At 35.8% G+C, this 109,734-nt stretch overlaps 6 protein-coding genes and 2 long non-coding RNA genes across 17 annotated transcripts; 6 read left to right on the forward strand and 2 right to left on the reverse strand.

The window, feature by feature from the left end:
* Positions 1 to 3,096: 3,096 nt before the first annotated feature.
* On the forward strand, positions 3,097 to 4,135 carry LOC132610730 (gibberellin-regulated protein 5-like). Its single transcript, XM_060325088.1, has 3 exons — positions 3,097 to 3,235; positions 3,463 to 3,538; positions 3,842 to 4,135. The coding sequence occupies exons 1-3, from the start codon at positions 3,170 to 3,172 to the stop codon at positions 4,021 to 4,023; spliced, it is 324 nt and encodes a 107-aa protein (XP_060181071.1). The 5' UTR covers positions 3,097 to 3,169; the 3' UTR covers positions 4,024 to 4,135.
* Positions 4,136 to 9,640: 5,505 nt separating this feature from the next.
* On the forward strand, positions 9,641 to 13,222 carry LOC132608930 (uncharacterized). Its single transcript, XR_009570616.1, has 4 exons — positions 9,641 to 9,785; positions 10,559 to 10,610; positions 11,729 to 11,815; positions 12,917 to 13,222. It is a non-coding gene; the product is annotated as an uncharacterized LOC132608930 (long non-coding RNA).
* Positions 13,223 to 15,538: 2,316 nt separating this feature from the next.
* On the forward strand, positions 15,539 to 23,529 carry LOC132610082 (chromatin modification-related protein EAF1 A-like). The gene is made up of 7 exons (XM_060324337.1): positions 15,539 to 15,795; positions 16,915 to 17,111; positions 17,228 to 17,281; positions 18,918 to 18,998; positions 19,181 to 19,312; positions 19,405 to 19,521; positions 23,167 to 23,529. Exons 2-7 carry the CDS (start codon positions 16,950 to 16,952, stop codon positions 23,224 to 23,226), a joined length of 606 nt encoding a protein of 201 aa, XP_060180320.1. The 5' UTR covers positions 15,539 to 15,795; positions 16,915 to 16,949; the 3' UTR covers positions 23,227 to 23,529.
* Positions 23,530 to 27,778: 4,249 nt separating this feature from the next.
* Positions 27,779 to 50,362, forward strand: LOC132610081 (chromatin modification-related protein EAF1 B-like). Of its 3 annotated transcripts, XM_060324335.1 has the most exons (24): positions 27,780 to 28,149; positions 29,903 to 29,965; positions 30,142 to 30,342; positions 30,444 to 30,498; positions 30,583 to 30,680; positions 30,749 to 32,216; positions 32,326 to 32,445; positions 32,627 to 32,782; positions 33,800 to 33,991; positions 34,173 to 34,253; positions 35,887 to 35,944; positions 36,052 to 36,575; positions 36,651 to 36,704; positions 37,384 to 37,441; positions 37,524 to 37,720; positions 37,838 to 37,891; positions 37,975 to 38,055; positions 38,230 to 38,367; positions 38,460 to 38,576; positions 44,022 to 44,125; positions 44,245 to 44,460; positions 44,538 to 44,910; positions 47,900 to 49,586; positions 49,893 to 50,362. In XM_060324335.1, exons 3-23 carry the CDS (start codon positions 30,200 to 30,202, stop codon positions 49,439 to 49,441), a joined length of 5,829 nt encoding a protein of 1,942 aa, XP_060180318.1. In that variant the 5' UTR covers positions 27,780 to 28,149; positions 29,903 to 29,965; positions 30,142 to 30,199; the 3' UTR covers positions 49,442 to 49,586; positions 49,893 to 50,362. The 3 variants fall into 3 exon arrangements, with proteins under 3 accessions (XP_060180319.1, XP_060180318.1, XP_060180317.1); XM_060324336.1 differs by lacking the exon at positions 29,903 to 29,965 and having other exon boundaries at positions 27,779 to 28,149; positions 37,384 to 37,432; XM_060324334.1 differs by lacking the exon at positions 29,903 to 29,965.
* Positions 50,363 to 55,575: 5,213 nt separating this feature from the next.
* Positions 55,576 to 64,055, reverse strand: LOC132610083 (phosphatidylinositol/phosphatidylcholine transfer protein SFH9). Of its 5 annotated transcripts, none has more exons than XR_009571004.1 (16): positions 63,667 to 64,055; positions 63,356 to 63,444; positions 62,974 to 63,274; positions 60,606 to 60,705; positions 59,512 to 59,778; positions 59,350 to 59,427; positions 59,158 to 59,259; positions 59,031 to 59,080; positions 58,829 to 58,928; positions 58,642 to 58,734; positions 58,462 to 58,554; positions 57,298 to 57,385; positions 56,286 to 56,665; positions 56,113 to 56,187; positions 55,895 to 56,031; positions 55,576 to 55,766 (listed from the first exon to the last, which is right to left on the reverse strand). XR_009571004.1 is itself a non-coding variant. In XM_060324338.1 (15 exons), exons 2-15 carry the CDS (start codon positions 63,360 to 63,362, stop codon positions 55,981 to 55,983), a joined length of 1,785 nt encoding a protein of 594 aa, XP_060180321.1. In that variant the 5' UTR covers positions 63,363 to 63,444; positions 63,667 to 64,055; the 3' UTR covers positions 55,576 to 55,980. The 5 variants fall into 5 exon arrangements, 3 of the variants coding, with proteins under 3 accessions (XP_060180321.1, XP_060180323.1, XP_060180322.1); XR_009571005.1 differs by having other exon boundaries at positions 55,862 to 56,031; XM_060324338.1 differs by having other exon boundaries at positions 55,576 to 56,031.
* Positions 64,056 to 75,277: 11,222 nt separating this feature from the next.
* On the forward strand, positions 75,278 to 81,816 carry LOC132610089 (uncharacterized). Of its 2 annotated transcripts, none has more exons than XM_060324347.1 (10): positions 75,278 to 75,555; positions 77,234 to 77,575; positions 77,782 to 77,854; positions 78,320 to 78,432; positions 78,628 to 78,712; positions 78,824 to 78,896; positions 79,523 to 79,578; positions 80,793 to 80,858; positions 80,956 to 81,021; positions 81,110 to 81,816. In XM_060324347.1, exons 1-10 carry the CDS (start codon positions 75,380 to 75,382, stop codon positions 81,188 to 81,190), a joined length of 1,131 nt encoding a protein of 376 aa, XP_060180330.1. In that variant the 5' UTR covers positions 75,278 to 75,379; the 3' UTR covers positions 81,191 to 81,816. The 2 variants fall into 2 exon arrangements, with proteins under 2 accessions (XP_060180330.1, XP_060180331.1); XM_060324348.1 differs by having other exon boundaries at positions 75,416 to 75,555; positions 77,229 to 77,575.
* Positions 81,817 to 82,030: 214 nt separating this feature from the next.
* On the reverse strand, positions 82,031 to 87,048 carry LOC132610088 (probable LRR receptor-like serine/threonine-protein kinase At5g48740). 2 transcript variants are annotated; one of them, XM_060324346.1, is made up of 16 exons: positions 86,576 to 87,048; positions 85,866 to 86,403; positions 85,106 to 85,557; positions 84,890 to 85,007; positions 84,718 to 84,786; positions 84,561 to 84,629; positions 84,402 to 84,470; positions 84,246 to 84,317; positions 84,084 to 84,152; positions 83,770 to 84,005; positions 83,486 to 83,682; positions 83,274 to 83,400; positions 83,112 to 83,180; positions 82,693 to 82,882; positions 82,474 to 82,606; positions 82,031 to 82,377 (listed from the first exon to the last, which is right to left on the reverse strand). In XM_060324346.1, the coding sequence occupies exons 1-16, from the start codon at positions 86,652 to 86,654 to the stop codon at positions 82,159 to 82,161; spliced, it is 2,706 nt and encodes a 901-aa protein (XP_060180329.1). In that variant the 5' UTR covers positions 86,655 to 87,048; the 3' UTR covers positions 82,031 to 82,158. The 2 variants fall into 2 exon arrangements, with proteins under 2 accessions (XP_060180329.1, XP_060180328.1); XM_060324345.1 differs by having other exon boundaries at positions 83,486 to 83,691; positions 86,576 to 87,036.
* Positions 87,049 to 98,670: 11,622 nt separating this feature from the next.
* On the forward strand, positions 98,671 to 101,300 carry LOC132610085 (uncharacterized). Of its 2 annotated transcripts, XR_009571007.1 has the most exons (3): positions 98,671 to 99,065; positions 99,639 to 99,900; positions 100,895 to 101,300. It is a non-coding gene; the product is annotated as an uncharacterized LOC132610085 (long non-coding RNA). The 2 variants fall into 2 exon arrangements; XR_009571006.1 differs by lacking the exon at positions 98,671 to 99,065 and having other exon boundaries at positions 99,073 to 99,900.
* Positions 101,301 to 109,734: the final 8,434 nt, after the last annotated feature.

Below are 109,734 nucleotides of genomic sequence, written 5' to 3' on the forward strand. Positions count from 1 at the left end.
ATGAATTGAAATTGACAAATCTTATCTTTTCCGAAGCAAAGTACAGAGTGTTTGTTAATATAACTCAAACCCAAATAATCCGCAAAAGGATACAATATTGAATTATTTATGGGAGGAGTGGAGTCTTGCAAAAACACACGAGTTTGTTTATATAACTATCACGGAAAAGATTATTGTCCTTGATGTTAATATTCTTCATCACGTTCATCATTTTAATTGTCAGGGTAATTAATTACTCAATTGTCAATTACTATATTTCTATGTATTCCATAACTGACTCCTCAAAACTGAATAGTAATAATTGCTCTTTGTTTATAATCCATAACTGAAATCACCTCAATGGACCTCATCAACGAACCTTCATCTCCTTTTCCTAATTCACTTTTCAGGATTTAGTAAATGAGTTTTGCATTTAAATGAAGCGAAAATCAGAAAAAATGAAGAGTAAAGCCAAAAAAATGAGAAAAAAGACAAATGTTCTTGGCCAAAGAGAGGGACCACCTATCTTTACTATATAAATGGACAGATTTAGGGCTTGTTTGGAAAGCCACCCAGGTAAATGGAATTACGTCATTTGCACGATTGCCCTTCAAAGGCACTGGTCTTTAATTCCCCCCCCCCCCCCCCCCCCCCGCCCCTCTCAAATTGTTGGTCATTAATTTTTGCCCTTCGTCTAATACCCAGAGGTTCTGGGTTCGAACTTCGGCTCAGTTAAAAAAAAAATCGTGAGGCAAAGGTTTGTAGCAAAATTAGGCCTATGCAGGCAGAAGTTTGTATTAAGGCAAACTTTTACCCAAAATTAGGCCTTAAGGCCTAACTTTTCGGGCAAGTTAGGCCTATTCGGGCAAAGTTAGGCCTATTCAGGCAGAGATTTGCTCTGCATGAATAGGCCTAACTTTGCCCGAGCATGCCTAATTTTGCTATAAACTTCTGCCTTATGAATTGTTTTAATATTTAACTGAGCGGGGGTTCACACCCGGAACCCGTGGGATTTTAGGCAAAGGGCAAAAATTAAAGATTTCAAATTTGAGAGGTAAAAATTAAAGACCAGTGCCTTTGAAGGGCATTCCACACACAAATAAAAGGATTGGAATTGGGGGTAATTAAACGGTTTGGCCTATTTGTTTGATCAAGCAATTACTTGGTTAGGTGGGACTTGAATGTAATTGAGAGAGTCTAGCTACACTCTCCAATTCTCAAGGGAGGGTTGAGAATTGAGTGTAATTACAGGATTACTTTTTAGTTTCATTCTTTTTTTGTTTTATTTTAAATTCTTTTCTTTTTCAATTTATTTTTATTTCTATTATTTTAGCTTCTTTTTTAGTTTTAGTTTTAATTATTTTTCTTTTTATATTATTAATCTATCATTTACTTTCTTCTCATTCCCAAACTTTACTTCTTGTGATTCCATGTAATTGTTCGTATTTTTTTATTTTATTCATTTAGCATGAATGTGTTACTATTCTAATTTTTAAAACTACACTTCTTAGTATTAGAAAAAATGAGTTATTAACAAACTTCGCATATATGAGTGATGTTATTACAGTAGAATTTTGTTATGAATTAGGTTATAAACTTATATTTTTCTTTTCTTTTGAAATATATTCACTTAAATAACGTTGGAACTTACTTATGTAATGTTAAATTCGACATAAGAGTATTATGTTAAACTTTTATTTTTAAATTTTGAATTTAGGATATATTATTTATTTTAATTTATTTGCTTTCGTACTATTGACTTGTTATTTCACATTACATGCTGTTTATTTTTCACTTAGAGTTGATACTTTTTTTTTGGTCAAACATTTGAATAATGTTACTTTATTATATTTATGAATATTAATTTTTTGTTAAACATCAAATCTATGATGTTCTGACAAAAAAGTTTGAAAAATATTGTTATTAATTTAAAAAGTATATATCAATTATTTTTTACAATATTAATTACAAATATATGATTATTAATTAATATATTATCAAGAAAAAATAAGCTGTCAATTACATAATTTAGTATCTTTTATGAAGGCACATATTTTTCAAATATATTGATAATTAAATTTTATTTTTAAATTAAATTAATTGTGTAATCACACTGTAACCAAACAGTGCGCTTGTAATTACACTGTAATTACGCTATGACAAACAAAGAAATCGTTGTAATTACTAGTATGTATAATTACTACCCTAGTAATTACACCAATTCCAATTACAAGGTGGCTTTCCAAACAGGCCCTTAATACAATGAAATTACAATAATTATAAGGGAATTAATGGAAAATAATGCTATTAAATGGTGCGTGTGTCTTTATTATATGTGGGGATGAACCTTTAATATTTTATTTTATGAAGTAAAATAAAGAATGAAAAGAAAAATGTCAAAAAAGTCGAGAAAAAAGATAAATGCTAGTGTAGGCCATAAAGAGGTGTCACATCACCTTATCTATGCCTAGCTTTATATTATATATATATTCTTGCCCAAACTACTTCTATTTCTTGTCAACCTAAAATGCAGCATAAAAGCACCATTGAATTGCTATTTGGCTTAATTAAATTGAAAAAAAAAAAAAGTAAAAAGATTCAGATAAGATGGTAAACTTGACGATATTCATCACAATCCATCGAATGCAAAGAAAGATGCTTGTTTTCTATGTCACAACCACTATTTGAGTGAAACTAGCTAAGTTAACTTGATTCTTTTTTCTTAATTCTAATTTAAAGTATACAACCTAATGGAAATAACGTAAAGCTGATTTAGTTAAATTCATTAAAAAGGAAAGCCAAAAAAACAAAAAAAGGAACAATAGTATTATATTAGTACATCTAAAGGTATATTGATGCCATTAAAATAAGAGAATATATGTTGGATTTCTAGAACAATTATGCTATCTCTTTTGAGAGGGTTTTTTTTTTTCTTTTGAGAGGGGCTATAGGAAAACTTAATGATAATTATTGTTTTCTTAGAAAATCCTGGAATAAGATATAACATATTTGTCCTCACCGTATAATAAGTGGAATGATAATCTCCATCAAGATTACTTACTATAATACATATAACTAAAATTAATGAAAGATTACATTCATGCTTATATAAGAGGGATGTCCTGCAACCACTCTTCCATCATCAAGAAAAGAAGCAACAACTAGTTAAATCTCATATAACAGTTCAAGCATGGCATCTCAATCTACTTTGCTCGTCTTGCTCCTTGCATTAGTATGTCTCATTCAAGTCTCTTTGGTAAGTTAGTATTTTTATGTTTTTCTTTCACATTGTTACTATGAGAATATGAAAATTTTAATTATAGCCAACAACGACCATGCTGCATCATGATTCAAACATCTTAAGTTGATATTTGAATTGTTGCCTCCTATAAAATGGTTCCTTTCCTGAAAATGATTATTCTTATTTTTATACTTCCAAATCCATTTTTCAATTGATTTTTTCTTCTTTTGTGGAATAAACAGGCAAGCCAACGTTTTGATGCATCCTATCTGGCAAAGCCTCCTGTTGGCCCAACAACTTGCCCAGTTCCTACAGCTCGTACGCTTTTTTTCTATTAATTAGTACTCTTTCCGTCCACTTTTATTTGTCACGTTTCGTTTCTCAAGAGTCAAACTAATTGCAACTTATAGTATTTTCTTATAGCTTTCGAACATCTAACTTTTAGTTTTAAAATATTGAATTAATCTAATTTAATTTAGCTTCAAAGATTATTTAAATTGACTCTCAAGAAGTGAAACGTGACAAGTAAAAATGGACGGAGGAAGTAATTCACTATATAATAAAAACTTTTGTTTCTTTAAACTACTTTTCTAACTTGATATTTTCTTATGTATTATGTAGAGTGTTCAAGTGCTTGTGACAGACGATGCTCCGCAACATCGCATAAGAACAATTGTTTAATGTTCTGCAACATGTGTTGTAACTGGTGCCAATGTGTTCCACCTGGTACATATGGACAAAAAGAATGTTGCTCATGCTACAGTGATTGGAAGACAGAGCAAGGGACACCAAAATGCCCTTAAACTTGATAATATTTATGTATAATTATTTTTTGTGGACTTCTTATATGTACTTGTCATAAAATGATTTTTCCATGTCATGAAAAGCAAATATATGCTTATTATTCTCGTTCAATTTATGAATTTCTTATATATGATGCTAAATTAGTAAAAATCATCCCAAAGAATATTTATTTGCAATGATATTGTGCATCCACTGTTAAAGTACTCGATCCACCTCTAGTATGCAACTATAAGTTTCATATGTTGATCTTGCTAGGATTTTATGAATAGGTGTGAAGAGGAAATGGTCCTTTGCATCTTTTCATAGAAAAAGCTTCACACCACTTCATTTCTTTACTTTGTTGATACTTAGTCATTTTCATCAGATTTTACTTACAAAAATTCTGATCATCTTCTTCTGTCTTTTCTGCACTTCAAATATTTTTCTGTGTGTGAATTTTGACATCTGTTGCGTCCGTCATTCGTCAAGGTTTGAGGTACTGTTATGCTAGTGAGTTAATTCGTTCTATCCTGCAAGCAGATGCCGATCCAGGATTTAATGCTTGTGGGTTTCAACCCATTTTAAATTAAAAAATATAAAGAGACAAAACAAAAACCTACAGGTGACCAAGATTCGAACCGTTGACCAAAAAAAGCAAAGCTTTAAGAGTTTCTTTTTTGCCACTGAACCAACAACACACTTTATTAATGGATTCTCAAATCGTATTTCTTATATATTTACTGAATTTTTCATTACAAATATAGGATCCGCACAAATATATGAGGGTTCCCGAGAACCCCTATATGATATGCTAAATCCGCCCCTGCCTGGGAGGATATATTCCATAACTTCGAGTACATTGAGAGGAATAATTTTCTTAAGGACACACTATGAATTAAGTGGGCTCGAATTTATTTTTCTCTCTTTCCAGATTTTGTTTTAGATTATTTTCCAAATATAGAAATACAACAATATTAAGGAAATTATTATCTTTATATATTTTGTATTCTGTTAATCTACTAGTAACTACTCTTTTGACAGAGAAGAAACTAACCTTTTCAGAAACAAAAGTACTCTTTTCAGAGATAAAAGTACTTTTTCATAAGTAAAAATACTCTTTTCATATATAAAAGTACTCTTTTCAAAGATAAAAAAGTACTTTTTCATAAATAAAAGTACTCTTTTCAAATATAAAAAAGTACTTTTTCATAAATAAAAAGTACTTTTTTTGGAGACTAAACCCTTTGTAGTTTTCTATTCCGTTGTTTGGAGATTAAAATCTGCGTGATTTTGTACTCCAAGTTACTACTCGGTTTAAAGAATATAAAAACTTTACCGATTTAGTAACGTTCGTTGGTTTGAAGATGTAAAATCTTCGCTGGTTGTTTTTTCGGTTTGAAGGAGATATAAACTTCACAATTTTATTAAATCTGTTTGTGTAAGAGATTATTTGGTTTGAAGATATGAAAACTTCGTCATTTTATTCTTTGATTAAGAAAACCGGTAGATAAGAATCAAAATTTAATTTCGATTGACGGCATCAAACAAAATTGTTCGGCCATGAAATAAGTTTCTTCATTGTTGTATTAATTATTGTATATGACATTGGTTTGGCGAGTCACAACGTCGAATTAATTTTATGACACCAAGAAATCACGTTGGTGGAACTGGTTTAATCACCAACTGATTTTGTCGTTTGAGAAAAGGGTGTCAGGCGTGTATCTTTTGTTGTGTTTGGGTATCACATTTTTTATGATCAATCTAACCATTAAAGTGGGTAATTGACATGGAGTACTCCTACAAGTCATTCGTGCGTTTACTACACATTCGGAGGAGTACTACTCTTTATATAAGAGGAAATTGAAGAAAATGAGAGTTGTGTGGGCTCTTCGGTTATGCATTCAAGGGTTTGGAAATTGAGAATCAATTAATTGTAATTAAACGTGCAATTGCAGCACTTTAACAAAGATCATTATTGTTCCGCTATTTAATATTTCGTGCAAATGGAGCATAAGTCGCAGAAACATGTGTGTTTACTTCAAGGATGAATCAGTTCAAAAAGCGACAATGTATTGGGGTTTTACTCTGCTTATCCTTTAATTTTATACTCTTTATGATTTATGAAATTCAGGTTTTATAAATTTTAGGATGTTATTAGTTGATGATCTCAAAGTATATTCTATATGCATGCAATAACATTATTTAATTGGTATATAATTGTCACGGCCCAACCGGAGGGCCATGACGGGTATCCGGTGCTAACCCACCCGGACACCTCTTATAGTACATTCACATTTACATCTAGGTGAGCCACATAGCTTAATCATACTATCTAACCATCATTCATGCTAATCTCATTGGGCAACAACACATTTATATCACCATCAACAACTATGCCCATGTCAATGTACATAAGCCGACGAGGCTATCAAAATGATATACAAAATATAAGCCGACAAGGCTAAAGACATCTAACCATATACACATGTCTACGAGCCTCTAAGAAGAGTATGTCACATCATATAGGCGGGACAGGACCCCGTCATGCCCATAAGTATGTACACAAAAGAATAGATACCAAAATTTATAGCTCTGAATGAAATGGAGCTCCTCTACGTAGTCCCTGAGTAATAAAGCTATGGATCAAGCCCGTCTCCCTGGCCATCTGCGGGCATGACGCAGCATCCACAAACAAAAGGACGTCAGTACGAATAATATACTGAGTATGTAAAGCATAATCAATATCATTATAGAAGCATAAGAGACAACATAAGAAATAGCATAAGATGGGAGGTAGTAGAATCATCGTCATAAACACTTACTTGCCTTTCATAGGGACCTTCCATTTCTAATGTGTGTTTGTGCATATACACATGTACATATCCATACAACCATATCCGTATCCGTATTCGTATCCATATTCATATTCGTATTCGTATTCATATTCGTATTCATGGCATACCCGACCATGAAGGTTCGGTGTTTCACATACCCGGCCATGGCAAGGCTCGGTGATTATACATACCTGGCCCTACCAAGGCTCAGGGTTATCCGTACCCATCTGCAGTGGTGTGCACACAATGCATATCATACCCGGCCGTTTAAGCTCGGTGTTACATAATAGTCATACATAGACACATATATAAGAGCTCGTGAGCATCTTCGGCATTATTACTATCATCATTTCATTACATCTATCCTTAGAGGATCACCCATCATATAAGGAATTTAGTAGAATCGTAAACATAACGAGAATCATGAGCTTTAGTAGCTTTAAAGGTAGAATCATTTGGAGGACATTATAGACTCATGAAAGGATAGATATATAGCCAAAGAACCACGCCTTATTGAAAGAAGGGTTGTCCTTACATACCTTTTCGTTTAGCTATTCTACCACTTGAACGTTCTCCTTCAATGCTCACGTTTCTACCTTCATTAGAGTTTATACTAACATTAGATAATCGATAGCTTAGCATACTTGAATAAAGCTAGAGAAAATTGGGCAACATCGCCTTTGTTTATACAACTTTCTCCATATCATATATCAACTCCCAAACGTCTATAATAACACTCACAACATCATAAGCAATGACCTTTATTCACCTACATTATCCATATTTCCCACTTCACTTCAAATCATCCATATCCGTGGTCATAGCACACTATTACATTCACTCATGTACAATGTCTATCCCATGTTATTAATATCATTTATAACATAATTATAATCACAACATATCAAGAATCGTGACTCATTCCAAACTACTACTCAAAATGCCACTATTCTCACTTTCATGACCCATTTTCTATCTCTTTTTACAATCCAAGTCTTTCAACCTCTCAATACCTTAAACAACATGGAATGACCATGAAGCTTACCTTAGATGGTGTAGGAATGGACTTTGGGTGGAAACACTTCACTTGAGCAAAACCCTAGTTCCACTTCCACTTAGATTTCTTGTCTTGGATGAACCTTAATGAGTTTCTTGCACTTGATTCTCTTGGTTTGATGACGTTGAGCGTCAATTTCCTTTGAATTCTTGTGGAAAATGTGTGGAGAAATATTCTAGAGAGTTCTTGAGAGAATGGGAGTGAAAATAAAATGAACTTGGGTCCCTTATATTAATTTAGAACCTGTCCCGACTCAGTTCTACGGACCAACATACGGTCCGTATAATTTATATGGACCGTATATGTGGCCGTAGATTTGGTCCAGTGAGAGCTGCCATTCTGGGCAGAATATACGGTCTAACATATGGCCAGTATATTTTATACGGCCAGTATGTTGGACCGTATAATGCCCAGCTTTTCTGAAACTCGTTCTCGTCGACTCGTTTGATCTCCAATCCTTATGGAACCTTCTTAACACTTGCCCAACACCTCATTAACAGTCTAAGGGACGCTATAAATCTTCTCCAAGACATCATTAAGTCGTCATTAATTCGGTACTCGTAAATCTTATCTGATACATAACGTATACCTTGCCTTTCTTGGCAAACTTTCTTCTCTTACCTCGAATGTCTTTGAAATCTCAATTAGGATCATCAAATGCTATTTCTTACTTATTGAAACATCGTATACTTCGTGCCCTTCGTTAGTCTATTCACTGTGCATCAACGAAAAATTTTCGGAGGTGTAACAATAATGTGGTAGCATGCACGAAATATGTGAAGTATTATTTGCAAGGTAGCAAGACATGAATGAGGCTACTTCAAAGTTTTTCTTGAGACCATGAAAAAAGTATGTATATATCATTTTGGGTCAAAAAATAAAAATATAGATGAATTTCTTTGAGAATCCTTTGTAAAACAAACTATTTTTGTTTTTGTGTGTATGCTAAATTTTTGAAATCTGTCCAGAACTATCAGTTAAGATGAAAAAGAAAGAAACATCTTCCTTTGATTTCTAGAAAGTCAGTATCTTTGGGTTACTGAGAATGTCTATTGATAGAATACTTCATCACATTTAAAGAGAGTGATATATGATGAACGAAAGTTGAATCTGTGCGACAAAATTACAGCGACAATTAAAAGTAAAATGAACAATAAGCATTTTGTTCCCATACTTATGTCAAAGCTAATTCAATTTCCATCTCAATTAAGTAAATGATAGTGGGTAATTTTCTTTTTATATGTTCCAAATGCGTTTGGCGTGAAGGGTATTTTGACCATGTAGAATGGAAAATATTCAATGGACTTTTTAGCAGAATTTGATGACTTTTGTTACATCCCGTAATTTTGCACCTTCGGAAAATTCGAAATAATTTTGACTTGTAAGAAATAAGGCCATATTTGATTTTTATTCAATATATATATGTGTTGTTCATGAAGTGTTGATGTGGAAATATGGAGGAAGGCCAAGGGAAAAATTGGGAATTTCGGAAATTAGTTTCGTGGATTACAAAATATGGACCAAAAGAAATTGGGCTTGGAAAAATGAAAAAAAAAATGGCCCATAAGTGGCCGGCCAAGAGGAGAATTTTTTTTTGGCCCAAGGCCCATGAGAAATTAAATGCAAGACAAATAAATAGAAGGGTCCATTACCTAGTCATCATATTTTAGAACTTTCAAGACAAACCAAAGTGAGAGCAAAGCAATGGGGGGGGGGGGGGGGGGTCGGGGTCGGCTAGAGCAAGAGAAAAAAAAAATCTTGAAGCCCAAATCTTTGATGCAAAAAATTTATTTCTTCTTGAATTCCCGCTAAGTTCAAGATCCTCTTCAACGGGATATAAATTTTGAGGCAAGAAAGTACTTTTTTTATCAAGTGAAAAAATGGGAAAAAGGTAAGAATTATACTCTTTTCTTGTTATGGAAGATTTATATATGATATAGTGAGTAGAATTGAATGAAAATCATGGAGTTGTTGTGTGTTGAGTGAGCCATGTGGGTGTGTGTAGGTATAGGTGGCCGTGTGATGTTGTTATGATGAGGAGGAGATGGATTAATTTTATTTAGCTTGTTAATTGTATTGTTGTGACCTTGTGATGTAAATGGAAGAATAATGGTTCAAGATTGACATGAGAATTTGTTGTAAGTTGTTGTAATTTTATTATAGTTTTATGTAATTATGGGAATGGAGTTGTTAAAGTGTAAATTGTTGTTGTTGTTGATGAAATTGGAAGATAAAATGTGTTGTGAATGTTCGTGTCGAGGATTGGCGGTTTCGGGTGAAATATGGTTTTGGCGGGATTGTTGAATATATTTTGTAGAATTGTATGAAATGTTTTTGAATTGCACTTGAATGATCTTGAATTAGTAATGAATATGTAAGTGTCGATATCGGCTTGAAAAATTCGTAGTTGAATTGAATGTCGATGAATTATGTTGAAAATAAGGTTACTAATGCTAGAGTGTGTTTTGAATTTATCCTTGATGACTATTATTATGGTTGTTGGTATCGTTGGTGTGGTTGTTGATGAATTTGGCCGAGTTAAATTCTCGAGGATGTTGAATTTACAGGGGAGATGCTGCCGAAATTTCTGTAGACAAGTACTAGTTAGAATTGAATTTCTAAGTACTTGTAGCTAATATTTGGAAATTGATAATATTATTGTAGAGATTGGAGAGCCCGAGACTTGATTCGGAAATTTGATTAGCGAGCGATCGAGGTATGTAAAGCCTACCGTTCCTTCTTTTTGGCATGATCCTTTTGGAAGAAACAAAATGTATATGTATGTTTATAAAGAAAAATCCTATTCTTAGAGCCACTAGGTTGGCTAACATCTTTGACCTCCATAAGTTATTCCACATGGCTGGATACATATTCCATGATGTTCAAATATTCTATTTGTTATGTTCTGAATGTTGTTCGAAAGAAAAACGAGAAAACTAAAGCCTTTGATGAATATTTCGATATGAAAATATGGTCTTAAAGTCCCCATTTGATTTGATCCATAATGTTATCCGCAAGTTTCCTAGTATGAATATGTGACCCACAATGATGCCCGAAAAATATTTGATATGGCTAAAGTTTTGGATACTTATATTTTGATACGTACATATGATCTAAAAGGCTCCATTTGATTTGCTCCATAATAATGGTTGAAAGTTCCCCTAATAGGAATGTCACTTGAATTTCCGAAAAGAGCTTCTGAAATGCTTTTAGAAAGTTCTGTACTTCAAAAGTTTGTAACTTTCGTATACTAACTCCGATTGACCCGAAACTGATTTCTGAGCCTTCGGATGCCGTAAATATATTTGTTCATCGAGTTTTGAAATTTGTTTATTTATATGCATATGTTTTCCGCACTACTCCGCTCGTGCCTACTACTATGATATCGTTCGCCGGATCCCGGGTTGGTTTTGTGATCGTGCGCACTATGTTATATTCGGCAGTATGATGTGTTACGGTACCCGAGACCTCGCCATAGGGCCGGGTACCTCTTACATACGGCGTTATGATGTGATATGGCATATGATATGTTCTGATGTGTGATATGATATGATGATATGATATGTTCGGGGATTGTACGGAGATTTGAAACCTTCTGGAGTATGATGTGTTGTGGCGCCAGTGTCGGAGTGGCGACCACGTTCTTGAGCCTTATGCATGATTGTTATTTGCATTACGTATGTTTTTAAAACAGGTTTGATATACTGAGGTTGTAACCGCTTCCATACTCCTTATTTCAGTTCTGATTTGGATTACTGTACTTCATGCTTTACATACTCAGTACATATTTCGTACTGACCCCCTTTCTTCGGGGGCTGCGTTTCATGCCCGCAGGTACAGACGTTGGTTCTGGTGACTCGCTAGTGTAGGATACATTCTGCTACTCTGGAGTGCTCCTTTGACTCGGAGCCCATATTTGTGGTAAAGACCTTTCATTGTATATGTCTCTGTATATATGTATGACTATCTGGGGTACGGCGGGGCCCTGTCCCATCATATGTTTCTGTTATGTTTGGTAGAGGCCTGTAGTCATATATGTGGGTCATGGGTCATGTTTGTTCGTCTCTGTTTATGATCTGTGCCTTAAGCGGTCCCGGTTGCTGTTATGGCCAAATGGCCCATATGTTTGTATATGTTTGTATATCTGGGCGATGTATGTTCCGCCAGCCTACTGGATTTGATATGATATTTCTGTACGGGCAACCGCTTAAGATGACATTTGTTCTTAGTATCTGTTTGAAATAACGTATGTTAAGTCTGAGTAAATCTTTGATATGTCGATCTGGTACGTAAGTCAGTTTGGGTGTCCAAATAGGGCACCAGTCGCGGCCCACGGGGCTGGGTCGTGACAACTTTCAAACAAGTTTCTACCTTACTTTTATCCGGTTAATACAAGGATTGTCTTGAAGCTATTTGATAAAATAGAAAGGTTGAATGCTAATTGGCAGATCCATAAAAAATAAAATTAAAAATAATGGCATGGTGTCTTTAGTAACTGATTTCATTGTTACAATTTGAGAAGATGTTGTTTTGAACATTTGATATTGGAGAACCCTTTCATGTCATTCTTGCATATCATCTAGCAAATGAAATCAATCACAGGATAAAGACACTTCAAAGGAATTGCTAAAACCACAAGCCGCGTTTGACAACAAGAAAACTGTCTTGCGTCGCATCATTGCAGGATAATTGGAGTGGCTTTGATGGAGATAAAAGTTGAGTGCTCCTGGATGCTTTGTGCAAAAAATATTTGGCATCAGTTAATAGTGATTGCTTGGCATGAATTCTGGCTAATAAGATTCTAACGTCAAAATGCTTGAGGGAATTTTTTTTATGTGCATGTTGACTTAAGATTATTAATGTTCATTTTGATTTAATATTATGGAGAGAAATTCTTCTTTTTTTTACTTTGTTGGATATAAATACTTAGTCATTTCCATCATATTTTACTTACGAAAATTGTGATCATCTTTTTCTTTCTTTTCTACACTTCAAATATTTTTCTGTGTGTGATTTCTGCAGTCTGTTGCGTTCGCCGTTCGTCATGATTTGAGGTATCGCTGTGGTGGTGAGTTAATTCGTTCTATCCTAGGAGGATATATTCCATAATCTCAGGTACATTAAGGGAAATAATTTCCATAAGGACACACTGTGAATTCAGTGGACTCGAATTTATTTTCCTCTCTTTCCAGATTTTGTTTTAGATTATTTTTCGAATACTGAAATACAACAGATCTTACCAAATTTTTAATAGGATTTAGGCCAAACCCATCGACAAACACCTGTGGTCATCCACTTCTTTCAGTTGAACACCCAAAGTGGCCCTTGTTCCGTTTAGACACTTCAGGTGGGCCATTCCTATTCCACCTAGACACTTTTTGCACCGTTATCGGAGCAAAACCAACACCAGTCATCTCCTACGTGGATTAAGTGGCCAATTAAATTGTGTCAGCTCATTTAAATTGTGTCAACTCAATTAAATTGTGTCAACTCATTTTAATTGTAAATTCACTAATTTATAAATTCGTGGAGTTTTGACCATTAAAAATTGGGGCTTTTGGGTTGGTTGGATGTGCAATGAGGTGGCGCTCCCTTTGGTGTTGGTTTTGCTCCGATAACGGTGAAAAAAGTGTCTAAGTGGAATAGGAATGAACCACCTGAAGTGTTTAAATGGAACAAGAGTCACTTTAGGTGCTCAAGTGAAAGAAGTGGACGACTACAGGTGTCTGTCGATGAGTTTGGCCTAGGATTTAATGCATGTTGGTATATAAAGCATCTAGATGTAGTTAATTCTCTCTTCTTTCATGAGATTACATTTATTCATCAATATTTTTTATTTAGAAACATCATAACACTTTTGTTCAAGGAAATCATTGGAGCGCCAATATAGGCTTTACCCTTGATGTCGACTCAGCCCGGCACATTAGTTATGCATGTTTATTGATTGGATTCACAGCACACGCAAGTATACACGATCGACAAGTAATATAATAATAAGAAAATCATTATTCCCATGAGGACCTATCTAATTAACCTTTTGAATTAGATTAAATAGTCGTAGTATATCTATAGAAGTTTTACAAGATTTGAGTTTATTATCTAAAACAGAATTCGTAAGCTAAACTAGTATGCTTTTGCCTTTATCAGAAGGAAGAGATATTCCAAGGTTACGGGTAGAATCTTCAATCCCGTTAAGTATCCACTTTAGTTGGCAATTTCAATTATCTAATTTACTAGTCACATGGTTAATATTGCTCATAGGGCTCTCCCGAATTCCTATTCACCTATTCAAATTGTTCTAACACCTATATCCCTATGAAATTAACAATAATAAGAATGCATTTATAATAGATATGACTAAACAAGGCGAGTAAGAATTTCCCTATCCTAAATGCAAATCCATTCTTCGATGCCCTAGTTTAAGCACAAGCTCTATTTTATCCTATATATAATCTATGATTTCATTTCCCGAGTTCAATCCTAAATTCATAGATACTATTCAATTGGTGATCAGATAATCAAATAATTATTCAATTGGTGATCAGACAATCAAATAATTAAACGCAGGATAAAATAACCAAACCAATAATGGACATGTGAAGATGTCATGCGCATATGTTCCAGTGAGGAGGTGTGAGAGGTTGTAAATGGGGGTTTAAAGAGAGATAGAGGTAGGCTGAAAAAGTATTGGGAAGGGGGTGATTAAACAGGACATGTCATATATGCTTATCGACGACATAACCTTAGATAGAAGGGTATGAAGGTCGTAAATTAGGATAAAAGGTTAATAAGTGGTTAAGTGTTGTATCGGTTTTCTTTGGGATTGGGCTTGATGGTAGTTTGAAACATCGTATTTGTCATTTCTGTTTATCTGTTGCTCCTTTCTTACCAGTTGTATTAGCATATTCTCGTATTTTTTTTTTCCGATCTATGTTACCACCTGCTGTTTTTTGTGTTTCAGTTATCACATTATTTCGTTGTTGTTACTGTTATTTTTTTTCTTTTTCTGAATGCTATGTATTACTTTCCTTATTAGTTGCCATGTCTTCTTCACTTTCGTATTTTCTTTTTTCAAACTACTTTGAAATGCTTTGCTTGAGTTGATGATCTATCGAAAACAGTTTCTCTACCTCCATGAGGTAAGGGTAAGACTTGTGTACACTCTATCCTTCCCATATACCACTTATGGAATTACACTGGATGTTGTAGTAATAATATTATCTATATCTGTATATAATGAAGTTGAAGTTTTTTGCATGACATGTGCTTTTAAAATAGAAAAAATCAGTCCTGAATATTTCAAAAAAGAACAATCAGCTTTGAGAAGACAACTGTACCAAGACACAATTGATATTCTTACGGTTGGAAAATATGAAAAAAAATAAAGTTAATGAAAGAATGTTGCTCCGACATCATTTATTGGAGCAGTCAAATTTAAAAGGTAGATATACCAGAATTTAATTGATGGTATGATGGCTAAAAGAAAGGAGATAAGAATTTGTCGGGGAGTATACCTTTTGACTTTATTCTTAAAAAAAGGTGTTAAAGGTTATGGGACAATGCTAGATTTTGGTAGTATATAAGTATTAATTTAAATAAATTCCTTCTTTCTTTATAACTAAATTAAATATGTTTCAAATATGCATGCATCAGCTATTTTTAGTACACTCTAAAAATGATACTATGAAATAGACTAGTTTACAAAAATATATAAATGAGCAAATTTAACCTTTTTAAGTCTTACGACTTCATGGATTAGTATGACAATAAAATTGTATTGGCATCAAATATCTTTTGCTTTGAATTGAGGTACTTTTCATCAAATAAAAACCGTAGAACAAGGAGAAACCTTTGCATTGCTAATCTTAACTGCAATTTTGGCACAGGTGTTCACAATTGAGGTATTTATTTTGATTCCCAAGCTTTACAAACCCTAGAGTTTGGATTTTTGTTTATTTTCTTGCAAACCCTAGAGTTCGTCATTGTTCTTTTAGGGGTTATTTCATAAGAATGGAAAATTGTGCATATATTTCTTAAACTGTTTAGAAAAGCTTAATTTTACGTGACAAGTTGTTGTTGCTCTGCATGTCAAGAAAAATGAAACTATTTTGTCTTTGATCTTGATTTGCTTTTCATTCGACTTGTTTGAAGTTGATGATCACAGAATTATAGTGCTTTTGTGTAAATGAGTGAAGACATGGACGAAAAGTTGCAAAAATGCTCGGGTCTTTTCAAGCATCTTTAGTATTACAGTGGCGGATCTAGGATTTTCACTCAGGGGTTCTAAAAAAAGAACAAGAGCTAAACATAAATAATGACGTTGTCACTGGGAATCGAACTTGGAACGCTGGAGAGAATTTTGAACACCATGGACCACTTGAGCTGACCTTTTGCATTTGTTCAGGGTATTCAAAACTTATATATGTACATAAACACAGAAAATTTACCCAATATATACACTGTAATTTTTCGCCGAGGGTCTTCGGGTGAACACCCTCCATCCCTCCTAAATCCGCCCCTGGTTGTGTAGTCATGAAAATGCCGTGCCACTAGGTCAACATGCAATCAGGAATGAACTACTTTTGATCCTGCTGTTTGAAGTATGTGAATATGCCGTGATTAGCAGAACCCAATTTTGTGTAATACAATTTTTGTTTGCTGTTGATGACTCAAATTTCAGCATGTTGGAGAAGTATGTGGTATCATCCTTTTGATGGTTTTAAGAATGGCAATGCTAATATACACTGTCTTGATAACCAGATCTCTCTCAGTGTGTGTATGTTATGTTGTGTTATGTCATGTTACGTATACACACACCAAGGTAGGCACACACATTTCTTTAACAGCCATGTGATTGTTTATAATTTGTTTGGTTTCAACGGGACACTTCCTGAAAGAGATTGGAGAGCCATCAACTCGATTCTAATGGTAGTAATGGTGTTTTTTATCGCTAACTTCGCATCGGTTTAAGAGCTTGATAATACTTCTTCTTCTTGTATAGTGACACTTTCTTATTGAAGGTTTATTCGGTCAATATATTGCAAAGAAGCCAAAGATGATGAGGCAATCACTTGAAAATTCTTCTGAAAATTTTGGTCCTGTGGGTGGATTTGTCTCATCTCCAGTGGCTTCCCAGATGAGTAACACGTCCAACCCAAATAAATTCATGAGAGTGCTTAGTGGTAGGGATCAGGGTAGCAGAGCCAATACTTTGAAGGTACTTGTGTATGCTAGAATCTTTTGTTCTGTTTCAAGTGCTTTTGTTTGTTGGAATGAATATCTGATGATTTATCCACTAATAAGCATGAAGTTGATTATTGCAATCTCATGCAGATGTCTGTTGGACAAGCAGGTTCAAGAAGTCCGTGGTCACTATTCGAGGACCAGGTTGGTTTCTTTTTTATTTGATACGGAAGCCAAAACTACCCTCGAGCTATTCGAAATAGATCACATATCCCCTCCGTTTGGTTTTGGTACCAAAGGAGCCCTTGCCGTCTAACGAAGGGACTATAAATGCCCTTGCTTTTAACGGACTGCCACGAAAGCTGACTAGGCAGTCCAACTGGGTAAAAAATGCTGACATGGCTGTCCACCTAGGCAGTCCACTAAAACCGCCTTCCCTTTGATCCATGCTTTCTTCTCCAAATTAGAACCCTAATTTCAGGAAAAAACTTTCTTCCCCACTAAATTCAGTTGGAAATCTCGAACAATATTGTAGAAATTTTACAAGTTTTATCTTGAACAACAAGAAGGCAATGGATTGGAAATCTTCGTAATAATACTAACGAGTTCAATTTTAGTTTCTATTGAATCCATACTTTTAAGAATTTGAATTTAGAATTTAGTTGTATCAAAAAATTATTAGCTTTGACTGGATCCAATCAATAAGGCTGCATCCATCCTCCACTGATGTAAGCAGAATAGGAAAAAAAACATGAATGCTCAGAACTTCCGTTTTTTCATTTCCTTTAGTTTCCTTTTTCTTTTGGTCCGTACTTTCCCCTGCTCCAATACCATCGGCGGGCTCTCATCGGCCAGTTGTTGCTCCCCCCTCTATCCTTTCGTATATCTTGATAAAATTTCATAAACGTCGTGCTTAACCTAATTGGATAAAACTTCTACAAAAAGAGTTCACAATGTTTAGCTAAGCTATTCCAATAGCATGTAAATGTTACTAGGCTTAAAAGTTTCATCTTTCAAGTTAGACAAATAAATGGTGGCGGTAATGGTGGTGGAGGGGAAGGAAATTTTAGTGGTGGAAGAATAAATAGAGGGGAGGGGTAAAATGGGTTAGGGGTGATGAGGTGTCATACCCACATGGCATTCATCTCATGAAATGTTAGTGCCACGTAGGATTGGATGTCCATCTTGGACAACTTTAACGGAGGAGGGGTATATTTGATCCAATAGTATAACGGTAGGGGTATATTCGGACCCAAAGTATAACGAGGGGCATAATTGGCCCTTTTCCAATAGTGCAGGGGTATATTTGGCTCTTTTCCGATTCCATCTAGGGGAAAGAACTTTTTTTTTTTTGTAAGTGAAGAAAGATGATATATTGATCATATAGTAAATGAAGTGTCCAGCATGTGAGTATTACAAATGTCCTCATTTTCAAGTTTTAGTCACATTATTACACCTACTCGGAAATTAGTGTGGAAGAAAACTTTTTTCTGAAATTAGGGTTCTAATTTGGAGAAGAAAGCATGGATTTAAAGGGGAGAGGGTTTTAGCCACGTGGACTGCTTAGGTGGACAGCCATGCCAGTGTTTTTTATCATGTCAGACTGCCTAGTCAGATTTCTTGGCGGTGCGTTAAAAGCGAGGGCATTTGTGGCCCCTTCGTTAGACGGCAAGGGCTCGTTTGGTACCAAAACCAAACGGAGGGTATACATCCTCTATTTCGAATAGTTCGAGGGTAATTTTGACCATTAACGTATTTGATATATACCTACTTCTGCTTTTTTGTCGATGTAATTCTTCTGGCATGATGTGTATTAATTTGATTGACATCAAAATTTTAGGCACTCGTTGTCCTGGTGCATGACATGGGTCCAAATTGGGAGCTTGTAAGTGATGCTTTCAATAGTACTTTACAGTTCAAGGTGAGCATATTCAAGAGTTCTCTTACCATTTTTTATCTAGACTACTCTTAACAGTAGATGATTTTAAATCTTTCTTTTATCTTTTTTTCTTTACTCTGTGTTAATTTTTTTTATTTTTTTTTAAATCTTTCTTTTGCCTTATCTTTTCACTGCTCCTAAAGAGTCGTCTTGAGTAAGTGCAGTGTATCTACCGCAAGCCAAAGGAATGCAAAGAACGACATAAAATACTGATGGACAAAAGTAGTGGCGCTGATAGTGCTAATGATTCAGGATCATCTCAACCCTATCCTTCAACATTACCTGGCATTCCCAAGGTTCAACAACTCTTTTCCTTTGTCTCTTACCTCGATGTTAACCTTTTTACCCTTTTTCAGTAATTTGAATGAACATGCTAAACATCATTCAGGGAAGTGCCAGGCAATTGTTTAAGCGTTTGCAGGGGCCAATGGAAGAGGATACACTTAAATCTCATTTTGAGAAAATGATCTTGATCGGGCAGAAATATCTTTCACGAAAGAATCAGGTATTCTTGCATTAGCATTTCTCCATAAATTTTGTCTAGCTTATTGGTCATATTAGAGTGAGAAGCCCCTATTTCGTGGTCCTTGAATTGGTGGTTTGTTATCTGCCTGTTTAGTGTACATAGAGCGACTTTATTTTCTTCCCGCATCTTCACTACGTGTTTATGAAATTATTATAGTAGGTGGCTTTGGTAATTGGGTTGCCATTTGGTTGTCTATCATACTAATTACTAGGACCAATAGGAGATCAGGCATTAATGCATCGCTCAAAACACTAGAGCTACAAAACTTGATGGGTCAGAATATGGGTAAGTCTTTGCAATAATACGAGTTGACTAATGTCTCAAAACGTCAACTAGATGTAAAGGGTGGGTGTGAGACATCTAGTTAACCAAACGTCTAGCTTGATTTTTTTTAAGGTTAATAATTTATAATGATGGAAAATATCAGCAGTATACCAAAATATGATTCTCTTCCAAAATCACCAAATCTTCTATACAAACTGGATCTTCATGGTACACCAAAAAAATCTTGAAGTGGAGGCCATTCCTAAGATATGCAGTCATTTCCTATCCCTTAAAAAAATTCTTTTTATTTCTCTTCTTCAATAAGACCTACATGAGTGTTAGCAAGACACATCCCTCGCCCTTGTCTTCTCTTCCTTCTTTAAAAGGCCAATCGAATAGGGCCTCTGTCAATGTGTTAGGCATCTTCCGTTGTAGTCCGCGCCATCTTAAAGATCTCCCATCACGAGCGAGTTGCCACCTGACAATGCGGAGGTGTCCATGTCTTCATCAGATTTTTGCGCATAAAACACCAATTGACATGTAATCCTCTTCCTCAAATTCTCAATTGTGAGTATCCCTCCCCTTGCTGCCAACCAAGTGAAAAAACATATTTTTCTTGGAACCATGGAAATCCAAACTGATAAGTGCAGGAAACCCAACTCTCAGTGGTGTAGCCTAGCAGTCAATAAAGTGGGTTAAAACCAAAGTTCTAAGGTTCAAACCCAGCGGAGGCAAAAAATACTAGGTAATTTCTCCACATCTGTCTATGCCTTAATAGAAAAAGTTATCCGTACTTGTGCTGGTGGGAGGTAGCAGGTACTCCTTGGAATTAGTCAAGGTGCGCGCAAACGGGCTCGAACTCCATGATTACAAAAAAAAAAAAAAAAAAAAAAAAAAAAAAAAAAGGAGTGCATGAAACCCAACTCTTCCCTAACTAAGAGCTTATAGTAATATGACTTTACCAAGTACACTCTTTCTCTCCTCACACCTATCACAGGTTATGTACTTGTATAGCCTTTCAATTGGGCATTGAAATTCAACATTCTTCCAATCTTAGGCGTGTTATGTAGATTCCTTCTAAATATAGATCAAGTCTTCCCTCTTGTAACCTCTAGAGCCGTTGTGTGGTCATCTCCTTTTGGCACGATATTCTGCAAGTATTTGAGTGTGAGTCAACGTATTTTCCCCATACCACCTCTGACACTAGGAGCTAACTATGCTTCTAACCCCTGTCCTGTATGTGATGCTGCTGCAGAAGTCTCTCCATCCTTTTACAATATTCCTCCACAGACTACACTACACATTTAGTGCTCCATTCCCCTTTCACTATTCCATGCTTTTCTACCATCACCTCCCTCTATAGGCTGTGCTCCTCAATCCTTTATGTCCACAACCACTTCCCTAGGGACCTTGTTAACTCATGTTTGTGGTGGTTAAATTTTTTATTCAACTAAGGAATTAGAGATGGAATGTCAGCACAATGAGCTTAATTTGGGAAAGTGGACTTGAATTAATACTGCATAACACTTGTGTGAAGAATAGTTGAAATATTCTTGCATGGAGAACAATTGCTGGATATGTTAATATTTGTGAGGTCACAAGTTCATTCATCAGAAAAGGAATAGTAAATTATGTTATGCATATAACATTCCTTCCTGGTGGTCTTTGATAGAACATTTTGCTATATATTACTTATAACTGGAAAAACAAAATTTACAAAGTTTGACATATTTTTACCACTCCCTTCGGATCAAAAAGAGTGTCCACTTAGCCATTTGCACACCCCTTAAGAAAATACGAACTCCTAGACAAAAAGAGGTAATTTGACTAAACTGCCCCTAATTAAATACGTATTAGGATTTGATCACATAGCACTTAATAGGGGCAAATCTAGAAAAATAAGGTAAATTCTTTCTTGATTTGATAAGTGGACACACTTTTTGACTCAAGAAAAAAAGGGTAAGTGGACATTCTTTTTCATCTGGAGGGAGTTTATAAGAACGATGTACTTGTTGTAACAAGTTTTAAAACTTTGTATTTCAATGCAATTGAACTGAAGCCGTGATGTGGTGCTTTCTATATTGACACCACCTAACTGTTAATTTCAATTGAACCGTGATGTTGAGTCTTTATCATGCATAGTTGATTTTGACTCATGTTGCTTGCATTTTACTGTAAGTAGGCGTTTGGCCATGAAAATCAAATATGTTTCACGTTATTTGGAATTTTGAAGTTGGAGCTGAAGATTGTTTGGTTATAGTTTTTGCAAAGAATATTTGGTGGTTTGAATGTATTGAAAGTGAAAATAGATTTTTAGGTGTTTTTCAAATTCCAAATATACCTTCAAGTTGTATTTGGAGTTTTTATGGCCAAACGTTGATTTCCAACTAAAGTGAAAAATTCTTATGGCCAAATGGGTCCCAAAATGTTGTGTGCATTTTATCTCTTGCTATCATGGCTTAATATCTGTTGTACATGTTGATTAAGTAAGTATTTTGAGTCAACCCTCGCCCCTACCTTGTTAAGGGCGACTGATGATACTTATTAGGTACCGTATTGTAGTAGGGATCTAGTAGCTCAATTGGTTAGCTACCTGAATTTTCATCTTGTTGGTGAGAATTCGAATCCCCACGTTGTAATCCCCTTCCCCTATCCCCATGTAATAAAAGAATAAAAAAATTAAAAAAGGTACCGTATTATTGTACTCATGCTACACTTGCTGCACTTTTTGTCCAAATACCTATTCATGCGTGAGTGGACCAAGTGAGCAGAGTTAGGAGCTGATTGAAGACTGTTGTGGGAGCTGTTGCTTCGCTGCATCTTGCAGTTTCCCCTTTATTTTATTGCCTTTATTGTTCTTTCCTTCGAACAATATTTGTATTTTTGAGACCAATTGTACTTATTTCAGTTTAGCCGCTCATGGCTTGTAGCACTAGTTTTTATGGATGTTTATGGTCTTTCTGCACGTCTCTACGTTTGTTTTCAAACTTATACTTGTCTTTCATAACAAAGATGGAAGTTGTAAGTTTTTGGTTCGCCTAGATTTGAGGATTAGTTATCATTGCGGCTAAAGCAAATTGGGTCGTACAAATATAATCTTTGCGTCACATTTTCTGTTTGACCCGTATCTCCATCTCCAAAAACTTCCAAAAAGTAAACAAAGTATATATAAATTCTATGAATTTAATCAAAACATTTTTAAATAAAGGACATAGACCTGCACTGCAGTTGTGCAAGGCCGTCATAAGGCATTGGATCTCAACAGACGCTCCATTGGAAATTGAAACTGATTCCACAGGGGTGTTAAATATCCTTCACTCTTAACTCCTCGGTGTATGATACTTTGCTTACTCAATGCAGGTACTTGATGAAGAGACCGGGGAATCCGTTGATCCGCCACTGCTTCATGCAAGGGAATAAAGTAGCTCATCTGCTGGCGCAACAAGGAGCAACTGGAGATCCGAGTGATCAACAAGTCCTTTTGTGTAATGCCCCTACTTTTGTTATGTATCAAGTACTTGAAGGCATGGAAGAGAAGTATACCTCTAGGAAAGTATCTTCCAATGCCTGTAGTAGTCTAGTAAAATTAGGAAATCAAATCTTAGTGTAATCAAACGCTAGGGTGTACATGGATCGGGTTGTTTCGAATACTAAACCAAATCAATTGTGTCGGGTGTGTAAATCTACAAACCAAACCAGACCAATAAAAGTTGTGGTTTTCAACTTTGGGTTTTTTTGTTTTTTCAGGTTAGTTCGGGTAAAGTCTTCGCACAAAACATATAACTTGGGCTTTAAATATTACTGTAGTCCTAGTAAGACACAACTACTTAATTATGGTGATTTTGAAGAAAATAGCACAAAATGTAAGATGAGTAATGATGTTAAAATATTCAACAAAAAAGATAATGAAACCGCTAAGCCATAATAAAAATGATCAAAATCTAAGGGCATGTCTGGAAAGTCACCCATGTAATTAATATTGAGTGTAATTGGTGTAATTACACAGCTTGACATGTTTGTCAGGCCTAGTAATTACATGATCAGCATGTAATTGAGAGGGAATAACTACACTCTCTAATTCTAAAAGGGGGTTGAGAATTGGGTGTAATTATCTTGTAATCACGGGGTTACTTTTTAACTTATTTTATTTTTAATTTTATTTCTTTTCTTTTTAAAACATTTTTATTTCTATTATTTCTATTTCTTTTTTATTTTTACATTTTAATTTTTTTATTATATATTATTTATCTTTCATTTTCTTTCTTCTTATTTTCCAATCTTTACTTCTTGTGATTTCACGTAGTTGTTCGAATTTTTAAATTTTTGTTTCTTATTTTCTTCATTTAGTGTAACTACGTTATTATTCTAGTTTTTGAAACTACAATTCATACTATTAGAGAGAATGAGTCATTAACAAACTTGACAATACAACAAGTGATGTTAGTAGAGTAGAATTCCGTTGTTGAGTGAGGTTGTAGATTATAGTATATATTTTCACTTTCTTTTGAATTATATTTACTTAAGTTATTGTGAAGTTTTGTTATGTTATGTTGGAGTTTGACATAAAAATATCATATTAAACTTTTTTTTTTTTGAGTTTTGAATTTAGGTTATATTTTTAATTTCAATTTATTTTCTTTAGTACTATTCACTTGTTGTTTTACATTGCATGTTGTTCATTTTTCACTTACAATTGATAGATTATTTTTGTTGTCAAACATTTGAATAATGTTATGACATTTTACATATATAAATGCTAATCTTTTTGTCAAAGATCTATCCCATGACGTTCTTACAAAATGTATGTTTTAAATATTTATAATAAAATAAATTAAACCATTATTAATTTGAAAATTATAAGCAATCATTCTTACATTATTATTTACAAATATGTGATTATTAATTAATATATTTTCAAGAAACAATATGTATCTTAAATACTTAATTTAATATATCATTTATAAAGGCACATATTTGTCAAATATTAATTTTTATTTTAAAACTAATTCTAACTGTGTAATTACAACCAAACAGTTTGCTTGTAATTACACTGTAATTACGTTATGACAAACAACAGGTCGTCTATTGTGTAATTACTAGGTTGTGTAATTACTATCCTTATACACCAATTCCAGTTACCAAATTGCTTTCCAAACATACCCTAAAGGTACTTAGTCATGTTAAAATAAGTACGGCTAAAAAGTATTAATTATATGACTAGATATTAAAGAAATAAACCAAATTATGTATTTTCATTATCTAAATCAACGCAAAACTAAGATTAATAGATATCCAACGTTATTATTCCTAGTGTAAGAATTGAATTTCTTTTGTTAGAATTAGTATTGATTTAGGCTTTATTTGAGTTATTAACATTTATGGGCTATAAAACTTATTGGACCATTCAAAATTCTAAGTTAAGCTAGAAAGACATCTATATGAAAAACAAAAACTATGAAAAATTTAAGAAATACCAATAGATTACATTACAAATAAATATTTTTATATATAAAATACTTTTAAAAAATGTATATATATAATGTCGGGTTGGTTTGGTTCAGTTTGATTTTTTTAGTTAAAATCAAATCAAATCAATTATGATCGGATTTTTTTTTCAATATCAAACCAAATCAGTAGTCAATTTTTTTCTCGAATTGTGAGTTTGGTGCAGTTTGTCGATTTTCTTTGTACACCCCTAATCATAATGTAATAGCTAGCTAAGCTTGTGTTATATAAATAAAATCCGTACCAGTTCAGAAAAAAATTCATTGTCTTAACGGGAAAAATAAGGTAAATCAATATCTCATCGAGATTTGATGGTGTAATTTGTCAGCGTCATGCCCTCTAGAACATTTAAGTTTGAAGTATTATGAATTATTGTTAAAGGATATTACTTCCCTAATCCCAATTTAAGTGTTTTACTTTTACTTTTAGCTTGTCCCAAAAAAAGGGGTATCTTTTTATATTTAGTAAATTGATGATAATTCAAACATCATGCATACATGACAAGTTTAAAATCACAAGATTCAACAATATTTTAGTACATTACAAACATCTTTAATTTATGACTAGAAAATTCAAAAGTCTCTTTTTATTTTTTAGATTTTGTACCCAATTAAACTAAAACACTTAAATTGGGACGGAGGGAGTAATTTATATGCCTGAATCCTTTTGGATTTAAACGAACATCAATTTCGATTATTTTAAAAAACACATAAGTAGGCGTTTGGCCATAGAAACCAATTTTTTTTCCCACTTTATTTGGAATTATTAAAGTTGGAGTTGAGGATGGAGTTGTGTTTGGTTGTAGTTTTTGCCAAAAAAATATTTAGTTGTTTGAATGTACTGAAAGTGAAAAAAATATTTAGTTGTTTGAATGTACTGAAAGTGAAAAAAATATTGAAAAAAAAAGTGAAAACAGAGTTGTATGTGTTTTTCAAACTCCAAATACAATTGCATTTGAATTTTTTATAAACAAATAATGATATTCAAATAAAATGAAAAAAAAAATGAAATTCTCGTGCCCAATAGTATCCTAAATAAGGAAATTTATATTTTGTAAGAGGAAAAAGGTGCAGATATACCTCATAATTTTGCGATTTAGAGCATATATACTCTTTGTTAAAAAAATACAAATATATCTGCTCTAAATCGCAAAATTGAGGGGGGTATATTACACCTCTGCCCTTCGTAAGACTACGACTTCATGGTTTCGTATAACAAGATTGTCCCGGTAGCAACTACATTTTTTTTGTGCAGAATGCCCTTCAAATGCACTGGTCTTTAATTTTTGTCCCTCAAATTGGTGGTCTTTACTTTTTGAGGTTTGGGGTTCGAATCCAGGCTCAGTTAAAAAAAAAGATAGTTTCGCAAAGTAGAGTTCTATAGCAAAGTTAAGCCTGTTCACTACCTTAAGGTAGAGTTTCAAACTCTGCCTAAAGGGAGGCAAATCTCTGCCTGAAAGCAGAATTTTGCATACAAATCTCTGCCTTGCGAATCCAAACTTTGCTTTGCGATTTTTTTTTAATTGAGCAGGATTTGAATCCGAAACCAAAAAATTCTGACGAAGCCCAAAAATTAAAGATAACCAATTTAATGGACAAAAATTAAAGACCACCCCAAACGGAGGACACTTCTGCGAGTTGCCCTAGCAATTGCGTAACCAAAGTAGCATGGGTTAACAGTTAATACTAGGGCCAAGCATAAATACCGAAAAATCGGACCGAATCGAACCGAACCGAACTAGTTTGGTTCGGTGTCCACCTTAAAAAAATCGAAACCAAAATAGCCGAATCGAAGTTTGATAAAACCGAACCGAAGGACCGAAATTTAATACATTACTCAAAAATATTAAAATAGTCCAGGCCCATTAAGTTTAAAAAAAAAAAAAACCCAATTATAACAAACCATCTTTTGCTTTTGTATTCCTAATTTTCCACTTCAGTTGATAAAATCAAATATCCTTAACAAAGGAAGGTGACTAGGATGTGTCTTTAGAATTAATGTATGTCCTTTATGTGCTTTCTTATTTATTCTTACTGTATATATACAACACCTAGTAATACTATATCATGGTTATGGTTTTTCTGTTCTTATGTATCCTGTTTGTTTGATTTTGATTTCAATTTATCAATTTTATGTTTTATTGCTTTTCAATATATGAATTAGTGTAAATGGAATCGCTTCTAATATCATATTTAAAAACCGAATTGAAAAAACTTAAATCGAACCGAACCGAACTTCAAAAAATCGAAACCGAAAGAACCGAACCGAACTAGTTGGTTCGGTGTCCGTTCAAAAAATCAAAACCAAAATAGCCAAACTGAAATTTAATAAAACCGAACCGAAGAACCGAACGTCCACGCCCTAGTTAACACCATCCCTTTTGAGTATGAGAAATATGTCCACTTTTTTCCCTAAATAAGAAAAGCCCAAATGGTCCAAAATTGCAAAATAGCCTTTGGTTCGTCGTTCTGCACATCCAGCCCACTATTATCAGAGAACGAAAGAATAATAGTTTTATGAAATTTTAGAGAGAGAAAAACATAACAGTTTAGAGAGAGAAAGTTTGTGAACACGAAGGAGCACGAAGAACGAAACACAAACAACCTTATTTTACTCGACACAACAAATAAATACATACATACGTATTTATATGTCAATATAGGGCACTTGTCTTGCCTCATATTTGTATTTATACGAGTTTCAAATGCATTCATGGTTTCATATATTCTAGGGCAACTATCTTTTGCTTTGAATTGAGGTATAAAAACCCTAGAACCAGGTGAAACCTTTGCATTGCTAATCTTAGCTGCAATTTGGGCACAGTTGTTCACAATTGAGGTATTTATTTTGATTCCCTAGCTTTATAAACCCTAGAATTTGGAAATTTGTTCATTTTCTTGCAAACCCTAGAGTTCATAATTGTTAATTTAGGGGTTCTTTGCATATATGGTGGTGCATATTGCTTAAACTGTTTAGAAGAGCTTAATTTTACGTGATAAGTAGTTGTTGTTGCTCTGCATGTCAAGAAAAATGAAACTATTTTGTTCGTTGAGCTTGATTTTCGCCTCATGGGATTTTATTAGACTTGTTTGAAGCTGGTGATCACAGAATTATTGTGTTTTTATGCAAATGAGTGAAGACATGGACGAAAAGTTGCGAAGATGCTCCCGCCTGACAGGCATCTTTAGTATTTGAATTCTGTTTTGTTAGCTTTGCTGTCTAGTCATGCAAATGCTGTGTCACAGTTTTTTTTTTTTTTTGACAGCTACATTCTAGAGACTTAGGTGTTAGTTCTTGATATCGCATACTATACTTAATGGGTAAGTATAGACTACGAGCAATCACACTCACACGAATGCACTCACACTGGATCATGGGATATTGATTTATCTTGGACAAATATCAGAGGCTCATCCTGGATTTGAAGTTTATTGGTTCCTACAACGACCTTAATTAATACGATAATAACTGGGTTCACAACCAAATATTTGTAGATATTTAGTGGATTTCGTAAACATATATAAGATCTGGATAAAAGCTACTGGGTTCACGTGAATATAATCAAAATGTGAAAAACGAAAACCAATTACAGTGTGCATGAAATTTAGACGTTTCTTTCTCCAAGCTGCTTATGGTCATATAAGCTATTTTCTCTTGTGTACCATTAATTTGTACAAAGATTATTCCCATGGATCTTGAGCCGAGTGTCTATCGGGAACAACCTCTCGACCTTCACAAGGTAGGGATAAGGTCTGCGTACACGCCACCCTTCCCACACCTCACTTGTGGGATTGCATTGGGTGTGGTGTTGTTGTTATTATTCCCATGGATATTATGGAATATATTGAAAGGAAGTTTTATCTTTTCTTTTGTACACTTGCTGTTACATGCTGAAACCATCTATAATCTCCCAACAGGAAGATCAATGTGGATCCTCCCTAGGAGCTTATTTGATCAGTTTTCTTTAGTAACTATTGAATAAGAACTTAATGTATAGGATAATAGACGCTACGGATATTGGGCATGCAACTTGTTGTCTTGATCTTGAAAATTTTCCAGAAAGCAAAGTGTTCTTTGTGCCTGGATTGGTCCATGTTTGCATACTCTCTTCTATTTGTAGATTAATTGGTGGAGCATGTCTTGCCCCTCTTTGAACCTATAAGTATGTATGTACTCTAAAGTATTAAGAGGCATTAACATAGTTTATCGCCCACTTGTGGGAATATACTGGGCATGTTGTTGTTGTAACATAGTTTATCAAGGTGTATATCTCTTTCCGGATGTTCTAAAGAGTACCTGATAAAGTATACGTATGGCCACTCACTTCCTTCTCTAAGTAACTATTCATCTACCAAGTACTATGTGTCTGGTAGTTTTGTATCTAGTGATGTTACTTTGGTGACATGTTTTCTTGTTTCCACCTTAACTGAATCCCAGAGATCGTACTTGTGAAGTGGCTTCCTTTTGGAAAAGACCTGGATTCTCTGGTGCCATATTCCTTTTCTGCAGTTATACATTTCACTTTTACCCCTAGTGGACTTTTTACAAAGTGGGGTTTCTTTTTTTCTGTTTTCTTTTGCACTTATTCAAGAAAGAGTTGGACGGGATTGAGGCTGCAACCAGAATAGTTTTTAAGTTCATAGAAGCACAAAAGGTAATAAAACCGAATTCTTGCATGTGGGCTTCAAAAGATACTTTTTGAACAAGTCCTTATATATATCCACAAAAGGGGTTTACATATACTGTTATCTAAATGCTAATACCAGTTGTTACTTCTCTTGTTGGTATTTCAGTTCCTGCATGGTGTCTAAGTGTTGTCTTTGTCTTTAGGAATTTGATCGAGGCTTGTACTGATGGAGGGCAAGACCCTATAGTTTCCAAGGTGGGAATGCATAGATGTGGTACGGAATCTGATCCCGTAGTCAATGCCGAGGTTGATTCCATGGGAGGAGTTTTTGAAGGCGGAGTTGGAATTGGTAACAAAACTTCTCCGCAGAGTTCAGCATATGAGGAGGTTAATAATGAGCTTAGGTAATGCTAGCATGCTGCTTCACTTCCTTGACCTGCCTACATGGAATTTAATGATTTAGTATTGCCTCTATGCTTACAGTGAGATTTGTTGTTGTTAACAGGCAGGAGTGTGGTTTCCTAGAGGAAACGAGAAGAGAGTTAGAATTTCATGCGAAAGTATGATAGTTGGACTGCTTATTATTAGATTTTCAGAAATTATCCTCTTACATTTTTGGCATGACTTGATTCTTCTTATTGCAGTTTGGTGATCCACTGGATTTCAAATTTGGGAATGCTGCTTCACTTAGTGTTCAATCTACTTCTCTGACAGATCAACATCCAGATCAGCCCGTGACCAGGTAATTTTTCGGAGTTCTGTTAGCTTTTCTAATCCTTTATGATTGCTAATTTTCTTTATGCATTCTAGTGAAGCAAAAGGTAGTTTTGCAATTACTGCTTCACCTCATGGAGACTCAGTTGAAAGTAGTGGTCGACTTGGGGCTCCTCAACTTTGTGAACCCAACAGTGCTGACAATCTCATGCTATTTGATGGTGAAAATGAATTCATTGAAGGTGATAGGTCCTATAGACACCCCGGCAGGAGCAATCTTACTCCATCAGAGCAGTCATCTAAGTTGGATAGAAGTCGAAATGCAAAAGAATTGGGCGATTCTGCCACTTTTGGCGTCCCTAGAAAAGCTTACAAGCGAAGATACAGGCCCCGGCCTAATGGGGATGGCACTAGGTCAAGTTCTACTGATATAATTCTTGCTCGTGGTGGTCATGGCACATCTTTGCCTTCACAACGTTTTTCTAAAGATGTAAAAGGACTGGTATCTGATGGAGAAAATCCGAAAGACCAGAACTCTTCTTTGAACATTGCATTGCCTTCTAGTCCAAATGGTTTTATGCCTGTTAAAACTCCGCCATCTGATAATCAGCTGGATTCTGAAGTTCATGACGTTAAAGCTGCAGAGGCAACTACTTACCTGAAGAAAGATGATCTGGCGGATAGCATTCCTGAAGTTAGTGCTTCCAGAGGTTTGCTGAATAACAAACGTGATCAGTACTCACTCACTGGTGTCGAGGAAATGTCTATTCAGGAAGGTCCTGAAAAGCCTCAATCATCACTGGGAAAAGAAGGGGTAGGTTCTGCTGGCCAGGAAGGTCAGTTGTGTACAGCTGCAGCAGGGCTTGAGAATCAAGCTAGTTCCAGCCATATAAATGGGTTAATTTGTGGGAAGAGTGACCAGAAAAGCATACCAATTGATGCTCAAAGCAGTTGGGCAGCATTGGGTACAAAAGGTTTAGATTCAGAATCTTCTTGCACTCGGGCTACCCATAATCTGGATCGAAATACTATTAATGAGATGTCTACCGACCCAACAAACTTAGACTCCAATGGCGACTTGAAGGAACAACTGTCAGTGCCAGAGGGAACACCAGTTATAGAAAGCAATCTTGAAGAACAGAAAGAGGCGAAAGCTGATGACAGTTGTGGTTTGACTAATGAGATATGGAATTCTGGTCCCAAAAATGACCAGAATGATTTTATAGATACATCACAGGAACAATTTGCTGGCAGTAAAGCTAATCTGCAGACTGAGGTAAAAGATAAAATTACCACCCCAGTGGAAGCAGTTGGCCCATCTCCATCAGAAACTGAGAGGAAACCCAGTACAAAGACAAGTGATAGTTCCAACTCCCAAAAAGGATATGCTTGTATTGTTGGGCGTCAGGGTTCAATCGAGTCCAGAATACCTGAGCCTTCCCAGCATGTATCACCACATGCAGTTCTAAATCTTTCCTCTGAGGCACAAGCACCTGGGATCATCGTTAAACTTGCTACCAGGGGTGATGAAGACTCAATATTGAAAGAGGCACATATTATAGAGGTTTTTGCTTTATTCTTTAGACTTCACATCCTCTTTTGGTCGATCTTGTAAAAATACTGCTATGACTTTGTTATTTGGCTGTAAAGATCTAATACAATATAACAAACAGGCGAAACGTAAAAGAATTGCACAGTTATCTGCTGTGTCCTTTCCAGTGGAGAATCGTCGGAAATCTCACTGGGATTATGTGCTTGAGGAAATGGTTTGGCTGGCAAATGATTTTGCGCAGGTGTGACTTAATTGACCCTTGTCATTAGAGCCTCTTTCATTTCGGCTTTTCTAGTAGCTTTTTTAAGTGCCATAACTGAATGGTTAAAACATGATAAAATTTTCATTTAGGTTCTGGAATTTTTTTTCAGTATGTTTTTTTCCAAACTTAGGCACTTATTTAAAAGTCTCTCTTCATGTAGGAACGTCTTTGGAAAATGACTGCAACGGCTCAATTGTGCCATCGAGTTGCCTTTTCTGCACGGTCACGATACCAAGAACAAAATAGTAGTTGCAAGCTAAAAAATGTAGCTCATATAATGGCCAAAGCCGTCATTGGCTTCTGGCAGTCGATCGAGGTATATAGATGACACAGTATTATCTTCTTTTGTTACTTTTTTTTTTCCTTCCTTTCTTGAAATAATTTTGTCTGTCTTTTGTTATTTTATGTATATATTTGCTCTTTTGTTCCTTTTTACTGGTCCATGAGGTTAAACAATTTTTCTATGGAGGATAGTAAATCATGCCCTAGTTTTCTACCTGGTGGAGCAATTTTTTTGGCCATTGTCAGTTGTCATGGAATTATCTGCCTATTGGTTGTATGTAGTGCTGTAACCCCTTTCTTCTGAAAATGCATTTGAGTATGGAATAGGTGATCGCTATGCTGATTTCATGCGCACACAAGCACACACACATATGTATTTATGTGTGTATGTTCGTTTATTTGTTTATTATTATAGTTCTGCTATATGCAGATATAGGCTTGTATCATTGCCTGATTTAAGGCCAATCCTCTAAATTTAAATAGAAGGATGAACCCAATAGCTTAAAGCTAAAAGTATTTTCACGTAATTGCTTGAGACATACTTATGTAATTATTCATGTATTCCAACAATGAAATTGATGAGCCCTGTTATCAGACTAGACGGCGTTTGCGGCAATTTTTCCGTTGCATTTCTATTACATTGGATCTGATTTTTGTATGAGCTACGTAGTACAATTACAAGAATTCTCAATTATGTGATTCACTTCCCGCATAAGCATTGGGTAATATGCAATTGTTTCTAACAGGATGTACTAATTTTGAACTTGTATATACATAAGCTGCTTGGTTTGAAGAGCTGCCTCAATGTATATGATCTCAATGCAACTGGATTAAAGTTCGGATAATTTATTGGTTGTTCTTTAGCAAGAAAAAAGTTAAATGTAGCTGGTTATAATCAAACAGAACAACCTTTAGAACAAATGACATTGCTTGTGAAGCTACTAATTCCAAGTAGTTAAACTTCTGCATTTTCCTGTGTACTTGCTTCCGTTGAAAGGCTGGTGAGAGGAGATCTTGGTCCTTAATTCGCAGTTTTTTATGCTCCTGGCAGGGGAAAAGCAAACAACTGGAGCTACCAATTTCTAGAAAGGGTCATGCTCTTGCTATTAGGGAATATGCCATGAGATTTCTGAAATACAATGACTCTGATGTTCCACAAAGTCTTGCTGAACCTCCGGTGACTCCAGAGAGGGTGTCTGATGCTGGAATCATGGATGCGCCACGGGAAGATCATTTGGGAGAAGTATATATATGTTCTACACGTCACTATCTTCTGATCTTTCTAGTCTTTTAATGTTTCTCCATGAACATATTTTAGGGATTGTTTTGAGTGCTCATTCGTTCGCTTTCCTGGGGTGATACTTCGTATGATTTTAGCTCAGAAAATGGTAATCCTTCTAAGTGATCCTCATGCCTTCTTGCAGGAGAACCTCTTCTATGCCGTCTCAGTTGGAGCAATGGATGCCTACAGAAAGTCTATAGAATCTCATGTGCTGCACTGCGAGGTAATATATTGAGAATCACAATTTCGCCAATGCTTGATTTTACATCTTCTGACTTGTTGAGTTGCAAATTGCCCATTTCATCCAACACGTTTGGTGGACCTTTGCCTAGATACAAGTATTATGAGATCATATTGGAGAATCCAACTTTATTTTATTCAATGTCTAGTCAGGAAGCGAATCTAATAACGTAACTTGAACATTTGTTACAACTGCAGTGTCTCTCACGTACTCAAGCTGTGTCGAATTGTCCTTAATTGGTGTCCTTTTATTCTGTTAGGTTTAAATTCTTAATAGTGATCCTTTGTTGGGCTTTATCTTTTCCTACCTAAGGGGATAAATACTAAAATAATAAGTGGATTGTCGAGAAAAGGATGTACACTTTGTCGGGTTTTCTCCTATTATGAATTATGTGACCACACTTGCTGAAAATGGAAATTGTTAAAATATGATCATTGTGTTTGTTAGGTCTTAATATAATGGGGGAAAATTGATCTTTTGATGTAAGTTGTTTGTTTGGCAGCCAAGTTATTTTCTTGAACATTCTTCTATATACTTCTTATGTAGAGAAAGTTGTCAAGATTTTTTATAAAGATGCATGAACAGTATGCAGTCTAAAGTCTAAGCTGTACTTTGACTAATAGAGTACAATAACAGGAGGAAATGTGATTTCTTGCCCTTGCATTACCTGCCACACAGGAAAATTCTTCCTGGTTCACGTGTTTTTCTTTTAACTTGTGGTCAAGAGCCATACGGAGCTCATTTTGCACTTCTTGAGGAACTTTACTCATAATCTTGTAGTCTGAAGATTATTGTAGCTTAATCCAAGCCATTATTGGTGGTTGGTTGTCTGCATCTGAGAAATGAACAGAAGATCGTATTTGTGGCTGTTGTGTCTTGCTCCCACTTTGTTTTTATGATGTACTGCAAAAGCTTTAGCATCTTAAACGATTACATTTACTTGGAAATTGCATGTGCTTTTCTTTTTTTAATTACAATGTATGATGGATTAATAAGGACCAAACATGATGTGTTTCTTCCTGTGCATTAGTCAATGACAGTTTATTGTTTTGGTAGTCATTATGACTCTCTTTTTCCATGTTTAGGTGTTCCATTTTGTTTGGACATGATTACTTAGGTAATATTTGAAGTTATATTTTGCATATAACTTTTTTATACTTACATAATGTGTCTAAAGGTGTAGATATAGTTGATTCTTTCAACTATTTGATTGTTTTGTAATTTCAAAATGGTCGCGGAGCACCTTTTTTTAATCGTAGATTATTGGAGAAGTAATGTATTGTGCATGGAGTATGTTTCCTGAGACAATTTTACCATAATCCTCAGTAGAAAGTACGACAGATTGTTTGGAACAGAGCATGTATGTAAAACTTCTTGCTGGTGCTGCCATACTTTACTTCACGATTGATATATTGCTTGTGCATATTTGTTGATACACAGCAATACAACGTCAACATGCCTGGTGCTGTTGACTGATAGAGGTGAGTAGAAAGAGTTTTAACTCAGCTATATTCAGTCCGGCCTTGTAGCCAACGCCGCTTTTGCTGGCTTTCGCTGTACTTGTTTTGTGTTCTAATCCTACTTGTTGATGCTAGTCTATTATTTGAAATTCCAGAAAACTGGTAGTAGCTTGCACGAAGAGGTGGAGACATCGGCATGCGATACAATTCCAGGTTTTTTTTCTCTGTTCTCTTTTTAATTTTGTAAGTTCTTGGGAGGTTGTTGCCTCCTGGTACTGTTTTTTTTAGCTGGTCATATTTCTTGCTGTATCCGTATTCAGACTTTGGATCTCAAGACTATGCATTTGAAGAGGATGAAGGAGAGACAAGTCCATATGATACATCAGTTGCCATTGAAGGTCACAAATCTTCAAGAAATTCCCAGAAGAAAAGGAAGATCCACATAAAGGCGTATAGTGGAAGACCATATGATGTTCGCGCTGATGTACCATATACACAACGTGCGGAATACAAACTTGGTACTCATCAATATATGCAACTGGGAAGAAGGCCATCTAGCAATCTTAATGCGTCTATTCCAACAAAGCGTATGCGTACTGCTTCCAGGCAAAGAGTTCTCAGTCCTTACAGTGCAACAACATCTGGATGTGCTCAGTTGCCAATCAAAACTGATGCTTCAAGTGGCGATACCAGTTCATTTCAGGATGATCAGAGTACTTTGCACGGGGGATCACATATGCCAAATTGTTTGGAAGTCGAGTCAGTGGGGGATTTCGAGAAGCATTTACCATTTGACTCCGCTGAAGTTTCAAAACCCAAAAAGAAGAAAAAGTTGAAGATTCTGGTAAACAACTTGTTTTTGGTTTAGAAGCATCTCAATGTTTGCTTTTTCTTGACGACTGCATTCTCATCGATGCAGGGTTCCACATATGAACAACGATGGCAGGCTGATTCTAATTTTCAAAACGAGCAGGTGATTTCCTTTTTCTTGTTCACATAGTGAACCTAACTGCACTATACTGTAAATTTTTGCACTCTCCAGTTAGAGCTCAGTTAGGGAAGTGATCCACCTATAGGTGTGTCACAATGAATTGTCAATTTATTCTTTTTCTTTCACATAGTGGCTCAATTTATTAGTGATTTTTTTATCTGTTAGCATTGCACGCTAGTTTACCGAGGTTTTTGTGTCGATCTTTTGGTCCCTTTCTCTTTTCCTGCACGTCGCTGATAGCTTGAACCAACTCTGTTTTCTTTGTCATTTATTGGTCATAGATGTATCTCTTTGCATATGTGTGCCTCTTTGTTGTTTTTTCCTTTTTCTTTGGGAGGGGCAACATTTAGATATTCTTTCTTGATCCTGCTGTTCAAGTATGTGAATATGCCATGATTATCAGAACCAATTTTATGTAACAAAAACTTCTGTGCTATTGATGACTCAAATTTCAGCATGTTGGAGAAGTATGTGGTATCATTTCCTCCTGATGGTTTTAAGAATGGCAATGCTAATGTACAGTGTTTTGATAACCAGATCTCTCTCTCTCTCTCTCTGTATATTATATTCTGTTATGTTGTGTTATGTCATGTGTACACACACACACACACACATTTTTCTGTAACAGCTATGTGATTGTTTATAACTTGTTGGGTTTCAGAGGGATCCTTCGAGAAAGAGATTGGAGAGCCATCAACTTGATTCTAATGGTAATAATGGTACGGTTCTTATTAACTTCGCATCAGTTTAAGAGCTTGATAATAAATATTCTTCTTGTATAACGGCACTCCCTTATTGAAGGTTTATTCGGTCAACATATTGCAAAGAAGCCAAAGATGATGAGGCAGTCACTTGAAAATTCTTTTGAAAATGTTGGCCCTGCTGGTGGATTTGTCCCATCTCCAGCGGCTTCCCAGATGAGTAACATGTCGAACCCAAATAAGCTTATGAGAATGCTTAGTGGTAGGGATCAGGGTAGGAGAGCCAAAACTTTGAAGGTACTTGTGTATGCTAGAATCTGTTGCTCTGTTTCAATTTGCTTTTGTTTGTTGGAATGATTATCTGAAGATTTATCCACTAATAAAAATAAATTTGATTATTGCAATCTCATGCAGATGTCTGCTGGACAAGCAGGTTCAGGAAGTCCATGGTCACTATTCGAGGACCAGGTTGGTTTCTTTTTGATTTGATATAGACCTACTTCTACTTCTTTTCAACTGACTGTATTAATGGAATTGACATCAAATTTTAGGCACTCGTTGTCCTGGTGCATGACATGGGTCCAAATTGGGAGCTTGTAAGTGATGCTTTCAACAATACTTTACAATTCAAGGTGAGCATATTCATGAGTTTTCTTACCATATTTTAGCCAGACTACTCTTAAAAGTAGATGATTTTAAATCTTTCATATATCTACTTTCTTTGCTGTGTGCTAAACCCTTTTTTTAATCATTCTTTTACCTTTATCTTTTCACTGCTTTTAACGAGTCGTCTTGAGTAATTGCAGTGTATCTACCGCAAACCAAAGGAATGCAAAGAACGACATAAAATACTAATGGACAGAAGTAGTGGTGATGGTGCTGACAGTGCTGATGATTCAGGATCATCTCAACCTTATCCTTCTACATTACCTGGCATTCCCAAGGTTCAACAATTCTCTTCTTTTCTCTCTTACCTTGGTGTTTACTTTTTTACCCAATTTCAGTAATTTGAATGAACATGCTAAACATCATTCAGGGAAGTGCCAGGCAACTGTTTCAGCGTTTGCAGGGGCCAATGGAAGAGGATACACTTAGATCTCATTTTGAGAAAATGATCTTGATCGGGCAGAAATATCTTTTACGAAAGAATCAGGTATTCTTGCATTAGCATTTCTCTATAGAATTTATCTAGCTTCTTTTTTTTTTGGTAAAGTAATAAAATTCATTAGTAAAACATCAAGAAGATGCAAGGTTACAGATGGGAAAAGCTGGCAGGCTTGGCAAAACCTGTAGAACAATCTAAAGATATCCTATCTCTACTGAACTAGAGAAAAGGAGCTGATAAAATCTAGAAAGTTACCCACATTGTTTAAAGGGGCAAAAAAATGCCAACTAAAAAGACTAACTAAACACCTAGACTTTAGAGAGCAAATAGGAGTTGAGATTCCTTCAAAGCATCTGTTGTTTCTCTCCTTCCATAGGGTCCAAAAAATTACTGCTGGGATCATTCTCCAAATTCTTTTAATGGATTTGTCAACTCTCCAGAGTATCCAGTCAGCATATGCATCTTTGATGTTGAAGGGCATTACCCATTGTAGACCAAGCATAGAGTAGAAGAAAAACCAGAGGCTAGCTGCTGCAGGGCAGTGCAAAAATAGATGGTTGACACTTTCATTGGTCTGCTTGCACATGGTACACATGTTAACGACTATTACACCTCTCCTTCTAAGATTGTCTTGTGTTAGGCATGCTTCCTTCAGTGCAGTCCAAGTGAAGCAAGTAACTCTGAGAGGCTGTCTGGTTCTCCATACAAGCTTCCAAGGCCAAACCTCTAAAAGGCTATTTTGAGAGCACCCGTTGTTGTAACATTCCTTCACAGTGAAAATCTTTTCCTTAGAATTGCCCCAGAGTATTCTGTCCTGAAAATCTGCCACCAAAGTACTTTGTCCCAAACTTTCTAATAGAGAAAGAAAATCATCAACTTCCCAATCCTGTAAGTTTCTCCTTAAAATTGGTGTCCAACAGTTGTTAACTCTATATTGAGCTAATGTTGCTTCTTTGTTAGAAGCTATCAGAAATAGTGAGGGAAATAAATCTTTTACTAAAGTGTCAGAATTTATCTAGCTTCTTGGTCATATTAAAGTGAGAAGTCCCTTATTTCATGGTCCTTGAGCTACAGTTTGCTGGTCTGTTATCTGCCGGTTTAGTATACATGGAGCAACTTTATTTTCCTCTCACATCTTCACGACGTGTTTATGAAATTATTATACCAGGTAGCTTTGGTATTTGGGGTTGCCATTTGGTTGTCTATCATACTAGGACCAATAGGAGATTAGGCTTTCTGTAATGCATTGCTCAAGACAACATAGCTACAAAACTTGATGGGTCAGAATAAGGGTAAGTCTTTGCAATAATACGAGTTTACTAATGTCCCAAATGCCCAATAGATGTGAAGGCTGGGTTTGAGACATCTAGTAACCCAGACACCTAGCTTGAATTTTTTATAAGGTAATACTTTATTAGTGATGGAAAATATCAGCAGTATACCAAAAGTTAGAGATCCTATAGCAGAAATATGATTCTCTTCCAAAAAACACCAAATCTTCTAGACAAAGTGGAACTTCACGGTACACCAAAAAGAATCTTGAAATGAGAGGCCATTCCTTAGATGTGCATAGTCATTTTCTATCCCTTAAAAGATTCTGTTATTCCTCTTCTTCAAAAAGATCCCAGCCCTTCATCTTCTCTTCCTTCTTCGAAAGGCCAACTGAATAGGGCCTCCGTCATTGTGTTAGGCATCTCCCATTGTAGTCTGAATCATTTTAAAGCTCTCCCATCACAAGTGAGTTGTCAACTGACAAAACTGGAGATGACCCTTGTCTTCATCTGATTTGAACCTAAAACAGGAATTGACATGTGATCCTCTTTCTCGAACTCGCAATTGTGAGTGTCCCTCCCCTTGCTGCCAATCAAGTAAAAAAACATATTTTTCTTGGAACAATGAAAACCTAAACTGATAAGTGTAGGAAACCCAACTCCTAGCGGTGTGGCCTCGTGATCAATGAAGTGGATTGAGAACCGTAAGGTCTAAGGTTAAATTCAAGCGGAGGCAAAAAACACCAGGTGATTTATTCCCATCTGTCTATGCCTTGATGGACAGAGTTATCCCGTACCTATGCTGATGGGACGGTAGTAAGTACCCAGTGGAATTAGTCGAGGTGCGCGCAAGCTAGCCCGAACACCACAATTGAGAAAAAAGGAGTGCAGGAAATCCAATTCTTTCCTAAATCCTAACTAAGAGCTTATAGTAATGACTTTACCAAGAACACTTTTTGTCCTCACAAAGGTGATTAGACAGGACATGGCACATCTTCAACTTACCGAGGACATGACCTTAGATAGGAGGATATGGAGGTCATGGATTAGGGTAAAAGGTTAGTAGGTAATTGAGTGCTGTCTCGCTTTCCTGTAAGATAGGTAGGCTTGGGGGTAGTTTGGAGCACTGTATCTGCTTCTCCTTACCTGTAGTATTAGCATTATTCTCGTAGTTTCTTATTCTTCGATATTTGTTACTACCTGTTGTTTCTTGTGCTTCGGTTATCATATTATTTTGTTGTGGTTATTGTCCCTAATGCTACGTAATACACAACAACAACAACAAGCCCAGTATAATCCCACCATGTGGGGTCTGGGGAGGGTAGAGTGTACGCAGACCTAACCCCCACCTTGAAAGGTAGGGCGGCAATGCTATGTAATGCTTTCCGTAATATTTTCTATGGCTTCTTCACTTCCATATTTTCTTTTTCCATACTGCTTTGAAATGCTTTCCTTGAGCCAAGGGTCTATCTGAAACCACCTCTTTACTTCCACATGGTAGGTAAGGTCTGCGTACTCAGTACTCTCCCCAAATCCCACCTTGGGCGTTACACTGGGTATGTTGTTGTTGTACTTTCGCTCCTCACACCTACCTTCACAAGCAGTGTGTTATGTACTTGCATAGCCTTTCAATTAGGCCTTGAAATTCAACAATCTTCCAATCTTAGGAATGTTATATAGATTCTTTTTAAATATTAGATCAACTCTTCCCTCGTCACCTCTAGAGCCGCACGAGATTCTGCAAATATTCGAGAACTTGAGTGTCAACATATTTTCCCCACTCTGGCTCTAGAAGCTAACTATGCTTCTATCTCCTATCCTGTATGCAATGCTGCTGCTGAAGTCTTCCCATCCTTTTACGGTATTCCTCTAGAGACTACACATTTTGTCTTCCATTCCCCTTCCACTATTCCATGCTTTTTACCATCACCTCCCTCTATAGGGTGTGCTTCTCAATCTTTAATCTCCACAATCACTTCCCTAGGGCCCTTGATGACTTATGTTTGTGAAGGTTAAATTGTTTATCCAACTAGGGAATTAGAGATGGGATTTCAGCACAATCAGCTTAATTTGACAAACTAAACTTTGAATTAAGACTGCATAACACTTGTGTGAAGAATAGTTTGAAATATTCTTGCATGGAGAGTAATTGCTGGATATGTTACTATTTGTAAGATCACCAGCTGATTCATCAGAAAAGGAAAAGTACATTGTATTATGCATAAAACATGTGCATTTCCTTGCTGGTGGACTTTGATAGCACATTTTGCGATATTACTTATAAAAGGAAAAACAAAATTTGGCATATTTTTACAATAAGAATGATCTACTTGTTGTAACAAGAACTTGGGATTTTAAAGCAATTGAACTGAAGCCGTGATGTGGTGCTTTCTGTATTGAAACCGTATAACTGTTAAATTGATGTATCCCTTGGTTACGTCAAATTTTATATTAGTTTAATGTGCTGGTTATCTTTATGCCGATGTAAACTCTATCATAGAAAATAGGATAGGAAATTTTGGGAGGGGAAGGGGATAGGGTATTGGTCCTTTATCCAGCATAGTCTGTTATTGGGAAATTATCATATTAACTTTCGTTACTTCACTGCAATTTTTGTTTACCATGCCAGTGAATTTATATTCCCTTAACATGTGTGTCTAATATTACCTCTATTCATAGTTGAATTTCTGTGTTTATTTGAATACAGTTGTTGAATGAGATCTAAAAATTTGTCCCTGTGCGGGTTCCCTTGTCATAAAAAAAAAAAAAAATTGTCCTGTTTTATGCAAACTGGGGAAACAAGGAAACTGCCGAGTGCTTTGTTTTCTAGGGTAAAAAAGTGTAGAGTGGCTTTGCAGGAGTATTTGTGCTATATAGTGTGAATCAATAGAGACTGCATAATTTTTTTATTTGGCACCTAGTAAGAATAGTTGATATCAATTTGGGATAAAGAAAGTGCATATTAATTTGAAGTGTGATTTTTTTTTTTTGTAGGAGACGAGAAATCAAATGCCGTGCTTCCAAAAATTTCAATTCTAATCTTTTCATTACAACCCAATATTTCAAATGCATTTTTTTTTTCCCATAGGAATCTATTCCACTTATTTATGGGTGTCAAGGAGAGGAAATGTGATATTTTGGGAGAAGGAAGAAACCTTTCTTACCTCAATATGAATGCTTATAGCTTGTCTTTTTTTTTTTTTTTGGTTCTGTTTTTATGAATGAAGTACCCTTACTTTTACAACCCCACCCCGAACCCAACCAAAAAAAGTGACGTGCGATTTATCAAAAAGACCAATACCATATTCAGAACACTTGGTATATTGTCCTGGACTGGTGTCTTTGTTTCATCCTAGCAGCTCTAGATATCAGATTATCCTTTTTTTCTGAGAATGGTAACATTTATATATAAACAGGTATACTACACAAGCTGCGTAGTCTCCCAAAAGTAAGGAAAGATACGAGTAACATTTCCTATCTGTATGGTCTCTTACATACTGTCTAGAACATCAAAATTATCTCCAGCTTCTGCAAAATATTATTGTTTACACCAAACATAGTGAAGGACTAAGCATTTCATCTCCAACTTCTGAATGCTGCATTGCTTGTCCTCAAAACTTCTTTGATTTCTTTCTTTCCAAACAGTCCACCAAATGCATGCTCGTACAATCCTCCATCTCTCCTTTTGACTGGTTAAATTGCCATCTCTGCTTCAACAATTTAGTACATCCCTTATACTTCCTGGTGACACCCACCTAATCTCCTTCAGGTTGATGGAGATTTTCCATATGTAATCTTGCTACAATGTAAATAAGATTATAACTTAGTAACCTGAGAAAATATTATACTCCCTCTGGTCCAATTTATGTGACACTTCTTTCTTTATAGTCAATCCCAAAAAGAATGAGACCTTTCAATATTTAGTAACAATTTAACTTTAAACTTCCCATTTTACCCTTAATGAGATGACTTGTAGCCGCACAAATATCTTTGGTTTGTTTTAGACCACAAATTTTAAGTCTTCATTTCATTCTTAAACTCGATGACCAGTCAAACACCACCACATAAATTGGGACGGGGAGGGAATATGTTTTACTAGCCTGCAGAATGTTGAAATACGTTAAAAGAGTATGTTATGTGTACAGAGCAGAGATTTATTTCTGTTTGTTTGCATTATACATCTGAGCTCCAAGTTGATGTATGCATTCCTGTTTCAATGAAGGGCTATAAACATGATCCAAGACAACTCCAGCAACCACATGATTCGCACACACATGCTCTTTCCCAACTTTGTCCAAATAATCTGAACGGAGGCCCTATTCTTACGTAAGTCTTTCGGTGATGCTTTAATGTAGAGTTGGACACTTCTCAAGTTGGTAATTACAAAAGCTGGCTAACTCTTAATTATTATTTTCTTTGTGGTTCATTCTGCTTGTTATATGAAGACCTTTGGACCTGTGTGATGCGCCCTCGCCTAGTCCAGACTATCTTTCTGTTGGATGCCAAGGTCCGCGCCCAAGTGGATTATCTATTTCAAGTCAGTCTGCATTGAACTCAGTGCTCCCAGCCTCTGGTGCAAACTCTGCAGTCCAGGGTTCCACCAGTATGATTGGTGGTAACAACTTTCCATCATCGTCAAGTCCCCTTAATGCATCTGTTAGGTAATGAATGGATTATGCTTAAAAAATATGTTTGGGATTTTCCTCATCATGTGCCAATTTGGTAATTGTGCTCCCAGGGATGCTAGATATGTTGTTCCTAGATCTGCTTCTCTTCCAGTTGATGAAAATCAGCGATTGCAGCAGTATAATCAAATGAGAAATATGCAACCCAATATGTCTGCTCCTGGGGTTCCTGCAACCACTGATCGTGGTGGTGTTCGTACTCTTTCCGGTGGCAACAGTGCGGGTATGATGGGTGGAATTAATAGAGGTATTCCAATGGCAAGGCCTGGGTTCCAGGCAGTTGCATCACCGTCTATGTTGAATTCTGGAAGCATGCTTTCATCTGGGATGGTAACAATGCCAAACACTGTAAATACACATTCTGGAGTGAGCTCTAATCAGGTGAATTCAATGATGAGACCTCGCGATGGTTTGCACATGATGCGGGTTAGTCAGCTGCTTGGTTTTGATTGCTTTTCTCTTGTTGCTCTTATTTGGTCCATTGGTGAAGTTGGCATACGAAAAGATTTCCTTGTTGATCCAATTTAAAGGATTTCTAGTACCTTGCTGGAGGACTTAAAATAGACCCCTGCTATTTTATTACAACTACCTTGCTCTTTTTTTTCACTGTGACCTCTGAGATTTTGTTACAATCTGATCTGTAGTCATTGTTCTTGAAGAGTAGAGTCCACACGATCATGGATAGTAAACATAGCAGTTCAATTAGGCAAACTAGCAAATTTTGATGTGGAAAACGTGTCCTAAAAAATTAGAAGATTCTGAGGGAGATTCATTTATTTATTTCTAACTAATGCGAGGGTGCGGGAGAGAAGGGCGCGCGATGTGGATCAAGTGAAGTGCATTAAAGATGAGCATGGAAAAGTATTGGTAGAGGAGACTCTCATTAAACAGAGATGGCAGTCATATTTTCACAAACTCTTGAATGAAGAAGGGGAGAGAGACATCGTGTTGGGAGATTTGGAGCATACAGGGAGGCGTCACGATTTTGGGTATTGCAGGAGTATTAAGGTCGAGGAGGTTAAGGGTGCTGTCCGTAGGATGCGCAGGGGAAGAGCGACCGGACCTGACGAGATCCCTGGGGAATTTTGGAAGAGCGCGAGCTCGACAGGTTTGGAGTGGCTGACTAGGTTGTTTAATGTCATCTTTAAGACGGCAACGATGCCCGAAGAATGGAGGTCGAGCGTAATGATCCCTCTATACAAAAACAAGGGGGATGTCCAGAGTTGCGAAAACTATAGAGGTATCAAGCTACTAAGCCATACTATGAAAGTGTGGGAAAGAGTGGTGGAGATGAGGGTGAGGAGAGGCGTGTCTATTTCAGAGAACCAGTTCGGATTTATGCCGGGACGCTCAACTACAGAAGCCATTCATCTTGTGAGGAGACTGGTGGAGCAGTATAGGGAGAGGAAGAGGGACTTGCATATGGTATTCATCGACCTAGAAAAGGCTTACGATAAAGTTCCAAGAGAAATCCTATGGAGATGTTTGGAGGCTAAAGGTGTACCTGTAGCATACATTAGGGTGATCAAGGACATGTATGAGGAAGCCAAAACTAGAGTAAGGACAGTAGGAGGGGACTCAGAGCACTTTCCAGTTGTGATGGGGTTGCATCAAGGATCAGCTCTTAGTCCGTTTTTATTTGCCTTGGTGATGGATAGATTGACGCGACAAATTCAAGGTGAGGTGCCATGGTGTATGCTTTTCGCGGACGACATAGTCCTGATCGATGAGACTCGTAGCGGAGTTAACGCTAAGCTGGAGGATTGGAGACATACCTTGGAGTCTAAAGGATTTAAGCTAAGTAGGACCAAGACAGAGTACTTAGAGTGTAAGTTCAGTGAGACACCCCAGGAGGTTGGCGTGGAAGTTAGGCTTGGTGCTCAGGCCATCCAAAAGAAAAGTAGTTTCAAGTACCTTGGGTCTATCATGCAAGGCAGCGGGGAGATTGACGATGATGTCACACATCGTATTGGGGTAGGGTGGATGAAATGGAGGCTAGCTTCAGGAGTGCTATGTGACAAGAAGGTGCCACCACAACTGAAGGGCAAGTTCTACAGAGTGGTGGTTAGACCGGCTATGTTGTATGGGGCGGAGTGTTGGCCAGTTAAGATCTCTCACGTTCAAAAGATGAAAGTTGCCGAGATGAGAATGTTGAGATGGATGTGTGGGCACACTAGGAGCGACAGGATTAGAAATGAGGCTATTCGGGATAAGGTGGGAGTGGCCTCGGTGGAAGACAAGATGCGGGAAATGCGACTGAGATGGTTTGGGCATGTGAAGAGGAGAGACATAGATGCCCCAGTGCGGAGGTGTGAGAGGTTAGCCATGGATGGTTTCAGAAGAGGTAGGGGTAGGCCAAAGAAATATTGGGGAGAGGTGATTAGACAGGACATGATGCAGTTACAGCTTACCGAGGACATGACCTTAGATAGGAAGGTGTGGAGGACCCACATTAGGGTAGAAGGCTAGTATATAAGTCTCGTTATCTTTCCTTATTAGTAGGCGCATTAGCGCATTATAATTTCTTGTGCTTTGATTTATGTTATTATTTGCTACTTTCTGTACTTTGATTACTCTATTTTATCTGTGCCGCTTTCGTGATTTGCATTTCCATATCGCTTTGAATTCCTTGATTATCCTGTTTTACTGTGTCGCTTGCATTATTTCATTGCAATATCGTTTTAAATCTTTTAACCTTATCTGACCCCCTTTTTATGCTTCTATTGAGCCGAGGGTCTCTCGGAAACAGCCATCCTATCTTGGTAGGAGTAAGGTCTGCGTACATTATACCCTCCCCAGACCCCAAGATGTGGGATTTCACTGGGCTGTTGTTGTTGTTGTTGTTGTTGTAACTAATGCGTTGAGAAAACAGGAGGCAATATTATTCTCACCTTTGCGTCGTTTGATATGTGTTAAATGCTTCCAAAATCACAGCTATAGCTAAATCAAGAAGAGACAATCTGCGAAAGATAAAGATTGTTTCGCTTTCAGTGAACTGCATTCAGATATAAGATTTCATGACTTCGCTAGGAGAGTAGATGCACTTTTATGTACTGAAGGGGTAAACTTTTGAGTGTTCTATGAAGATTATGCACTTCCACAATTTGTAAGTTGTTACTTGATGCTAGTTTCTGCATCATATTCTGCTCTTTTTGTGGTTGCTGATGTAAGGAGCATGTTATGGACATCTAATATCCCAATTTTGATGCATTTCATGGTACTGTGTCACACAACTCCTTGCATGTTTGGTTGAAAATTTGTTGTTTCACGCTAGTTTCTGCATCATTTTCTTCTCTTTTTGTCGTTGCTGATACATAGGAACACATTATGAACATATAATTTTCAACTCTGCAGTTGCCATATATTCCTTACATGTTTAATTCAATGACTCGCTTCGGGTATCTTTCTCTTACAGCTACCACAGAATCAGGAAGCTCAGAGGCAAATGGTGGTTCCTGAGCTTCAGCTGCAGGCCTCTCAGGGGAACAGCCAAGTGGTTGCTCCATTTGGTGGGTTGGGTTCCTCATTCCCCAACCTGCCTGCCTCTCCCGTCTCACCATATCCACTTCATCATCAGCAATCACATCCTATGTCTTCACAGCAGCCACTTATGCTTAGCCCTCATCACCCTCATCTTCAAGGGGCTAATCATGCCACCAACTCACAGCAACAAGCTTATGCAATTCGATTTGCTAAAGAGAGGCACCAGCAACAGCGGCTGTTGCAACAGCAACAATTTCCACATCCACAGGCCCAACTTCCTATTTCATCTTCTTTGCAAAAAAGTCCCAAGACCACATCACAATCTTCTTCGCCGCCAGTATCACTTTCTCCATTGACATCCCCCACCTCAATGACCCCAATGCCCCAACCTCATGCATTGCCAACTCATGGGCTTGCACGGCCTGCTCAAACTGCGGGCAGCAGTCTAACAACCCAGATGAGCAAGCAAAGACCGCGTCAGACCGGGGGGCAGCAGCTTCAACAAGCAGGCAGGCACCATCCTCCACAGCGACAGCAGTCACAATCTCAACAACAAGCTAAATTATTGAAGGGAGTTGGCAGAGGGAACATGATGATGCACCAGAACTTGCAGAAAGATCCCTCTCTAATGAATGGGCTTTCTAACAATCAGGCAAATCAATCTGCCGAGAAAGGTGAGCAAGCTACTAGCTTGATGCAAGGTCATAGAGTATATTCTGGATCAGCACACAATCCTGTCCAGCTTGCAAAACAAGCTATGGCACCTCATTCTTCAAGTCAGCTGCAGCAGCCCCAGACTAAGATTTACTCTGGCCAACCACCTCCATCTAAGCATCTTCAGCAGGAGATGCCTTCTAATCCGGAAAGTAGCAATCAATGTCCTGCCTCATTGGCTGCCTCTGATACTAATTCATCTCAGCAATCTGTTCCATCCTCAGTGTCGGGTTCTCCCAACCACCAAGCATTGGTGCATCAACAGTCCCAGGTGCAGCCACAGCAAAAATTGATGAGTCAAAGCCAAGCAACTGTACAACGAGTGTTGCAGCAGAACCATGTAGTAAATTCAAATCCATCAAAGAACTTGCAAGCTGGTGAACCTCAAGCTGAACGACGATCTACGTGCAAAACTTCTCAGATAGGTGCAATCACCTCAATGCCTCAGGACTGCAACGATACAGCTAATGTTGCAGATGTTTCAACCCTGAGCACTAATCAGTGGAAAGGTACAGAACCGTTATTTGATTCAATTGGTGCTCTGCCAACAAGTTCTGCTGGCAGTGAGTCTGCGCCTCAAGTTAGCCGAGGGGTAAGCCAAAGACAATCTTCAGACAACTTGTCTCCAGCAGGGCCTGATGTTAGTGTCAACTGGCAGCAAAAATCCTCCCAGTTGCCTCCTTCGTCAGTGACCCAGCCACAGTTGCAGCAGGAACAGCAGCAGCTGTCACCATTGCAACATTCACAACAACAGGCTTAGGTTCTGCAAGCAGGGAATACCAGTTGGTTTGCTAGGCCCAATGACTGTAGACTGGATTGAACCACCCTCAACAGAAATGGATAATTCCTTGGTGGCTAATCAGTCCCTGAATGGGTTAGCATGCCTGGGAAACAGCGGTGTACAGGTAAAACATTCTTTTAGCTTAATGTGTACTAAAGTCAGTTGACTTGCATTGGTGTTCTATTAACAGTCCTGGTATCCAAAGTTGATGAATCAAATACTTGAAATGCTTTAGAAAAAGGTTTTGCCAACACCGATATTCACTGAGTCTAAATTTAGTGACATGCTTCTATGAGGCTTTCAATTGATCACTTCCCCTACTTTTTTGGGTAAAGGTAGTTTGGGTTGTTGAATGATGATATTGGTGAACTGTAGAACATGGTGTAATACCTGGTAGATCTTGCTAATTCTTGCTTACTTTATGGTTCAGATGAAGCTCGTTATCCCTGAGGGCATCACTTTATGTCAAGTTGGTGAATTTTCAAGGTTTAGAAATATTAGATGGACGGCTGCTAAAAATTTTGGGTTCTGTATATTATTGTTTCCCTAGAGCCTCAGGAAGGTAAAGACAGATATAGAGGTACATGTACAGGGTTTCAGTTTATCCCCCTTTTTTTTCTTTTGACGTTACTTCTTTTATTTTGGTAAAGCCCCTTGTTCCACCTGCTCACCCAGGGGTTCCTATTTGATTTTGTCCCCGTAGATCCCATGTATTATTGCCCGTGTATTCGAGGGGTAGTTATCATTTTTATGGCCAAAGGCTGTGGGAAATTTTGTGAATATTAGTCTTCTGTATACTCCATATTTGTCAAAACAGTCACCATACATGACTGCACCTTCCTGGTTGCCTTCGCGATTCTTGTAAATTGTTCCTATTTGCTTCTTGCAAATCTTTAAAGAGATCCACTCGCTGCTGTGTTGCTTTTGAATCATACATATGCATACTAATGTCAGGAATGATAGTATGATCTAATGATTATGCGTTTCAAGGAAGAATCAATTAATTAAAATGCCGTCTAATTGTTCATAATAGATGCCGTCTTGAAGCCTCTTTTTTTGTGTGTGCTCGTGGGCGTTAAAATATCTACAATTCAGAGTTATCACACACAAAATAGGCTGTGGACCAACCAGACAGAAGTTTCTTTGCAGTTCTGGTTCCCTATCACCCCACCCACCTCCCATGATCAATGGCTCGCTAACATCGCCTACAAACAGAACTGTTGTACATGATAATATTACATAATCCTACCATCTCTCTATTCTTCGTTGTAAGTGTAATCATAGGGGCAAAGAAAGGCATCGAAGAAGGGATATGAAAATTCAAGAAGACAAGTGCAGTAAACAAGACAAAACAGGCAAATGATGTTTGCAAAGTCTAACAAGGCTTGGGAAATTCAGTGATAACCAACAAGAGGCAAATCCTTGTTCTCAAAGTTCAAAGAGCGTGTAAAAAGTTGCCAATAATCTTGCCTGTAAGGCAATGGTAAGCTTAAATCTAAGACCATGAATTGGGTGTTACATTTCTGAGTAGTAGCTCTCTATAGACATGTAAACATTTGTGATTCATAAACATAAATCAACAATGTTGTATTTTAGTTCTAATATTTTCTTTTACCTCGAACTTGCATTTGTTTTCAAATATCCAGTGGGAACAATTTAAAAAGTCAAGTGAATTGTATAAGAAAGTTTCCCAAAAATGTTGAAGGGAAATTGCGGAACAGTAGTATTTTGGAAGAGCCTTTTTCAGAAGGAATGGCTGAAGAAGTAAGCTTGGCATGAGAAGAAGCCAAGGCTTCTGACCTCTCTAAAAGCTGTGCTAGCACAACTCATTGGGCTTACCCTTGGTGATTACTTTTGTTAACTTTTTTATATGCCTCAGTTAGAGTTTTGGTGATTCAGTCTACAGGTATAAGGACGAAAATGTAGATTCATCCAATTATGTCAGTATCATTCTTCAACATGGAAAGAATGTCGTTGGTCAAAGTGATGGATCATAAGATGTCATAATGAACGCGGTCACAGATGTATCATAGTATAATTTGAACACTCGGTTCATGATATTCATGAAGGCAGGAGGGGTATTTGTAAGTCCAAAAGATTTAATCAAGAAGGTATATAGTACGGAAAGCAATCTTGAGATATTCTTCATCTTGACTCTCAACTGATGGTATCCTGCCCTCAAGTCTGTCTTAGAAAAGTAAACCGCACCTTGTAACTAGTGAATAAGTCATCAATGTGAGGCAAGGTATGCTTGTTCATGATTCTCACCTTGTTTAATTGTCTTCAGTGAATGCAATCTGCATAGAACCAACCTTCTTCATCACAAACAACATTGGAGCACTCAAAGGTGCACTAGGTTGTATAAAGTGTTTATCAAGCAAATCCTGAATTTGTTCCTTCAACGCCCTTAGTTACGCTGGAGCCATATGATATGGGGGAATAGAAATAAGTTGAGTCTCTGATGATGTATCTATACAATGCTCAATCTCCATCAGGGTAAGCTCGATAAATCATTTGGGAGTACATATTTAAAATCACAGACAAATAAAACACTATCAAGTGTAGCATTCTGCCCGAACATCACGAATTATGGTTAATCCCACACAGCCCTAACTAATCTTTCTCTGAGCTTTCATGCAATATATGATAGTTCCCTTAAGATTAGCATTCAGTGCTCTCCAAGTAGCACTAGTCTCTCCACGAATACCAACCGTCGTGGTCTTGGTGTGGCAATTGAGTGTCGCATGAAAAGATGCCAATCAATTCGTACTAACTATGATGTCAAATTGTCAAAGTCCACCATATCTAATAGCATAAGGTCAATCGAAGCACTTGTATCCTGAAAGATAATCAAGTAAACTGCGATGACCCTATCAATTATAATGGACTCCCTCACAGTAATTCAACCCACAAACAGATTAACTAAGCAAAGCAAGATCTAGATCAAGTATGATGCAAAGTATGGAGACACATAGGAATAAGTAGACCTCGATATATAAGTGTGAAGGTATCATCAGAACACATGTAAGTATATTTGTCATCACTGCATTTTATACACCTGCATCCTTCCTAGCCAAAGCAAACACTCAGGGAGGTCCCTAGCACGGTGAGTTCTTCGTCTAATCTTCCTGAGTGGTCTGAGTAGTAGTTCTAGTTGGTAGAGTTGGTGCCTGAACTGTAGCTAAAAAACCCTGTGGTCTGACTATGATTTGATAAAAAATAGTGCCTTGTGGACATTTCCCTAGCATAATGCCCCAACTTAAAGGAAACACTCCTTACCACCTATCTTTTTGCACTGACCATAATGCCTCATACCACATGAACCACAAGTAGGTGGTCCGGATTGAGATGAATCACCACAGCTCTACTGTTGTCGATGTTCTTGACGAGCTGGTGGTGCATTAAAAGAGGACAGTGCTGCTGACTGAGCAGATTTAGAGGATCCTCGATCGTGTGAACTCTTGTCCCTAGATGAAGCTCCATTAGAAGTCCCAGAATGGCAAGCCCTCTTTTTCTCTTTCTCGTCATCCTCCTGCCTTTACGTAGCCTCAATGCAAATAATAGAATTCATTGCATCAGTATAGGTGCCATTATGAACCTCGCTCGCTACCATAATCGGATCTTGCAATGCAAATTATCCATAAACCTCTTATCATTGTTCTCAGTAGGGATCAAGTAAGGTGCATATTGTGCCAAGATAGTGAATTTTGCTACATACTCATAACAGACATATCACCTTGATTCAAGTACTCAAATTGACATGTCATGTCATAACGCTGACTCTGAGAAATGAATTTGTCCATAAACAATGACACAAACTCACTCCAAGTAACCAGTGGAAGTCTAGTCTGTCTATCTCTCTGTCGAAGCGTAGCTTTTCTTGTATCATTTATAAGTACGATAGTTAGGTTTTTAAGAAGGGTATTTAGGTAATTCATACTTAATTTAAAAGTTCCAAGGCAGGAGACGAAGAGACAGTAAGTTCATTTTCAGACCATGGGTCATCGAAAGGATCGGATCGAAGAAGAAAGGTTAGGCACTTCCTAAAGTCATTTCAATAAGAGGTTGCTACTTTTATAATAATATTAATTAATATAGATATAGATAAAAGGTTCAGAGTACGAATATTAGTCCTAATTTTCGACCTTCAATTTGGACATCAAGATCTTAATTTTTCAAACAGAAAATAGCCAAATATGCCTTTAAAGTACTCGAAATTGAGAGAATACGCCCTTCATTAATAGTTTAGCTCACATATGTCCTTCCGTTTAATAGTTGGTCCAAATATATTATTAATGTAACTGGAGTCCCCTATTAACTTCATTCGGTTATTGGTAAGCGAAAAGAGCCAAATATGTTAAGATGTACAAATTTAACATTTTCTTTCTACTCGTGTTGATGCAACAACCAAAGCCAAGCACCAAATTCTAATTTTGAATGTAAATGCTTTAGCTTAAGTTAATAGTATCATTTTTTACAAAAATGATGTAAATAATATATAGATGTAACAAACGTAAATATCTTCTATGATGAAAATTATAATTTGTATACATTTTTTTGTTCTTTAGTTTCCTGACACTACAATTGTGTTCTAAATTAAGGACGAAACAACTTTTATCATGATATTATTTGTTTAAAAAAAGAGGCGGAGCTCGCATTTTTTTTTTAATTATAGTGTCTAAATGGATAATATTTCGCAATAACAATCATGAAGAGTTGATTTTAGCAGTGGAGAAACACTATTATAAAAATCCGTGGGGTTGAAAGGAGGTTGTCAGTCAAACAACTAATGTTTCACCTAGTTAAATTTGAGAAAATCGAATTTGATTATTATTCATGGGTGTTATTAACGAAGGGTATAGCTGGTCAATTTTGCATAAGGGTATATCTGGTCAATTTTGCATACTTTAAGAGGATATTTGGCCATTTTTTGCTTATTAAGCTAACTAGGTTAATTGGGGGCTTCAGTTAAATTAAAAATATCTGTGAGCTAAACTATTAACGAAAAGCATATCTACTCAATTTCGAATACTTTACGAGCTTTGGACATTTTCCATTTCTCAAACAAACTTTACATTATTAGGCAGTATACAACTTTTATAATTAAAAATGTTAAAAGGAGTATATGATAAGTTGTAAAAAATAATCCCGACTTCTCAAATAGCAGTAGTCATAGAAAATGGAACATATAAAAGAACTGGCTGTCCATGAAGGTTTGTCACGAACTCATAATTAGTGGTAGTAAAATTAACCTATGAAAATCAGATTTTTTCAGTTCGCTCATTTATGAAGTCCACTCATTTTGTCCCGTCCAATTCAGCCGATCTAAAAGTTGGTTAGTTTGAGCTAAATATGTAGCTAAGATTAACCCATGAAAACTTTGTAAAAAAAAAAAAAAAAAAATTTTTTTGTTGATATGTTACAATATGGAGCCCGTTTGGCTTAGCTTAAAAAAAAAGTGACTTATAAGCTGGTTTGACAAAAAAACAACTTATAAGCCAAAAAAAATAAGTTGGGATGGCCCAACTTATTTTTTTTGACTTATTCTAAGCACTTTTTTTAGCTTATAAGCTGGTTTGTTAAACACCTAAAAAACCAAAAAACAGCTTATAAGCTGGTTTGACCACTTATAAGTCAATCCAAACGGGCTCATGATCTTATAATAAGGTCGAACAGAGAAACTAAAATTTGATAAGAGTTGGACTTGGACAGGCAAGGTTATGACTCATTGTTTAGCCTATTTTAACTAGTTCATTTATTAATTCCATCATTTTGATCTGTTCAAATTCAGCTCAACCCAGCCATTTGACACCTCGACTTGCGGTATTTTGGCAGAAACCTCAAGCCCCAAATATATTACGGAGTTTTAATATGCTTTGGGCATTCCACCGGAGCTTCACACCGTACACAAAATCCACGTATAATTAACTGTAGTACTGAAGTTTGTCATCTTTGAGAATGGATTGTTGGGACTCCCTCTAAATCCACGTGGGTTGTTTCTATACTTGGTCACTTCAAAACCGAAAGTACCAAATCATTATTTTCAAAATATTGTTTAACAATTGGTTCAAGTAGACGTTGCTAAGCAATACTTCACAATTAATTTGAGGATCTCAGACAACAAATGTGTTAGCTATGCATTCAATTCGTCGTTGTTCTGTACAGCAAATATGTAAGTAATGTCCAGAATTGCTCACACGTCAATTATGTACAAATATGAATGTAATCCAACTATAACATCACACTCCCGCCTCTAAAGAAAAATGAGGCGGAGTGCAACACTCTAGCAAGCTTACTCAATAGCCTGAAAGAAACAAGAAAGAGATGACACTTCAGAGGGAGGGACGTGGTAAGGTATATTAAGACACTGAATGTGGAAACTGACGGACGTAAAATTACCCATTGTGTATATTTCCGGCATGGTCTTTTTACCTGCAAAACTTCATCTCGAGTATATACAAGAGTTGAATCCATATTGTTGACAAATCTAAAGCTCAACCTAAGCATCAATGCTGCCATCAGGTTTTGTATCGTGAAGGCCTGCCTCTCAGCCAACATGAGTTTGTCACCTGTTTGAAATGATTGTCAGTAATCTGCATTTTATAACATGTAAGCGGAGGTTTCAATAAGGTTTATGAAAGAAAGCTTACTTTTAATTTGTTCTCCTTCAAGGATTCCATGGATTCAGCAAGCTCTACTTGTTGCGATGCTGTCGCAAGAAGTGCCTAAAACAAGAAAATTTATTCCATCTGTCAATGATAACTAAATAACTCTGCAACTGGACAAAATGAACTTTATCTGGAAGCAGTGCATGGACCATTACTTTCTTCGTCCTCTGCAAGTCATACTCTATGAACTTTATGCGGTCCATTGAATCATGCAGCATATGCTCTTTTTCTGGAGGAATTGTGGTAGGTTTCTTCAACAAATCAGCCACCACCTCCTCTAAATGTTGCAACCTCTGACAGCATGGATGGAGGAGATCCTCCTTTTTTGGGGAAGAAACATTTTGCTGGGCAGAACTTGCACTCACTGATATCTGCCCATCTCCCAATCTGTTGGCATCATTGTTCTTCACAAAGAACCTACCCACCCCATGAAACAAGAAGCATATCCATGCAAGTGATTTGACCATCATTTCAATCATCAAGCCAATGATAGACTTCTCAGGCAACCTTCTTTGTATTGATACAGAAGTTCTATCTGTTGCAAAGAGAATAAAAATGATTAGATGTATGAGCCCATAGTGATGCTTCTTTCCACAACAAAGCAAAATTCTGTAGAAATCTTCTCACATAAAAATGGTGAGCAAACAAATCAGTATAGACAAGCTCCCTTTCCTCTTGAAAGTGAAAACGAAATGATGCACGAGAAAGGAAGATTTTGAGAAGGCTGGGTAAAGAACACTGCTTAAGTGTTCGTGTTTGGAAGGCTATCGGAGCTCTACGGCCAATTTTCAGCAATAAAATCAACTGCAGAGTTGGAAATGCGCAGAATACAGCCTTTTGGGAAGACAATTGGTTGGGGCAAGGTATTCTCAAGCTATTATTCCCAGGTATTTACACCTTAAACCAACAACAGAAGGGCAACACTGGATGTAGCCAGATTTGTTGAATTTCACAGCACACTCAATCAGTTCACAGGGATGAACCAGAATCTAGATCGAATATGGTGGCTGGGGCATATGTTAGAGAAACAAGGCAGTATGTCCAAAGTAAAACGTGAGACATTACCGATACCATGCAATAATAGAAAAATATAATCTGGTAAAAGAAAGATCAGTTGGCTAATACAAAATGAAACCCACTGATTGACCATAAAATCAAAATTCTTACTTGGAGAATTTAAATCTTCAGCTGCAAGCATAGACCCATAATCTTCTTGAACTAAGCTGCCAAATGAAACAGATCTCCTAGTTGGTACCTAAAGCAATCAAGCAGGAGACATGAATATATATTTTTTTAAACTTAGGAGATATGAATATATAAATATTATTATATTGGAGAAAAACAACAGAGAGCAATGAGCATATCAAATTTGAGGTGGAAATATTTAAACAAGTTTCTGTATTGTGTTGTAGATCACAATTGATAAACAATCTATGGAGAACCAGATTCTGCAGATATGATTATAGCCATCCTCCAGCACATAGGGCTTATGATTGCTATCAAATAAGGTCAGCATAGAGTACAGTAAAAAAACGAAAGAAAAATACTCCCTCTATCCCATTAAATGGTGACTACTTTCACTTTGCAGTAGTTAAAGGTAGAATATTTTTTTGATAGGTAGATGTTAAAGTAAAGTGCTTGAATAGATTATTATGTTTAATATGGTAGAAAAATATTAAAATAATAAGTTTATAATATGAAAAGGGGTTTGTTCAAAGGCAAAATTAGAATAGCGCGGGATGTGCAATAAGTGATGTCACCAGTTTAATGTATGGTTATTTTGTAAGATGTCACATCTACAGTTTCTTTTTTTCTATAAATGATCAGTAAGCAAAATAAGAAGCTACACTATTATTTTATATTGAACTGAATTCTAGGAGGGAGAGATTTCCTTTTGAGGGAAAAGGTCAACTTTTGGCCTTTTGGGAAACCAAAAGAGAAACTAGTTCATTTTTATTGGGGGTAGAGGAAGTATAATCCAAAGGGATACTCCTGCTGTGGCAAAAACAAAATCATATTTACAAATTCACAAGTATGATGCATCTGTCATATCTTTCTTTGCAGGGGAACTGTTTTGTGCATGATTGAACAATAATCCTTCTGTGCAAATATTTATTGCTAGAGTGTTCAGTTTTCTCATTGCATTCCCTTCTATAACACAGGAAAGTTAAGATCACACCCTAGCTAACTTGCTGGTCAAATAGCCAATGTATATAGCAAATGATGACGAAATGGCTTAGGAAGTTGAGATAACTATAGATGCGTTCTCAACTTGGCATAGATCAGATGCTGGTAAACCATAAAAGGGGCAAACAGAATCTTGTTACTCACTTTGTCAGAAAGTTGTTTTGATTGGGTGATACTGTAAGCAGAGACCCCCACATCCACTTCAGGTTCTGCAGAACCAATCTCGTTGTGCAGTAACTGAGCAGAGAATAACGGTCTCAAACACGATGCATCTCTAAGATAACTGGAAAGGCAGAACACAGTGCAGCTAAGCCGCTATAATACCTGTGGAGAAACTGGTTTGATTTCGATATCACTATCGGAGAAGCTAGTAATTCTCCAGGGATAAAGTGCTTCCCCATGTAATGCATGGACCAGCTGCAAGAGTTTTTGGCATGAAAAGGTGAGAAATGACTGACAAAGGATTATTACACAGAATCCTTAATATGATTTTTACAGACAAAGACCACACCTTCATCAGCTCTGGATCATTCCAGGGTCCTTTGTCAGACCTAAGACACCCACCTGGATTTGGGCACGAGCAGGTTCCTCCAAGAAAATCTGGCAATTGGCTGATCAAAAGCCAATGTACATAATGAAGGAATGAACACAATTTACTCAATAATCATACTTCTGAAATATAAAAAATGGCATTTTAGCAACCATTCATATACCTGGGGTCTATGACTTCTGCTAAGTTGCTCTGGAATTTGTTTCCCAATACCTGTTAATTTAACAGAGGCAACGTGAGTTTGACATCACCCTTAAAGATAACCATGCAGATAACGGAAGTTTCTTTACATGTATTTTTGCTGTTGTCCTTGGATCAAGAAATCCTTTTACAGTATTCCACAGAAATCTGAATCCATTTCCACCATTGACAATAAACATCTGGTGCAATGTCTGCAGAATAAAGAGGTTATTAGCAAAGGATCAAATGATTGAAAGGGAAACAAAATTTATTCATTTACTCCCAAACTGAAACTAAGGCACCTCTGGGTAGTTGTCGCCATCTATCTTTTGCATACGCATGACCAAATCATGGGCAAGCTTCCCAAAACTCCTCCAATTCTACATTATCACAGAAAAGATGTTGCATATTAAATATGGAAACTAATAAAGTTTAGGTTGAATATCAAGTAATTCAATACCGACCAGTCCTTGTACATCCAAGATTGTAGTAGATGAATCTATATGCCTCCTAGCTGCGATCGAACATGCTGGAAATTTTTCAGCAAAAGTCCTTTCAAACCCTTGGATGTGATACTTTAAGAACCTTTCTATTGTGGTAACATTCATAAGTTTAGTAGGTTCAAGCTTGCCAAGTCTTTCAATATAGATGGGCCGTCCCCCTTTGTCTACACCATGGTAACCATGAGGGTAATAACGCTGAACTTCCTCATATTCCTCATAGGCAAAATCCTAAACATTTCCAGAGTTTACATCAGAAATTAGACACCTAAAACACAAGAACATGTGCCAAAATTCAAAATTGTGAAAAACTGTTTGTATCTATGTATTCAAAATTTGGTACGGCAGGGAACACTAAAAGAAGACGCAGCAAGAGCATAGACGTACATATCTGATACTGTTTAAGACTTCAGTCCTTAGGCTTCTAAACAAAAGATTGCTGTAATTTATTCAAGAAATACTAAGATATAGTAAGAAGGGTAGAAGAGGGACAGCCCCACTGTCGTTCGACAAACTTTACAATAATTAGCATGAATGATGGAAGTACCTTTTTTTTCTGTGAAGAACATAAATAAATAGCATTTGGCTCTGAGGCCTTAAGGTCAAGAAAAAATTCCAGTTTAACATCAATTGTCGAAATCAAATCATAACAATGTCATAGCTCCAGACAATCTCCTCAGCCACTTTAGATAAAAGGTGGGGAAGGAATAAATACACTAAAAACAATGAAAAGGGTCATCAAATTAAAATTCTACGCTGCATAGGGATTTGATAGTTTCCAACTATTACATACAAAGCAGCGTTAAAAATTGGAGCACTTTGGTACATCAGCTCCTTCGAGAAGTTGCTATTGTTCTAAGGATGTCAAACAGTTACTTTAATCATTTTGGAAAACTAAGCTATAAAAGATGTCCAGAAAATGTTTCAGCAGGGAGCTTTGATAACGATTATACAAACCATCATCATTTGAGTGTTCTGATGAGCAACAAAACTTACCAATTTCTAGCAAAAGCAAGATACAGCAAGATGCACGCAAATCGTGTGCAACAGAACTCTACCTGTATAATAGTGTCTACACCTTGTTCTTTCCTCCAGTTGAGCATTTCAGACCACATTAGCATGGCCTTATCAAGGTCAAATTTCCTTGCTTTTAGGAACCTGAAATGGGAAGATGCTCTCAACATGAAAAAAGAAGCAGTTTGACTAGGGAAATTGAATCACACTGCCTAATCATGCATGAAAAAAAGAAGAACGGTTCTCTTACTAAAAAACATCTATTTTTCAAACTGTTGTGAAGAAAGAGTAGAGAAGAAATTAAGCAACAACCACGTGCGAAGAAGAATTGTTAGAGAAATAAGATTTGATGAACCAGAGGAGAAACAATTATGTAGAGGTGCTTCCAGAGGAAAGAAAGTCTGGAGCTAGGTTCGTTATCCTGTCTGTCACCACAGAAAATATGCTGCCATGAGAAAAAAATGAGATCTTTGTCTTTTTTGCTGTTGTATAAGCTTCTGAATTCAAGTTTCATAGTGCTACACAACGAATAGGTCTGTACCAAAAACTATGGTCTCAAAGCAACGGTCACCATAAAGAAACCTCCTACTGGTAATTGGTAGGATTTCACCAAAAATAAAAAGATGTAAACATGAAAAACTAAGCTTAGTTATCAAGCTTGCCAAACTCTTTTGTCTTTGTTGAGTGGATGCAAGAGTTTTGAAAATAAATTAACCATTGTTTTCCATAATTATTGCCCGATGCTTGAACTTAGAAAAGAGACCCCTAGCCAAAGTCTTTTAGTCTAAATACCTCAAAGAAGTCTACTTCTAATCCTCAAAAAGGCTAGGTCTCCAAATTATTCACTAGCTACATGAATTAGAATCAGGAAGGTTATGTGAAATCTTTGCAGGGAGATGTTTTAAAGTTACATATAAGCTACTAGGATTTGGATAATCAACAAATGAATTCTGCTTGTACGGATAGACAAGATATACTGATCTAGACAAGAAAACAACGAAGGTCAAGCATATGTGTTCCTTAAATTGATAAAAACATGTGCCCCAGACCTTAGGCGTGATACCCGAAGTAGTATGTTCATTCCTGGAAACAATCTTATAAATGGAGGTAAAACTCATTAACAGGTTTCTATTACCCAAATTCAAGACCCTTCCACCAACCATCTGTACCTGATATTATTAGGAAAGAGAGGTCATGCTTCTATAATAATAAAATAAAAAACTCCAGTACTCTTTTCTCTTGTTTTCATTACCTTAATGGCAGTAGAGTCAGATGATTCTTCTACTTCAAATTTCTGTCACCAGTCAAATTAAAAAAAGAGACATTTGTTATTAAGCTCGTTATTGTCTTACTTTCTCAAGATAAATGACCCTTCACGTCGAGATCCACCAAAACTAATTAAGGCCTTTTTTTCCCTTAAAATTCTACATTCAATTTCAGAAAGATTAAGCTCAGATCAAGTTGCCAAAAAAGGGAAAGGGACCGATGACATCCAAATTAATCCCCAAGATCATCAAATTCACCCAGGGTATTGGAGGCTTAAAGAACATGAATTTAGTTACAGAAGGAAGGAATGTTCCATTGCATCCTCCCAAGCTTCCTGTGCAGCTGCATTTCAAATCTTCCTTAGCAATATATTTACAACCCCCCTCAAACATGTGTACTGTAGATCAATATCAACATTTCGAGTTACAAAACTACACCTACTATGAAGGCTCCAGTAAAGTAACGCTAGTGACTATTGCCCCAACTGGATTCATTCCTGGAGCTTTATGGAAGGCATGCCCCTTGCATTGCAATCAAATTTGAGACTTTGCTTGCAGACGACACCTCCAAGAGAAAACTTGTGTCTTGATGTTTACTTTTTCTTTTGTTTGACAGAGAATTTTGTGTATTGATGTTTAAATTTTGAGTTAATGGTCAAAACACACCTGAACTACAACTATTTCGCGAGTTTCACACCCCAGCTATCAATTGTTTCCTTTTCCTACCTGAACTATCACCATCTATCCCTTTTCCTACCTGAACCATCACCATCTATATGATTAAAACACACTTTGAAGCTGACTAGGCCAACTATGAGTTGTTCCCTTTTCGTACCTCTACTATCACCATCTATCCCTTTTCCTATCTGAACTGTATTAAAACACACTTCGAAGCTAACTAGGCCAACTATTAGTTGTTCCCTTTTCCAACCCAAACTCTCACCATCTACCCAACTAGGTATGTTTTATACATAGATGGGTGACAGTTCAGGTAGGAAAAGGGAACAACGAATAGTTGGAATGTGAAACTCGCGAAAAAACTGATAGTTCAGGTGTGTTTTTGACCATTAACTCTTGATTTTTCTTTTATGCAACAGATAGCATTAAGCACGCTTAGTTTTTTCAGCTGAACTGCAAGTTAAGTTACCTCAACATAGTATGATAATCATCATGACGAGCAGGAAGGAGATCCTTTTCCATCAACGCTTGGCGAAATGAATTCACTGCTTCCTCTTCCTTCTCATCTCGAAAATCTTCAGTTGAAATGGAAGCAAATCGACAATGAGCAACTCGTTTACTAGTACGCCTTTTGAGCGAATGTGTTAGCTTTGTTGAAGCATTCATTGCCTTTTTTTTCAAAGATCTAATTCGAGTTCTTCTCTTCTCATCCTCAGATGCCTCAAAATAATATCGTTTTGTTCTTTCGTGATCGTGAATTCCAACAATTTCTATAAAGAAGCAAAGGAATCGATTCAAATTCTCGTAAATAGAAATATGTGCAGATGAATCCAAATTTGACACGTAAATACCTGGCATTATTATGCTTCTTAAATCGGAATTAAACCGTGATTTTGCGTAAAGCAATCCAGTTCTTCAATTTTTGAATATATCGTGAAATCTGCACAAGTTAAACATTTTAAAAAAAAAAAAAAACATAAAAAATCAACGCCGAAAACGTAACCTTAACGCGTAAATTTCAGATCAGAGAAAAACTCCATTAAGGATTTGGGTATTAAAAGCAATGAAAAGAAGAAGATCGAAACGAATAAAACTGAAGCATTGCAACGTTTTTTAGATGATTAACAAACAAATTCAGCTGTTTCTCGTGTGTATACCATACCTTAACACACACGGAATGTAGATGATCAATTGAATTCTCTCTCTCTCTCTCTCTAAGCTTGTATACAGTGTACGTGAATATATGCTAGGTAGCTAAAGCTAACTTTGCTTTCTGGTTACTCTCTCTCTCTCTATATATTTATAAATATTTATATTCGTATCAAAGTACGAATCTCGTGAAAGCGTCGATTACGTTACTTTCCGTTTACGAGGGACTATTTCTCTCACTAGGATATTTAATTATGTTTCTCTCTATATAGAGTGTGGGGCATTGGAATTGTCATTAAAAAGCGGGGGGCATAAGAAGTAGCGTAGGATGGCCGCGTCGGTGGTGGTGGTGGGGAGATGTAAGTTCCGCCACACGCCTTTTGGCGCCTGCTTTCTTGTCAGATGTTTTCACTCGTCTCGCCCAATTAAATTACGTCCCTGTTTGTTAGTCGGTAACGGAACAGACCGCATAGGAGCCCGACTATTAGCCTGCTTGGCCATGCTTATTTCCCACAAAAGTACTTATTTTTTTAACAAGTGTTTATTTAAAAAAAAAGTGAAGTATTTGGCCAAGCTTTGAGAGAAAATAAATGTTTTTTGGGAGTAGCAGAAACAGTTTTTCAGAAGCTAAAAAAAGTAATTTTTGCCCAAAAGCAGTTTCTCAGAAGCTAAAAAAAGTAGCTTTTGCCCAAAAGTACTTTTGAGAAAAATACACATAGAAGCACTTTTTAAAAGCTTGGCCAAACACTAATTACTGCTCAAAAGTACTTTTTAAATTAATTGGCCAAACACAAACTGTTTTTAGCAAAAAGTACTTTTTTGAAAAATATTTTTTAAAATAAGCTGTTTTTAGAAGTTTGGCCAAACAGGCTATATATCATGATTCGCTGCTCCCCGTAGGGCCCCACTCAGGAATCACTTCCTACCAAATTTTTTTCCATACCCAGAACTCGAACTCGAGACCTCTGGTTAAGGGAGGAATAGCCCGATCCGTTGCACCACATCCGTTGTTGGTGTTTTTTTTTTATATAAATCCTAGTATTTCTCCAGTTCATACTATTATTATTCTTTTAATTTTTTCTTAACATACATCTTAGGAAAATGCTTAACTAATAGCCTTAATTATGACTTGTGAGGGTAGACGTCTCAACTACTAGTTATCTTTTGTAAAATATTTCACTTAATTAATATTTCACTAATTGATGTAATATATAGTAAAAATAATAATAATAATAATAATAATAAACGATTTTTAGGATGTCCAATATTGATAAACAAATTAAGTGCGACGAGAGTTAGAAAGCTTTTGTTTTCCATAAAAAGAACATTATATGTTACCTAAATTATTATAAGTATTACTATTTTACTAGTGTTATTTTGTTTTTATAATGTGATTTTGAACATCGACTCCTTAACTTTTTATAATAAACCATTTTATCTTGAAACAAAATTGTGATGAGGCTTCTTTATAATATATCTTATATTTAATCTTACATAGAGTAACTATAAATTGTTCAATCAAAGTATATGATAACATAATTATTTGAATTATTATTTAAATCTAAACTAAATAATGTGAGCTACTCTCCCCATGTCGAAGAGAACAAAAGAATTCATAGGAGGATCAAGCATTTCACTTTTATTTGATTCAGACTTTTGTTTCTTCATTTTTTAGAAATAAAACTTACATAATTAAAAATTAAATAAGAAGTATTACTATGGATCAAAATTATAATTAAAAATATATAAACAAAAAAGGTTGTGATAAAAAAGTATTTGACACTGTCATGAAAATTCAACAACAGAGTATTTTCTTTTAATAGTTATTATTTGAATATCTATTTTTTCTTAAAACAAATCCCAGCGCCTAACATAATAGTACGGCTTTAGGTATACATCGTGGGTAACCAAAGGTCCAGGGCTGACTTTTTCATTTTTTGCACATTTCCGTTTATACCGTTCCGTCAAGAAGAGGAACTTTTCTTTTTCTTTTTTTATATTGGTCCAGAAATAAAGTATTATTCAAGCATATGGTGTAGGGGGCAGCCTCGTACCTAAATTATGCTTTGTTTCTGTAAATTCCACTTTCCATTTGTTAGGTGTCTGGATTTAATTATTAATTTTTACTTATATTTATGTGACATTTTCTCTTTTTCAATCAGTTTCACAACAGAATGACGCTTTAATATATTTAAAACTATTTAGTATTAGATTATGTATTTTATTCTCAATGATATGATTTATAGTACATAAATTTCATGATATGTTTAAGATTATAAATTTAAAAAAAAAAAAAAAAACCCTCAAACTGCACATAAAATGAAAAGAAAGGAGTATAAAAGAGTTTTAGTAAGGAAAAAAAAAAAGCTTTTGGGAAACGATCTTAAGAATTTTTTTAGTGATTGGACTATCTTTTGCAAATCTTGTTGGAAAAATAATGTTCGTGAAACTTTTTAATTTTCGAGATAATCTTGTTTTGATATAGAAAAATGAACTGTCTCTTAGACTAAAACAATCATTTTCAGTCTTGTAACTTTTTATAAAAGCTTATATTCAATCTATGCGAAGCTAGCTGGCTCCTCTTTTAATAAATCAAAAACCAATTGCTAGTCTCTTTTATCTTAATTTAAATTGTTAGTTTAGTAAGTGGAATCATAGATGTAACAAACCATGTGACGCAAGCGAACACTATAGCATGGTAAGATCTGTTAACTATCATATATTCAATATTTAAATTAAACAAATGATCGAAAATTGTACTGTAGTACTTGTTATCTCGTTGAAGCTTTTTCTTTTCTAGAAACCAGATAATCATTTATTGAAATTAAGAATTGAAGGATAATACTTTTCTGCACATGGGGTAGGTATCACTCTAATTATGGTATGTGCGTTGGATTCTTTATTTTTCAATTTATACCCTAAATGAAAAGGCAATTAATTGGCTCTTTTTTCCTTTGTAGGTCATGACTTTTGATAATTTTATTTAATCCTTCTAGATAGGCATAGAGTTGAATTCACAGTGTGAAGAGGGAAATAATGAAATATTGGCTCAAGTAGCTACAAGAACCGAAAAAAAAAAGTCACGAGGATGCCCACTTTCTCTTTTATAAGAAACAATTTTCAAAACCCAATATTTGTATTTTTTTTTTAAGTCTTCTCATTTTTCTCGCAAATATACATAGTTTTCCTCATAATTTAGAAATTTACATAGGTTAATTGAGTGTGGTTCAACTTAAATAGATATAAGTCTCCATTTCTCTACTATTTTCTATCTAAATAACAAGCTTTTTGACCAGCCATATAAAATTAATTGACTTAATGAAGTTATTAATTAGACAATCAATTTTTTTTTTATCTTTGATGGTTCAAAATTTGATGTGCTCTCTATAACATTTAGCGACCAAGCTCACTCTATATCTAATATTACCTCATGAAAGTAGAAAGATATTTTTTCAATTTCATTTGGCAGAACAATGAAATATAATTACATGATTGCAACGCATGTAATTATGGTTGCTTTCTCTTGACTCGTGCAATGCGAAATGGGTACTCGAGTATCCTGGATTTGGTCCCCTCGACCTTTAATCAATAGGCGTATTACTAGTGTTTGTTTTCCTGCGGCCTGCTGTCATTTACAATCAACTATTTATAGTATTTCATCCATAATTTAAAAAAAGAAAAGAATAATGAGATTCAAAATAGAAGAGTTGAGAGATTATATTTATAAGGTAAAATTGAAAAAACAATCTTCTTAATTTTTTGAAATAGAAAGAACAAATTTGAAACTATTAAAAGTATCATTACTCCAATTGTATAGATAAAAAAATAATACAGAAATAAAATTTGTTTGATTTTTATATACAGTGTTGTATAAAATAGGACAAAGAGACTACTTGTTTTATTAAAAGAATGATATATTCGGTTATACGCAAATTGATCCAAATGTGTCAGAACCAAGCTATCTATTAAGGCATTGTAATGTTCATTCTGACTTGATCTCTCTGAGTTATCAAGAATTTTGAACATTATGATTTTGTCCCCCCTGGACGTTAACCTAAAAAGTGTGTCGACAATTGAATCTTGAACTAGCTTTTATATAGTCCAACAACTATCCCCTTCCATTTTGATAGGAGATTTGCATTATCGAACCCCTCTCAGGTTCAACCACCATCAGTCTGTAGGTTGTTACACTCCTCTATTGGAACGTTAATGTATGCACTGAAGTTTGTCCATCGAGTCCAATGAACAAATCTGTGAAGTCAATTAGAAAAATGAACAATGCATGCCTTAAAATTCTGTTATAACTGTTGTATTCTGGAGGAGATTTAAAAAAAAAAAAAAAAAAAAAAACTTTAAATTTTCTGCATTTTATATTTTGGAGGAGATAAGTCAAGAAAATCCATTTCTAATATAAAGCTAAGCATAAACAAGGTGATGTGACATCTCTCTATGACCTAGAATAACATTATCTTTTTTCTCCTTTTTTTCAGACTTTCTCTCATTTTTAATGTGTTATGTATTAAAAAAAAAATCAATAGCCACTCTCTTAATTCTACTAATTACGCCTCTTAAATTCCAAATTAATTGCACCTTTTCCCCCTCCCTCTATAACCGTTTCAAAGAGAAATCTCTACATCTGATTAAATGAGAAATGGTGATCAGTGATATAAATATTTTATCATTTACTGTCGAATTGGTATATATGTGGCAGCAAAGGATAAGCTGAAAATTATTATATGACAGCAACAGCTATCCTCAAGTACAATTTTCTTTTCCTTCCAATTTATTTCTTCATATATATGCCCCACACATGCACGACTAAGAAGATGGAGGAAAAAAGGTTTCTTTCCTTCTCCTTAATTGGTCTCTTTGATGGACGAAGTCCAATTCTGGATGTACTTATGCTGCAAAATGTATTTATTTGTATACTATCTTATCATTTTTTTTATGTGTATAACATATGCAGATAATTGAGATCGTGAAGAAGAGGTACAAAATGAGGTGATAGCATCCTAAATTTAGAGTTAATAAGTAACTCTTTGCCGTGATAGACATGGCTTATAAGCAGGATCATAGGCCAATTTTTCTCCTGCTGTGATGGATTTACTTCCTCCATATGTTAAACAGTACTTTATGATATCTCTTTAACTAATATGTAATGTTACGCGGCGCCTTCTTTAGATGTTTAGAAGGGCGACGTAAAGCTAAGTAATCCGACTTCCGTGTGATCACTATCCGCCAACCTGAGGTCCCCTCTACACGCTAGACTAGACTGTCAGTGTCGTGTAGGAAAACCGTGTCGTCAACAATTGCAATGAGAGAATTGAAAACGAAAATTGCTTGTTTGTATTAACAGAGAATTGATTACAAGAGAGTTGGGGTGTTCGAGGGGGAGAGAACACCTTTGCAGAAGATTTGAATGCTTTTTGATTTCACCGACTATATCCCCCCTAATAATGCTTTAAAAAAAATAACCCAAGTTACAAGAGTAGACATAAGAAAGCTAGAAAATCATAATACAAGAACAGGAAGTAAACTACTCTATATTTACATCAAAAGTGACCTAAACTAGAGCAGGTCCATTACAGCATCTTCGGATCATGGCACTGCCGTGCGCACCGGGGTGCGGGCACGGTTGGGCGCGCTTGGGCGCAGGCTGTCGTGCGCAGGCGCTGGGGCGCTGGCACTGTCGTGCGCGCGCAGGCGCTGGCATCGGGCGCGCTGGGGCGCAGAGGGTCGGGCACTGCGCGCGGGCTGCCTGGCATGGGCACCTGGGCGCTGACTGCAGGCCAGCGTTGAGGGCGCTGCTTGCTGGTGGGCGCTTTGGGCAATGCCGACTGGTGGGCTCGGTCCTGAGCAAACGATGGGGCGACATTGGAATAGGCATTCTTGTCGCTTGGTGCGACCGAGACCACGGGGTCGTCCATGACACTGGGGCCATGGGGTGCGACCAAGGGGTCATTGGGCATGGCGGTAAAGCCACCCATGACAGTAACAAGTAAAACTTCAAAAGCATAAAGTGTACTTCTTAAGTCTTAATTTTTTTTTTTATGTTAGTTGCATTTGTTTTAGATAGAGTATGAAAGAATTGTGTGTTTTTTTTTCAAGTTATCTTTCTTAAAACGTTTCTCTTTTTTTCTACTTTTAATTGACAGGTTTTAAAGAATTTAGCAGATAGACTAAAACACAAGTAAATGATAAGCACGAGTTTTTAGTTTTTCCATTTGGCCTAATTTATAATTTTGATAGGCGACAGGTAACAATTCTGATGCGTACAAGAAATTTCTTTTATTTTTTCCAATTAAGTCTTTTTTATATATAACTAGTATGAAGTAAATTTAATATCCGTCTACACTAAGGTACCCCGCATTCAGTAAAATCCGTCAAAATACTTTTCATTTTCAAAGATGAACTATTAGAAGTAAAAAAAAAACCTTCTTAATGATTTTAAATTTCATCTCCAAACTATATACATGGCTCTACCTCATTTCTCAATTTTTAACATAACAAAATAGTATTCTGAAATTAAATTAGCTAACTCACAAACACATATCTCTTCTCTGTAAACGTATTATTAGCCTTTTTTCCTTAATTTGGGGAATAATTACATATATTCTAGCTTATTTATTGAATTTATTACAATCTAATGACTAATTCTTAAATTCATCCATTATAAAAAGTACTTTGTTAAGTTCTCTACATAAGTCTAATCTATTTACATACCCCATCGCGACAAGTTTGCATATGGGCGAGAAAGGAGAATATATGTCATGTGAATTTAGCGATAAAGTTTGGGATTACTAGAATGGAATTTGAAGAGAGAGAAAATAGAAAGGTGTACAAAGGAAAAGGAAAAGAACTACTAAATATTAGGGACTTTTATCCCATCAAAATCAATGACGAGTGCATTTAATTGATATTTTTTCTTTTTCCAATTTTTTCGGTTTCTTTTTATTTCCTTCTTTTAGCCCTTTTATTTTTACTTTATAAAGAAAGATGAAAAATGTGAATCTTATGAACAAGTGTCGAGAAACCATACTAATGAGTAATGGCCTTAGAGGCAGAAAAAAAAGGAGGTCAAATCTCAGGTTTACGTCCCAAGATTTTAAAATTACCATTGTTTCTTTTTCATTAACTTTGTTTTTGATATTCTACCTTTCCAAGTTCACATATACTAACTTCTTAAATGAGTTGTTTCATATTTGATCTAATTTTTTTATAGGTTCTCTTTTCAGAAATTTATAGAATATGTTTGATTAATAAAAAATAATTTTCTTTTATAAAAGTAATGACATTAGTATTAAATTTTATTTTAATTCTTTTTATAATCGGGCGAAGCGCCGACAAATACACTAGTTACTACTGGACCAGTAAATATTTGATGCAGTAGGCTTGAATCTCCTTTAACGCCTCAGCCTAGAAATATTTTCTCTTTCAACGTATTTTCACCATAATGACAAAACATAATTGTCATCAAGTAAAAAACTTATATTTGCTATAGAAGAATTGAATGCTGCGGGCGACCAACTTCCGTCAAAGTGACATTAATTAGCACCATTAGTTTATGGTTAGCGAATTAATTTATGAATTATGAGCATTTCATCAATCATCAGCAAAACATGTAAAATAATTGAAGAACCAATAGGCAATCAAAATTTTCTTTTCTTCTCTCAATGGAAAGGCCAATCAGATTTCAAAGATGCTTCTATTTGTTGTAGAATCACCACTTGATCCTAAAGTCAAATTTCCAGTACCTGAGACAAAAGAGCGGTGCAATAATAATCCAAAAATTGCTAGTTACTATAACTCTATTGAATTTAAAAAGAAAGGGATTTTAGAAGGATTGTCGGGCATGACATATTTTCTTCCTCGAATTCTGGCACTGAATATAGTCAACCGAATATTCAGGTTATGTTAATTAATTTAATGTTGTTTCATGTCTTCTGTAAATAAAAAACATGCACCTCCGCCGTATGAACTGTATACATTAACCAGGAGGCAACGTTACCAAAGACTTCATACTTTAATCATTTTGCTTATTTATTTACTTACTCTGTATTTATTGCAGTATAATGAGAACCATCCAGGTTCGTTCACACTAAGTTCCAAAATATTAGTAGTAGAAGGCAAGTTGAGATAGTGATACTTCTTTTGTCAAAATTTGAGATAGTGATTGCTAAGTCGGTTTTTTTGGTTCACCGTGTATGTTTTTTTCGAAAAATATGAAAGAAAGAAATAGACTTTGAAAGAGCAAAGTTCTTAAAAATTGTAAATTCAGTTTTGTACGTTACGTTTACGCAGGGGCGGAGCCAGCCCTTCGGGTGGGGGTTCGGCTGAACCCAGTAGCTTTTGTCCGAACCATATATTTGTATTAAAATTTTTGTTAAATATGTACAAATTATTAATTAAGAATCCAGTAACTTTAAAGAATTAGAACCCCGAACCCATAAGTTTCGAATCTTGGCTCCGCCTCTGCGTTTACGTGGATGGGTAATTCAGTTTGTTTATTTTCTTTCACTAATTATAGCGTATCCCCTAACTTTGGAGTGGGTAGCTTTGGGCCTTTGGCTTGGACTAATTTGAAGAAGGAAAGTTGGGTTAATACTCTTGAGTTAATTATACAAATGATCATCAAATTTATAGTAATTGCAATGCAAAAAAAGAATTAACAAATAAATTTGGTGACTTCGAAATCAACCTATCTAGTTTCATTTTCCATCAAAATTTTCTATGCTCTCAAGAACTGGGGAAATGGGGGAATAAATTGTGGCTTTAGTAGTTGGTTTTAGAGATATTCTAATTTTTTTCTCCGGAAGCAGCTATATACTACTTCATGAACAACATGATATGTCCAAAAGATCGATCCGCGTCATTTACAACTCAACTTGAGAATATCTTTTCCCAAGAAACATCTTGAACCAAACCAACTGAAAATTTAGCTAAAGCAATGCCCATAAGTCCCATGCCTTTCTTGGTCGGACCAACCCAACCGGCGATTTCTGACGAGTCTTTCTGAATTGGAACAGCAAGAAGCGCCCAAATCAGCTATATATTTGACACGAGTTTGCCGTAATGCTAAAACTATGGAAATATAGCATCCCACTTTTCTTTACTACCCAGGACTTCAATACATTTAGAAATTCGGTAGAAGAATCAAGTTTTTAGCATTAGGATTTCACACTTGAAGTTTCTAGCAACACAATTAAAATTTCTAAAAATATGTACAAAATCTAGATGATTAAGTGCTGAGGACATATGCAAAATATCTTCGCAATCAACATTCACATCCCACGCGGCTTTACTTTCGTTTTCAACATATCCACCACGCTTTTTGAATACGAATTGAAGGAGGGGAGGATGGAATTAAAGAGGGTAATGCGAGACTCGAAATAGGGAGGGCCTTTTAACTAAAACGGGTCGGGTATTTAATATTTTTGGGTTAGGGACAATTTGTTTAGTCTAAAAAGAGTTTTTAATGGTGAGATAATATTTTAAATCAGGTTTCCGTATTTAAAAAAAAAAAAAAAATCTAAGTTTTGGCATGTAGGATTTTCGGTAGTACCTTGGTTGAATCCCGGCGAAATGAATTCTTTAGTCAGTATAATGAGAGTATAGTAATTTAATAATTACAAAAATTAGTTCGTTCACATTCCTGCAATTGTGAGTGTGGTGACCATTTATGTAATTACCTCATAGTCTCCCTGTTCTTAAACTAAAAATTAAAGAAATAAAATAATAATAACTAAATAATTAGAAGGGATGGGAAAAGCATGTGATTATGGGTTATGATGGTATATATAATGGTCCTATATGTACTAATGATGTTCTTTATCTTTTTTGGGTAGTTGGATGAAAGAAATTTAACATTCAAAGGTTAATCAAAATGCCAAAAGATTTTAAACACATCATTCCAAAAGAAGAAAAAGTTCATGTTGCACGGATGTTTTTTCTTCTCATGGATAGTACTTGTTTTAGTGCACGAGTTTGAAAACTCAAAATTTGATAAAGGAACAATCGCTTGAAACTGAATTTGAATTTAGATTGTGAGTTATTCTTTTTGTTTTTCTATCAAATGTTCAATATCTATTTTGGGCTCTTGGCTAATTTGGATGCGCACAAAACCCATTAAATTAAAGAAGGAAGCTTTTCTACCAGATTTTTTTTCATATCAAGACTTAAGGTCTAACATTGAAAACTTTAGTTAAGAGTGATGAGATGGTAAAAATTATACACTAAATCAATAAATGTATGATATGTATTTTTACATAGAATTTTAGCACTTATTGGTTAATAAACATGCATTCTTAGCCAATTAAATCATTTAACCATAGTAAATTTATATAATTTCATGTAAACACTCATTATGTATTGATACGTATTTACCATGAATATCTATCCTACCCAAACCTTGGGTGATTGTAGTGTGTGGATTAGATTCAAGGTTGAGGAAAGCTTGAAATTAATAAGTAAATTTCACCATCAATGACCAGTTACTTGTCACAGCCAATAAAGAACACGTAACTATTTCTAGTCTTCGACATTAGTTAAGTTTTAAACTATCCCTACATGTTCAGCAAAGAAATGTGATTGTACTTGATAGAGAAGTAACCGGCAGGACTTACGAAAATGCTGGACGGAAACAAAAGACAACACTCAAATCAAGATAACAGAGATTGCCATCACTTGTCCCACGCCTTAGGAATAGGACCGTATGGTCTATTTAATTGGGTATGTATAGTTGTATACTTATATTGGAGTTTCAAATTTTTACATTTTATATTTTCTCTCGTTCCTATCTTTCTTTTGTTCATTTTATATTATTGACTTGGGTAAGTTTGTATACACATCACTCTCTCTAGATTCTTTTTGTGAGATTACACAATATATTGTTCTTCTTGTTGTTGCTGTTGCCCTGAGCATTAGAGATGTTAAAAATTGTGCTTTCTCATCTTGTTACTTGCCGCACATATTTAAAAATTGAATAAAGGGACAAATTTTTAAAAATATACAGATCAACATAAAATACCAAGCCTATGTAGCAATATTTTCATTTTATACAATATTATTCATGAGGAAAACATTATACATAATGTATTAATTTTGTAGAAAAAGTGTATAAAAGGTGTTTATGTACAAATATGGACTAAATCGGATAACAAAATCAAAATATGGACTAAAGCGTGTAAATATTTTCTTCCAGGAAATATAGAGAGTAATTTTCTCTAATTACGTGAACCTTTCTCTTTACTATATTACTCCCCCTGTCGCAATTTATATGACACTTTTCGTTTTTCGAGATTTAAACTGCATGAATTTTGATCAACATTTTAAGATGTATTTTTTTCATCAAATTGATATGAGAAAAGTTACAAATTATAATAATTTTAATGTAATTTTTAAATATATAAATTTTAATTTTAAAATATTAAGTTAACCTAATCTAATTTAACTTTAAAATTTAATTAAATTAATTTTTGAAAATCGAAAAGTGCCACGAGATCGAGATATCTGAAACGCAAGGGATACAACTATTGGACTATCAAATCAATTGGTCCACAAAGATCTCATCTAATCAGATCTGTCCACGTAGCGACATTCCAATTAGACAAGACTCCGAGTTTTTAGCATCCTTCTAGAGCATATATATACTCGACTACCTTACCATAATATTTCCGCCGTAAACAAACAACCACCACCACAAGCTACGGCAGCACCGCCACAGAACAATGGCGGCTCTATCTAATAATAACCAAGTATTGATATCTCTTCCACTGTCTTCATCTCAATCTGCAACTCCTCGAGTATTTAACCACCTCGGATTTTCTTACATTCGTCGGAGAGCTTATTTAAGGAAGTGGAAACTCTGGAGTGCACCAAAGCAATACAACTCTTCATCCTCTAGGTAATTCTCCAGATTATTATTACTCCGTCTGTTTCGATTTATTTGTCTTATTTTCCTTTCTAGTCTGTTTAAAAAAGAAATCAATCTCTCTTTTTGGCAACTTTTAGTTCCAATATTCCCGTTTAAGATCACAAGATTAAATAACATTTGGCATAATACATAAACATACCCTTAAACTTAGTCTCAGCTGGCAAGTATGCCCTTCAATTTTGGGTGTGCACAAATAGGCACCTCAACTTGTCTAAAGTTGAACATGTGAACACAAATGCTGGCGTGGCACTCAGTGATATAATTTTTGGAGGGCCACATCATTGCCATGTCAGTGTCATATTAACATTTGTGTTTACGTGTTTAACTTTATACAAGTTGAGGTGCCTATTTGTGCACACCCAAAGTTGGAGGATGAGGTCAAGTTTAAGGGCCTGTTTATATATTAACATTTTGTTATATTCCACGGATCTTTAGTTTAAGACCACAAGATTTAAAAGTTTTTTACTTTCTTAAACTCCAAGGTCATTAAAACTAGACAAACAAGTTGAAACGAAGGACCAAACAAGTTGAAATGAAGGAGGATAACCCATTCTAATTTAAAGCAGCAAGTTGGATAATGGGCCTGCTATTCTTCTCCACTTAATTACCAGACTTTTCTCTGCGGCGTGGTTCAAACCTGTGATGGCGCCTAACCTACACGTTACATGCTGCGCTTATCACTAGACCAAAGCCCTAGGGGCAGTTGATCTATACTCTAAAAATTCTTAGAGTCAGAAACAGCCTCTATACCAAGGTAGGGGTAAAGTCTGCGTACACCCTCCCTAGACCACACTTGTGGGAATACACTGGGTATGTTGTTGTATATACAACTTCATAGACACCTGCACATTATATAACTTGAATTTACATGGAGATGTTTTATCTAATGTAGTTTGTAATTTGATTATATCTTTTTATGAATCACCTAGAAATGTTAAAATTAATGTTTCAATTAATTTTGAAACAGTTAATCCGATAAAAGTTTCTTGAGTTTCGAAACTGAATGAGTGTGAATTTGAAGATACGTTCTTCATTGTTTCATTCTTTTACGTTTTAGGTTCGTGAAAGATATATTTTATTTTGTAATACTCATGAACCTATTAATAACTATTAGTTAATGAAACTCTTCTTTTTCAAGACTTTTTTGCCTATAAATAGTGCTTAGTTTTCTTTGAAAAAAGGCAAGCACTTCAAAAACCATTTCCCCTAAAAACTTTGAGAGACAATGATCAAAAGGTGAAATTACAGATTCAAGAATAGAAGAGCAACTTTCTTGAATGCTACTTGTTGTGTGGCTAAGTTGAATCCCGAAGATAGAGTTGTTATTTATTCTTCCGTTTGCTCGTGGGAGAGATTCCAATTATCTTCAAAAACGTCTTGACGTGCCTCTAAGACAAGCAAGTACTATTTTGAGTTTCTAATATTGGTATCATCTGTACTCTAACAATTTGATGATATTTCAGTTCGAGCAGTTGGAAGATATTATTATCCTTGTTCCAACAAGAAATTCCAAGAGTACTCTCCTGTATAACCCCTAAATTGGAATTTAAGTGTAAACAGCTAATCAACACGTTCAGTGTACTGAACTTATATATTTACTGGTGACGGGCCTTGTTTAAGTGATGGAAAGTTCTCTATTCAAGTGTAGGATCAAAAGATTTCAGCTTGTGAGTGCTAAAAATTATGAAGCTGGACAGTCGGAGGATGCTGAGGAGATAATGCATAAGGCTTCCGATGATTTAACTGGTAATCTGGAAGATAAAACTGTTCCCCCAAGAAGTTCGCTTTTGGCAAAACTGGCAATAGCGCTAGGTATAGCTGCTACAGTTACATTCCTATCCATAGGTCTCAAGCAGCCTATTCAAGAATCAAATTTTGGGATTCAATATCTGGTTGATGGATCATCATCTTCCACAATTGCTACACCTGCTCCTGGTTTTTCTTTCAAAGCTTTTGGCTATAGAGTCATGCTGCCAGAATATGCTCCAGGGTAAGCAGCTATTTATCCTTGCGACTTTTCATATATCAGGGGTATCATCATGACCTAAGCAGAAAAAGGACCAACCTTATGGTCATTATACTTTTATTCTACCACTAGGATAGATGCTTAATAAAGTTAATATCTTGGAACTCTCATAATCTCATTATTAGCTATATTCAGATGTGATATTAAGCCCTTGTATTCTGATTCTTCAGATGGGTCTACTTTTGGCTTCTGATGGCAGCTGGTTTTGGACTTTTTATCAGTGAAGAGGCTTTGAATATATGGGTCCGTCTCCTATGCTGGTACTTTTGTTCATGAACTCCCCTGCTAATAAGTCTTCCAATTCATGGCTGTGTTGCAGATACTATAGTTTTCCTGTGTATTGATTTGACATTCCTTTCAAAATTAGGGTACGCTGTCTACATCACACCCCTTGAGGTGCGACCCTTCCCCGGAACCTGTTAATGCGGGATGCTTTTTACACCGGCCTGCCCTTTTTATTCCTTTCAAAATTAACGACTTTAAAGTTGTTCTTTGGTGATGTGAGGAAAAAGTGATAGGCCAAGAGGGGAAAAGCGTTGTAAAGATGCTTTAAATTTTATAAAGTTAAAAAGCTAGAACCCTGTCTAGAAAAAGTTGAAATCTAGAAATATGCTGTTATATAGTGTCTTTGAATAGGCACTAAGTTGGCTTGTTATCCTTCTTTATGATGTTCACTATTAAAGTCAAATTCATTAACGAATGGTGTAGGTTGGAATCTCTATAGCACGGATGCTTGTTCTAGATGGGACGTGGCAATCACTAGCGAACTCCTTTTCCAGAAATGCTCCATATATAACATCCACTATTCTCTGGGTGTACTGGTCAGTTGAAACTGTGTCTTCTGAGTAATTTTGATGAATGCATGTTCATGTCAACCTTCCAAGTCTGCAGAATGCACACCTTCTTTTTCTTTTGTTGTATTCAAAGATTTTATGCACCTTCAGTGCCAGTAAAATTGCTTATGTAGAAACAGTGGTTCCCATAATGTTAACTTTTTGTGGATTCTGAATATTCAGGGGTGTTTGTCTCAGTGATATGATACCTTTTTATCTTGGAAAGCTTTTTAAGCAATCTGGTGCATCCAATGATGTTTACTCAAAGGTTTGTTTTGGCTACTAGCATTTCATTCATGTTCAAATATTCAGTCTCCTTGCCTTACTTTAAAAAATATACAAACTTGATTTTGGGAATTCAGATTCAGTTTGGTTGTAGTTAGGGATCGGAAATCAGAAGGTAAGAGATATTACAGACGCTGTACAGAAGTATGGGAATCTCATTGGTTTAGGTGAGTTCCACAAAGATACTAAATTTACTCCGAATTGTCTCTTGCCGTGTGAAATCTTTTAATTACCGTGAAACCTTTGTTTCCACCGATAGGGGCACCCTTTTTTTGTTGTGGATAACCGTGATGTTCGGTCCAATTTGTGTGCACCTCGACTAATTCTACGGGGTAGCTCCAAGGCTTTGATAAATGAGAAGAAATCACCTAGTGTTTTTGCCTTCACTAGGATTTGGACTTGAAACCTCATGGTTCTCAACCCACTTCATTGGATACCGTACATTTATTACTATGATCACAATGTAGCATCAGTACTATCACATCTCTATGTTGGTGCCCGAAGGATATGATTTAATTATTTGTTAAGATTCTCTTTTTTCTGGAAATATTAGATCAAGATTAGTGCTCTACCTCAAAATTTATGCTATATCTTAAGAATTCGCATACATCTGGTCCATCTTTATCCTTATGTATATATTTATATATCTCTAAACTTTCTCACATTCTAAAACAGTTGATGTTTCTTGTTATGGTATCAAATTTCTGGAAAATACTTGTCATAACTAATATGATGTTCTTGTTCCTTGAACTTCCTTAATTGCTTATTGGTTGATTTTCCTATGCTGATGCAGTGGAACGATTTTCTCTTGGAGTGAGAAATCCCACTGCTTTCCTGGCAGGGGCTCTGGTGAGTGATCTTTTTCTATTTTCCTTCTTAACATGCTGAGTATTAAATCAGCTTAACCCCCTTTTGCTACTTTCTTGTCCCTTTTTTGGGTACTACAAGTGTTGTGGTATGATATGCTTACCTACCGAACGAAAAGGTGTCAGATAAGCAGGGATGGTTAATTACAATGCTTAGAAGTTCTGATATTTCATTTCATCATTGAAACGATCGAAATATTTAGTGAAAAAGTTGTTATGAAGGTACAAGATGGACAAACCCCGCGACCCTCAGTTACAAAGTTCCTTTGCTATTTCTAAACCTACTCTGACTAGAATTTCAATCACTGCGAATGCAACACAACCTATTTCCTGCACGACTTTTCAGAAGTTCTAATACATTTTTGTAATAATTTTAGATTTCTTTCATCCTACATAAAAACACTACCGAAGAGGGAAAACACCTGCTGCAATCCACCACTAGGCACGTGTACCCCAGCACATGGAGTGCTTTTCTGTTACAACAACAACAACAACATACCCAAGGAAATCCCACAAAGTGGGGTCTGGGGAGGGTAGAATGTACGCAGACCTTACCTCTACCATGGTAGAGAGGCTGTTTCCGGTAGACCCTCAGCATAGGAACCACATGGAGTGCTTTTCTGTTATAACTAATTATACAGAGCTGAAATAAGTGATCCTTGGTTTCTTAAGTAATCTGAAATTGGCCTGTCAAATGCCCTATTTTGGATGTTCATCCCAATAAAGTCGATTATAACATAAGTCATAAAGTGAAACCTTTTTTGGGCATCTTATTCTCTCACCAAACCTTTTTTGGGCATCTTATTCTCTCACCAAAAGATTTTTCCACTCAAATCGGGGCTTTGCCTGCAGTTCATGCACTAGCAACTCAAAATTTGCCTAATCTTTGCGATTAAGTAAAGGGTGATACAGTAGCATCTATCAGTTTGGAGGCCTCAGTTTGTTTCACCGTTGCTTAACCGTTTTAGATTCACTGTATTTAATGATCGCATTTTGTTTCTAATTGTATCCTTAGATATTCGTTTACTTTTCTCCTACAAAATGTTATAACTATTAATGGTCCATCTCAAGATTCTTATGATGGTTATGTTGTAGCTATTACCTCATGGAGAAATGGTTAGCAACTCGGATGCATTCTCCCATGGTAAACATATATTTATACCGTTTTAATCATTTCTCTGCGCATATACATTGCAGGATGTATCACCAGAGTGTTTCTTTGCTGGTGTCTGTTGTGGTGGCTTCATAACTCTTCCAATTCAGGTTATTAGCCTTGTGCTTTACAAGCAACGGATTTCCAGTTTTAAGTGTGCTGCCGTTCATGCCTTCTTATCTCTTTTTCTTTTTCTCCAAAATGCAGTTGACAATTGGATTTTTACTAAGAGAGCGTCCAGTATTTGCAGTTGCAACCGTTGCTACTGTAGTGGTACAGCATAATTCTTCTGCTCTGCCCAATTTTGCATTTAATACCAAAGAATGAAAGAATCCAATCCTGATTCCTATTAACTGTGCAGGGAATCTGGACTGTGTTCCCCTACGCAGTGGCTGCCGTTACAGCATTATTCCTATATCTACGGCGCCAGTTTTCTGGTTAGGCCAACTCATTGCTTTTATGATTGGTTCACAAGTATTAAAGAATGTGGAGGTGAACACATGACTGCTCGCACTGATGCAAGCCTGGTTGAATATTGCTATTATTTGTTCAAAATCAACCACGACTTCCGGTATCTTCCAAACCAAATTGATGGAAAAATCCTCGGAGATATTGTAAACTGATAAACTAATGTATAACTGATGAATTATTTGCCCACGGGTACTATTCTTTATTCTCAATGAGAATGTTTTGACTCTTCAAGACGGGCAAAGTTTTTCAAGGGGCAGGTGAAAAAAAGACCAGAAGAAAAAGGGCTGCAAGTTAGCTTCAAGATATTATCAAGAATTGAAGATTCAATGAGACACAAAGGTGAGGCCTAATGATAAATGAAGTGGAGTTCAAAACTTGACGATCATAGTTTAAATTTTAGGATAGATAAAAACATTAGCTGATTTTTTTCATGTTATTGTGTATCTGGTGAAATATTCGAGGTGCAAAGAAAAAAAATAAAAAGAACTGAAGATTCAAAGAAAGGGCGCGTGCTAAGGGTCAATTTCTGTAATGATCAAAAGGATAGATAGTCCTAGGTGTGCAAGCGTATAAACTAGTTAGATGATTTTTCAGTGAGCTATCTAAGCAAAGATTTTGGTACCTTGTTCCCAACGGCACATCACCAGAAAGTAGCATCTAGGCACAAGATTTTGCAAACTCTTTTGCACATTGTGACAAGAATTTGGAAATAAGCATTAGAAATAGATACTCATGTCTATTTTGCATATCTACGCCTAATGAAATCAAGGGTGGACGTTTGGGTTGGGAGGGGGAGGGGGGGGCGGGGGCATTTAAATTTGATATACATAAATAACTTAAAACATGTCCGAGTTCACATAAAATTACTGTGCCATTTGATTCAACTAGAGAATACTCATATTTGCAAATTGTGAGCTGCATCGGTGAAGGTCTAATTTATCAGTTGGCAAGTCCTTCAGATGCTAAATAGGTAAGTTGAATGCTGTATGCATCTTTGAGCTCAGCCAATACTTCTGAAATACTAGGCCTCCGCAATGCATCTCTCTCGACTGACCTGGAAGCGATTAAAGCTGCTCTTCTCATGCTTTCTGGATCAAATGTTCCTTTTATGCTCTCATCTACTATCTCAAATGCACCTGCCTGCAAGTATGGCTTTGCCTGAAATTCATAGCAACATATGAGTGTTATTGGAAGTCAATAAAGTGCTTTCTGTTATGTTTGCTATGAAACACATTATAAGATTTGTTTTTTTACCCATAGAACCAAATTGAAGGAATCTGGAGACCCTGAGTGGCTAAGTGGTTCGCGGCCACAAATAAGTTCAAGAAGAACGACTCCAAAACTGTAGATGTCACTCTTTTCTGTGAGTTGTCGAGTGGAATAGTATCTGTAGACAAGTAGTAAGAGAGGTTTAAGATAGGAAGGACCAATGATTAAACTTGATACATGGCTAATAAATGATTTGAAGCTTACTCGGGATCAAGATAACCAGCAGTGCCTTTGACAACAGTGCTGACATGTGTTGCATCTGATTGAGTTACTTGCTTAGAAAGGCCAAAGTCAGATACCTTAGCATTCATCTCTGCATCCAGAAGTATGTTGCTGCTCTTCACATCGCGGTGTATGATTCTTGGCTCAGTTCCATTGTGCAAGTAGTCCAAACCTTTAAAAGTAACAATCAACCGTTATACACTATGTAAAACTTAATGCTACATCATCTGGGCTATATGGATCATTTGGTTGTAGAAAACCAAACTTTTTGGCACACAACTGAGATGAACTCACAATACTCTTTCAAGTAATAATCTGTTTTCACAATTTTTTTTTTCTGCACAGAAGAAATTTGTTGTTCATGGTAGTCTCCAATTAAACATGTCTCACTATGCACATACCTTTTGCAGCATCAACTGCAATTTTCAATCTGCGCACCCAGCTTAGTGTCAATTTCTTGCTCATTGCTCCTGAGACAGTTATTAAGAGTTAGAAAACAATCCGTGACAGAAAAGGATGACGAATTTAGAGTGTAAATATGGGTGAGATTATGCGTGACATACCATAGAGGTTATCAGCCAGTGATCCCCCAGGTAAATACTCATAAACTAGAATTTGCTGCTTTGACTCATGGCAGAATCCTTCTAACGATACAAGACTTGGATGACTGATATGAGATAGAAGGGACACCTAGAGATAATAAACAAAGTTCTTGAATCTCTTTTGTCTTTGTAGACTGGAACTGAACTAGTATGGGTATATTATAGTGACAAACCTCATTGATAAAAGAATCAGCACCTAGTTGAGTTTTATCGAATCGAACTTTAACAGCAACTTGTTTACCATCAGGAAGCTTCCCAAGATAAACAGATCCAAAACTACCGCGGCCAATGATCTCTTTGAAGTTGTTTGTAGCAGCTTTGATTTCTTTGTATGAAAAGACTTTTGCAGCATTCCAATTTTTCATTTCTGCTGCAGTTCCTATAATAGAACCTAGTTATGTTTAGAAATAGATTTATCAATATTCTGATGTTAAAGAAAAGTTTGACTTTTTCATACTTGATGCATATTTATCTCCAGATTTTCTTCGCTTCATGTACAAGAATACTGATAGAAAGACAACGAACAAAGCAAGTATAGCTCCTCCAACTGCACCAAGTATAACTGCTAATCGGTTATGGCGCTTATGTTTTGTGGGTGCAAAAACAGTGACTTGTGGTGTCTCAATTGTAGGATTTCTTGAGAAGTCATTGCATAAAGACATAGTGAAGGAAAGACACTGATTTCCTGATGATCTGCAAAATAGGGGAAATAAAATAAACCGAGAAACTAACATGAGAAGCCAAAAAAAGACAACGTTTTCAGTTTCATACAGGACTTGTAAGCTCTCTCTGTTCAAAGATTGTGGAAGGGGTCCTTGCAGCTTATTGTTCTCTAGGTTCCTGAATGTTGCAGAGAGGTAAAATTAGAATAATTCATCAGGTGAAGTACTTTAAAAGAAGTTCAAAATGCCAGTAAATATTATCCTCACTCACAGTAAGTGGAGGTTCTTAAGTTCTCCAACGCTGTCGGGTACTGTTCCCTGAAATCTATTGTTATGCAAGTCCCTTCAACAGAAAACAAATTAATTTTAAAGACAGTACTAGCTAGGAACAACGAAGGAAATTACTATCTAAATGAAAGAGACTTACAAAACTTGAAGGTTTATTAAGTCTTCCAACTCAGAACCAAAAGCTGTAAGCTGATTGAAGCTCAAGTTCCTGCAATATTGAGCACACAACTTATTTAAAGAAAATGCTCTTTTAAGTACGTTAACTTAACATGGTAATTCCTGTAAGATCAAGTATTACAGCTTCTTAAGATGTTGCAGGCTGCCGATGTTTTGTATTTCTCCAGCAAGTGAAGTGTTATGCAAATCTCTGCAACAAGAAGAGCCTCAAATAAGTAAGTCAAGGTAGCCAAATAGTGGCTATTAAGTGATGAGTTGTTAAGATTTATGACTCTTACAGTGATTTGAGATCCAGTATGTCACCAAATGTTGGGCTGATTGACCTCAAGTTTACGTCAAAAAGCTCCCTACAGAAAGTCTGACTTTAATATGTTCTGCTCTTAACGAAAAATAAGACCAAGAGAAAGAGAAGGAAACGAAAATGTAGTTCTAGGGTAAGCTTTGACATACAATGAAGTGACTAGATTTCCTTCACATTCTATGTGTTCCCATGGTTTAGGAGAGCATGGATCATCTTCCCAATCAAGATCTAGGCCAGTTGACTGTTGAATAACCTGGAGGGCTGAAACTGCAAGAATAAAAAAGGTCCAAAGTTGGTGCAATTTGTTCTAACAGACTCCTTCAAAGGTCACATATTTTGAAAAATCAATAAAACCATATTAGAACCTGTTGTTGAAGAAGTTTCTAAGGGAATGTCTAGGATCTCATAAACCTCAAGAGCATTGATAAATGGATAGTAGCGGACAGTCTTCAATGTGATGTTCAAACTCTCAATTCCTTTCATTGTAAATAACAGACTACTGACTTCCCATCGATTCACTGTGTAGTTTGATCGAACAATATTTCCATTTATCAATACATCGAATGAAGGAGAGACAGGCAGAATCCCAGAAAAGTAGAGAACAATGTGGTAATCTCCTTGATGATCAATAGGAAAGTTATATGTCATGTCATTCCACCGTGCCAAAACTCTTCCGGTTTGAAGAACAGCTGTAGGAGGACTCTCTTTCAGAACAGACATATTGAAATTGGCTTGAATATCAAAACCAGAAGACACATGAAATGGACTGAAATCCTCATCAGCATCCCAAATTCTATCATACTGATCAATCGGGTACCTTTTAAATAGCACGAAAAACATCAAATTTAAACAGAAACGAAGGACTAAACAGTCGATAAGTAATACTCCCTCCGTCCCATTTTATGTGAAGGTGTTACTGTTTGGAGAGTCAAACGATTTTTTAAAATATATTAAATCATTAGCTATGTTTACTTGTAGTTTTTTAAATATATAAATTTTATTTTAAAAAAATTGAAGAACCTATGTCCGAATTAACTCAAGTGGTTGGACACTCGTAATCCGAACGCCTTCACATAAATTGGGACAGAGGGAGTACATAACATAATAGACAAGTGAGAATTTGACCTTAGGGACCAATTATAACCACAGTTGATGCGATAACATTTCCTCAGAAACCTATTAGGGAAATCTCCCAAGGCATTGCTGTAAGCTCCTTGAGGAAGTGGCCTAAGTTCAAGGGATGAAATAACTGGAAATCCACCATCTTGAAGAGAATGAAAACATAAATTCAAAATGTCTTTATCAACTGGCCATGTGAACTCTTCGATCCGCGGATCAGTAATAGTAAGATTGACAGTGGTTGTAATAGCCCTCCCAAGAGAAACAGAGAATACAGGGGGTTTATTATGTCCATCATAATTCTTATACACAAACTTTGTCCTAACAAGGACCAAGGATGATACATTCTTCACTGGAATCTTGTAACATTTTCTAAGTGGAGAATCAGGAAAGAACCTAACTGGGAGAGTAGGTGAGGTGGAACCATCGAGAAAATTAACAGTGGTGATGTTACCAGATGAGATATAGGCATTATCTGGTGTCCATGTAATGTTGGAGGAATCAACAAAGGTAGTGTTTCCACCACAAGACAAGCTCAAGAATCCTGCATATTTCACAACATAAGCAAGATAATGTAATAGCTGCGGAACACATACATACATGCAAATATAACTTTTGAATTCATAATATTAAAGGTACAATGTTTTCACTGCTAAGAATTTAAAGATCGAACTTATCAAGTTTAAATATTGAATCTGCCTCTAGTTATGGAGTACCTTCAGGATCGCAGAAAGCAACTGTGATGAAGATAGAAGATAGAAGGAACCAAGAATAGTAACACCAATGCAGCTCCATTGAGGAGGAGCAAAATGTTAAAGATAAAGAATTTTGCCAAAAGTGGTTTAGTGTGGAACTGAAGCTCAGAATTGAAGGGGCAGAGGAGAAGGCAAAGGGAATACTGAGGACATGTAAGCAGTTGCAGCAGAGGAATGAAAGAAAGAAAGTAGGAAAAGAGAGAAGAGACAAGAAGTCCTTTTTCTACTTTCCTTTTCTGTTGCTTTGTTGACAAAGTTGAGTAAAGGAGAAGCTCTGATTTTGACTGTCTTTGAAGATGTGTTAACGGGCATTAACGGGCAAACGATCATAGCAAAGTATTAGAGTGGGTTTGAGGAAAAGATTGTTTATACATATTAAAAGAAAATGTTAACACATATATAAAATATTAGTCAATGTTACTGGGTTGTGTCGAACCATATCTCCTACTCTGAAGTCACCCGGATTAGAGTCTCGCATTAATTGAGGAAAAGATTGGTGGTCTCCTTAAAAGAACTTGGCAATCTCCCCTCAAGCAGTAGCGGAGGCAGGAATTCACAAAGGGATTCCCAAAAAAAAAAAAAAAGAAGGAATCTTATGCCAAGGGATAAAATAACTTATATATATGCAATTTTTTTTTTTATCCTATTTACATAATACTTATAATTTAAGGAAATGAGAGGGGTGACGGCACATGGGAATGAGTAGTAGTAGAAAGCAATGATGAATGATGATGACTATTGTCTCCATTGATAATCAGCACATCTTTTTAACAAAGAAAAAGGAGGGACACTACGTGAAACAGTGTGTCTAATGTCATGCACTCCAGAGATGATAGTTGTTGTTGCTTGTTAGTCGTTAGTACTACTCGATCATAACCGTTACCCTACGCCCTCTTCTCACAAAAGAGAACAATTCGCCCTTTAATTTTTTAAGAGAAAGGATCAAAATGGTCATAATGTATTGGAATGATTTAAATTTGTCTAAAAGTTTAGTGTCCGGGTTGCCTTTTTTTATTTTCTTTAATCTATTGGACTTCAATTGCCCTTAATGTTAATTTTCGGGTAAGTGTTTACATCTAGCTAGTGAATGTAAAACATGTCTTTCATATTCATTTTTTAATATTTTAATCATGGTTAAGTGATATGCATTTTCACTTAGATTTGTTGATTCTTAAAGTTAATTATTTTAGTTAAGTGTAAACATTCGATACGGGTAAGTATGTACTGTTATCTGCTACGGGTTATATTACCTAAACTCTTGAAAAATTATCATAATACCATCTCTGGCCAGTATTGCAAGTATAGTTTACAAGAAAAAGATCTTGAGTTTTTTTTCTACATTCCTGGCTGAAATGTATGGAATTAATGAACTGTTGCTCAATCATTTTTCATGCTGAACTTGCTATTTCCTATTTAAATCTATAAAATGCGCTATTTCAACTTTTTTCCTGTTTATGACCATAATGCCATAGGATGCTTGTAATTCCAGCATTTCTTTATATGATGGTTTTTAGGCTTTTTGCTTTTCTCTTTTTATTATATATTCAGTAGGTTAGCTTTCAAATCAATCTCCATTTTGTTGTCTTCCTCATCAAGGAAAATCAGTATCTCTCAAGTACTAAGAAGCAGAATTAGTCAATACATTTTCAATGGACCAAAAAGCACAAAAGTAATATAAAGCTAATCATCGATTATTATCCATGGACCATCAACCATGCATGTTTTAACGGCTCATTTACAGCTCAATCAATGGAAAAACGAACTCTAAAACAGCTCAATAAAGTTGTTTCTGGTCACCACTACAGCTTGAGCCTGTTTGGTCAAGCTTAAAAATTCTGTTTAATATAAAAAGTACTTTAAAGTTGTAGTAATTTGTATTTGGCCGAATCATTTGAAACACGTTTTTATTAGTAGTAGAAAAGTTGTTTGTGTTTGGCCAATCTTTTCAAAAATTATATTTTTAAAATGTCAAATTACGGAAAGCACGTATGCATAGTTACGCTTACAAATACTATTATCTAAAAAGAAAAAAATGATTAAATATTTTTACTGCAATTAATATTATCTAAAAAGAAAAATAGTATAAATTATTCTTATTAGATACTTTAAGTAAGTTTATGTAATAAGAATGATAAAATGACAAATGATCCCTTTATGTTTGAGGATAGGTTCAAAATAGACCCTTGGGTATGCACTTAACAGCTTTGGTCATTTAAGTTTGCCAAAAGTTTAACACTTTCAGTCTCTGTCAAATATTACTGAACTCTATATGTTAGATTGGACAGGAAGTGAGAATAAAAAAGATTTAGCCATAAACACCAAGAAAGTCCTAAAATATGTAACACAAGAAGCTGCACTAGACATATATAAAATAATAATAAAAATTACACCTCAAGAAACTACACTAGACTCTAGAAATAAATAAAAAATAGCAAAAATTACAAAAATTGCATCTCTAAATGTGAGCTGCTGCTAATTCCTTTTATCCACATAATTTCCGTCAAATCTAATAAACAAAGTTTAGTAATATTTGACGGGAATTAAAAGTGTAATTGTTGACAAACTTAAAGGATCGAAAATATTAAGTACATACTTAACGAACTATTTTGAATCTATCCTCAAACATCGTGGACCATTTTTGTCACTTTATCTGCCTATGTGAGTTCCGAATTCGACAATGACTAGTACTAGTTTATATGTAAAAGGAATTAAATCATATTTCATTTTCTTTACTACTCCGAATTTAGATGGAAATTTTAAAATATTAGAAGTTCATCCACCAACTCTTTTGAATGTGATGTGTTTAATAAATAAATGGATGAAATGAGAAAAACAAAAGAATCGTCCATTTGATAAAATTTCAAGTAACTATGCTGAAATAGCATTTGAAAGCGGACATATATTACTTTACTTTACTGTACTACTGCTATCTATAAGAAACAATGAAAGGGCTTTTGTAATCTTCACAAAAGTTTTCAACTTAATATCAAAATTTTCAATTAATTACTTTTAAGTCCTATCATATTTTACTTTTACTGCTATATGTAAAAGATGGCCAAAGGACTTTTGTAGTCCTCATAAAAATTTTCAATTTAATGTCAAACTTTTCAATTAATTACTTCTAGGTCTGATCATATTTTTTAAAGTCAAATTTATTTTTTGTTCTTATGGTCTACTTTTCAAAAGTTGTTGAATCTCTTACCTTATTTCCCATTTTTTTTTTCTATTGATCTTATCTATTAATCTAAAAAATAATCATTTCTTCTCTAGATATTCATGCTTCTTGTTGCTATGTCATTTTTTCCTTTTTCATTTGTTGCATATTATCCTCCAAATTTTTTTCTCCTGTTATTTGTTCGCTTGTTATAGATTCTTTTTTTTCCCTTGTTATTTGTTCGCTTGTTATAGATTCTTATATGTGACATTTCTTTTACTTTATATTTGTATTATGATTTTCCCTTGGAAATTTTTGAAAATTCTTTTACTTACATTTGGCGTTTCTTTATCTTTACGATCCCAGCTTGGCTACAAGGGAGCATTTGCTTGTCAAGCGTCATGCAACTATACGAAAGAGCATTTGGCTACAAGGGAGCATCCTCCAACTGTGCTGTTTTTCCATCATGTGTAAAATAATACAAAAATTTCCTTATAACTTATATAGTTTGTATTAATTATGCAGATTTTTAAATTGTAAACCAGACACTGTATTAGGTGTGTTAAATTTTATGTATAGCAGAAAAATTCTACCAAATCTGATATTACTAATTATGCAGAATTTAATACATGAATAATTTAGGCAAGATATAACTAATTATGCAGTGTTTGACACCAGAAACCATATCCCGTACTACTTATCCAAGTGTTACATTAGTAACAATGCAAAAAAATTATGTTGCAAAAAGAAAAGTTGTAAATAAGTTATCAGACATTTGATGCCGGAATTAATTTTTTCTTATATCAATAACTAAACGACCCACATGAAGAATAACAAAAGAACCCCAAAAAATGCAAAAAAAAATCTTTATCATAAAAATAGCTATTCATAAATGGATTTAAGTTATATAAGCTGATAATATTTTTTTCACTATTAGTGAATTTTTAATTGGATAAATAATTATATTGTCAAAGCATAAAACTTTATGTCTTACTAATAAATTAAACAGAAATAAATTCAGTTCTGGAATTAGCAATAGTAGGATTGTTTATATTACAAAATGGTATTATTTTTATCCCACACTCCACGTGGGATAACAATTATCCCGAAATTAGTAATAACCGAATTAAATACTAAAATGACATATTTTCCCTTCTCCAAAACTCTTATCCCAAAGTCCTTTAAATGCCAAAGTTAAACTTGGAAATGAAAGTCTAACCTCCTTTATTTATTCTAAACCAAACACATATTTAATATTATACCACATTTATAAATCAGTAAACTGAACATCTACCAACAAAAAGTATATCGACTAAATAATCCTGTCATCACTAATTCCAGTATTATAATTATTAATTCCAAAATAATTAATTTGTTCACCAACCAAATCATCCCTTAGTCTTTGTCATGTAATTAAGTATATGAATAGAGACGTAACGGCTAAAGCTGAAACCTTACTAATTACTGCTCACTAGTATGTTCTGATTCATCATAGGGAGCAGCGTCATGTTAGGAGTAGTTTTATATAATGATAATGACATTTTAATTTTTGAGAGCAGTTCATATATATAACGGAAAAGGCTCATATATGTCATCGAACTATTGAAAATGACTCCTTTATGCCACTCGTCAATAGTTTGGCTAATTTATGCCATCGAACTATCGGAAATGGCTCATTTATACCACTCATCAATAGTTTACCTAATTTATGCCATCACTGTTACCCAAATGACTCGTCCATGCCAATTTTTCATTAACGCATGTTTTACAATACCAGATATGACACGTAGCCTCCAACTAGATTATGGTTGTGGGTGGGTCGAGTGTATGACTTGAATTTTTTATTAATTCGGGATTTAAAATCGGGCTGCTTATAATATTAGAGGTCTACATCGTTTAATTAAACCAGCTCAATTTTAAATCCCAAATTGATAAAATATTCGAGCCATACACCCCACCCACCCACAACCATAATCTAGTTGGAGGCTACGTGTCATATCTGGTATTGTAAAACATGTGTTAATGAAAAATTGGCATGGATGAGTCATTTTGGTAACGACGATGGCATAAATGAGCCAAACTATTGATGAGTGACATAAATGAGTCATTTCCGATAGTTCGATGACATAAATGAGCCAAACTATTGACGAGTGGCATAAATGAGTCATTTCCGATAGTTCGATCGCAAATTTGAGCCTTTTCCGTATATATAATAATAGACAATGACATTTTAAGTTTTGTGACCAGCCAAATGTTACCAGTTATTATATTATCATATATAATAAAATAATTATCTCTAACCAAAAATAAATTGGCATGCTTCTCCTAAATTCGTTTGGGTATTGAAATATTTTATTCCCGTTGTTAATACAATTATATGGAGTTTGCAAGGGCAAAGTAAATCACCACATTAAACCTGCGTCATGGTTCTTATCAAACCTTCTTGCATTTGAATTAGAAGCCTGCGTAGCTAAGATAATTTCTCCAGGCGAGAATAGGTAAATCTTGATCAAAATAACATGTATCCAGCCCATGTATCCTTTAACTTGACAGGAGATGTGAAATCTTAATAGTTGTTTGTTTAAGGAGGCTTTCTCAAGAATACACATTTTAAATTGCACTTATGAATTTGATTGTAAATATTTGTTGCACTTTCGTTTTCTGCTTATGCCAATCATTTATGGATTAACTCCAATGCATGCAAATCGTTTGATTTATTCATGCGAACCAGAAGAGATTCATATATAACGTATTAAAGTTTGAAGCAGAATAGATCTATAAAGCATCTAATCAACTCAAGGTCTCAAGCTCTTAGTTGTAAATTGTTACTGTCTGCAAAGTGAATATTTACTATAGACTAAAATGTTTAGATAGATGCCAGTATCTACTTGAGAGTATTCAGATATATGGCACATTCAAGAAACGAGTGTTAAATATTTTGGTTAACATTGATGCTCCATTTTTGGGTGTGTGTATTTGAGACATTATGTTGGTGCCGGAAATTCAATAGTTACTTTTGTAGTTGACCCATGAAAGGACTATTAGTTAAATCGTTGAGTCATCCATGAAAATCACGGTGGGGTCCAACTTTCAGTGCTGATATAGAGCACAGATTGATCTCTACAAATTCAAGATGCGGGACTCAGTCACCAAAATCTAAATAAATGCAAAGTTAGCATGTTAAAACTGACCAAGCATATGGTTGATCCAGAGAAATGCTTCCCATAGACTTAACTCATTTTTCCGTTTTAATTATATCACGAGAATATGTTATCTAAGCGTTCTTTTTAATATTTTTCATGTATTTGAGATTTTATTTTAAAATCAAATATGTACTTTTAATCAACTTACAATGACAACTTATGCCAAAAAAAGATGTTAACGTTGGTTCTTATTTTGTCGAGGATATGGAACTGAGAAAAGGAACATGATTGGTTTTACCAACCACGAAATAATGTCTTGGTCTATTTTCTTACACAAATCTGGAAAATAAATCTGTATTTGATTTCAATTGTTATTTTTCATATTCGTTCTGTACTTCTTTTTAACTGTTGAATGTTAGTACTAACATGTTATTAATTAATTGCTTAAAAAAATATGTTATTAATTCAAAGGGTATTAACTCAAGCAAGAAAGGTTATAGTTATCAAAATAAATTTGATTTATTGAATCAGAATGTTCATCAACTTCCCTTATGGTTAATGTTGTGTTCACGTTAACGAAATGATCTTTACCAAGTACCAAAACAATTTTACTACATTAGAATTTGCCATTGAAGTTTAGTCGTTATAGATTATGCAAAAATCAAGTTCTATTAGAAGATTAAAATCATAAAAATTAGAGGAAAGATCTAAGTGTTAAAATAGCTTTTAACATTCTAATATTTTAAAATATTATTTATATATTTAATGAGGACTTTTAGATTACTAGTATAAATTAAGTTCAAATCAAAAGCATTACCTAGGTGCAGTAAATATAACATGCTCTCTAGTAGCTTCTATGATGCTCTGTCTGTAACGATCTGCAAGAGCTAACACACAGTAATTAAGGATTTCTCTATCTGCAAATTAAAGCTATCCTCAGCGCTATCACCAATGTCCCAACATTACCATAAGAGGAAATTTTGTCTTTAATAGAAAATTTTATGTGTAGATATTTTTCTCCAAATATTACAAATATAAGTATTCTAAATATTTATACCTTGCATAAATAATATATAAAATTTGCAAAAGATTATACTGGTAACTCTAATATATGTAGAGTTCAATATCAAAAATGTCACATTCCATTAGTCATGCTGTGTTTGACCCTTGGGAACCAATTCCCGTACTAAGAATTAGAATGCAGTGTTACAAATTACAATGAGGCACAAAATTTATGTCGCAAAACAGAAAAGTTGCATGAGCTATCAGAAATTTCATGTCGAAATTAATTTTACATATATTAGTATAACAAAATGACCCTTTAGAAGTCTAACAAAACAATCCCAAAAAGTGCGAAAAAATTCTTTATCGCTAAAAAAGATGATAATTATAAATGAATTTAAGTTATATACGCTTACAATATAATCTCTTTTTACAGAATCAACTAGTTTTTTTAAGACAAATACTACCAGCTAATCTTAAAATAACTGTGTAAATAATTTTTACATCAACCGGAGTTTCAAATTCTGGCATTTCATTAAATAATATTCTATCACTTGAAAATTCAATTAGAGAGGATACTTATTGTACTACTTAAGCTTCTCTCTAGTATGTAAGATGCCTGTATGGGTAAAAAATGTACCTGACACGTGGACCAACAGGAAGATGACATGTGTCAGTTTATTCACTGACGAATAAATATTAGATGGTAATGCCAAGCATAGCATCTACAAAAAGACAATAGATTGGGTCAATGGTGAGAACATCAACGGAAATAGCAGATAAGACCCTCTTTATAGCGCATTAAATGGAATTAATGCAGTAACGGCTGAAATGGTTATTAATAGCCAGAATCAAGGAAATTAAATGACAATCGTTAATTCATCAATTAATGATTGCCGTTGCAAACACACAACGGGGAGAGCACCATATAGAATCATATAGCTATAAATAGGATTTTCATTGGTAGAGCAAGGAGCAAAGTCTGACTGAAAAAATACACTATTATCATTATTTCTTGCTTATTGTCACTTTTATTCTTTGGTCGTCAAACTTTCATTCATTCTTGAAGATTAAAAACTACGCTATTGTTGTTCATCAATATTGGAATAAGTTTACTCTTTCCTTTCTATTTATCTATTTTTTTTATCTATTCTTTATCAATAACTAAGAAATTACTTATCTTAATTCTTCTATTTGAATCAAATTACTACCAATTGTAGTTAACCTCAGCACAAATTCAACTATTTAAGTTAAATACGAATTTTGACCCAAACAGTTTGGCGCTGTCTGTGGGAATTCTACAGTTGGTTTTGTAGTTTGATCTCTGTATTATCTCAATTTACACAAGTATTATTACTTTAGTATTTTCTTTTGCTTTTTCATTCAAATATGGCAGGAGTTACCCCTACATCACCCATTGACGGAAACAGAGATACCAATGAAGAAGTATTGGCTGACCTAACTAACAGGATAATGGGAAATGCATCAATGGCGGATCCAAATCAAGCTTCAATCCCAGTGGGAGATTTACGGGAGTTCTTGAAAGGAGAGATGACGGAGGTGATGAAACAAATGATAGTGAAAATACCGCAAAATTCCAAGCAACCGCCTTCATTGAACGAGATTGCTGGTTTAAGTCGATCAGTACCCCTTGATCAGAGAGTAAACGAAGAGCCAACCAATACCGATGATCTCGACGTAACAATAGAGGCTACGGGGCATGACGATGCCAATATCAATCCAATTATACATGTTCCACTACTGCAGCGGTTTGAGGAACATATGAAAAAGTTCAAAGAACATGAGGAAAAAATCAGTAGAATACCTGGGGCACCACCTGCTATCAAAAAAGAGGATGATAGTAATTATATATATCATCGATGAAAAGATTCTGCAGATTTGGAGCATGTTCCAGAAAGTTTCAAATTACCAAAAATAAAGAAATATGATGGAACTACTGACCCTCAAGATCATATCACTGCCTATACATCCGCTATTCAGGCCTGTGATCTTGGACCAAAAATGACTCGTTCAGTTATGATTAAACAATTTGGGCAAGTACTGACAGGAGGAGCGTTAGATTGGTATGCCAAATTGTCCCCAAATTCACTTGAATCCTTTGCGGATTTGGTGGATAAATTCAAAAAGACACATACTGGGGCAAGGAAAACAGAGAAAAGAATGGAAGATATTAAGAGAAAAAAGAACAGAGGTATGACTGGCATAATATCTACGATTGGATTCAAAAAATCATAGGCCTCGGGCAATTTGCCAAAGAAAAAACTGCTCGAATAAAGGGTCGAAACATCAAGCAAAGGAGGGATGAAACCGTACAAGAATTCGTTCATCGGTTCCAGAAACACCGCAACACCTTGCCGCAAATCGAAGACAAATGGGCTGGAATTGCATTCCATCATGCATTACATTCCGATGGAACGCCGGCAACCAAGGATCTCGCCAAACACTTAATTGAGTACCCGACAAAGAGTTGGGACGATATATATATTATCAATACTGTTTAAAAATTCAGATAGAACATGATATCGTTAATCCAATTATGAGGAAATCATCAACATCAACCAGGGATACATCAAGTAGAAGTAATTTCAGAAGAAACGATGGAGATAGGACGCATAGAAGGGAACGTTATGAACCATATTATCCACGAGAAAGCCGTGACGGTACACGAAGGAATAATCAATATCGGCATAGATCACCACCAACAGCGAAGACTTCCCGAGGAAATTATAATACCGGAGCTCCAAAACTCACGGATTATAATTTTTGTGTTTTGACGTCAGAAGTTGTCGCGGCGTTGGATAAATAGGGGAATAGGGTCAAATGACCCGGAAAAATGAAGTCGGATCCAAGCAAAAGAAATGCAGAACATTTCTGTGAATTTCACAAAGGACATGGTCATAAGACTGAGGATTGCCATGCATTGCGATTAGCAGTTGCCAATCTCCTATAGCAAGGACATTTGACAGAGTTGCTTTCGGAGAAAAGCAAACAAGCATATTATAGGAATAGAGAGCAAGGAGCGCCGCCACCACTTCCCGAGCCAAAGCGAGTGGTTAATTTTATTACTGGTGGTGCAGATATCACTATCACAGGAGGGTTGGATGTCAACAAAGTTATTTATACTTCAGGCGTGAAGTTCAAAAGGATAACAACCCGAAGTGAAAAGCGGGATAAGCTGGCTATTGTCAAAGATTGTATCACCTTCGACGAAGCCGACGCCGATAATATGCAATTCCCGCATAATGATAGGTTAGTAATTACTTTACACATCTTAGATACTGATATTAAACGTGTTTTTGTTGATCAGAGAAGTGCTGCCAACATCATAAACATCCGGGTCATAGAGGATATAAAATTGACGAGCAAAATAATTCACAAATCCATCATGCTTACTGGCTTTAATAATTCAATAGAAAGAACTCTGGGGGAAATCATTTTCTGGGGGAAATCATTTTACCAGTAGTAACGGGCGGAGTAGAGTTACAAACTGCTTTTTCAATTATGTCCTCTGCGATGGCTTACAACGTGATAGTTGGACGTCCTTAGATTCACGCCATGAAAGCAGTACCATCTACATATCACCAGGTGGTCAAATTCGCTTGGTATAGGTGAAGTTCGGGGAGAGCAAAGAATTTCCCGAGACTGTTATGCAGTGGCGATAAAGAAAGGCGTGCCAAAGGTAGACCATTTCGAGCCAGAAAACGAATGTAAAAAAGATAAACAAGTCTACCAAATACTACAACAAACGGGATCAAGCACCGAGGATGCCGAAAAGGAAACTATACAAGATCCTTCAACGAAAGAGCATTCAACGGCTACAGTTGAGGATCTCAACTCAATGCCGTTTGACGATGCCTCTGCGAAAAAGTGCACATTAATCGGGTGCAACTACACCAACCAAGTAAGTCTATTTCATTTTTGCAAGACAATATAGATGTTTTTGCCTTTTGCCACGCTGACATGACAGGAATAACACCGGAGGTAGCAACACACAAATTAAACATCGATCCTTATCACAGACCTATAAAGCTGTTACATCCCATATTTTCATGTGTTGGAAAGCGTGCGAGTTAAATGATATTAGTAACGAAGACGAGGCTATCCTCCCAAGCTTATGGGTGGTTGTAGTGATGGTACAGGTGTGTTATAAATATTTGAAGTTAAACAAATCTAAGAAAATAAGTCTCGTCAAGGTTCAAAATTTATTTGAGTGGAAATGCAGTCCGAGCTATAATACCCCGTATTTTTGGACTAGGAAATTGGACCTACCAACATGAGTAAATTTATTTAAGCCTGGAGAATTTGATCATATTCAAGCGTGAAATGAATATCTTGGTGTATAGAAGGAATGAAGTCCCGAAATGATTTAAGACAAAAAAGTGTGACGACGATGATTAAAAATAATATTCTATGTGTGGCCAATGAGGTTATGAACTAGTGTTACATCACATGGTCATGGTAATGGGTATACGAAGTATGTTAAAAATAACTGCTATTTAAGTGAGTTGAGATCAAGAAATTAAATAGTGAGTTTATTTTGTTACCATGTGCAACAATTACCCATTAAGTGGATAAGATTGTTACTACTATTTAACAAATTAGCTAACACGTTAGTACTATTATTATTCCAGCAAGATGAGTTGACATTAATATATTAGTTCTAGTCTTTAAATTAATGTAGGGCATCATAGTCATTTTCATGCTTACCCCTTAGTTTTAATAGTTCCATATACGTGTCTATGGTTCCATAACTACACACTATCATTAACTACATGGCTTTCATTTCCGTTGCCGACACATAAATTATTTTTGTAAATTCTTACTTCACTTTTCCCCTTCAATCTTCTTCGTTTTCTCCGTTTAACATTTACACGATGTTACATTAAAATTTCCACTTTTCATTACGTTTGTTACACCCCTGCCACTTAACCTCTAGATATACATACACTTTCTTACCTATAGGAAGCAAAATAGGTTGCTGGATGTTTCCCCTTCAACAAGGAGTAGCAAACTTTCTCGTCCTCTTTCATTGATTTCATGGTTATAACATCAGTTTCCTCCGAATCTTAGCAAAGTACGGGATTATTTCGTGGTGAAGTAAGGTGAAAAAGAGTATTTCTTGGCACATAAGGTAATAATTCTCCACTCCTAGATATAGTTAAATTCATCTAGGTCATAGTTAAATTGTGAGACGGAAACTACGAAATTAATTACGGAAAATCGGATAAATTGTTATTGTTATCATGTGGACTATTTGGTGGTTGTTATGAATTATTTTGTAGGCTGGAATATTATAGGATTGGCTGTAGTTGTAATAAATAAAAATTAATTATGTGAATAATTTGTTAAATTTTTGGATTTAGTGGAAGACTAAAAAAGGTTAGCTAATGAATTAAATAGATAAGTGGGAAAGGACCCTTTCCACATGGGAGCCACTCAATAAAGGTTGAAATGATTCATTCTTCATATACGTATTTGGTGGCAATCTTAAAATAGTTTTAGAATTTATAATTATTAAGGGTGGGCCCCACATTCCAATAAATAAAGGAAAGATAGTTCATTGAGTTTTCAACTTGTAAAGTTAATTCCGTTAAACTAGCAGCAAGCATGTTCAACGTAATAGCAATACAATTACTTTTAAACTTATACCTTTACTTTATCAATTCTCATTGAAGATGGATAACTGTACATCAACTCTTTTAAGGTAGCCCATCTTGAATTTAAGATATTCATCAAATGGAGTGGAGGTAGCAATGAAAACTATATGCATCAACGTGTTGTGTTTATTTCCAAGTTGTCGAAGCCGCTTGTTTCTTAGAAGATTGAGGAAGAGCGGACAAATTCCATCTCATTTACGGTTAACGTGAGAATTGGACGAACTGGTTCCGTGGTAGCTATTTAAAAGGAAGTATATAAGACTTGCAGGTTCAAGAAATGAGACATGGGATGAGTGAGTAAGCGATGAGGTATGTAAAGCTGTCCCTTCCTTCTTTTGGCATGTCTTAGGTGTAAGTGATGAATGATATGGACTTTGGGGTAATTCGATTCATAAGTTTGAGTGATATTTATGATTCTTATTCACTTCTTGATATTATCATTTTCAAGTGATTGAGCCTCCCTCTCCAGTTTTCTATACATCGTATAATAGTCGATATATACACGCTCCTATTCTTGGGAATTCTATGATAACTAATACTCGGACTTCTATAAGATGTTTCATATTTTATTGACCTATGACTATGATTTCTAAGCCTTTTTGATATACTTTATGATGACATTCGAGAGTTATTTGATATGTTCCGAGTAACATTCGAAAGGTATTTAATATGACTATTGTCCTGATTTTTAAATGATAGCTCGTGTTGATTATTCCTGGGAGTCTTCGAAAATGTTTTAATTTGCATATGGTTGCTCACTACTCCACTCGTGCAAGTCTCAACATGCCTTTCACTGAGTCCCGGGCCAGGACACGTTTTCGTGCACAACTTTACTGCATTGTTCACCGAGTCCCTCACTAGAGGGCCGGGACACGTTATATGTATATGTATATGATGATATGATGATACGGTGATGGAGGCCAGGATAGCATATGATGACTTTATTCACCGAGTCCCTCACTAGAGGGCCGGGACACGTTATATACATATGCATGATGATGATATGATTTTATTTACCGAGTCCCTCACTATAGGGCCGGGACATGTTATATATATACATATGTACAGGATGAGTACCTAATTATGTCACTACGTCCCATAACAGGTTGAGTATGATATATGATATTGACATGCATGATTTATGTTTCAAAGGCAAGGTGTTTTGGTATTCTGAACATTGTACTTGTTTCCTGTACTTCTTATTTCAGTTATGATCCTGATTACTGTATTTCATGCTTTACATGCTCAGTACATATTCCGTACTGACCCCCTTTCTTCGGGGGGCTGCGTTTCATGCCCGCAGGTACAGATACTCGCTTTGGTGAGCCGCCAGCTTAGGATTCCCTTTTTACTGTCTTGGAGAGCTCCGTCATTCCGGAGCCTAGATTTTGGTAGCGACTTCCTGATATGCATATATATATGTTTTTGTCCATGGGTACAACGGGGCCCTGTCCCGTCATATGTTACTGTTGATACTCTTAGAGGTCTGTAGATATGTATGTGGGTTGTTTGCAGATGTGGTTAGTTGTGCCTATATGGTCATTATGGATGTTCTAGCGTTGTGGCAGCCTTGCCGGCTTGCATATATTATCGTTCTGTTGTAGCAGCCTTGTCGGCTTGCGTGATATTCTGATATGTAGTGGCAGCCTTGTCGGCTTGCGTAGAATAATAATATATACAGTGGCAGCCTCGTCGGCTTGCGTATGTCATTACGTTGGGATTGATTGAGAACCTATAGTATCAGTCCGATTATGTCTGACAGGTACATATGGGTGCCCAGCTCGGGCACTAGTCATGGCCCACAGGGCTGGGTCGTGACAAAAGCAACCCCGAAGAAGATTCCCGGATGATAGAAGTAAATTCATAGAAGAAGAGGTACAAAGGCTATTAGACGTTGGATCCATGATGCCGGTGGAGCATACGGAATAGGTATCGAATGTTGTAGTAGTACCAAAAAAGAATGGAAAGATGCGAATGTGTGTGGATTTCACAGATCTAAACAAAGCATGCTCGAAAGATCCATTCCCACTTCCTCATATAGATCAAATGATAGACGCAACAGCCGGCCATGAATTATTAAGTTTTCTTGACGCATATTCAAGATACATTCAAATCAAGATGAATCCTGCAGATCAAACAAAAACAACGTTTATAACTGATGTGTCGCGAATTTGTGGCACATTCGACGCTGTTTTACTATGAATTTTGGTTGTTTTCAAGTAAGTCTGGTTTTTGTTATTATGTTTTTGTTGTGTTTTAGGAAAACAATGGCCTAAAAGAAAAAACAAAGAACAAAGGAAAAATTGGCTAGAAATGAAGAATCGACGTCCCGTCGATCAGCCGACGGACCGTCTTTCGAAGCGTCGATAAGCTCGATTTTCTAGTGTTGGCCTTAGTTGAAGATGACAAAGGACGGAGCCATCGACGAAGCGTCGAACTGATCGACGCTTCGTCTTTTGTGTCGTCAATCAAGATCTGTCAACAAGAAGAGAGAAAGACGGAATACTCGACGGAGCGTCGAACTGGTCGACGACATCGTTGAATGGATCACATCGCTGAAGATATAAAGGACGGAGGAATCGACGGTCCGTCAATCTTGCTATCAGAGGCAATTTTGTCAGTCGCTGCTGTGCGTTTTTGGAGCTTATTTAAAGAACATTTTAGGTTATTTTTGGCAGCCAGTTTTCTATTGTGCACGTAAACAAAGTTTCATTGGTGGGTGAACATTGATTACTCCACTTTTGGAGCTTAGTGAAGACAATAAGATTTCAGTTTCCATCATCTTTATCACACTTTATAAGCTTTATGTCTCATTTATTGCTTACTACCTTTGAGACCATTATGTGTGAGTAATTTCTTTAATCAAAATTGTGGACCCAAAGGATGGGTGTTATGTAATGGGTGTCTAACATTATATATATATATATATATATATATATATATATATATATATATATATATATATATATATATATATATATATGTTGCACCCTATTTTACCAAAGGCTAAACAAAGCACAACTTATGGAGCTCTGAAATAATTAATTATGTACAGAGTCGCCACCTAGCATTTAAGGTATACTAGGGTACCTATAAATTATTAATATATGCAGCTTAACATGGTCTACGAAAATAAGTGAGATTCTAGGTAAGGGTTCAAATTATTCCGAAGGGAAGGTGTTAGGCATCCTTCAGAATCCACAAATGTGGTTCCCGGCTGGACCAATTTAACTATTCGAGGGATGTGTAAAAAGGCTTGATTATTACTTACAAAAATTAGTAGAATTTAGACTAAAGAATAACTAATATGACTATTCACATAAATAATCGTGCAATATGTATTTTTTACATATGTGATATAATAATTACTTTTTTTTAAAAAAGGTTATGTGCAACTTAGAAACTTGGGTATGTGACAAAGGTATAAAAAGAAAATGGACATGAAATTATTTTGCACTTGAAGTGAGTTAACTAATTTAACTAGTTAAGTATGTACGCCTAATCAATTAATTATGAGAGTACATTCTAAAGCCTAAATATTGAGGCAAATCACCCTATTTATTCACTTAAGTGTGCTAAGCTATTGAATTAAAACTCTAGCGAAACATGAAGACTATAAGAATATTAGCTACAAAAATAATAACTGCCTAAAATTAATTTGTCTAAAACACATAAAATTTAAATCACCTAAGCAGATCATAAATAAATACAACCAACCTACACCCTAAAAAGTAAAGTTTCACTATATTTTATGCTTGCATAATTTAAGAATGTAAAAAAAAATATAAACAAAGAATTTAAGAAGCTATTTGAACTTCTTTTGAGTGCCATCTTCAAAAAGTAACTCCGGATACCTGCGTGAGACTTAATAAAAATGTTAGTAAGAAAATAAATAACTATCGGATGAATTAAAGAAATAATGAATAAACTTAAAATAAAAACCCGTCTTTGTACATGGAAGGCCTTGGAAATCGACGAAAATTTCTTCATCGGCCATCAAGCAAAGTACTATTTCAATATCCAAATATTAAAAAATATACGTTTTTAATTGTAGAGGAAAATGACAGCAACAACATCAAGGAATCAAATTCCATGGTAAAGTCCACAGTTAGCAAAGAAACCAACAAGTTTTCTTAAAATAGAACAAAAATTTCAACCATGAAACAATGATAGATACCTCTAGTAAGTATCAAGGAATTAATGAAAATAATCTTCTCAATCAAACCGTTAGATTCCAAAATCGAAATTAATAACGAACAAAACTGGACACCGGATTACCGAACAAGGAAAAGAGCATTAAGTAGACGACGTCCATGGAAACTGAGCTCAAATGGTTGAATATTTTCTGGCCAAAATCATGGTAAACACCACTTATAAGGAACAAATACTATACACAAATATAAAAGGAAACATAGATCAACGGCGTCACTTCAACGGGAGACACCGGAAAACAAGAACACGACTCAACAGTTCCGGACAATCCAAGACGCATCCAGATCTGGAAATATCACAAATGTACAAGTAGAACAAAAATAAATAAGCAAAAAAAAAGAGGACCGAGCTCGTCGGCGGTTTTAATGGTGTTCGCAGGAGAAATCACAATTCCGACCAGATCTTTAAAAATAAGAGCAAAAGAGAAACTAAACAACCATTAGAAAAGTTACTTCAACGACGATGAAATGCCAAAAACTCATGAGGCTCACAGGAGATGAAGGTAAAAGTGGCCAGATTTGAAACGAACATAAATAACGCTAGCAGGGGAAAGGGAGAGGCTAGCAGTGGCGTGGTTGCCTGAATGGAGGTTCTGGTTCGTGGTCATGGATGTCACCGTAGGCTGCTGGAGGTTCGGGAGTGAAGGGGATTCGCGAGGAAAAGGGCTGGTTTTGTGGTTGTTGGCGGAAAACGAAGGGACGGTGGTGTTGTGGTTGCTGGCTGGAGAGGTGTGTAACAGAGGTAGTAGAGGGCTGGTGGCTCGCGTCGGAGTTCACCGGAGCTCAAAGCTCCAGCGTGGAGGGGCGGCTGAAAATGGAGGAGGGAAGAGAAATAATTAGGTTATTGTGTGAAGAAGAGAGAGAGAGAGTGTTTTAGGTTTTAAGAAAGAAAAAATAAATTCTGAACTGTTTCTGTGGTGTGTGTGTGTAAATATGTGTTTCAAAAAATGAGTCCATAAAAAATTAACCCCTTCCATTCCTTTATAATACAAACTAAACCCCTTCTATTGTCCAAAAAATATAAAGGCGCACCCCCTTGTCCCCTCAATGCACATTTTAATCCTTGGGTTATTATCCAATGGTGATTTCACCCTTTTAACCAATGTATAAAAATATATCAACCAATGGATGAAGAACCCAACCCATCACCTCAAATGTCAACTTTTAAAAAGGTGACGAGACCTTACCTTGATCGAATTTTTGTTCTGCGTTTAAAAATTAATTATTCCGATTTTCTCTGCACTGTCGGACTGTACTAAAATATAGTTAATTAATACATGTATAAATAATAACGCAAGTATAAAATATAAACATTAATGTCTATGATATGAAAATGTATTGCTATAAAATTAAGAAACAATTATTAATTGCACAAAAAATTGTAGTATTACGCTGTACATGTGCAAAATAATGATTCTTGAAAAAAATGACAATAAATTGAGAAAATTCCTAAAATAAGGATAATCATCAATAAATTGTTGAAAAAATGTAAAAATGCGTAAAAAATGTATTTCGTGCTCTTTAACGAATCAGGGCCCCCCAAACGTAATTTTAAGCACGTCGAGCCAAAATTAGGTGTCAACAATATATATATATATATATATAATGGGTTGTGATGTATATTATTATTTCTCATATTCATTGTTAGTTAGTGGTTGCAAACATTTGCTTATGCACAAACCCTAGTTTATTTGGAAAGATGAACTAGGGTGTGATTTGATATAATATAACAAGGACTCGGGGCGCTAACCCTCGTTTAATGAATTCACTTAGGGATAAGATGAGTTCTACTTGGCTTATTTAATCGATCTTACTTGCAACTTTTCTACATTTGGGAAAATCATGAAAAGAAATACTTTCTAACTATTGAAAAATATTAGGAAGTGCATTAGAGATTAAGTGCATACAAAACCCCGACCCATTAGAAATATATCTTATTGATACCCATAGCATAACATCTAATCACCGCGGGGACACAACTTTGGTTCTCCCAATCTAAACAAATTCTAAATACTTCAAAATAGCGAATACAAACCAAATCTCTCTTGTATACTATTCGGAATAAAATTAAAGTTTCTAGAGATTAGTTACATAAATAATTAGTACCTTTTTCTCTCCATATTCCCTGTGGGATTCGACCCCAACCTTGTTTGGGTTACTATATTTGACAACGTCCGCTTTACGCCATTAATAGGTGTAATTTGAGCGTATTAATAACGCCGAGAGGTTCGCATTGTTATAATATGATTCCGTTTGGACTAAAAAACGCCGGTGCAACATATCAACGGTTAGTCACCACAATGTTCAAAGATCAATTGGGAAAAACGATGGAGGTGTATATAGATGATATGGTTATAAAATCAGAAAAAGCTGAAGGCCATCTGATTTATTTAAAAGAAGCCTTCGCAATACCAAGGCAATTCAACATGAAGCTGAACCCAGAAAAATGTGCATTTGGCATATCCTCCGGAAAGTTCTTGGGGTTCATGGTTTCAAAACGAGGAATAGAGATAAATCCAGACCATATAAAGGCAATCAAAAATATTCCCGATGATCTCGACAGCATAAAAGAGGTGCAAAGTTTGACTTGTAGGGTAGCAGTGTTATCTCTATTCATTTCAAGATCATCGGAGAGATGCCACAAATTCTTCACTGTGCTAAAAAAGTAACAAAACTTTGAGTGGACGCCAGAATGCAAACAAGTGTTGCAAGAACTCAAAAGGTATCTTTCAAGTCCGCCGTTGCTGTCAAAACCAAACCCCGAGGAGAAGCTGTTTCTTTACCTTGCCATTTCAGAGGTATCGGTAAGCGCAATTTTGGTACGTGAAGATGAAGGTAAACAATCTCCAATTTATTATGTTAGTAAAACAATTTTAGATGCTGAAACTAGATATCCACATTTAGAAAAATTGGCCCTAGCTAAAATACATGCTGCTAGAAAATTAAGGCATTATTTTCGAAGCCATCCAATTGTCATGGTAACGACATTCCCTCTACGGAGTGTTCTCTATAGACCGGAGTTATCAGGAAGATTGGCTAAGTGGGTAATTGAACTTAGTGAATTTGATATTACTTATCAACCTAGAAATGCTATAAAATCACAAATTCTTGCCGATTTTGTGGCAAATTTTAGTTCAAAATTAACATTAGAAGTGGAAAAAGAAACCATCACAAATACGAGATTATCCTCCGGGATATGGTCCTGTACACTGATGGGGCATCTAATGAAAGTGGGTCGGGATTAGGCTTAGTACTAAAAGTACCCAGCGGTGAAATTGTTCGCCAAGTGATTAAATGCCCGAAGATCACTAACAATAAAGTCGAGTATGAGGCTGTTGTTGCACGTTTAAACCTTGCTTTGGAATACGGAGCAGAAAGCATCAAGGTACACTGTGATTTACAATTGGTGGTTAACCAGGTGAATGGAACTTTCAGTATCAAAGAACCACGAATGCAGAAGTATCAAACACAAATATCAGACCTCTTTGCAAAATTTAAGAACTGGGAATTAGAGTAGGTTTTAAGGAAAAATAATGCCGAGGTCGACGGTTTAGCAAAATTAGCATCAGCTGCTGATCCCGCAGAACTAGAAAGTAGAAGTGTGATCCATTTATTGCACCCAATTGGTTGCGAAATTGAAGTACGTGCGACGGGATCAGCGCATGATTGGAGGAATGAAATACTTGATTATTTGCAACAAGGGACTCTACCCGCAGATAAGAAAGAAGAACGAAAATTGCAAGTAAAAGCAGCTAGATATTGCCTGGTTTATGGAGAGCTATATCGAAGAACTTTTGGAGGGCCACTCGCCAAGTATTTAGGCCCAACAGGCACGGAACCTGCTATGCAGCAAGTGCATAGTGGATATTGTGGAAATCACTCCGGTGGGATATTATTGGAACACCATGGGTAAAGATTCACAAAAATTTGTACGACGGTGCAAAGAATGTCAAGCATATGCATCTGCAATACATCAGCCTGCAGAACCACTGCATTCAGTCATTACCCCATGGCCGTTCATGAAATGGGGACTCGACATCATGGGACCATTCCCCAAAGCTAAAGGTAAAGTAAATTTCTTACTTGTTGCAACTGACTATTTTTCTAAGTGGATTGAAGTAGGTGCATATGCAAAGTTTGGACAGGAGAAAATTATTAATTTCCTCCAGAAACACATCATATGCCGATTCAGAATTCCAAGGGAGATAAGCTGTGACAACGGGAAACAATTTATTGGAGCAGAGATAACAAATTTTGTCCAAAATATTGGGATCAAACGAGTAACGTCTTCACCATATCACCCATCTGGCAATGGACAGGCAAAATCCACAAACAAAACGATACTTAAAGTGTTGAAAAGACGACTCGACAATGCAAAAGAAAGTTGGCCTGATGTTTTTCCCGAAGTTCTTTGGTCTTACCGAGTTACGAACAAAACTAGTACTAGAGAAACACCTTTTTCATTAGTTTATGGAGCGGAAGCGTTGGTACAAATCAAAGTAATTGAGCCAAGTATAACATATGCACATGCAACAGATGCAGAAAACGTGGAAGCAAGGATGGACTTGATCTGCTGGAAGAACACCGAGAATTGACTTTAATCAAGTTAACAACACAGAAACAACAAGTGGAAAAATATTACAACAATAAGACCAAATTACGGCAAATTAAAGTTGGGAACTTGGTCATGCGAATGGTAACTCCAGCTACCAAGATATCAAACAAAGGTAAACTAGAAGCGAATTCGGAAGGGCCCTATAAGGTTATAGCTGATATAGGGAAAGGAACGTTTCAATTGGAAACTTTGGATGGAAAGATTGTATCCAACAACTACAACATAAGCAACCTGAAGCTCTTCCATTCCTAACATTTAGTTGCATTCAACGAGCTGTACTCTTTTTCCCTTACTCGGGTTTTGTCCCATTTGGGTTTTACCGGGAAGGTTTTTAACGAGGCAGTAAGTTGAATGTGCGGGAAATGAACTACGGGCAACATCGTTTAGTTCTTCATACTTTACAACAAAACGACGGGGGACTATCACCAGAAACAAACAATAGAGTCTATCTATGACTCCAAAAATGTACGGGGTAAAGCCTCCAGGACCAATTTATGAACTTATAATCATGTGTGTAATAAAACCGATTATGACATGATTTTTGTGAGTTTGTATGGTGTATTCATGATTCCGATCATATTACTATTTGCAATTGAGTTCTATTGATTATAGTTATGATTCCGATCATATTATTTTCAATTAATTATATCCATGATTCCAATCATATTTTTGACAGTATTGTTGATTCCGATCATACATGCTGGTAATACATTCATAATGTCGGAAGTTTCCAATTTCATTAGTTGATAAACATTGGAATTTGGCTTACGACTTTTTTACCCAATAAGTCAAACTTCTCAAAAATTAAAATTACAAGTCTTCTTACAAGGATTCTGATGATTAAAATCTTAATCGTATTGATCACCCGCGAAAGATTTTAATTAAAGAAAATTTCCAAGAGGTTATTTATAACAAAGGAAAAACATGAATAAAAGAAAAAACAAAGCCTTACAAAAGAAAGGCACAGAAAACGAAACAATCAAACATGCGAAGAAGAAACTATCGAAGAAGAAAGAAGAAGGGCATCTTGGAAATTTTGCATAGGAGTACTCTCAGGAATATTCCCAACGCTTGGGTCTTCTCTAATTGCAGTACCCTTAGAAGAGGGAAGAAGGGCGTCTTTGGTAATTTGTACAGGAGCGCTCTCGGGAACATTCCTGACGTTTGGATCAATCTTCAGATCTTCTCCGATTACATTATCTTCAAAAACAGGAATGGATGCGTCTCTGGCTAACATATCCGTTTCATCTGAGGTACCGGCATCTTCTTCTTCGCTCATTTCTTCTTCAGCCGTAGAATCATCCTCATCATATCCAA

The sequence above is a fragment of the Lycium barbarum genome, chromosome 9 (genome assembly GCF_019175385.1).
Source record: "Lycium barbarum isolate Lr01 chromosome 9, ASM1917538v2, whole genome shotgun sequence".
NCBI lineage: Eukaryota > Viridiplantae > Streptophyta > Magnoliopsida > Solanales > Solanaceae > Lycium > Lycium barbarum.

What these genes read in the sequence shown, in the direction of transcription:
- LOC132610082 (XM_060324337.1), top strand. Translation starts at nt 16,950, where the DNA reads ATGATGAGGCAATCACTTGAAAATTCTTCTGAAAATTTTGGTCCTGTG. An exon ending in GCAGAGCCAATACTTTGAAG is followed by an intron (nt 17,112 to 17,227) that starts GTACTTGTGTAT and finishes AATCTCATGCAG; the next exon opens with ATGTCTGTTGGACAAGCAGG. An exon ending in CATTACCTGGCATTCCCAAG is followed by an intron (nt 19,313 to 19,404) that starts GTTCAACAACTC and finishes AACATCATTCAG; the next exon opens with GGAAGTGCCAGGCAATTGTT.
- LOC132610730 (XM_060325088.1), top strand. Translation starts at nt 3,170, where the DNA reads ATGGCATCTCAATCTACTTTGCTCGTCTTGCTCCTTGCATTAGTATGT. An exon ending in GTCTCATTCAAGTCTCTTTG is followed by an intron (nt 3,236 to 3,462) that starts GTAAGTTAGTAT and finishes TGGAATAAACAG; the next exon opens with GCAAGCCAACGTTTTGATGC. An exon ending in TTGCCCAGTTCCTACAGCTC is followed by an intron (nt 3,539 to 3,841) that starts GTACGCTTTTTT and finishes TGTATTATGTAG; the next exon opens with AGTGTTCAAGTGCTTGTGAC.
- LOC132610089 (XM_060324347.1), top strand. Translation starts at nt 75,380, where the DNA reads ATGGCGGCTCTATCTAATAATAACCAAGTATTGATATCTCTTCCACTG. An exon ending in TACAACTCTTCATCCTCTAG is followed by an intron (nt 75,556 to 77,233) that starts GTAATTCTCCAG and finishes ATTCAAGTGTAG; the next exon opens with GATCAAAAGATTTCAGCTTG. An exon ending in AAGAGGCTTTGAATATATGG is followed by an intron (nt 77,855 to 78,319) that starts GTCCGTCTCCTA and finishes CGAATGGTGTAG; the next exon opens with GTTGGAATCTCTATAGCACG.
- LOC132610088 (XM_060324345.1), bottom strand. Translation starts at nt 86,654, where the DNA reads ATGGAGCTGCATTGGTGTTACTATTCTTGGTTCCTTCTATCTTCTATC. An exon ending in CTGCAACATCTTAAGAAGCT is followed by an intron (nt 84,471 to 84,560) that starts GTAATACTTGAT and finishes TCAATATTGCAG; the next exon opens with GAACTTGAGCTTCAATCAGC. An exon ending in TGGAGATAAATATGCATCAA is followed by an intron (nt 83,692 to 83,769) that starts GTATGAAAAAGT and finishes GTTCTATTATAG; the next exon opens with GAACTGCAGCAGAAATGAAA.
- LOC132610081 (XM_060324335.1), top strand. Translation starts at nt 30,200, where the DNA reads ATGCATAGATGTGGTACGGAATCTGATCCCGTAGTCAATGCCGAGGTT. An exon ending in ACAATACTTTACAATTCAAG is followed by an intron (nt 38,056 to 38,229) that starts GTGAGCATATTC and finishes GAGTAATTGCAG; the next exon opens with TGTATCTACCGCAAACCAAA. An exon ending in AACGGAGGCCCTATTCTTAC is followed by an intron (nt 44,126 to 44,244) that starts GTAAGTCTTTCG and finishes TGTTATATGAAG; the next exon opens with ACCTTTGGACCTGTGTGATG.
- LOC132610083 (XM_060324338.1), bottom strand. An exon ending in CAAAACAACTTTCTGACAAA is followed by an intron (nt 57,386 to 58,461) that starts GTGAGTAACAAG and finishes TGATTGCTTTAG; the next exon opens with GTACCAACTAGGAGATCTGT. An exon ending in TGAAGGAGAACAAATTAAAA is followed by an intron (nt 56,032 to 56,112) that starts GTAAGCTTTCTT and finishes CATTTCAAACAG; the next exon opens with GTGACAAACTCATGTTGGCT.